The 122,196-nt window shown below is 33.6% G+C and overlaps 1 protein-coding gene across 1 annotated transcript; it reads left to right on the top strand.

Moving 5' to 3' along the window:
- The first annotated feature begins 13,853 nt into the window (after window positions 1–13,853).
- On the top strand, window positions 13,854–96,382 carry LOC143224770 (guanylate cyclase 32E-like). The gene is made up of 17 exons (XM_076453043.1): window positions 13,854–13,971; window positions 15,339–15,493; window positions 18,193–18,283; window positions 21,745–21,823; window positions 24,572–24,680; window positions 27,389–27,568; window positions 29,912–30,016; window positions 31,599–31,670; window positions 34,334–34,505; window positions 48,764–48,913; window positions 53,596–53,776; window positions 55,187–55,327; window positions 57,866–57,989; window positions 60,337–60,580; window positions 68,748–68,846; window positions 83,367–83,458; window positions 95,330–96,382. Exons 1-17 carry the CDS (start codon window positions 13,950–13,952, stop codon window positions 95,930–95,932), a joined length of 2,619 nt encoding a protein of 872 aa, XP_076309158.1. The 5' UTR covers window positions 13,854–13,949; the 3' UTR covers window positions 95,933–96,382.
- Window positions 96,383–122,196: the final 25,814 nt, after the last annotated feature.

Below are 122,196 nucleotides of genomic sequence, written 5' to 3'. Positions count from 1 at the left end.
ATCTACTCTTTATAAGAACTTTTATGTTTGTGTCATAATGGTGATAATATTAGAAATTTCAAACAACAATGCTCAATTTTTACATGTTTACATTTATTGTTAAGCAATAGGTTTAATAAAAATTATTATTCTGATAAGTTTATTTTATCTACACTTTATTAAATTCATTAAGTATCAATTTTTGCATCAGACAAATAAAGATAAAACCATAGTTTCAAAATGAAGCAACAGTTATTAGTAAATCATGATGGGATATCTATTAATACTGAGCACACACAGCTTCACCAGCAGATAAAACCATAGTTTCAAAATGAAGCAACAGTTATTAGTAAATCATGATGGAATATCTATTAATACTGAGCACACACAGCTTCACCAGCAGATAAAACCATAGTTTCAAAATAAAGCAACAGTTATTAGTAAATCATGATGGGATATCTATTAATACTGAGCACACACAGCTTCACCAGCAGATAAAACCATAGTTTCAAAATGAAGCAACAGTTATTAGTAAATCATGATGGAATATCTGATACTGAGCACACACTGACTTCACCAGCAGATAAAACCATAGTTTCAAAATAAAGCAACAGTTATTAGTAAATCATGATGGAATATCTATTAATACTGAGCACACACAGCTTCACCAGCAGATAAAACCATAGTTTCAAAATGAAGCAACAGTTATTAGTAAACATGATGGAATATCTATTAATACTGAGCACACACAGCTTCACCAGCAGATAAAACCATAGTTTCAAAATGAAGCAACAGTTATTAGTAAATCATGATGGAATATCTATTAATACTGAGCACACACAGCTTCACCAGCAGGTAAAACCATAGTTTCAAAATGAAGCAACAGTTATTAGTAAACATGATGGAATATCTATTAATACTGAGCACACACAGCTTCACCAGCAGATAAAACCATAGTTTCAAAATGAAGCAACAGTTATTAGTAAATCATGATGGAATATCTATTAATACTGAGCACACACAGCTTCACCAGCAAATGAAACCTGCTTCTCTGAGACTTAAGTACATTATTTTTTTAGAATCTGTCAGGAGTAAAATTGAGTTTCGATACACGTGGTGGGCAGAGCGCAGAGAGCCCATCGAGTAGCTTTGTGTTTAACTTCAAAGAACAAACAAACAAATGAATCGAGTAAAAGTATTCTAATATTTATAACTTCGTGTTATTCATAAAATTTCTCGCATGTGCATATATAGAAGGCAACAAATTTTCGGTAGCTAGTAGCTCTTGTTGTTGGTGTTTGTGTTCTGTCTACTGCAGAGAATCGATTCCTGGACTTTAAAATCCTACCTTAAACCTAGCGTTGACTCACGGGAAGATACACAGCGAGTAATATATATATATAGATGTATATAAAGGTTTATTCAACTCAGAGACTTTCTGGAACCTCGTATGAAACTTTTAGGCTTAACAAAACGTGTAAAAATGTATTGATTTATTTACTTAGACTTTCAAGTTCTTCTATTGTACAAAATGAATATTTCATCCTTTGGATGAAATGTTATTCTTACGAAATAAAATATTATTTGGAACCTTTATTGGCGACAAAAGTGAACACCTTTCTACAGCTAATATGTTGTGGGTCTTTATCATACTCACCTTTGTACTCCTAGTACGTTTGTGTCTGACCTCAAATTTAACTAATCACCATCATGTTCGTAGTATGTTTGTTTTTACTCCAAAACATAACTACTAACCCTTTTGGTGCTAGTATGGTTGATTCCAAACACAAATTGCTACAATAAAACTTATATATTTGATATTATGTAAGTTTCTGGAACAAAAATGATCAAACGTTAACAAGAGAAGACATGGCGAGGCCTTGTTGATGTACAAATATTAGGGAAATATAATACGTATATATGTGAAAGTCGAATATAAGTTTTACATACATATGTGTTTATTTATTTCTCTAGTGTTAAACCCAAAGCTACAAAAGCTGCTGTCTATGATGTATCTTTCTCGGATATCGAAACTAAAATTTCAGGGTTGTAAGCCTTCAGAATCATTTATCAGTTGGAATATCTCATAAAAGCAAATTATTAAACCTATTTTCTCCGATCATTACAGGCTTGCTTCGTGACCAAATTGAAGATACAGCAAAAAAAGCTTTCCAGTCATACTTGGGAGTGGTCGGGTCTCCCCCTGTGGGATACGAAAATTTTACAGTTAAGGTCAATGAATACATGCAACTTCCTCCATTCAACTTTAAAAACCCGGTTGGAATTTTTGGAGGGATGAAAAGGGTACGTATATGAATTAACGACGGAAAATATTAATATATTTTAAAAATGTTTGATTTCTTTCAGAGTTAGCAATCTCAAGAGAACGACAATACAACTTACGAAACATGTCAATACAGTCCGGTCTTTACAATATCAGTTTTAAATTTTAATATGTCCAGAAAATGTGATGTGATTTAATATGATAATTAAGGGACGTCTATCTTCTGGTTAGATATTTTTATCTCAATTTTAAATAATAATATCAGTGAATTGTTGCAATTAACAACAAAAATTAATGTAAGGATGACCCATTTTAATTAGTAACTTACTACAAACTCTAAGTTAGCAAATTAGTACTTCGATTTAAATACTTGTCAAAGCAGACGGATGTAATCGAATCATAACGAAAATAGTTTCATAGAAAACAAAAAAACTAACAAGCATGAGTATATAACAAGAAGTACGTAATATGAAACTAACCAGCAAGTAGAAAACAAACAAAACACACAATACAGAAACTAACCAGCAAGTAGAAAACAAACAAAACACACAATACAAAACTAACCAGCATGTAGAAAACAAACAAAACACACAATACGAAACTAACCAGCAAGTAGAAAAACAAACAAAACACACAATACAGAAACTAACCAGCAAGTAGAAAACAAACAAAACACGCAATACAAACTAACCAGCAAGTAGAAAACAAACAAAACACACAATACAAGAACTAACCAGCAAGTGAGAAAACAAACAAAACATGCAATACAGAAACTAACCAGCAAATAGAAAACAAACAAAACACGCAATACAAAACTAACCAGCAAGTAGAAAACAAACAAAACACAATACGAAACTAACCAGCAAGTAGAAAACAAACAAAACATGCAATACGAAACTAACCAGCAAATAGAAACAAACAAAACACATGATACAGAAACTAACCAGCAAGTGAAAACAAACAAAACACACAATACGAAACTAACCAGCAAGGTGCAAAGACAAACAAAACACGCATGATACGAAAACTAAACCAGCAAGTAGAAGAACAAACAAAACCACACTGCATACAAACAAAACACGAAACTAACCAGCAAGTAGAAAAACAAACAAAACACGCATGATACAAACACGCACAACCAGAAACTAAGCAAGTAGAAAACAAACAAAACACACAATACAGAAGTAGAAAACTAACCAGCAAGTAGAAAACAAACAAAACACCAGAGAGTAGAAAACAATACAGAAAACTAACCAGCAGGTGAAAACAAACAAAACCGCAGAACACAATACAAAGAAAACTAACCAGCAAGGTGAATAGAAAACAAACAAAACACACAATACTGAAACTAACCAGCAAACAAAACCACCTGTAGAAAACAAACAAAAACACGCAATACAAATAAAACACACAATAGAGCCAACCAGCAAGTGAAAACAAACAAAACAATGAAACTAACCAGCAAGTAGAAAACAAACAAAACACACAATACTAACCAGCAAACTAACCAGCAAGTAGAAAACAAACAAATACAAACACCAATACAAACAAACACACGAAACTAACCAGCCAGTGGTAGAAAACAAACAAAACACACAATACAGAACTAGAAAAAACAAACAAAACACACAATACGAAACTAACCAGCAAGTAGAAAACAAACAAAACACGCAATACGAAACTAAAGTAGAAAACAAACAAAACAAGCAATACGTAGAAAACAAAACACACAATAAAGTAGAAACAAACAAAATACAATGCAAACTAACCAGATGTAGAAGACAAACAAAACACACGATACGAAACTAACCAGCAAGTAGAAAACAAACAAAACACACAATAGAAACTAACCAGCAAGTAGTAGAAACAAACAAAACACATGAAACTATACGAATACTAACCAGCAAGTAGAAAACAAACAAAACACGCAATACAAACTAACCAGCAAGTAGAAAACAAACAAACAAAACACACAATACAAAACTAACCAGCAGAGTAGAAAACAAACAAAACACACATACGAAACTAACCAGCAAGTAGAAAAAAACAAACAAAACACACAATACAAAACTAACCAGCAAGTAGAAAACAAAAACAAAACACACAATACAAGAAACTAACCAGCAAGTAGAAAACAAACAAAACAAACAAAACACAAACTAAGTGGAAAAAAACAAACAAAACACCAATACAGAAACTAACCAGCAAAACAAACAAAACACGCAATACGAAACTAACCAGCAAGTAGAAGACAAACAGGTGCCAGAGAAAAACAAACAAAACACACAATGAAACAAACAAAAAAACACACAATACGAAACTAACCAGCAAACAAAACACACAATAAGCAAAAAACAAACAAACACACACAATGAAACTAACCAGCAAGTAGAAAACTAACCACGCAATACAAAACTAACCAGCAAGTAGAAAACAAACAAAACACGCATACGAAACTAACCAGGTAGAAAACAAACAAAACACACCAGAGAGTAGATACAAAACTATCCAGAAGTAGAAAACAAACAAAACACACGATACAGAAACTATCAGCAAGTAGAAAACAAACAAAACACACAATACGAAACTAGCCAGCAAGTAGAAAACAAACAAAACACACAAGATACAGAAACTATCCAGCAAGTAGAAAACAAACAAAACACACAATACGAGAGACAAGCCAGAGAAGTAGAAAACAAACAAAAACACACAATACGAGAACTAGCCAGAGAGTGAAAACAAACAAAACACACGATACGAGAGAACTATCCAGCAAGTAGAAAACAAACAAAACACACAATACAAACTAGCCAGAAAGTAGAAAACAAACAAAACACACAATACGAAACTAGCCAGAGAGTAGAAAACAGACAAAACACACAATACGAAAGTAGCCAGTGAGTAGAAAACAAACAAAACACACGATACGAAACTAGCCAGAGAGTAGAAAACAAACAAAACACGCGATAAGAAACTAGCCAGAGAGTAGAAAACAAACAAAACACACAATACAAAACTAGCCAGTGAGTAGAAAACAAACAAAACACATGATACGAAACTAGCCAGTGGAGTAGAAAACAAACAAACACACAATACAGAAACTAGCCAGTGAGTAGAAAACAAACAAAACACGCGATACAGAAACTAGCCAGTGAGTAGAAAACAAACAAAACACATAATATGAAAGTAACCAATTACTACATAAAAAGAAAACACAATATAAAACTAACCAGTGGGTAGATAACAAAAAAAAACACGCATGAAACTAACCAGTGAGTAGATAACAAACAAAACACACAATATAAAACTAATTAGTTTGTACATAAAAAAGAAAACACAATATGAAACTAACCAGTTAGTATATAATAAATAAAACCCACAATACAAAACTAACAAGGGAGTAGATAACAAACACACACACAATGACACACAAGTATGTAAACTAAAAAGACACAATATAAAACTGAGTAGATAAAAATGAAAACACAAAATATGAAACTAATCAGTTAGTACATAACAAACACACAATACGAAACTAACGAGTGAATAGATAACATACAAAACCCATAATATGAAAACTAATGGTGACTAGATAACAAACAAAACACACAATAAGTAAACTAACTAACGTGTAGATAAAAAAAAAACACAGAATAAGTAAACTAACTAACGTGTAGATAAAAACAAAACACACGATAAAGTAAACTAACTAACGTGTAGATAAAAAACAAAACACACAATAAGTAAACTAACTAACGTGTAGATAAAAACAAAACACACAATAAGTAAACTAACTAACGTGTAGATAAAAACAAAACACACAATAAGTAAACTAACTAACCTGTAGATAAAAAACAAAACACACAATAAGTAAACTAACTAACGTGTAGATAAAAAACAAAACACACAATAAGTAAACTAACTAACGTGTAGATAAAAACAAAACACACAATAAGTGTAGATAAAAACAAAACACACAATAAGTAAACTAACTAACCTGTAGATAAAAAACAAAACACACAATAAGTAAACTAACTAAGGTGTAGATAAAAAACAAAACACACAATAAGTAAACTAACTAACCTGTAGATAAAAAACAAAACACACAATAAGTAAGCTAACTAACCTGTAGATAAAAAACAAAACACACAATATGTAAAATAACCAGGGAGTTCATAACAAACAAATAACACAATATGAATCTAACCAGGGAGTATATAACACACAGAACATACAATATGTAAACTAACCATATTATAGTTCTTATGATTCACTCTTTGTTGTAGCCCACGTTCAGAAATATAAAATAGTTCCATTTCTGGACTTTAACAATACTTGAAGCCCTTTGAAAACACATTAGAGTAGAATTATAACTTACGTCTTGTTTTCGAAACTGCAAAACGATTATAGTACCGTTTAATAATTGTCGTAACGTTGTTTTATTTGACCTTTTACCTACAGAGAAGCAGTACAAAAGAATTGATAAAAGACAGTGTAACTCATGGGCATATTAAAACTTTCCGATATGTATGTCGTTCAGAAACAAACAATACAATATTTCGTATTACTGAAAACATTGAATAAATAAGACAGAATCGTGACTGAAATCTCTATACACACATAAGTAGTCTTAGCTTGTTTGTAGGCCCCAAGGTTTCACTTATCTTCAAAGTACACATTCGAGAGACAGAAAGGTTAAGCATCTAAAAATACAGCACTGCTGGAGTTTTGTTTTTTTTTACCGTGTTTTTCGGGTCTTCACGACTAATTCGATACCCCAAGGAAAATATTATAGTACAATGTAATTAACCAACTCTCTTCAGTGGTGTTACTCAGTATTGCAAAATTTCGGTAAAAAGTTTAGAAAAATCAGCTTTGCATTCCAGATATAAATATCTAACCAACGTTTCGCTCATTTAAGGTACACACTTGTATCACCACATTTCATTCAACTAACATTAAACTAAAATCTATCACCACATTTCATTCAACTAACATTAAGAAAAGTTCTTTATGAGGTCGTAGAGGCGAAACGTTGGTTATGTTAATATATATATATAATATATATATCTGAAATGAAAAGGTCGTTTTCTGTAAACCTTTTTACCAAAATGGATAAATTCTCCCAAAATACAAATCTTTAATTTTTTTATTGACGTACTAGTTTCTCTCATTCAGTGTTTTAAAAAACAAACAATATTTGCATTTTCAGATTAATTTGCAGGCAGAGCTGAAACATTATCTACCTTTCTAGAGAGTTGAACAAAAAAATCGTAGTTGAACTCACTCACGAGACTGTTTAACTTGTTAAAGGTGTCTCGTATTCAAGAAGAGAGTCACTTAATTGGGCGTGGTTGTAGACGTTCACTCATTTATTATTGCTGGCCCTCATTTGTCAGCGTACGTTATACGTGCCATGAAAAAATACTAGGTATTTTTATATTCTTTGTGCACTGTTTTTTATTTAGTCGCTCTGCAATCACGTGACAGAGCAGATAATGTGTTAAAAGCCTAATTGTTATCGCCTTTGTAACTTCATTGTATTTCTTAATAATACTATTAAAATACCTAAAAAAATAACAAATATTACTAAAGATATTTTTACTTTCATGGCCAGGTGGTTAAGGCATTCGACTCGTAAACGGAGGGTCGCGGTTCGAGTCCCCGTCACACCAAACATGCTTGCCCTTTCAGCCATGGGGGCGTTATAATATGACGGTGAATCCCACTATTCGTTGTTAAAAGATTAACTCAATAGTTGGCGGTGAGTGATGATGACTAGCTGCCTTCTCTCTAGTCTTACACTGCTAAATTAGGGACGGCTAGCGCAGATAGCCTTCGAGTAGCTTTGCGCAAAATTCAAAACAAATCAAATCTTTAACACGCAAATGTGTGAATTACACAGGGAAAGATACGACTTCCCACAGGGCAAGAAACTCCTTCCTCGGAGAGCTGAACAACACGAAATTTATAAACACACCAGCTGATAACTTGAAAACCAATTCGGGTTCAATTCTCATAACAACAAAATCATGACTCCTCAAATACGCATCCTATTCGTCACCGAAGAGTAAGAAGTGGGTGAGTGGATTGAGCTATGTAGTTTGCAAAATTCTACCTCTCGTGTTGTTTTAGCACGTGCGTAGCAAGCAGATGGTAGATGAAATATCGAGCGAATTATGTCTTTATTACCGAGAAATCGAAAGAGTAGTAGAATCGTATATAACGTTTCGGTTTTATTTAGAAGACACAATAACTATTCCTTATGTAAACTTGTTATAAATCATGTGTTGTGCGTCTTGAATTTTTACCGAACTGTTTTACACGGGAAACTTTTTGAACGAACTCTTTTCAGTACTGTTCATTTTGAAAACAAACACTGCTTATTCCTATGGACAATTTCATTTTGTTTCATCAACCACAAAAGTTAGTCATCTAACCAATCAGTTTAAACAACAACAACAACAAACTATAACGAAATAGAAAAGTTTTATCTGGAACATTCTTGTAAATAAACATTCCAAGTAGATCATTTAGGATAGGATAATCTATGTATTTTGTGAAGGAATTGTTCTGGGTATACGATAATCATAAAACCTATTCTAATAATATTTAAACTGTGTACAAAGTTCACTATAACACTGCTTTATTTTAGCCTTTTTGCAATATTTCTAACACTAGATATAAATTACAAAAGGGTCTATATCGTAAGCGTATATCAAGACGTCTTGATTAGATCTGTTTTCCTCTAAATAATACTATTAACAGACAACACTCCCTACAGTTATTCATAAGGCATCACTTCGCCATATTATCAACATTTTGAGCCTTCAAAAATTAACCTAAGAAATACCAATACTAGATCAATATTTTCCAAAAATAAGAGTGAGTGAAATGGAGTATACTGAGTGGCATTTGTGTTTTATGTAAATGGAGTATACTGAGCGACATTTGTGTTTTATGTAAATGCAGTATACTGAGAGACATTTGTGTTTTATGTAAATGGAGTATACTGAGAGACATTTGTGATTTATGTATATGGAGTATACTGAGAGACATTTGTGTTTTATGTAAATGGAGTATACTGAGAGACATTTGTATTTTATGTAAATGGAGTATACTGAGAGACATTTGTGTTTTATGTAAATGGAGTATACTGAGAGACATTTTTATTTTATGTAAATGGAGTATACTGAGAGACATTTGTATTTTATGTAAATAGAGTATACTGAGAGACATTTTTATTTTATGTAAATGGAGTATACTGAGAGACATTTGTGTTTTATGTAAATGGAGTATACTGAGAGACATTTGTATTTTATGTAAATGGAGTATACTGAGAGACATTTGTATTTTATGTAAATGGAGTATACTCAGAGACATTTTTATTTTATGTAAATAGAGTATACTGAGTGACATTTGTATTTTATGTAAATGGAGTATACTGAGAGACATTTGTGTTTTATGTAAATGAAGTATACTGAGAGACATTTCTGATTTATGTAAATGGAGTATACTGAGAGACATTTTTATTTTATGTAAATGGAGTATACTGAGAGACATTTTTATTTTATGTAAATGGAGTATACTGAGAGACATTTGTGTTTTATGTAAATGGAGTATACTGAGAGACATTTGTGTTTTATGTAAATGAAGTATACTGAGAGACATTTTTATTTTATGTAAATAGAGTATACTGAGTGACATTTGTATTTTATGTAAATGGAGTACACTGAGAGACATTTGTATTTTATGTAAATGGAGTATACTGAGAGACATTTGTGTTTTATGTAAATGAAGTATACTGAGAGACATTTGTATTTTATGTAAATGGAGTATACTGAGAGACATTTTTATTTTATGTAAATGGAGTATACTGAGAGACATTATTATTTTATGTAAATGGAGTATACTGAGAGACATTTGTGTTTTATGTAAATGGAGTATACTGAGAGACATTTGTATTTAATGTAAATAGAGTATACTGAGAGATATTTGTATTTTATGTAAATGGAGTATACTGAGAGACATTTTTATTTTATGTAAATAGAGTATACTGAGTGACATTTGTATTTTATGTAAATGGAGTATACTGAGAGAGATTTGTATTTTATGTAAATGGAGTATACTGAGAGACATTTGTGTTTTATGTAAATGAAGTATACTGAGAGACATTTGTATTTTATGTAAATGGAGTATACTGAGAGACATTTTTATTTTATGTAAATGGAGTATACTGAGAGACATTATTATTTTATGTAAATGGAGTATACTGAGAGACATTTGTATTTTATAAAAATGGAGTATACTGAGAGACATTTGTATTTTATGTAAATGGAGTATACTGAGAGACATTTTTATTTTATGTAAATGGAGTATACTGAGAGACATTATTATTTTATGTAAATGGAGTACACTGAGAGACATTTGTATTTTATGTAAATGGAGTATACTGAGAGACATTTGTGTTTTATGTAAATGAAGTATACTGAGAGACATTTTTATTTTATGTAAATGGAGTATACTGAGAGACATTTGTGTTTTATGTAAATGGAGTATACTGAGAGACATTTGTGTTTTATGTAAATGGAGTATACTGAGAGACATTTTCATTTTATGTAAATAGAGTATACTGAGTGACATTTGTGTTTTATGTAAATGGAGTATACTGAGAGACATTTGTATTTTATGTAAATGGAGTATACTGAGAGACATTTTTATTTTATGTAAATGGAGTATACTGAGAGACATTTTTATTTTATGTAAATGGAGTATACTGAGAGACATTATTATTTTATGTAAATGGAGTATACTGAGAGACATTTGTATTTTATGTAAATGGAGTATACTGAGAGACATTTGTATTTTATGTAAATGGAGTATACTGAGAGACATTTTTATTTTATGTAAATGGAGTATACTGAGAGACATTATTATTTTATGTAAATGGAGTACACTGAGAGACATTTGTATTTTATGTAAATGGAGTATACTGAGAGACATTTGTGTTTTATGTAAATGGAGTATACTGAGAGACATTTTTATTTTATGTAAATGGAGTATACTGAGAGACATTTGTGTTTTATGTAAATGGAGTATACTGAGAGACATTTGTATTTTATGTAAATGGAGTATACTGAGAGACATTTTTATTTTATGTAAATGGAGTATACTGAGAGACATTTGTATTTTATGTAAATGGAGTATACTGAGAGACATTTGTATTTAATGTAAATAGAGTATACTGAGAGACATTTGTATTTTATGTAAATGGAGTATACTGAGAGACATTTGTATTTTATGTAAATGGAGTATACTGAGTGACATTTGTATTTTATGTAAATGGAGTACACTGAGAGACATTTGTATTTTATGTAAATGGAGTATACTGAGAGACATTTGTATTTTATGTAAATGGAGTATACTGAGAGACATTTGTACTTTATGTAAATGGAGTATACTGAGAGACATTTGTGTTTTATGTAAATGGAGTATACTGAGAGACATTTGTGTTTTATGTAAATGGAGTATACTGAGAGACATTTGTGTTTTATGTAAATGGCGTATACTGAGAGACATTTGTATTTTATGTAAATGGAGTATACTGAGAGACATTTGTATTTTATGTAAATGGAGTATACTGAGAAACATTTGTATTTTATGTAAATAGAGTATACTGAGAGACATTTTTATTTTATGTAAATGGAGTATACTGAGAGACATTTGTATTTTATGTAAATAGAGTATACTGAGAGACATTTTTATTTTATGTAAATGGAGTATACTGAGAGACATTTGTATTTTATGTAAATGGAGTATACTGAGAGACATTTGTATTTTATGTAAATAGAGTATACTGAGAGACATTTGTATTTTATGTAAATGGAGTATACTGAGAGACATTTGTATTTTATGTAAATGGAGTATACTGAGAGACATTTGTATTTTATGTAAATGGAGTATACTGAGAGACATTTGTGTTTTATGTAAATGGAGTATACTGAGAGACATTTGTGTTTTATGTAAATGGAGTATACTGGGAGACATTTGTATTTTATGTAAATGGAGTATACTGAGAGACATTTGTGTTTTATGTAAATGGAGTATACTGAGAGACATTTGTGTTTTATGTAAATGGAGTATACTGGGAGACATTTGTATTTTATGTAAATGGAGTATACTGAGAGACATTTGTATTTTATGTAAATGGAGTATACTGAGAGACATTTGTGTTTTATGTAAATGGAGTATACTGAGAGACATTTGTGTTTTGTGTAAATGGAGTATACTGAGAGACATTTGTGTTTTATGTAAATGGAGTATACTGAGAGACATTTGTATTTTATGTAAATGGAGTATACTGAGAGACATTTGTGTTTTATGTAAATGGAGTATACTGAGAGACATTTGTGTTTTATGTAAATGGAGTATACTGAGAGACATTTGTATTTTATGTAAATACTTGTGGATTATTATTCCACACGAACATCGTGATTGTTAAGGAATCCAAGTCACGTGCCCGAATGCGCCTGCTCATTAGTCTTGTAAAATGCTTCCAAAACTTGATTGCTGATTGGAGGGATACGCGGCCCCTTTATGTGACTGAAAAGTACATTCTTACGACAACAAAGAAGTAAAGCGAAAGATAAATATTTAACCAATCGAATCAGAACAAACGTCCAAATGCGTAAAATGAAGATAATGACTGCGAAACAGAATCCTCTGCCCAAAATGTCGTTGCGATAAAGTTTAACATGTTTCCTAGTATCGTGAGTAAAATAAGTAAGTAAAGCCTTGACGTTATTAACCAAGGTTCACGAGCTTCCAACGAAGACCTAGAAATCAGAAAACGGTTTCTTGAGGTATGTGACTAATGAAATTAGAGTTCTGGCGACTTCATTCGACCACAGACCTATCAATTCACCTGAAGTAGTCCTAATGTGTTTCGTATTTTTGGTCTGCTTAAGCGTGTCTTAGAAGTGAGTTTGAATCAATGAAACTGAAACTCTAAATATTCATAATTCCATATAAATATTTTCTTTCTTAAGTAGAGAGAGAAGTATATGAAGTGAGATATTCTATAAAAATATCACTTCCTGCTACAGAATATCTAACTTTTCGTTTCCATAAAAGTTTAAACAGCCATCTGTAAAAGCTGTAGTCGTGAAACTTTTGGTTTTTCGAAAATGATACGTATAACTTAATTATAAGCACTTATCCCTTCTCACAAAGGAACGGGTGGTAATACATACTGTCGTTCAAATGTCATGACCGCTGTGTAGACGTCTCGTATTGGTTTACTTTGGTTGACGATAACCAAAATGCTATACAATAGGCTATCCGTGCTCTGCTCACCACGGCTATCGAAACTGGAATTTTAGTGTCGTAAACAGGCAGACTTATCGCTGAGCCACTAGAAGGGCGTTTTGGCATCGACGAAAATGTCACATATTTGTAATATACAAGAAAATAATACATTTGTATGTTTGTCATTCCTAGGTGAAAGTGATTAGATTTGTTGTATATGTTTTTGAAAGTAAAATTCCTCAATTTCAGAATTATTATTCTAATAGGTTCCGGCAGAGGAGCTTACCTCTACGATGCAGTTTACGTGTATGCTCGAGCATTGAATAGCTGTTTAGCGGATAAACAGAACCCTTTCGATGGAAAGTTGATTTTGGAGTACATGAAAAGCAAAACGTATAAAAGTAAGCGTAAAATAACTGGAAGATTGTTTAACAATAGATAATAAAACACCACAAAGTTTGTAAAACTCCGGATCATAAAGTATTTTCACAGACGTTTCATGAAAATGTATTTTAAACCAACCATTCTGAATGAAACTGATGAAAGAGGAATGAGTTTTGTGATCAGGAATAACTTGTAGTCAAACATAATTAATTAAACAGATAGGATATACAAATAACTAATAAGTTAACTTCATAAATCAGTTGACAAGAATAGTGAAATTTATAGTGCACAGAATTCACCAGTTCTTGACTTCGAAACTGTCAACAATTTCGGCCGTAATCCCAATAATATCTCACGAGTTTAGGCAGCCTTGTATATTCAGTTTTGTTGTAAAGCCACATACAGAATGACCTGTAGAAGTGCATACATTAAATATACGATTCAAAATTACCTCAAGAAGCTTTATAACCAATAACATCGACAGAACTAGTTTTATATGAATATAAAAAAAAAGAATATACACATAGGTTATTCTTTTAAATATCAGAATGTTGTAATATTATCTATAGTTTTCTTTAATATATTATATTCATTATAATAGAATTTTATATAATTTTTATACATATATCCAGAAATGTATTCATTATTTACGTTTTTACTAATTCTTTCTAGCAGTTCTCTCATTGTGAGCCATAAAGATACGTTAAACCTATAAGTACGTATTTCTAACAACCTACCTTGTTTTACATAATGTATAGTTCCACTAATTCTTTAAGCGTTATTTTAGTTGAGACTAGGACATTATTTTTATCGCTTTAACAAATGGTGCAATATGTTTTAATTTGAATTTCCCTGTCTAAAATGTTTTTAAAACTCAATTCTCATCTACAAGTCCACTTATTAGTTATACCGACACATCAACGAATCCACCTCAAAGCTTAGTTTCGGGGCCCGGTATAGTCAGATGGTTAAAGCACTTATCTCGTAATCTGAGGGTCGCGGGTTCGAATCCTCGCCACACCGAACTTTCAGCTGTGGGGGCGTTATAATGTTATGCCCAATCTCACTATTCGTTGGTAAAAGAGTAGCCCAAGAGTTGGCGGTTGGTGGTGACTACTAGCTGTATTCCCTCTAGTCTTACACTGCTAAATTAGGAACGGTTAGCGCAGATAGCCCTCGTGTAGCTTTGCGCTAAATTAAAAAAAGAACAAAAACAAACAAGCTTAATTTCATGGTATCGACCTAATTACACACACACACACACACAAATAAAATAAGGATGGATATAAATTACTTAACAAGATATGTGTGGATATTCCGATATGTATATATTCTTATGGTGACTGAACTCTGTACGTGTGCATTTTCTTCATGGATGAACCAGGTGCAATGGGATACATGGTTTATATGGATGAAAACGGTGACACAGAAGGTAACTACACTGTTATCGCTAGGAAACCACTGCCCGGAATTCCGGAAGAATACGGAATATTCCGTGTCGGTTTATTCATGCTTCCTGAAAACAGAAGTGGGATTCCGGTAAGTCAGTTAGTTTCAATAAACTCAAAACTATTGATAGTAAATTAGTTTCAATAAACTCAAAACTATTGAGAGTAAATTAGTTTCAATAAACTCAAAACTGTTGACAATAAATTAGTTTCAATAAACTTAAATCTACTGATAGTAAGTTAGTTTCAATAAACTCAAAACTGTTGATAGTAAGTTAGTTTGGATGAACTTAAATCTACTGATAGTAAGTTAGTTTCAATAAACTCAAAACTGTTGATAGTAAGTTAGTTTGGATGAACTTAAATCTACTGATAGTAAGTTAGTTTCAATAAACTCAAAACTGTTGATAGTAAGTTAGTTTGGATGAACTTAAATCTACTGATAGTAAGTTAGTTTCAATAAACTCAAAACTGTTGATAGTAAGTTAGTTTGGATGAACTTAAATCTACTGATAGTAAGTTAGTTTCAATAAACTTAAGTCTACTGATAGTAAGATAGATTCAATAGACTCTAATCTGTTGATAGTAAGACAGCTAGTTTTAGTGAAAATTTCTGCATAGAAAATGTTCGAATTACTGAATACCTAATAAAATCTAAGACATATTTAATTTTCCATATACAGGGTAGGGCAAAAATTAGAATGAAGTTGACATAGTTCATACTATGAAGTTGTTACAGTGAGTGTAATACGGTTGGCATTAAGGGAATTATTATAGAAACAATAAAAACTAAGTGTTTCTTCAAGAGTAAGTAATAAACAATAGAAACCGAACAATACTCTAAAATGGACAACATTATAACCCAAATGGACCCACCCTGTATAACACACACACTGTCGGCGATTCGACTAAATAAGCTGTTATTTAAACCGCTGTATTAATTAACCAATATCTAACACATACGTAGTTCTTACTGTGGTCGGCTGTGTACTGGAAGGTCCAAGGTTCGAGCAGCAATATTTCCTGAACATCCTTGTACACTTAGATGTAACAGATTTTAACCGTGAACACAATCTAGCTAAGACTGAACGTGTAGGCGGCGTGTATTGCTCAAATGTTGTTCTTCTTTTACATGAGAATTTTAATATTAGAGTGGCTATGTCTGAACCTTGGGGTCTACGACTTAAGAGTTGAGCATACGAGATTTCATCTTTATTGTGACCTTATTGGTTGCCACGTGATGGCTAAATAATGCGCTTATACAATATTCGTCTTCAACTAATAACATTTATCAGTAACTGACTTCAACTTAATCTGTTGGGTCAGGAGTCTGAAAGCCCAAACTATTATGAGTTATAGATATGTTCGTTATTACCACTAAATCATATCAAACATAACGATATTACTTCCTTACAAATGGTGGATAATATCATTAAAAATTAACTCTATAAAGAAACTTTTCATTCTAATAAACTAATATACTACTTTACACTTAGTTTTTCGTTTCAATATTTAAAATAAGTTAATTATGATTGTGATATGTTCTTATCTCCAGATTCAAAATGGTTCTCATTTTATTCACTTAAACTTCATAGTATTGTGTATTATTGCGCCATCTGTTGGTGAAGTCGAGAGTACAATGATTTCTTTTTTTATATATCCTAATTGCAAAAGCAAAGATAAATTATCTTTCACCGCGCTCTTATCTATCACAATTCATTAACAATAGTGCACCACAAAAAATGTTGTAGATGGAATAATTATTATGATTTTAAATATTTGAAATCAACCAAATTTAAGGGTAGAATTAATGAATAATATTAAACAACGAAAACAATAGGTGTAAATGTTGTGCTGTAGTCTTAATAAAGAAACGTACTTTGCAAAATATAATTTGTTCGATTCTTGAAGTGGGCCTAAGGGCGAAGAGTTGCAGAGAACTATATATTTATTAAAATTGTACAGGGTGTTCCGAAAGTCACTGTGCAGTTTTGTAATCATATTTTATTCAGTCTATTTCAAGCCAGCAAGTGATAGCGGTGTTTAGAAACAAAATAAGAAAGATCCAGACCTGTATTGATGCCAACAGGGGTCACTTTCAACATTGTTTATAATCGTCATTCATATTTACCTCCTGTATTCTATATTGAAACATATCTGTTAATAAATATGCAAAAACGGCTCGTTTGGGTTGAGAAAATATTTTACGTAGAGGAGCGAACAACGTTTCGACTTTCTTCAGTCATCGTCAGGTTCACAAAGAAAGAAAGAAATAATTGACCAGAAGCTGACGCATGTTTGAAAGGGGTTGTGTAACTGAGTGTCGGAATGTAGAGGGCGGTGTTAGATGTTTGAATATATAATTTTATTTATTTTATTATATTAATATAGGTATAAAGGCGTTCCTTTATATTGGTTTGTTTTGGTCTTGAGTTGTTGTATAAGTAAGGTTTCTTTAATTTTGCGTTTGTTTATGTTTGTTTTTTTATTTAGTATTTGAGTCAAACGAGCCGTTTTTACATATATATTTTTACATATATATTTATCTACAAGTGGGTTTTCTCGACATCACTGATTTTGTCTGTTAATAAACATATAAGTGCACAGCGACTTTCCGAACACCCTGTAGAATGCATTTTTATCTTTTTGTGCTTTAATTTTATTTAAAATCAACCCGAAATGAGAACTAACTTTTGTTTCGGTTTTATCATCACTTTTGATTCTAAATTTAATTATTTTCTACTAATTATATGTCGTGTTTTAATTATAATAAAATGCATTTAATGACAGATGCTTTACTTGGACGACATTGTAGACTGGGTAGGTAATGGACCGCCAAAGGACGAACCAGACTGTGGATTCCATAACGAAAAGTGTGTTAGTGAGTTCAGTTTTCACGTTAATCAAATAATTTAGCAAGTTTCTAGCAAACCGCCAAATTAGTTACTCAATCCCTTCAATGTTCTTTATTCAAAAATAATATTTACATTATTTTCTCACGAACAAATAATTAATTAACAAATAATTTAGCTGTAATTTTTAATTACTCTCAAACGAAGAGACGATTAATTCGACTTAAGTTTGTTTGATGGTTTTCTGAATTTCGTGCAAAGCTACACGAGGACTATCTGCGCTAGCCGTCCCTAATTTAGCGGTGTAAGAATAGAGGGAAGGCAGCTAGTCATCACTACCCACCGCCAACTCTGGGTTACTCTTTTACCAACTAATAGTGAGATTGACCGTCACATTATAACGCCCTCACGGCTGAAAGGGCGAGCATGTTTGGTGCGACGGAGATTCGAACCCGCGACCCTCAGAGTAGGGAGTCGAACGTCTTAACCCACCTGGTCATGCGGGGGCCTCGACTTAAGTTAAACGACTGTCTTGTTATAGTTTATAAGCATAAAAGATTTTACATAATGTTAGTACCTTTGTGAAATGTTCACATCTCCAACATAATACCTTAACAGTTGTTTAAGGTAATAATGGGCCACTGAGAATTACTTCGTGATAGTTTTAACTCTCAGTATGATTAATGAGGGCTATGTAATAATATTCTCGAATACATTATTATTTAATCTTCAAATTTCCCAGTGTTTCTACTTATTATTTATAGTACATATAATAAGTTATTTCTAGTTTTTGTTGCTGTAACTTAGTTGTGTTTTAATTACAGTTTTGATGTTTTTATAATTTATTCTAAATCCAGTTTTTAATTTCATTCATATCTCATTATTAAATACGTTCAGAATCACCAGTTTTATGTTTCTAATGTTTCGCAGTGATTTATCTTCCACTCCCGAAAAAGCGTTTTGTGTTTGAAATTAAAGTCAGAGTTAAAATGATTACATTATAACTATTAATTATTCTTATAATCTTCATATCTAATTGAACGAAGTGGTTATAAAATTATCTTGTTATTCGCTTAACCAAAAGTTCAAATTGCGTTACAGAATGAAAAAACCAATGCCTTACGGCAACAGAGTTCACTGACCTCTCTGTGTAATGAATACATTTACTTGATTGTCAAAGTTTTTTGACGTGTACACGTTTAATTAATTAAATTATATTTATACTTTACATGGTTAATAATGAAAGAAACTTTATATTGTTGACAGGATTCACAAGTTAGTTTAATGTGATCCATTTTTTTTTCAGGGTTGCTTTTATTAAAATTACTCCAATAATTTTGTTTCCCGCTGGTACAGCGGTTAGCCTAGATCTACAACACTAACATCAGAGGCTTGATTCCCCTTGGTTGACTCATCAGATTGCCCGATGTGACTTTGCTATAAGAAACACACACACATACAGTAGATTTATTATATCTTTTATAATCCGTTGTTTTTTGTTTAACATAACTGTGAATTTGAGACAAACTGAACTTTAGAATATATTGGGTTTACGACCACGAATGTTCTCAACAGCAAGGATACCAGAACATATGAAACAACGCACTGTTATCTTTATAACTGATATACCTGTTCTCGTCGGCCTTTATGTCATCCTCCCCTGGTTTGCATAAGATATTTTTAAAAGCGTTTTCTTATGTTAAAGTGGGCGAATTCTTTATATCAGAAGCTGTTGTTAAATGTTACGTGTTAAAAATTAAGCCTACTGGGTCTTTAAAACTAGAACTCTCCACATAAATAAAATAATTACTCGAATTACTACACTTACGATTAAAATGGTGTGAAAATGATGAGAACCTTGTCCTAATGTGAGTAAGCTGCTTAAAAGTGTTCGAATCTCTGTAACCACACACACACGTACAAGCGACTAAAACGAAGTCTTTCACTCTAGGTAAACTTCAAAAGCTTAAATTACTTATCTGTTAAAAGTACAAATCAGTTTAGAAACTATGTAAAAGCTAGTAAGTGTAAAACTTTTATGTCCGTTATAGGAAATAGACAAGTTTAGAAATTAATCGATTACTTTAAGTATCAATCGAATATATTCCCTCGATTAAATTTCTGTAATTCGGTATCTATTTAATCACCTAACGTGACACGAACTATAAAGAAAATATAACTTTGTCAGCCCGACATGGCCAGGTGGTTAAAGCGCTCGACTCCTAATCTGAAGGTCGCGGGTTCACGCCAAATATACTCGCCTTTTCAGCCGTGGGGGCATTATATTGTTACGGTCAATCCCACTATTCGTTGGTAGAAGAGTAGCCCAAGAAAGAGTTGGCGGTGGGTGGTGATGACTAGCTGCCTTCCCTCTAGTCTTACACTGCTAAATTATGGACGGCTAGCGCAGATAGTTCTCGTGTAGCTTTGCGCAAAATTGAAAAAAACAAACAAACATTATAACCTTCTCAGTGTAATTTGTATTAGAATACACAAAGGCTGAAAATAATTAGTTAATTATATGTTCATGAGCAAATTAAAGTACAAGATGTGGATACTATATATATGTTATTCGTTACACTTGTTATTTGCAGTATGTAATGTAGCAGTATTCATATTATTTCAAAGAAGATAATAAACCATTTAAAACTTAACTCACAGACGAATCAGTAATACTGAATCAAAATTTTAAGAGCAATCTGAGTGTATTTTATATAAAAGTTTTGGGTCACAGAAGTGCTGAGGATTAGGGCACTCGACTCGAATCTCTTCACCAAACATGCTCAACATTTTAATCATTGGAGCAGTATAGTGTAACAGTGTATGTGTGTAATTTACAATTACATCAGGCTATCTGCTGAGTCCACCGAGGAGAATCGAACCTCTGATTTTAGCGTTGTAACTCCGTAAACGTACCGCTGTACCAGCGAGGAACTAATGTAACAATCAGTCCCACTATTCGTTATTAAAATAATATCCCAAGAGTTGGCGGTAGGCGGTGATGACTAGCTGCTTCCCCCTATAGTCTTACACTGCTAAATTAAGGACGGTTAGTGCAGATAGCCCTCGTGTTGTGTTGCAAGAAATTCAAAACAAAACTCTCTCTCTAGTCTTACACTGCTAAATTATGATCAGTTAGCACAGGTAGCTCTCAAGCAGCTGTGCACGTTATTTTAGGAACAGACAAAGAAAGATATAACAATTTTCTCCTTTTACTTGTTTGTTTGTAACATGTCCATCCAGTTATTTATGGAAGTGATGTTTTATTTTGTGATTTATTTATCGGTTTTAAAGTGAAATTAAGATTTACGTTTTCTCATCAGCATTAAAAATCCACAGATTTTATATTGAATTAAAAATAATAAATAAGCTTTTAATTCACTTGTGTTTTCTCATTAACTTTAGAGAACCATAGATTTTATATTGAAATAAAACAGTAATAAATGAGCTATTATTTTTTATCATGGATTGGTTTCAACAACTTCAATAGGTTTCGTATGGCGAGCAGTCGCCGGAGGAACAGGTGGAGTGGCCTTGGTCTTGTTGGTAATTTTGTGCATTGTTTACAGGTTGGTTTAATTAACGTTATCGATTAGGCCGTATTTTAACTCAAATATTGTCATAATATAAGTAATCTATTGTACCCCATTGCACGTTCTGTGATGTCTTATTTTGAAGTGTCAGTTTCAAGTTCTTTTAGCATTGGTTCAACAATAAGAGAATGCAAGAATTAGAATATTAAGAGGATAATCCAAATGGGATTCAGTAAAAAGATTTCAGCTCCGAAAATCCGTTAACTCCATGCTCATCCAACTACTTTTACAGCAATAGATCTTTGTTGAAATATGCTCTTTGTAACAAACATTTTGTGTTGCTTTCAGAGCAAGCTGAACCTGCCGCACTTTTTATATATATAACAGGATGACCACACGTATTCTCAAGACGGCTGGTATTGGTATTAGCACTGTATTTTAATTAAAGTTTTAATACCCATACCATCCGTCTTGATAATACATTTTTACTTCAAGTGAATTTCTCACAATCACGAGTATGGCCACACGTTCGTAAATCTATTACATTGTATACTATAGTTTAAACTAAATAATATGAAACAAAAGTAATCTTCCAAAATCAATTTCTCTAATATTCTGATGTACACAAAGCTTCTCTCAGGCCCTCCATATGTTGTTTTTTAGACCATAGAACATTTCAGATGGACAAAACAGGTTAGTTTATTGTCCTGTTTTTTTGTTGTATTCATTCAAACCCTAATTAAAGTTAATTCATCCAATGTTTCGTTCTTTGTGTTTATAAGACGTACTTTGAAACAAAGAGCGTAAATGAACCAATAGAAAGGCGTGAATTCAGAGATAATGGACATGTTCTTAAACACGATTATTACTTTCACAACATACTGGAGCTGCGAAGAGACAGACGTCTTTAATACGTTCTTAATTACCCAATTTTCTCGCGACAATTGACCCATCGTTTGCCTTAGCTGTTGCAAACACTGTCATTATTATCTCGTATAATAATTTCTATTCATAAAGCTTCGTTAAATCTACCATATGAAATATCCAATTAAAATGTTTCTGGTCACAAGAGATAAAACGTAATCTCGAAATACACTATTGAATTCCTTTTCTCGAACTTTCTTTATTATAATTCTCATTAAGTGTATGTATATATACAGATATATTGCATTAATTTAGCATTAACTATTCAAGATAAAAGGACAACTCGAGAAAACACAATTTACTGTCTTCTGATTTTATTAAAATTTGTATTCGGTGTTCAACATGCATTCATTATTTGTTTCTGTCTTCAAGCTTAACCCTGCATTTCGACTCTTTCTAACTTAACATATTTCGCTTATTATTGATATCTGGTCACTGAAATGTACTACATCATTAGTCAGTTTTAAACGTCTAATGACCTTGATGCATTTCTCTAATTCGTGGTACCCAGCCACTGAAATGAAATTCATCACTCGCTAACAAGCTATACGTGTTTAAAGAATTTATTTCACTTGAATAACATTCTGTAATGATATAGTGCTCTTATATCTTCTGTACCCTTCTAACTGTATTAAACAACATTGTTGTAGCTTTGATTAATCTGGATATAATACAGTGTCCAGTAAGAAGTTATAATTTTCTATTGTCAAAAAATAAAATACAATTATTGTCAGAAGTAACACTTACAGATCTATCTTTATAATAACTGAACACTTACAGATCTATCTTTATAATAACTGAACACTTACAGATCTATCTTTATAATAACTGAACACTTACAGATCTATCTTTATAATAACTGAACACTTACAGCTCTATCTTTATAATAACTGAACACTTACAGATCTATCTTTATAATAACTGAACACTTACAGCTCTATCTTTATAATAACTGAACACTTACAGATCTATCTTTATAATAACTGAACACTTACAGACCTATCTTTATAATAACTGAACACTTACAGCTCTATCTTTATAATAACTGAACACTTACAGATCTATCTTTATAATAACTGAACACTTACAGATCTATCTTTATAATAACTGAACACTTACAGATCTATCTTTATAATAACTGAACACTTACAGATCTATCTTTAAAATAACTGAACACTTACAGATCTATCTTTATAATAACTGAACACTTACAGCTCTATCTTTATAATAACTGAACACTTACAGCTCTATCTTTATAATAACTGAACACTTACAGCTCTATCTTTATAATAACTGAACACTTACAGATCTATCTTTATAATAACTGAACACTTACAGCTCTATCTTTATAATAACTGAACACTTACAGATCTATCTTTATAATAACTGAACACTTACAGATCTATCTTTAAAATAACTGAACACTTACAGCTCTATCTTTAAAATAACTGAACACTTACAGATCTATCTTTAAAATAACTGAACACTTACAGCTCTATCTTTAAAATAACTGAACACTTAGAGATCTATCTTTATAATAACTGAACACTTACAGATCTATCTTTATAATAACTGAACACTTACAGCTCTATCTTTATAATAACTGAACACTTACAGATCTATCTTTATAATAACTGAACACTTACAGATCTATCTTTATAATAACTGAACACTTACAGCTCTATCTTTATAATAACTGAACACTTACAGCTCTATCTTTATAATAACTGAACACTTACAGATCTATCTTTATAATAACTGAACACTTACAGATCTATCTTTATAATAACTGAACACTTACAGATCTATCTTTATAATAACTGAACACTTATAGCTCTATCTTTATTTGTGTTAATATAGGAACTGGGCATATGAACGAGAGCTCGATAATTTGCTGTGGAAAATTGATTATAAAGATATTCAAGTTAATGAGTACACTCCCACTACAACAGGAAGTATAGTGTCTAGGGTATGTATATACTCCCACTACAACAGGAAGTATAGTGTGTAGGGTATGTATATACTCCCACTACAACAGGAAGTATAGTGTCTAGGGTATGTGTACACTCCCACTACAACAGGAAGTATAGTGTCTAGGGTATGTATACACTCCCACTACAACAGGAAGTATAGTGTCAATGGTATGTATATACTCCCACTACAACAGGAAGTATAGTGTCTAGGGTATGTATACACTCCCACTACAACAGGAAATATAGTGTCAATGGTATGTATATACTCCCACTACAACAGGAAGTATAGTGTCTAGGGTATGTATACACTCCCACTACAACAGGAAGTATAGTGTCAAGGGTATGTATATACTCCCACTACAACAGGAAGTATAGTGTGTAGGGTATGTATATACTCCCACTACAACAGGAAGTATAGTGTCTAGGGTATGTATACACTCCCACTACAACAGGAAGTATAGTGTCTAGGGTATGTATACACTCCCACTACAACAGGAAGTATAGTGTCAATGGTATGTATATACTCCCACTACAACAGGAAGTATAGTGTCTAGGGTATGTATACACTCCCACTACAACAGGAAGTATAGTGTCAATGGTATGTATATACTCCCACTACAACAGGAAGTATAGTGTCTAGGGTATGTATACACTCCCACTACAACAGGAAGTATAGTGTCAAGGGTATGTATATACTCCCACTACAACAGGAAGTATAGTGTCAAGGGTATGTATACACTCCCACTACAACAGGAAGTATAGTGTCAAGGATATGTATATACTCCCACTACAACAGGAAGTATAGTGTCAAGGGTATGTATATACTCTCACTACAACAGGAAGTATAGTGTCAAGGGTATGTATATACTCCCACTACAACAGGAAGTATAGTGTCAATGTATGTATATACTCCTACTACAACAGGAAGTATAGCGTCAAGGGTATGTATATACTCCCATTAAAACAGGAGGTAAAGTGTCAAGAGTACGTATACACTCCCATTAGAACAGGAGGGAAAGTGTCAAGTGTACGTATATACTCCCATTAGAACAGGAGGTAAAGTGTCAAGAGTACGTATACACTCCCATTAGAACAGGAGGGAAAGTGTCAAGTGTACGTATATACTCCCATTAGAACAGGAGGTAAAGTGTTATGGGTACGTATACACTCCCATTAGAACAGGAGGTAAAGTATCAAGGGTACGTATATACTCCCATTAGAACAGGAGGTAAAGTGTCAAGTGTACGGATATACTCCCATTAGAACAGGAGGTAAAGTGTTATGGGTACGTATACACTCCCATTAGAACAGGAGGTAAAGTATCAAGGGTACGTATATACTCCCATTAGAACAGGAGGTAAAGTGTTATGGGTACGTATATACTCCCATTAGAACAGGAGGTAAAGTATCAAGGGTACGTATATACTCCCATTAGAACAGGAGGTAAAGTATCAAGGGTACGTATACACTCCCATTAGAACAGGAGGTAAAGTGTCAAGTGTACGGATATACTCCCATTATAACAGGAGGGAAAGTGTCAAGGGTACGTATATACTCCCATTAGAACAGGAGGTAAAGTATCATGGGTACGTATACACTCCCATTAGAACAGGAGGTAAGGTGTCATGGGTACGTACGTTAACTAATCTTTGATTCCATTATAAAACAATGACGACGTTAAACTTCTATTTGTTTTTGACAGGAAATCACTAGAAAAACACGTGACAGGCCGTATAAGTTACGTCTTTTTTATTGTACTACAGAGATATTAATAAAACAATTAATTATTTGATTAAAATGTATTTCATACAAGAAATAGGAGCAAATATTTATTGTTTTTATTTTCAGTTATGAGCAAAACTAATTAAAATCATTTCTGCCAATAGGATTGTTCTTCCCTATATTTATCTTAATTAATTTATTGCAGATATCGAGGCACGAATATGCAAAAATATAATCTCAAATACATCTTTCGTATAACATTATTTATTGCCATAGGAACTCGCCTACGAATAAGCATGGCTTAAATTCGTTGTTTCTGGGCCTTAAAAATGTAATAATTTTACCAGTTTGTGTGTCTTATACCTTCACATACAGTGTATAAACCGTGGAATAAATGTATCCATATCTTAAATATTACAATAAACAATTATAATAATATGAATAATTAAGGTGTTTATTTATTTCTAAATTAATTAGAAATTAACTGAAATTTATATCACACTTATTTTTAGCAACTTTTATAGTAATTGAAAATAATTTTTTGCCTTCCAGTTCAGTTTAGTTATTTTTAAACATAAGTAAGGCATCATAGTGACGTTAAATCTAATCATATATTGTTATAAATCAAGAAGAAAATTTTTGTGCTAATCCTTGTGGAGAACACGGATTTTGAAATCGAAATTATGAATATGAATTTTAACGTAATCGTTATGTTTTCATTAGTGATATTAAATTATCTTAAGATATACTGATGTTTTTTTTTATCCACATGTGGTATATTTGAAAGCTTCTTATTTTGAAACTTGATACAATTAATAAAGTTTGCAAGAAGGTGGATTCTTTGAAATATACAGAATATCTTATAAAACATGTGACGTGATTTAGTGTAATTTCATGTGATAAAAATGACTGAAACTTGAGCAAGTTTAGCAGTCTGAAAAAAACAGATAGAAGTATACATGAGAGACTTTCTAACCAACAGAATGTTCACCCTTTCATCCGTACTAGCCAAGTTTCTCTCAGTTCCAATCTTGAGTCTGACTTCAGATATTCTACAATTTACACCCAAATTGGCATATATAGAGGGCGCATCTGCGCAATCAAACGTCTAAGGAAGAAGTGTATTGATATTACAAGAAAAATGAAAAAGGAAATGAAAACGGTAGGAATCACCTTAGGTTAATTTCTATATAAGTTTAAATTATTAATCTTTCATCAGAATTATTTAATAATTTTGCCTTTAGTTGAACTACATTCTTAACAGGCCCATTACATGCCGATTAGTTTTCGATGTTTGCTTTTCTTCATCCCCGGAATTATCCGTTTTTGAACTAAGTTTGTTGTTTTTGTTCATCCGGCTAGAACAATGAGCTCTGGAGTCGTCGACAAAACGTTATAACAAAGACTCATATTCTATTATCAGCTAAGAATGAAGTGTACTTAACTTCCAACACTATTGTAGGGTCTTCTTACAGTTGTAGCTAAGATAACACAAGTAGTATGTTTTATCTTCTATGTTTCTTAAACCAATAATCTTGTAATTGTTATTTATTATTAAGCACAAAGCTACACAAAGAGCTATTTCTGCTCTGCCCACCACGGGTATCGAAACCACGCTTCTATCAGTGTAAGTCCGCAGACATACCCCCGTACCACGGGGGTACTAGATAAATAATAGTGCGTAAAAGAAAATTTACAAATGACAGTTTCTATAGCTGACAATTAACAACAACATTACCCGATTACTTTGTGTCGTCTGTCTGCAAGAGTACCGTAATTTGACGACTAAATAGACGATACGATATGTTACTTTGTGTTAAGTCTTCACTGATTCCAATAAATTCTTAAGAAAAGCTATGCAGATCTTTATATATGATTGAAAGGTTAAACAGAAATACACAACAAATACGGTGAAGATAAGACAAACAATAACAAATACGGTGAAGACAAATAATCTATAAAACATAATCATTTAATTTGTTTTACAACTATATTATCGAAAGATTTAAGACTTACGTATTTTAAGTTTTCTGTTACACAAAGAAGTACTGATTTTATCTACAAATTTATTGTAATTATTACTGTTAAGGGGTTCTTCACGGAAGAATAAGGAACGTTAGGGCTAACTGAAGATATTAGTATATTTGTATTTAACATTGTTAAGAAAATTTTCCGAGGTAAAAATGAGGAAAATTAGGGCTAACTGAAGATATTAGTATATTTAACACTATTAAGAAAATTTTCCAAGTAAAAATTTGAAAAATTAGGGCTAACTAAAGATATTAGTATATTTACATTTACCCCTGGTAAGAAAACGTTCCAAGGTAAAAATAAGGAAAATTAGGGCTAAGTGAAGATATTAGTATATTTACACTTAACACTGGTAAGAAAATTTTCCGAGGTAAAAACGAGAAAAATTAGAGCTAACTGAAGATATTAGTATATTTAACACTGTTAAGAAATTTTCCAAGGTAAAAACGAGGAAAATTGGAGCTAACTGAAGATATTAGTATATTTACATTTAACACTGGTAAGAAAATTTTCCAAGGTAAAAATAAGGAAAATTAGGGCTAACTGAAGATATTAGTATATTTAACACTGGTAAGAAATTTTTCCAAAGTAAAAACGAGGAAAATTAGAGCTAACTGAAGATATATTGGTATATTTACATTTAACACTGGTAAGAAAATTTTCCAAGGTAAAAATGAGAAAAATTAGAGCTAACTGAAGATATATTGGTATATTTACATTTAACACTGGTAAGAAAAAGTTCCAAGGTAGAAATAAGGAAAATTAGGGCTAACTGAAGATATTAGTATAGTTACATTTAACACTGGTAAGAAAATTTTCCAAGGTAGAAATAAGGAAAATTAGGGCTAACTGAAGATATTAGTGTAGTTACATTTAACACTGGTAAGAAAATTTTCCAAGGTAAAAATAAGGAAAATTAGGGCTAACTGAAGATATTAGTATATTTATAGTAAACATTGTTAAGAGAGTTTTAGAGGTAGAAATAAGGAAATTTAAAGCTAAGTGAGAAGATTTGTATCATTATAACAATGTTAAGACCTTCTATGGAGAAAAAGGTGTAAACTTTTAAGTTAATAAGTTCAAAAGAGAGACACACTTTTAACGGCTGATAGTGAACTAAACCATGATTTGATTAAAACTACTTTATGGCGAGCTCCCTAGTGGCACAGCGGCATGTCTGCAGACTTGCATACCTATAAATCTGGTTTCGATACCCATGGTAGGCAGAGTACAGCTCATCGTGTAGATTTGTGCTCAGTTGCAAACGAAGAAACAAACGGTATTAATAAAGAAAATATTTGCTTCAACAGTTATGATTTAAAAATTGTTATTTTGAATAAAACCGTTTGTTTTAAATATATAATGATTCGAGAACTACAATTTTGAATAAAACCATTTGTTTCACGTATTTAAGTAAAAACAATGTTTGAGGTTTGACCAAATCATGGTAACAGAAACCTATTCTCTCTCACAGATTCGAGATATTCAGTTTGACAATATTAATCCTTTCGTCGGAGCATGCGTGGATCCTCCAAATATCTGTATAATTACGGAGTACTGCTCACGAGGAAGCCTGAAGGTATGGTAACAAAGACCGAGTATGTTATGCAGAAACATAACAACCATATCTTTAATCATTTGATGTATTCGAATTTTTCATATAATATATTCAAATTTATGCACGTGCGTGTGTCTTTGGTTAATGATCTTTTGTTTCCTAAACAATAATTAATTTTAAATACAAAACTCCATTCTGTGGTACACGTCTTCGGTCTCTGTGATTTCAAACAATAAAAATCAATTACACTCTACGTCAAAGAGATCTAAACATTTTTTTAAAGATATATAATAAAATACATGCATTTTTATTTGAAACGAATAATTGTGTTTGATAATAATAAACAAAGAACTATTTTAACCATTTTAAAACATTTTAAAATACGTCTTACATACAACTACATAGTCAGACTATAAGGAACAGTTTCCTTGCATTAAATTGAAAACAGAGACAAACCATTCCAGTTTTGTAACAACGTTTTAATCGAAGCGTAACTGTTGTAACGACTGCCATCAAACATGAAAAAATGCGTTCATTTTGTTTTTCTTTCGTTTGAATTCTACTATACCGTACCCTCGTACCGTATAGCATGTGTCCATTTTTACGTACGCATGAAACAGACACAGCTCAGAGCTTAACTTTTATTTGAAAGCCACGTGATTAAAACAATCACAGATCAGGTAATTGCTGTTTCTGATTTATGGTAGATCACGCGTTCTCCACTAATTGAATCACCTCCCCCCAAAAAAAAACGAAAACAGAAAATTGAACCCATTAATGACAACTACGATGTTCTCAGTTATGCTAATTGTAAATGTTTTGTCGCTAATTTTACACTTCGTTTGAGATAATTTAAAAGATGTGGGATAATTAAGTCATCTGCCTGGCATTCTATTCTTAAAACACAGTGCATACTCAAAATGTTTTTACCCCCCCTCCTCACTTTGTTTTTGATAGCTGCGTTTCTTCAGGTCATATCTAACGACTCACGTCTTATTTTTACTTAATGTTCAATATTCCAAATGCTCCTTCATAAGACCTAAAAACGACAAATGTTCAATACTCATTTCTTATCGACTGTGTTTGTTGATCCAAGGATAATACCTATCCTGTTTCCAGGGGCGCTAAACCAAGAAATATATATATATATATATCTACAAAAGAAAGACGTCCGTCATGAAAAAATAAAATAACATTTCTTTGTAATACTTCGCTCGCTTTCCTCGAGAAAACAAAACAAAACAGCAACTTGTAACTCAGTAATTCTGATTTCCATGGTTTCTATTTTTATTAAGCTATTATTTAATGAGGTACTAAATCTTTCACGGGTCATGACAAAAACAATGTCGAAAATACCTGAAAGTGATTAGTTACCAAAGCTTTTGTATCAGAGACTGTGATTGAATATTCGTTTTAATTACTCAACAGAATAAGTCACATAAGTGCAATCAGTCACTGTCTTATTTAATTTCAAAGTTTCAAAGGAGAGAGAAGCGAAAGTAAACCGTGGAAGGTTGTGGTTTTACGTTATTGTAGTTCTTGTTTGTACTCGACTCTGTGTAACATATCATTCAAAGATATGTCCCTCGTCTTTTATAAACAGGATATCTTGGAAAATGAGGACGTTAAACTTGACAACATGTTCATTGCATCTCTAATTGGAGACATTGTAAGAGTAAGTTGATGTTATGGTTTATCCTAGTGTTACCAGGTTTTATCTATGTTGTTGTTTGAATCTCGCACAAAGCTACTCGAGGGCTATCTGTGCTAGCCGTCCCTAATTTAGCAGTGTAAGACTAGAGGGAAGGCAGATAGTCATCACCACCTACTGCTAACTCTTAAGTTACGCTTTTACCAACGAATAGTGGGATTGATCGTCACATTATAACGCCCCCACGACTGAAATGGCGAGCATGTTTGGTGCGACGGGGATTCGAACCCATGACCCTCAGCTTACGAGTCCAGTACCTTAACCACCTGGCCATGCCGGGCCTGCAAAGTCTTGGGCTACTCTTTTACCAACGAATAATGGGATTGACCAACACATTATCACGCCCACATCTGTATTGAAATTGATTAAAAATTTTCAAATATATTTATCACGTTGTGCACTTTGTAATAATATTTTGGTGAACGACATATGTACCGAGAGAAATTCAGTAGTTTATATTCATATCATATACTCTTCAAAACAAGAAATGCAAAAGGGATATTTTTGTTATTTTAAAGAGAAATTTATGTAATAACGTTACAAGCTCAGAGTATGTGATGTTACACGTGTTAAGGCACTGATTGTCAGACCAAAATGACAATAAAAGTTGTGCACTTTGAAAATGGAGGAAAACATCGGATTTTTCGCCAAAACGCATTCGTGTCCAATAAATTTGTTTGAGAGATCTGCATGTTCTGCAAGTGCAACATGTGCAAAATCCCTATAAAAGTGACGGGTTCTCGGTTTCCATAGCTCAGTGTTAAACCACCGACACGCAATACAGTTACGCCAAGACTGACTGAAGCACAACGCAACAACGCCATTGGTCGCTTGGAAGCAGGCGAATCTCGATCAGATGTTGCCAGAGCTGTGAACGTCCACCCAAGCACCATCACAAGGCTATGGAATCGTCACCAACAACATGGATCAACTCGTGACCGTCCACGATCTGGCAGACCTCGTGTGACCACGCCCGCACAAGATCGCTACATCCGGTTACGTCACCTTTGGGATAGGACCACCACTGCGACGTATACTGCCTCAATCATACCAGGGCTGCGTAGGAGTTCCGATCAGACCGTACGCAACCGTCTACGAGATGCAGGAATCCGACCTCGACGTCCAGTCAGTGGCGTCATCCTCACCCAGCAACATTGTCAAGCACGGCTGCAGTGGACTCGGGCACATCGGGTATGGCCTCATCGACCGATGGAGGCATGTTTGGTTCAGCGATGAATCACGTTTTATGCTTCGGATGGAAGGACCCGTGTTTACCGTCGCCGAGGTGAACGTTTTGGAGCAAACTGTGTGCAGGATGTTGACAGATTTGGTGGTGGCAGCGTCATGATGTGGGCTGCCATCGCCTACAATGCCAGAACAGACCTTTTGCACATTCGAGGGAATCTTACGTCTCAACGATACGTCGACGAGATTCTTAGGCCCCATGTGCAAACCGTCATGGTGAACGTCAACGACGTTTTCAACATGACAACGCCCGTCCTCACACAGCCCGACTCACCACTGTCTTCTTGAGACACCACAACATCAACGTTCTTCCCTGGCCCTCCAACTCACCAGATTTAAACCCCATCGAACATCTCTGGGACGAGTTGGACCGACGTCTGCGACGGCGACAACCTCAACCGCGGACTCTACCTCAGCTTACAGCAGCTTTGCAGGCTGGGTTGACAGCCATTCCACAGGATGTGATTCGTCATCTCATCGCTTCAATGGTCAGGAGATGCCAAGCAGTTATTGATGCTCAAGGGGGGCATACTCGTTATTGACGTTGAGTGACGTTAAACTTTACCTTGTGAGTGTGGACTTCGCCTTTGCAGACTTTGGACGTTCAGCAGTGAATGTGCAAAGTTTCACACATGTCATACAGAACTACCCGGAATAAACTTGTTAACAATATGTCTCAAATTTTGCCTTTTGCGTTTCTTTTTTTGAAGAGTATATTCCTTATATGACGTTAATTTTCCCTGTTTTAAAACAAAGCCACGTTGGACTATCTGCTGTGTTCAACGCAGGGAATCGAACCCCGTATTTTGTATGACAAGATAAAAAATGTTTATGAAATTTCTCGTCAATTTATTTGTTAAACATTTATGTCGTGATATTTCAGTACACCAATCGCGTATCAGTTCCACGGTGAAACGTTTAAAGGAAACAGTTGATTCGTTAGAACTGAAACTACACGTGAACAAGAAGTGTATTTTCACGTGAGGTTCAAAGAATTATCACGTGCTCTCTACCTACTCTCCGTATGAACAATATCTATTTTATCTTTGTGACAAGTTTGTACCTTGTATGATAGCTCCTTCGTTTTAGTAGAACTCAACTGAAGAAACATTTCTCTAATATATCTGAATAACAACGATTTCATGAAATATTTTCTGTTTCCACTTTTAACTGCTTTCCAGCTCATAAATATTATATTTTAATATTATTGAACATAGTATTAATGTTATATTTTTAGGATAGATTTCATCGTGCTTTTCTTCAACTAAAATTGGCGTCATCTCGAAAAAATACGCGTCAAGACATGTTTGCCAAGATAAATCTAAAACGCACGTAAATACAAACAGTTCCTCTTGTCTATTTTTTTTTTGTTTCCTTTATAGGGAATGATATTTCTTCACGACAGCTCTATACGTTCCCATGGCAACCTCAAATCCTCCAATTGCTTAGTTGACAGTCGTTGGGTTGTGAAGATTACAGACTTTGGACTGCACGAGCTTAAGAGTGGATCTGACCTTGGTGAGGAAAGCACAGATCTGGAGAAACAGTGTGAACGTAGGTTTTGAATCCACTTTTAATGCGGTGCACATTAATGTCACTGAAAACAAGGTCGATAAAGAATTCAAACAGAAAGTATCTATTTATTGTTAATTTTTAATTAATCAGATTAACTGAGTTTAAAGTCACCGGGATCTTAAACTCTAGGGTTAACGTATTATATGTTGTGATAACATATAGAAAATAAATAGAAGTGAAATACGCACACAAACACTTAACATTACGTTGATGTTCCACAAATGTTCAACACTTGTTGTCACATCACCAACACGTGAGGGTTTTATACTGAATTCTGTATTATACAAATATAAGATTTTAATTAAATTAGAAAACATCACGATTAACATAGTTTTAATATACCAGATAACATAGTTGTAATGTAACAGCTAACACAGTTTTAGTGTTTAAATAGGTATAAACTGTGTTATAAAACACAACGTTTAACAAGGTTTTACTCCACCTCAATAACACAGTTTTAGTGTTTATATAGTATAACGTGTTATTAAACTACTTTAACGGGATTTTAACCCACCTTAATAACTCAGTTTTAGTGTTTATATAGTATAACATGTGTTATAAAACTACTTTAACGGGATTTTAATCCATTTTAATAACCCAGTTTTAGTGTTTATATAGTATAACGTGTTATTAAACTACTTTAACGGGTTTTAATCCATCTTAATAACCCAGTTTTAGTGTTTATATAGTATAACATGTGTTATAAAACTACTTTAACGGGATTTTAATCCATCTTAATAACCCAGTTTTAGTGTTTATATAGTATAACATGTGTTATAAAACTACTTTAACGGGATTTTAACCCACCTTAATAACTCAGTTTTAGTGTTTATATAGTATAACATGTGTTATAAAACTACTTTAACGGGATTTTAATCCATTTTAATAACCCAGTTTTAGTGTTTATATAGTATAACGTGTTATTAAACTACTTTAACGGGTTTTAATCCATCTTAATAACCCAGTTTTAGTGTTTATATAGTATAACATGTGTTATAAAACTACTTTAACGGGATTTTAACCCACCTTAATAACTCAGTTTTAGTGTTTATATAGTATAACATGTGTTATAAAACTACTTTAACGGGATTTTAATCCATTTAATAACCCAGTTTTAGTGTTTATATAGTATAACGTGTTATTAAACTACTTTAACGGGTTTTAATCCATCTTAATAACCCAGTTTTAGTGTTTATATAGTATAACATGTGTTATAAAACTACTTTAACGGGATTTTAATCCATCTTAATAACCCAGTTTTAGTGTTTATATAGTATAACATGTGTTATAAAACTACTTTAACGGGATTTTAACCCACCTTAATAACTCAGTTTTAGTGTTTATATAGTATAACATGTGTTATAAAACTACTTTAACGGGATTTTAATCCATTTTAATAACCCAGTTTTAGTGTTTATATAGTATAACGTGTTATTAAACTACTTTAACGGGTTTTAATCCATCTTAATAACCCAGTTTTAGTGTTTATATAGTATAACATGTGTTATAAAACTACTTTAACGGGATTTTAATCCATCTTAATAACCCAGTTTTAGTGTTTATATAGTATAACATGTGTTATAAAACTACTTTAACGGGATTTTAACCCACCTTAATAACTCAGTTTTAGTGTTTATATAGTATAACATGTGTTATAAAACTACTTTAACGGGATTTTAATCCATTTTAATAACCCAGTTTTAGTGTTTATATAGTATACCGTGTTATTAAACTACTTTAACGGGTTTTAATCCATCTTAATAACCCAGTTTTAGTGTTTATATAGTATAACATGTGTTATAAAACTACTTTAACGGGATTTTAATCCATTTTAATAACCCAGTTTTAGTGTTTATGTAGTATAACATGTGTTATAAAACTACTTTAACGGGATTTTAATCCATTTTAATAACCCAGTTTTAGTGTTTATATAGTATAACGTGTTATTAAACTACTTTAACGGGATTTTAATCCACCTTAATAACCCAGTTTTAGTGTTTATATAGTATGACATGTGTTATAAAACTACTTTAACGGGATTTTAATCCATTTTAATAACCCAGTTTTAGTGTTTATATAGTATAACATGTGTTATAAAACTACTTTAACGGGATTTTAATCCATTTTAATAACCCAGTTTTAGTGTTTATATAGTATGACATGTGTTATAAAACTACTTTAACGGGATTTTAATCCATTTTAATAACCCAGTTTTAGTGTTTATATATGTATAACATGTGTTATAAAACTACTTTAACGGGATTTTAATCCATTTTAATAACCCAGTTTTAGTGTTTATATAGTATAACGTGTTATTAAACTACTTTAACGGGTTTTAATACATCTTAATAACCCAGTTTTAGTGTTTATATAGTATAACATGTGTTATAAAACTACTTTAACGGGATTTTAATCCATCTTAATAACCCAGTTTTAGTGTTTATATAGTATAACATGTGTTATAAAACTACTTTAACGGGATTTTAATCCATCTTAATAACCCAGTTTTAGTGTTTATATATGTATAAATTGTGTTATAGAGCATGTTTAACAGGATTTTACTCCACTTTAGTAACACAGTTTTAATGGTTAGAGTGTTTGATGCATCCAGTGGAATAAGACGTGACTAACACAGAGAGCACCTATGTGCTGCTTACCAAACGGGTATCTTAAACTTAAGTACTCTTTATGATTACGAGTATAGTAGTGATATAAACTCAAGTTTCATTAATGAAACCCAATTGCAATTTCTGACTTTCAAAATTAATTAAAGAAACTTCATGAAAGACAAGAAGTTGGAAAAATAACATATTTTAGGAAAGCTTTGGACCAGAAAGAAATTTGCCCAGTACTGGTGTTCTCAAACGTCTTAACATATAAGTTCGGTTTGTTGTTTTCTATTATAGAAGAAGGAGAGGAGCCTTGGTAGTTATATTCAGAGCTGAAGGGACCCAGTATGGCCAAGTGGCTAAAACACTCGACTCGTAATCTTAGGATCGCGGTTTCGAATCCCGTCATACCAAACGTGCTCGCTCTTTCAACCATAATGTTTTATAATGTTACGGTCAATTCACTATTCGTTGGTCAAAGAGTAACCCAAGAGATGGCAGTGAGTGGTTATGATTAGCAGCCTTCCCTTTAGTCTTACACTGCTGAATTAGAAACGGCTAGCAAAGACAACCCTCGTGTAGCATTGCGCGAAAGTTAAAAACAAACAAATAAAAATCTCTGAAGGAATTCGATAGACATACAAGTAAGATAATGGAAAAGGTATTAATTTATTGTTTCAAGCATAAATCTACACAGTGGACAATATTTGTAATTTCCTCACTACCAGTGTCGAAACTCAGATCTTAAGGTTGTAAGCCTGCAGGTTTGTCCCTAAACCACTGGGAGGCAAAGCCATGAGAGTGTTTGGAAAACAGTGAAGGGAAAAACAAAGTGACTTCACAATAAAATATAACAACGATAACTCTGATTAAGCAAGGTTTTAGTTTAAAAACAAAATATTTGAAATCGAAAGATTGTGTAATATGTTCAATATGATTAGTTATTTTCTTTGTAACGTCTTAATATGGTTTAAGACATTTACTGTAAGGGTTTTCTCTAATATCTGACGATGAGAAAGGTAAACTTTACACTTATGTTATATCATAACTAAAATATTATTTTATTATATATATATATATGCTCCCTGTACGTTAATAACTAGTCTGTCGGATAGCATGATGGGCTTTGTACTGGAGAGACAAGCAATCCCGACATTTTATAAAATCAACAATATATCCTGTTAATCTTTTGAACAATGAGCCCCCATTGTGGCTCATGTTACAGAATGGCTGTCTTCCTTCTGGTCTGCAGTTAAAAATTATTAATCGATATATCTGAACTCTAGGTGTTTTTGACCTAACCCTTTGGCTCTCGTGTATGTGGGATGCTGTTCAGGTTAAAAACTCTGAACCCATTACTTTAACCTTAAGCATATCAAAAATAAACCTACGTGTAAAACAAACAGCGTCAAACAGAATCTAATATCAAATATTCTCCTGTTATAAGGGTGTTGCTCATGAGTTCTGTTAAATATTCTGAACTTACCGTAGATTAACAGGTTAATACCCATCACGTACAGTGTTTTCAAGTATGTTTAACTGGAGTATGACTGAAGTTAACAGATTACTACTTGTCATATACAATGTCGAATACCGTTATTTAATATAAACTTCAATCAGAGCAAAACATTATGAAAACAGCACTTGTTAGATCGTGCATGTGTCACTTATTGCTTTGGTTATTGAGATATAAAAGATAAATAAATTATATGACTGTAGAAAAATACCACGGACAAAACCAGTTTATATACGTGTCATATACTTGTGCCTTTTGAACCTGAATGAGAAACCAAACAGAACCAAAAGGGGGTGAAAAATCTTGACATGAGGAAATCAGATGGATGGAGGAAACATTCGACGTAAATAATGGTTGTCTAGAATATCTTCTACTCGTATGTTAGTAGTAAGACCAGCACTTCAGACGTACCATAAGAGGGAGCCACATATATGTCGAGGGAGTGGGAGAGAGATGATGATGCCATAGTTCCAATTGTTGTCATAAGAGGGCGTGTGGTTAGGGATGCGTTGCTAAGCCGCCATGACAGCCGGCCATAATGGATGATTATGTCACAAAGTGGAGAACATGTCCTTTTTTAGACGGATATAACTCATATAATACATGTCTCATCATGTCGATAATGAACTAATTGAATAATTTAGCGCTAATCCATTTATAATTAGTCTGTTCTCAAAAGTATACTTAACACAAACGTATTTGTAATTAGTTAATTAAATCATTTATAATCAAATTGGCACAAACAGAACACTTAAGACAAACTACGTCTTATTGTTTATACATTATCAGTAATAAATTATGAGTTAATTAATACATTTATAATTAATTCGCCCTAAAAAAGATGACACAATAATTAAAAGTTAATCAATCAAGTATTTTTAATGACATAAAATATTATTTACTGTAACAATATCACAACATACAATATTTACTGTAACAATATTACAACATACATTATTTCCTGTAACAATATCACAACATACATTATTTACTGTAACAATATCACAACATACATTATTTACTGTAACAATATCACAACATACATTATTTACTGTAACAATATCACAACATACATTATTTACTGTAACAATATCACAACATACGTTATTTACTGTAACATGATCACAACGTACATTATTTACTGTAACAATATCACAACATACATTATTTACTGTAACAATATCACAACATACATTATTTACTGTAACAATATAACAACATACATTATTTACTGTAACAATATCACAACATACATTATTTACTGTAAAATGATCACAATGTACATTATTTACTGTAACAATATCACAACATACATTATTTACTGTAACAATATCACAACATACATTATTTACTGTAACAATATCACAACGTACATTATTTACTGTAACAATATCACAACATACATTATTTACTGTAACAATATCACAACATACATTATTTACTGTAACAATATCACAACATACATTATTTACTGTAAAAATATCACAACATACATTATTTACTGTAACAATATAACAACATACATTATTTACTGTAAAAATATCACAACATACATTTTACCAGACCCACAAAACAGGTCTGTAGTTTTAAATTAATACCCTGCAATAACTAAAGTTCATACATTATACCACAATTTATATCTTCTATAAAACGTTTATTGTACAACAACATTTTTACTAATTTGTGAAAAATAATTTAAAAAGATGGACTTTTATATATATTTGGTTACAATTGTTTCTGTAGGGTTTAAACAAATACACTGTGACAGTACAAGTCATCAACATCTAGATTTAATTATATTAAAATTAGTAAATGATTGACTTACTGTACCCATCCATTTTCTATATAACCATTATCACCTCCAAAGGCACACAAAACTTGTGAAAGTATGGAGTACATTTTCAAGTGTTCATATCTTCTTCCATGTTCTGTAGGACACCATATATTTTACTAATCATACATGGTCAATAATCGCCCTACAATTAAATATAATAAGTGAAAGAGTTTTTCATTGCTATCATTAAAACCACCACAACTTTCACACTGTCTATCACGAAAACAAATACACATTTATACATGTCATTTCTATTACCAGCTAATAAAACAAAGGAGCTCGTATCTGATGTAAAACTGAAATAGACATAGAGGCAGTTATTGTGATATCACAGACTATAGAAGTTCAGAAAAATCATTGGATTAGAAGTGTCAAACCTTAATACTATTAAACTTTATTTCACATGCATACATTCTGGGTACAGAATTACAAAGTTCACCAAATGACCCTTCCCCTCTCACGCACATAGGGTATACAAACCCGCAACAAAAATACTGAAATTATTATTGTCCACACTTCAAGCAACCTGAAAATAGAACATGACCACAGTAAGAAGTGTTTAATATTCAAGGGCTCTGGCCATCTTACATAAGAAAGTATACAAAATTAGAAAAACCATAAGATTATAGTGACCAAGTCTTTTTCACAATAACTGGCTAGCTAGTATGATGACCATAAATTATTAGCCAAGTCATTAAAGTTTGTTTGTTTGTTTTTGAATTTCGCACAAAGATACTCGAGGGCTATCTGTGCTAGCCGTCCCTAATTTAGCAGTGCAAGACTAGAGGGAAGGCAGCTAGTCATCACCACCCACCGCCAACTCTTGGGCTACTCTTTTACCAACGAATAGTGGGATTGACCATAACATTATAACGCCCCCGCGGCTGAAAGGGCGAGCATGTTTGGCGCGACGGGGATGCGAACCAGCGACCCTCAGATTACGAATCGCACGCCTTAACACGCTTGGCCATGCCGGGCCTAAAGGTTTTGATAACATGAGTCAAACAATTTATTTTTATCGCATGTAAAACACCATTTACTGCACTCACTATACAAATTTAATGAAAAACTCTAAACCATGCACTTTACTTACAGTGAACGAACGGAGTTTCAATAGACAAGTAAAGACTTGGAAGAAACACACATAGAACTGTTTTATAATACTACAAAACCAAGTGATTAAAGGCTTGTTAACAGTAGTTCGGTGTTTTGAGCAAAAATATCAGTTACTATAATCATCTTATAACAATAAGCTGTAATTAATATTCGTTTCAGACAAGTAATCAAAGATTTCTTTAATTAAAAAATTCTACAAAACATTTCAAAATTTCTATACCTCGCAGATTTGTCGTTTAAATATAGCGTGCAAAGTTAGATATCTAGTCTTAACTTCTTGAAGGTATAATTAAAACACGTAAAGAAATATCAGAATCATACATTTTGCAGTTTGTGTTTGTTTGGAATTTCGCACAAAGCTACTCGCGGGCTATCTGTGCTAGCCGTCCCTAATTTAGCAGTGTAAGAGTAGAGGGAAGGCAGCTAGTCATCTGGGAGGGCGAGCATGTTTGGTACGACGGGGATGCGAACCCGCAACCCTCAGATTACGAAGCGCACGCCTTAACGCGCTAGGCCATGCCAGGCCCTCTTGCAGTTTTTGTTTGACAGCTTAATATCCTGAAATATATATGGATTAAACTAACTTTCATACAAATTATTGTTATGTTCTTATTATATTTGTGTTGTTGTTTAGTAAAGTCAGTATCCTTAGAATAAAATGAAAGTTCTATTGTATTTAAACATATGATATTTACAATATATTTACGGAACACAATTATTGATAAGAGCATTGTGTGAGACAAATAACAAACGTCCACACTGTATTAGTCAGCTTAAAACAGAAGTTCGATTCTCTTTATATGTACGAGATTTCATTATACACTGACTATAATATCATGTTTCCAAACACTGTTGCTTTATATTAAAGGCATATTTCAAATCATTGACAACGGTCAGTTTTGACTTATTTCACAGCAGTGACAGGTTCGTTTTAAATCAAAAACAGGACAATGGTGTTGTTTATGTAAACATTTCTATTAGGATTTATTACACTACAATCAATATCTCAACGAGTACACAGAGATTGCCCTTTGTGCAGCTTTGTGCTTAACTTTAAGAAAAGCAAAGACCCTTTGTGAACAAAACATAAAAATAAATATGGTTTAAGAAAACTTTTTAGTTTATAAAACACACGTGAAGGAAATAATACCTGTCCAAACAGATTACCATACACGAAATATGAGGGACACATAGAAGTTTCTTTATTTTAGAAATTATACGAAATACTTGAAAACTAAACCACTTTTACAATAACGTTTCTTTGTTTTGAATTTCCGCACAAAACAACACGAGAAGTTTTCTGCGCTGCTAACCGTCCCTAATTTAGCAGCGTAAAACTAGGAAAGGCAGCTAGTCATCACCACCCACCGCCAACTCTTGGGCTACTCTTTTGCCAACGAATATGATAATTGATCGTTACATTATAACGTCCAAACGGCTAAAAGGACGAAGACGTTTGGTGTGACGGTGATTCGAACCCAAGACGCTGGGATTATGAGTCGAGTGCCTTAACCACCTGGCCATGCTGGGATTATAAGACGAGAACAGTATCATTTACTTTTATAAGTTTTTTTCACAACATATAACTCACCCAAATTAGAAAAACAAAAACAAAAAATAAGTAGTAAATTAAAAAGTAGTATTATGTATTACGTATTATTTATCACGAATTATGTATTACGTATTATTTATTACGTATTATGTATTACGTATTATTTATTACGAGTTAAACATCAAACTACAACTAGAATTAATGCAAAAAAAAAAACGAAACTCGTGGGTGGATCATTCACCCAGTTGAGAAACGCTGTCTAGAAACTTTACCCCTGAGTTACTGAGGGACATATAGTTTTTAATCACATTTGTTTGACGTGTGATATAATAGATGGCCATACGCATAGTAATGCTTTTAGATCGGCCTTTCACTCCTCGTGTCCCTCTGTTTATCTCTGAACCAACTTATGATAAATGTATTTACCGTGAGTGACCGTTAGTAACTTTTCATCTCATTTAAGACTTACAGTTGGATAAATAAGACGTGATGCTTGTAATAGACACAATCGTGTCAAAACGTGACTTTTTGAGGAAAGTCTCGCATTTAACTTTGTTTTACAGAAGTTCACGTTTCAATAGATCTGGTATCGTAAAATAAATTGTACTCCATTGAGTTTTTCCGAGGTGTAGAATGTATAATTTAGATTTTTCATTCTGATGGAGTTTATCTGGGTTGTACGTACGTAAACTTAACAATTGAACTACACAGATAACTCGTTCTTTGATCCCGAGCTTATGGATGGCTGTGTTATTTTCGTTGTTTGTTGAAATACAATGCAAAACACAATATCCTGCTTATTGGGCTCAGGTTAAAAATTCATTACCTGATTCAGAATGAAGAACAAATATCACTTGAAGCTACACTGTAATCCTTTGTGGAGTATCTTAAAAGGTACTTTTAAAACATTATAGGTTTAGTTTAATTATTAGATCTTCACGGATTTCTTTTTTTATATGGAGATTAACTGTTTTTAGAAAGATTATGTTAATTGTTAGCGAAAACCCGTTGAAACAAAATTACTTAAGTTCAATTAGATTTAACGTAATGCAATGAAACTATGCAGTAATTGAAATAGACTCGAAGTTGAATTACACTCTGCTATTAAGTTTTTGGCACATATAACACAGTTTGTTTCTTTCTTTCTTGGATATCGCTCAAATGTACTGGAGGACTATTGCGCAAGTCGTTTTTAATTCTGAAGTGAAAGTGTGTGTGTGTTTCTCTTATAGCAAAGTCACATCAGGTTATCTGCTGAGTCCACCGAGAGGCATCGAACTCCTGACTTGAGTGTTGTAAATCCATAGACTTACCGCTGTACCAACGGGGGGGGGGCTGAAGTGATAGAGCAAATGGAAGGCAGCTATCAAGCAATACCCCCACCAACTCATGGTTACTCTTGTATGGACTGAATAATCAGATGTAACCGTCACTCCTATAAAATACCCATGGCCTTAGATCTAACCGTCACTCTTATAACACACCCACGGCAACAAAGTGCTAGTTGTAATATTAAAGCAACGGGGCGCAAACTTAAACCTTCAAATTCACATTCAGGCAAGCGAACTACTTGGTCACATCCGACCCAAGTTTATTATTATAGTAAATAAAAACACTAATTATTTTTATTAAAATAATTGCTTGTGATATAGACCAAGGAAAATCTAATGAAAGTCACGTATCTTTTAGATCTTTTAGAAATACTAATTAATTTATAATTAATCGTCTTAAAGAGGACGCCTTATATTAATTAAATAATTTAAAATTTATTAAAATTATTTAATTAAGCAATTTATCATCAAATTATCATAACAAAGACATTTAAGATTAATTAATTATATATTTAATTAAATAATTTATAATCAAATTATCAAAGTGAAGACATTTAAGATTAATTATATATTTAACTAAATAATTTATAATCAAATTATCATAATAAAGACATTGAAGATTAATTAATTATATATTTAATTAAATAATTTATTATCAAATTATCATAATAAAGACATTTAAGATTAATTAATTATATATTCAATTAAATAATTTATAATCAAATTATTATAATAGAGACATTTAAGATTAATTAATTATATATTTAATTAAATAATTTATCATCAATTTATCATAATAACGACATTTAATATTATTAATTATATACTCTTCAAAACAAGAAATGCAAAAGGGATATTTTTGTTATTTTAAAGAGAAATATATGTAATAACGTTACAAGCTCAGAGTATGTGATGTTACACGTGTTGAGGCACTGATTTTCAGACCAAAATGACAATAAAAGTTGTGCACTTTGAAAACGGAGGAAAACGTCGGATTTTTCGCCAGAACGCATGCGTGTCCAATAAATTTGTTTGAGAGATCTGCATGTTCTGAGTGCAACATGTGCAAAATCCCTATAAAAGTGACGGGTTCTCGGTTTCCATAGCTCAGTGTTAAGCCACCGACACGCAATACAGTTACGCCAAGACTGACTGAAGCACAACGCAACAACGCCATTGGTCGCTTGGAAGCAGGCGAATCTCGATCAGATGTTGCCAGAGCTGTGAATGTCCACCCAAGCACCATCGCAAGGCTATGGAATCGTCACCAACAACATGGATCAACTCGTGACCGTCCACGATCTGGCAGACCTCGTGTGACCACGCCCGCACAAGATCGCTACATCCGGTTACGTTACCTTCGGGATAGGACCACCACTGCGACGTTTACTGCCTCAACCATACCAGGGCTGCGTAGGATTTCCGATAAGACCGTACGCAACCGTCGACGAGATTCTTAGGCCCCATGTGCAACCCATCATGGTGAACGTCAACGACGTTTTTCAACATGACAACGTCCGTCCTCACACAGTCCGACTCACCACTGTCTTCTTGAGACACCACAACATCAGCGTTCTTCCCTGGCCCTCCAGATCACCAGATTTAAACCCCATCGAACATCTTTGGGACAAGTTGGACCGACGTCTGCGACGGCGACAACCTCAACCGCAGACTCTACCTCAGCTTGCAGCAGCTTTGCAGGCTGAGTGGACAGCCATTTCACAGGATGTGATTCGTCATCTCATCGCTTCCATGGGCAGGAGATGCCAAGCAGTTATTGATGCTCACGGGGGGCATACTCGTTATTGACGTTGAGTGACGTCGAACTTCAACTAGTGAGCGTGGACTTCGCCTTTGCAGACTTTGGATGTTCAGCAGTGAATGTACAAAGTTTCACACATGTCACACAGAATTACCCGGAATAAACTTGTTAACAATATGTCTCAACTTTTGCCTTTTGCGTTTCTTTTTTTGAAGAGTATTTATTTAATTAAGTCACTTTTAATTATTTAAGTAATTTATAATCAAACTGTTATACAAATAACATTTAAGACTAATTAATTAATTATTGATTTAATTAAATAATTTATAAGGCCCGACATGGGCAGGTGGATCAAGGCACTCGACTCGTAATCTGAAGGTCACGGGTTCGAACCCCGTCATATCAAACATGCTCACCCTTTCAGCCGTGAAGGCGTTATAATGTGATAACGGTCAATCCCACTATTCGTTGGTAAAAGAGTTGGTAGTAAGTGGTGATGACTAGCTGCCTACCCTCCAGTCTTACACTGATATTAGGGACGGCTAGCGCAGATAGCCCTTGATTAGCTTTGCACGAAATTCACAACAAACAAACAATCATTTATAATCAGTTACACTTAAGACTTTAATTTATCATAAAAAATGACGATAAAATAATAACAACTTAAACATTTTTAGTACTAAGTTTTAGTTAATTAATACAGTTATAGTTAATTAATACCATTACAGTTAATTAATACAGTTATTAGTTAATTAATACACTTATAATTAATTAATACAGTTATTAGTTAATTAATACAGTTATAGTTAATTAATACTGTTATTAATTAACTAATACAGTTATAGTTAATTCATTCTAAAAGAAAAGTCTATATTAAGAAAGTAGTCATATGTTTACAATGTTTACAGGGTAAGGTTCTTATATCTCACATTTGTCTATAAAACAGAAACACGCATGTCTTAACTTTTATCATCAGAAACAACGCTGTTATGACAACACGTAAGTCAGTTTACCTATTGTGGTTAAGGCGCTCAATTCATTATCTGAGGATCACGGGTTTGAATCCCGATCACAACAAACCTTCTCGTCCTTTCAGCCGTAGGGGCGTTATGTGACGGTAAATCCCACTGTGCTCAGAAACTATAATTCAGACGTTTTGACTGTCGAACCACTTGGAAATCCGTGTTGTGACAGAAAATATACCATCTGCTCTCACCAAATCCGGAACAGGTGCGATGAAATCTGGCAAAACTACTAGCAATCAGAGACAAACCGAGACATGAGTGATAATTTAGTTTAAGCCTTACACATTTTGTTGGCTTCAAAATCAGTATCAAAGATCATGACGAAGTTTCCTATAAGAGGTTATAAATACTAATTTTTACAGTATACAAAAAATGTCCTTTGTCATAAGAAGGTTTAGTTTTACTGTAATATGTTTTGATTAGTTTATTTTATCGTTTTCATTTTTCTTCTAATTTACCTTGCTTTTTATTTTTCGTGTGTAAACTTTGACTTTTCAGGCTTCTTTTGAATTTCAAAGTTTTCTTTTGAATTTCGCACAAAGCTGTCCGAGGGCTATCTGCGTTAGCCGTCCCTAATTTAGTAGTGTAAGACTAGAGGGAAGGCAGCTAGTCATCACCACCCACCACCAACTCTTGGTCTACTCTTTTACAAAGGAATAATGGGATTGACCGTCACATTATAACGCCCCCTAAGCTGAATGGGCGAGCATGTTTGTGTGATGGTGATTCGAACCCGCGACCCTCAGATTACGAGTCCATTGCCTTAACCACCTGGCCATGTCAGGACGGCTTTTCATGCCTTTTTGTTAGCTATCCATTATTGTTTTCAGTTTGTTTGTTAATTGTATTTTCATGGATTTGTTTGTTTGTTTGTTTTTGAATTTCGCACAAAGCTACTCGAGGGCTATCTGTGCTAGCCGTCCCTAATTTAGCAGTGTAAGACTAGAGGGAAGGCAGCTAGTCATCACCACCCACCGCCGACTCCTGGGCTACTCTTTTACCAACGAATAGTGGGATTGACCGTCACATTATAACGCCCCCACGGCTGGGAGGGCGAGCATGTTTAGCGCGACGCGGGCGCGAACCCGCGACTCTCGAATTACGAGTCGCACGCCTTACGCGTTTGGCCATGCCAGGCCATTTTCATGGATAACCTCTGAGCTTTCAGACATTTTTGTTGGTTACTCTTTACTGTTTCCAGTTTATTGGTTAACATCTTGTGATGTCAGAATGTTTTGGCAATGACTATGTTGTATCATTTGCATATCAGAGACAAAAAAACATTTTCCCTTACAGTACGAATTTGTAAAATTTTAGCTGAATCACTGTTGAGAACTGAAACAGAAACCTTGTGAAATCGCCGTCAGAAACATTAAAAATATTTTCTCTTTATGGAAAAGCAATTCGTTCAATTATCCGCAGAAGACACAGCAGGTATCATCTCATTGTAGCCTTGATAAAACAAAAAATAAAACAGTTTGATTTATTATAGGTCTCTTGTGGCGCGCCCCAGAATTGCTGAGAAATCCTGACGCGCCATCTAGCGGCACACAGAGTGGAGACGTATATTCTTTTGCAATCATCCTTTACGAAGTGTTAGGAAGGAATGGACCCTATGGAAAAACTGACATGACACCATCAGGTAAGTTTGATCTTGCTTATATGATTAAATATTTCGAACCAAAGTGGATGTACATTATCATTATGACTGGCCTGGCATGGCTAGGTGGTTAGGGTGTTCGAGTCCTAATCTGAGGGTCACTGGTTTTGAAACTTGTCACGTCCATATTTGCCCTTTCAGTCGTGGGGGCATTATAATGTAACGGTCAATCCTCCTATTTGTTGGTAAAAGAGTAACCCAACAGTTGGCGGTAGATGGTGATGGCTAGCTGTCTTTCCTCTAATCTTACACTTCTAAATGAGGGACGAGTAGCGCTGATAGCCCTTGTGTAGCTTTGCCCGAAATTCGAACCAAACAACCAATCATAGTTATGCTTCAGTTTTATGTTTATTAAATCCACAGAATTAAATTATTTAAAACATGTTAAATATTCTTCAGTTCAAGGCATGTTATTTAACATTAAAACAAAAACACTTTGCAACAGAATAATCTGTTAAATCATCGGATTCTTTATTTGTTTAAAATTTAACAGATTTTGCATGCACATAGATATTTCTTCATGTATTCAAAATCACTTGGATGAATATTTGAGAAAAACACCAAAAACAAAGTCATCCATACACAATCTGACGTGTGACTCTAATTTTCTTTCCTTTAACGCTGAAGAAATCACTGTAAACATAAAAATCGTTTATGTGCCATGGGTCAATACAACACAACTAGAGACAAGTTATTCAGCATGGTTTTGATATCCTGGCTTTGTTTAAGGAAAATCGTCATGTTTCCACAAAAAGATATATCATTCTTTTTGAAAGGATACCTGTAACGCCCTTTTTTAAAGGGGTACTTGTAAAGCCCTCTTTACAAAGGATACTTGTCACGCCCTCTTTGAAAGGGGTACTTGTAAAGCCCTCTTTGAGAAAGATACTTGATATACTCTCTTTAGTAAGCATTACAGGATTTTCTTCTTTGAAAAAATATTCACTTATCTTCTTCTTTTGAAGATATATGTTGGCGTATATACCTGTTGAAAAGATATTCAAGTAAAATATCGTGACATATGTAAACAGGAAACCCCTGGCATGGGAAAAAATGGAAAGATAATTAAGAACTCTCAACTCTGACATGACCTCACCAATCACTTTGACATGACCTCACTAATCACCAGAGCTATCCTCAATCATTTCTGTCATAGTGTCCCAGTAAACTCACTTACATGAATTTCCTCATGCAAATTTTATGCCAAGAATAATGTGCAATCTCGCCAGCCAGGATTCCCAACCCTGTACGAACAATGTGCATGTGGTTTTGTTACTCTGCACAGAACCAATGGAACCAACTATCAAACTCTTCATGTATTGTCATTTCTATATATAACACCAGAATAAACTTGTATTCTTTCAGAGTTAGCCGTCTATTCACTTATATCCAGCGGTTTCTGTATTATTTTCTGTGCCAATTTCACGAACCTTCTTCAATGTCTTACGTAGCGCTCCTTTAAACTTGGAGTTTTGTCACAACTCTTCGTCTGTAATATCCTCCATCAGCCAAAACTGTGACTTCTATACGTTTCTCCTTTGGTATTCTAGTTTTTAGAGTCATGAAATCATCCTACTTTTGCTACTGGATTTTTATCGGATTCATAATTTTGTATCACTTCCTGGTTGGTTGGGTGACCACCAGTCACAATTGAAAGTATCAATATCCTACTTTGGTAAAGTTCATTTTCATATGATAAACTACCATTGCTATGGTAGTTGCTTGTTTTACCCTTCTTCCTCTCAGTTTCCATAACTGTTTACAAACCTGTAGAGTGACGGTTTCAGTGATTTATTATTAAGTACTTATATTAAAATTACTTTAGAGCCTCCCCGCTTTGTTACAGTCCAAGTCCCTGCGTTCAGTCATGCTCTGCATGATGACCATGCACTTTGATGTTAGCCCTGCAGGGCGATTTCATTGCAAAAGGCTCCATTGTAAAGTTGTTATAATAAGAGCACAACTCTTTACTCTACAGATCTTACACGATCTCTCTTAGTTTCGAAAATTACATTTCTACAGAACTTCATAGGAACTGCATCAAACTACATGACTATTACGTCTTTGTATGGAATAACACGAATACATGTCTCATTTTCCAGCTCTCTTCATATATACACAATCTTTGAATGGCTATGTTGTGGAAACAACTTGTGAAACATGACTTGTGTTGCATTTGTAGGTGAAACTCCTTTTAGACAATGATATATAGTGTTACCTTGGATACGTGGACAGCTTTCGCCATTGATCTTACTATTTGTGGATTCCAAACTGTTACAAGATTTCCCACTTTGCTTACTACAGCTTGGGTACAAATTATTACAAGTCCGTTTCTTGATAGTCCTTGTGTCCCAAACTGATCCACATTCCTTTATTTCTCAGCTTCAATAAGCACAAGAAACAAGCCTATCTTGAAAGTTCCAAGTCTCCATTGATAACAAATCTGTATGATAAGAGTAGGTTATTACTCTTATTCTTCTGTAGAAGAGTTTCCAAGGAGATTTCTGTTTCAAAGTCAAACTATGCTACCATTGTTTTGTAAATATCGGTCCACGCCCTCTAAAATATCTAACCACAACTTCCTCATTCAATTATATCCCCGCTTGTTCAGTTGCAAGCTTAAAGGTTTATAACGATAAAATCTGAGATTAGATTCCTCGCGATGAACACAACGCAGACAACCCGTTGTTTAACATTAAGTTTAAAAATAATCAACTCAACCACTCAGTTAAAGTTATGTACTTCCTATTAGTATAGCAGTAAGCGTGAGGCATATAACACTAAAATTCAGAGCTTGGAACTAACGGTGAAAATAACGCAGATAGTTCATTAAACAGCTCCCTATTTAACAACAAGAAATATCTTACGACACCAATCTTTATAGCATACTGCATAACATACTTGTTATTAAGTTCGTTTATAATATTATTATTCTTTGAGAGCAATTCAGAAATCAATGTGAAAGTTAAGTAATGTTTAAAACAAATATTTGTTACTTCAATAATATCTCGTTTTTTGGTATACACTCAATAGTTTATCGTCTTCATTAGAAACTTTACTGAAATACTGAAAATACACTCTCTTTAATGGCATATTTTAATTAGGCTGATCTTACGGCGTGTCGTATGACTGCTTTAGTTTCACGTATTAGTATTATAGTTTTTTCACAATACAGCGAGAAAGCCAAATGAGTTTTTTAAAGAAGAGATTTGAAGTATCTATCTGTTCTTGTCGCTTTTAACGCAGTACTACACAATAGGCTGCCTACGCTCTGTCCACCGAAAGGAGTCTGACCTCAATTTTAATGTCCGTGAACTTACCGCTGACACATTCTGGGACATGCTACGAGCAGGAACGTTGTTATTAGGTATGGTCTTAGTCTCCATAAGGAGCTATTGAAAGATATCTGTAATTAGACCTCAGAGATGGTGGTGACAGATTGTTCCTGAGCACGTTGACTGATTGAAGGAATAGATATTTGGCTAGGATTGTAAGACTGTCACACATGTACAACTTTATCTAAATTGGTCAATTCTTTTACCACTGGTCAGGATTCGACTGCATCGAACTCTTTCATTCCAAGAGGGCCCGGCATGGCCAAGCGGGTTAAGGCGTGCGACTCGTAATCTGGGGGTCGCGGGTTTGCATCCCCATCGCGCCGAACATGCTCGCCCTTTCAGCCGTGGGGGCGTTATAATGTGTCGGTCAATCCCACTATTCGTTAGTAAAAAAAGTAGCCCAACAGTTGGCGGTGAGTGGTGATGACTAGCTGTCTTCCCTCTGCTAAATTAGGGACGGCTAGCACAGATAACCCTCGAGTAGTTTTGTGCGAACTTCAGAAAACAAATAAACAAACAAGCAATCATTCCAAGAAAGTTACAATGCTTGTCATATCTTATGAATAGCTAGACCGACTACAAGTACAAATAAAAAACATGGTTTTAGTGAACAAATACCCCACACGGCGAGCTTTTTGGTTGTGACATGATGGACAAACATTCATGTGAGTTGGACTGTTGGAGACCTCTATAAGTCCAAACAGCAGCAAGCGAATGGCTGAAGTCTGTTTTGACCAGGTCAAATTCACAGTGCTATCCTGATGAACAAGAGTTTCGCCACCACAAAATCGCACCAATACACTTCACCCATGTTATCGGAAACTGATGCGTTATTGTTACAAATGTCAGCACAACTACCGAATCTCATTATAACTGACCATCGTTAGAACGAACCTGAGCAACATTGTACACTACCACCATATGTAGACCACATCTCTCTACACACACGCATCAACCGAGCAACGCATCATACATAGACTGTTCTCAGTGTACAAAGTAGTCCAATCTGACAAGACAAAGGGTTTCTAACCAAATAACAATTAATAGCACATACTGGTCGTTTCATAAATGTTTCACGCATGAGAGAACAAAGTTCGAACTTAGAAAGGAACAACAAGCATCATATACCACTAGTAAAATAAACGTTTTATGTTGCTATATGAAAGATGGAAATATTAAAGGCGAGGACGAATGGATTAATAAGTCAGTCGAGGACGAATGGGTTAATAAGTCCGTCGACGATGAATGGGTTAATAAGTCCGTCAAGGACGAATGGGTTAATAAGTCAGTAATAATATTTTGATTATTTTCATTTTTATTTTTCAGAAATCGTTAAAAGAGTGATGCAGCGAGAACCAAGCCCTCCGTTCCGGCCACCACCGGAATCATTAGACTGTGTTTTCGATTGTGCTAGAGAGTGTATGAAAGAATGTTGGGCCGAAAACCCAGAAGAGAGGCCAGATTTCAAAACTATTCGAACCAAACTTAGACCAATGAGAAAGGGAATGTAGGTTGTATTGTCATTATTATTTTAGTTTTGAAACTATGTAGCAGGAAATGAAACTGAAATATACAATATTCAGTTGTTGCATGTTATTATTATTAAAGATTTAAAAATTGTCTTTGATGTCTTCGACAAGTATCAAATAACTTGCTGGCGTACCCAATCGACGCATAGGAAAAACCAGAGACCCCAAGGTTCGACTCCAAAGATTTAACTCACTATTGAGACTCCAAGAATACAAGCCAAATGTTGTATCTAGCTGAATCGATTCAGCGATTCGCCAACTATGAGCGAATTGTTTAATACATTTACATAAACACCTTACCTCGTCTTTAAAATTTTATTTAGAAAGCATTAATGTTGCAGCAACAAAAATATTTTGGAAACAGAGATGTCTGTACTTATTTTTATTTCCCCTAATTTATTGGATAATTTTCAACTTTGTAATAACTGTAACAAAAACGTTGACGACAACATTATTAAACCTCTGTGTTGTTTGTTGTGTTTTGTATGAGAGCTAGGCCTTTTTCTAAAATATACAAAACTTATCGTAAACTTAACACTGATGGTTGTTTCATTTTTAGCTGTTTTTAAGTGTGAAAAATCTTCTAGCCTATAAGATAAATCAAACCTACAAATTTTGCAAAGTGTGAAAAGTCTTCTAGCCTCTAAGATAAATCAAACCTACAAATTTTGCAAAGTGTGAAAAGTCTTCTAGCCTGTAAGATAAATCAAACCTACAAATTTTGCAACGTCTGGTAGTAAACGTATATATTAGAAGTGTATTCAGAAGTTATATTTGTGGTTTGAAGGTAATTTGAAGACGTGTAAAACTGTTGAACTGGAACTTGTTTATAACTAGTGAAACAACTAACTGTTGTATTCTTTCATGTTCTCATTGTAATACAAGTCCTGTATTACAATTAGATTCTCAACATGACTCATTAAATACTTCATATTTGGCGCCATTTTGGTTTTCTATTTTGGAAACACCTCTATCGATCGGTGGCGTATCTTATTATAAGTATATGTTATGGAAATCTGAGAATATAAATAAGGTCAAAGATTTGAAGCAGAGGATATTATATGATGTAAAATGAATAAATGTTAATATCAGACGCATCATAAAATAAATAGACAAAATTGTAAAGAAGTGCCTCATAGATACAGAAACATGTAAGTTATTGTACAGTAAATAATCAACATAAGGCAAGGATTTCGTTCTAATGTAATTTTATTTTGATGGTTTTCCGTTCCTGGGCCACTTATCACGTATTTTCCTGGTCCAAATCATTGTCAAAATAATACTGTAATACAATGAATCACATGCACGTGGAACATAACGACATAAGTGAAATCTTTGTGATCACGCGGATAAGCGAAACGTTTTCTTGTTTTCTTATCCTCCAACAGGAAGCCTAATATATTTGACAATATGTTGGTAATGATGGAGAAATACGCTAATAACCTGGAAGCACTCGTCGATGAACGAACTGACCAGCTCATAGAAGAAAAAAAGAAAACAGAAGCTTTGTTACACGAAATGTTGCCCAGGTGTGGTTTTCTTTCCTTTTAGTGATACGTAGGTAATGACAGAAATCTATATGAAATACAAAACAAATAGAGTATTAACATTTAGTGATACGTAGCTAATAATAGAAATCTATATGAAATACAAAACAAATAGAGTATTAACATTTCTATTTTTTTCTTTTTCGTCTTTCTTAAAGGACTCGAACAAAATACTTATATGATCCAATGTTCCTAAAATATTGTTTATTTGGAATCGAGCACAAAGTTAACAATGGGTTATATTTGAGCTGTGCTTACAACGGCTGTCAAAATCTGATTTTTTTTAACGGTGTGAGTCCGCAGACATTCCGTTGTGCCACTATGGGGCGTTCCTAAAATAAAGTAAAGAAAAATATGTATGTTATAACGTAATTTTACAAGCCCTTTAGGATAACTATGTTTAGAAAATTAAGTCAAACGTCTGAGATTCATATCTTACACAATTGTAGTTAACCATACACCTGTCTACCAGGAATGTCATTTCACAAAAGGCTTGAAGGGGGGGAGAAGGTTGGCCTATCTTCAACTCTTCCATTCAACTTGTGTGTGTGCATAAATCCAACGTAGCTAGAGGTGTCTTACAAATACTGCAATTCAAAACTCCTGGGCTTGAGAGGGGGCGCTGCTGTCACTCTTTCAATGACACCTCTGTTTTCTACACTTTACAAGTTTCTGTGAGTGAAATAAGTGTAACCATGATCTAACCAACTTCAGTAAGAAAAGCTTTCGTTGTTTGGAATTCTAGTTGTTATTGTTACCTGGCCCTAATAGTTACATACACGGAATGTTTTCAGACTTCCATGGTAGAATTCAGGTTTCGATACCCAAAATGAGCAGAGTACATATAGCATATTGTATAGCATTGTGTTTAATTACAAACACACAAATAGTGGTATATATATAGAAAAGTAATACTAAAATGGTATAAATAATGTCTTAAATTTCTCCAACAATAAGTGTAGCATATTTCATAAGTTGTTCTTATGTTCTTATTTGTAAAGAATAGAATGCATAGATTTGTCAGTTCGGTATCTTCGCTGATAGCGAAATGTTTCGCCGTAATCCCAATAATATTTCATAAGGTTTGGTTCTTTTTTAGTTTGGTTTGAATTTCGCGCAAATCTACACGAGGCTATCTGCGCTAGCCGTCCCTAATTTAGTAGTGTAAGACTAGAGGGAAGGCAGCTAATCATCAACACCCACCGCCAACTCTCGGGCTAATCTTTTACCAACGAATAGTGGGATTGATGGGATTGACCGTAACATTATAACGTCCCCATGACTGAGAGGGTGAGCATGTTTGGCGCGACGGGGATTCGAACAAGCGACCTTAGAATTAAGAGTCGAGTGCCTTAACCGCCTGACCATGCCGGACCCATATGGTTCCGAAAGCTTAGATTTAGGTTAGTCCTAAATATATAAATGTATACTCAGATAAAATGCAAAAATATAATAATCCTCGTAGTCAAAATATATAATGATATAATATAATATATAGAAAATCAATAAATAAAGAGTTAGACAAAATGAAATAAGGACTACCTGAAAACAGCAATCGAAACCTATGATAAATGTCACTTTAATTAATAAAACAGGCCCAAACAAGTAATTAATAAAACAGGCCCAAACAAGTAAGTAATAAAACAGGTCCAAACAAGTAATCAATAAAACAGGCCCAAACAAGTAATCAATAAAACAGGCCCAAACAAGTAATTAATAAAACAGGCACAAACAAGTAATTAATAAAACAGGCACAAATAAATAATTAAAAAACAGGCCCAAACAAGTAATTGATAAAACAGGCCCAAACAAGTAATTAAAAAACAGGCCCAAACAAGTAATTGATAAAACAGGCCCAAACAAATAATTGATAAAACAGGCCCAAACAAGTAATTGATAAAACAGGCCCAAACAAGTAATTAATAAAACAGACCCAAACAAGTAATTAATAAAACAGACCCAAACAAGTAATTAATAAAATGGGCTCAAACAAGTAATTAATAAAACAGGCCCAAACAAGTAATTAATAAAACAGGCCCAAACAAGAAATAAAAGTGCACATTTATGTATATTACCATATAACTCATCGATATGTAAAAATATTTATATTTATGCGACTGTCTATATATAGTTTCAAGAGTTTTTGCTATTTTTCACAACAAATTTAATTACGTTAGAAAATATTTTAGAAAGGGTATAATTTTAACTCTCTGTTACTGAGAAAGGGTAGCTCTAACTTAATTTTAACTCATCTTTCTTATAAAATTTACGATACCGTATTTTTCTTTCCCACCCCCTTTAAAACAAGCAGAGCCACTTTAAATATGGATATTCGTTAAAAATTACTGCGTGTGTCTAATAACTTAGAACTTATAAATATTCTGGCATTACAAAGAATGTGAGTGACCATCGTGACACACAAGCAGAACTGGTGTACTTGCCACAGTTTCGCTTTCTAAAAACGTGATGTGGATTTTATATCGAATGATAAATCACGTGTATTATCTTCCTGCACTTCAGATACGTGGCTGAACAGTTGAAACGTGGAAACAAAGTGGAAGCCGAATCCTTTGATTGTGTAACTGTTTACTTTAGCGACATTGTTGGCTTCACTGTCATGTCTGCAGAGAGCAGTCCATTACAAGTAAGTGTAGGCGTTTTAATTTTTTTGTTAAATGTACAGACGGACGAGATCTAAAAAGTTACTATAAACCTCGGGGAAAAAACTACTTTTAAAACTGAAACGGTTGAGCAATGTTGGTCCATACTGGACCTTAAGGTCTGTTATCCTAAGTTGTTTTTTTATTTGTTTTGTATCAAGAATTTTAAAGATGGCTAAAAATTAAATCAGTATTGTATCAGTAGCATTATAAACAACTAAAAATAAGATCGGTTTTGTATCAGTTATATTATAAATGGCTAAAGGTTAAATCGGTTTTGTATCAGTTATATTATAAATGGCTGAAGGTTAAATCGGTTTTGTATCAGTTATATTATAAATGGCTGAAGGTTAAATCGGTTTTGTATCAGTTATATTATAAACAACTAAAAATAAAATCGGTTTTGTATCAGTTATATTATAAATGGCTAAAGGTTAAATCGGTTTTGTATCAGTTATATTATAAATGGCTGAAGGTTAAATCGGTTTTGTATCAGTTATATTATAAATGGCTAAAGGTTAAATCGGTTTTGTATCAGTGATATTATAAATGGCTAAAGGTTAAATCGGTTTTTATCACTTCACATTGAACACGGCTAAAGTTTCGATCAGTTTTGTATCAGTAACATTATAGATGGCTAAAAATTACGTCGGTATTGCAAATTGTTATAACTAGATGTATTCTCAAATCTTAGCACAAAGTGTCCCTGACACGTGTTAAGCGCCGCACATGAGCGTGCAAATTCGTGAACAACCAATGAATGCTCTTTATGTAGTCTACTGTCTTTAAATGTAAGCAAGTGTTTGATTCTAAAAACTGGTCTTAAAAACACATTTTAATCATGTTGTGAATATATATGTGTGTGTGTATATATATTTATATATTTAATACTATAATACAAGGTGTCCAACTGTTTGTAATATCCAAGAAGAATTCACCTGAAATTAGGACTACATGTACATGGACGGTTACGTTTTTTTTTTCTTAGATATATTTATTACATTTCTGACCAACTTCCAGTTGCTGCTGTAATCATATCCTGAATCAATAACCAAACAAAATTAATCCCAACTCCCGTTTTTATCGGGCCCGTAACGAAAATAACAGATGGATACAGGAAAACAGAGAGACAAATATTCGACTTGATTAAAGGTTTTCATCCAAGGCAAACATATTGAGGATAAAAAATAAATTATTTTGACTTACTGTATACATGAAATCTCTAGTAATAAAAAATCTGATTAGTTTATCACACCAGAAAAAGACTAGTTACCAGTTATTGTGTTTGACATAAATTGTTATAAGAAAGTATCACGAGTCGAGTGCTGATAGAAAGAAAATTTAACAGACATTACTAAAGAGATCTTAACCGTAAAGTGTACCAAAGAATCAGTGATTAGATTCACTTATGTAATTCAAGGTAAAAACATGGGCAGCCCACTTAAACAGAATATTAGTAGAATTTTAAATTGGTTGCTGTGAAACTAAAATCACTATTAATTAACAAAGATATTCAAGCACAACGAAAGAAACATAAAACGTCTACGAAATTCTGTTGAATCAACATCGGAAATGTTCTTTACGTTTCGAGTGAAAGCTGAAACGATTTTTGGGTGCAGAAACGTAAGACTTAAGAAAGAGAACTGGACCACGTGGTACCAGTTAGAACCAAAACGAGATGGTTATTCATATGGTTTACGATGGTTCTGTATTCATGAGTGAAAAAAATAAATGTAATCGAAGGTTAGGAGCTCGTCTCTCAAACATTGAGAATCATTAAATAAAGTGAACAGACAATATTCACCTGGAATAAATACAGATATCTCGTAACTGGCAAAGTATATGCCCAAGAGTTAGGAGAACCATAATCATGTTATGTCATATTTTGACTGATACTGGCTCCACAACCTCTAGGTTATCATCAGTAATCATTTTTAATATTCAGTTGTGAAGAATTGCCAAAGAGTCAGTGGGTAAAGGGAAAGTTGTGTCACATATTGACACTTGCTCCACAGACAGTGTTATTCTGGATTGTCAAAAGAGGTTACTGTTAACGAATTTCTAGTTGTGAAGGTTCTCCTAAGAGTTGGAGAAACCATGAAAAGTCTATGCCATTTACTGATTGGCATCGTTGTTTGGTCAGATACTGAGCTGTGAGCCATGGTCCCTGTAAATTTTAAATCCACAGTTATAACAAAATAATATTTCAGAGTTGACGTACATTTAGTAGATCAACTTAGGATACTTCTATCATTTTTTACTCTGTCTACATATATGTCTGTGTATTAATGTGTTATTTCTTCCTTACTCAAGCGCAGTTTTATCCTTTAGGTGGTTGACTTCCTAAATGACCTCTACACGTGTTTCGACTCCATCATTGAAAACTACGACGTGTATAAGGTGGAGACAATCGGTGATGCATATATGGTGGTCAGTGGTCTGCCTATTCGAAATGGTGACCAACACGCTGGAGAAATTGCATCAATGGCACTACAATTGTTGAATGCTATAAGGAATTTTACGATTAGACATCGACCAAATGATACTTTGATGTTGAGAATAGGAATCCATTCTGGTATGTTGTCTTTTAAAGACAACAGAAATGATTTTGTAGAATAAAGTTGTGATGATGTAAGTAACACAAACACAGCAGACAACCCAATGTGACTTTGCTGCGATGTAAGTAACACAAACACAACAAATAACCCAATGTAACTTTGCTACGATGTAAGTAACACAAACACAGCAGACAACCCAGTGTGACTTTGTTACGATGTAAGTAACACAAACACAGCAGACAACTCAATGTGACTTTGCTATGATGTAACACAAACACAGCAGACAACCCAATGTAACTTTGCTACGATATAAGTAACACAAACACAGCAGACAACCCAGTGTGACTTTGTTACGATGTAAGTAACACAAACACAGCAGACAACTCAATGTGACTTTGCTATGATGTAACACAAACACAGCAGACAACCCAATGTAACTTTGCTACGATGTAAGTAACACAAACACAGCAGACAACCCAGTGTGACTTTGTTACGATGTAAGTAACACAAACACAGCAGACAACTCAATGTGACTTTGCTACTATGTAAGTAACAAAAAACACAACAGAAAACACAATGTGACTTTGCTACGATGTAAGTAACACAAATACAGCGAACAACCCAATGTGACTTTGCTACGATGTAACACAAACACAGCAGACAACCCAATGTGACTTTGTTACGATGTAAGTAACACAAACACAGCAGACAACCCAATGTGACTTTGCTATGATGTAACACAAACACAGCAGACAACCCAATGTAACTTTGCTACGATGTAAGTAACACAAACACAGCAGACAACCCAGTGTGACTTTGTTACGATGTAAGTAACACAAACACAGCAGACAACTCAATGTGACTTTGCTATGATGTAACACAAACACAGCAGACAACCCAATGTAACTTTGCTACGATGTAAGTAACACAAACACAGCAGACAACCCAGTGTGACTTTGTTACGATGTAAGTAACACAAACACAGCAGACAACTCAATGTGACTTTGCTATGATGTAACACAAACACAGCAGACAACCAATGTAACTTTGCTACGATGTAAGTAACACAAACACAGCAGACAACCCAGTGTGACTTTGTTACGATGTAAGTAACACAAACACAGCAGACAACTCAATGTGACTTTGCTACTATGTAAGTAACAAAAAACACAACAGAAAACACAATGTGACTTTGCTACGATGTAAGTAACACAAATACAGCAGACAACCCAATGTGACTTTGCTACGATGTAACACAAACACAGCAGACAACCCAATGTGACTTTGCTACGATGTAAGTAACACAAACACAACAGACAACCCAATGTGACTTTGCTACGATGTAAGTAACAGAAACACAGCAGACAACCCAGTGTGACTTTGTTACAATGTAAGTAACACAAACACAGCAGACAACCCAATGTGACTTTGCTACGATATAAGTAACACAAATACAGCAGACAACCCAATGTGACTTTGCTACGATGTAACACAAACACAGCAGACAACCCAATGTGACTTTCCTACGATGTAAGTAACACAAACACAGCAGATAACCCAATGTGACTTTGCTACGATGTAAGTAACACAAACACAGCAGACAACCCAATGTGACTTTGCTATGATGTAACACAAACACAGCAGACAACTTAATGTGACTTTGCTACGATGTAAGTAACACAAACTCAACAGACAACCCAATGTGACTTTGTTATGATGAAAGTAACACAAACACAGCAGACAACCCAATGTGACTTTGTTATGATGTAAGTAACACAAACACAGCAGACAACCCAATGTGACTTTGTTATGATGTAAGTAACACAAACACAACAGACATCCCAATGTGACTTTGCTACGATGTAAGTAACACAAACACAGCAGACAACCCAATGTGACTTTGTTATGATGAAAGTAACACAAACACAGCAGACAACCCAATGTGACTTTGTTACAATGTAAGTAACACAAACACAGCAAACAACCCAATGTGACGTTGCTACGATGTAAGTAACACAAATACAGCAGACAACCCAATCTGACTTTGCTACGATGTAACACAAACACAGCAGACAACCCAATGTGACTTTGCTACGATGTAAGTAACACAAACACAGCAGACAACCCAATGTGACTTTGTTAAGATGTAAGTAACACAAACACAGCAGACAACCCAATGTGACTTTGTTATGATGTAAGTAACACAAACACAGCAGACAACCCATTGTGACTTTGTTATGATGTAAGTAACACAAACACAACAGACAACCCAATGTGACTTTGTTACAATGTAAGTAACACAAACACAGCAGACAACCCAATGTGACTTTGCTACGATATAAGTAACACAAATACAGCAGACAACCCAATGTGACTTTGCTACGATGTAACACAAACACAGCAGACAACCCAATGTGACTTTCCTACGATGTAAGTAACACAAACACAGCAGATAACCCAATGTGACTTTGCTACGATGTAAGTAACACAAACACAGCAGACAACCCAATGTGACTTTGCTATGATGTAACACAAACACAGCAGACAACCCAATGTGACTTTGCTACGATGTAAGTAACACAAACTCAACAGACAACCCAATGCGACTTTGCTACGATGTAAGTAACACAAACACAGCAGACAACCCAATGTGACTTTGTTAAGATGTAAGTAACACAAACACAGCAGACAAACCAATGTGACTTTGTTATGATGTAAGTAACACAAACACAGCAGACAACCCATTGTGACTTTGTTATGATGTAAGTAACACAAACACAACAGACAACCCAATGTGACTTTGTTACAATGTAAGTAACACAAACACAGCAGACAACCCAATGTGACTTTGCTACGATATAAGTAACACAAATACAGCATACAACCCAATGTGACTTTGCTACGATGTAACACAAACACAGCAGACAACCCAATGTGACTTTCCTACGATGTAAGTAACACAAACACAGCAGATAACCCAATGTGACTTTGCTACGATGTAAGTAACACAAACACAGCAGACAACCCAATGTGACTTTGCTATGATGTAACACAAACACAGCAGACAACCCAATGTGACTTTGCTACGATGTAAGTAACACAAACTCAACAGACAACCCAATGCGACTTTGCTACGATGTAAGTAACACAAACACAGCAGACAACCCAATGTGACTTTGTTATGATGTAAGTAACACAAACACAGCAGACAACCCAATGTGACTTTGTTATGATGTAAGTAACACAAACACAACAGACATCCCAATGTGACTTTGCTATAATTTAAGTAACACAAACACAGCAGACAACCCAATGTGACTCTGCTACGATGTAAGTAACACAAACACAGCAGACAACCCAATGTGACTTTGTTATGATGAAAGTAACACAAACACAGCAGACAACCCAATGTGACTTTGTTACAATGTAAGTAACACAAACACAGCAGACAACCCAATGTGACTTTGTTATGATGTAAGTAACACAAACACAACAGACATCCCAATGTGACTTTGCTATAATTTAAGTAACACAAACACAGCAGACAACCCAATGTGACTCTGCTACGATGTAAGTAACACAAACACAGCAGACAACCCAATGTGACTTTGTTATGATGAAAGTAACACAAACACAGCAGACAACCCAATGTGACTTTGTTACAATGTAAGTAACACAAACACAGCAAACAACCCAATGTGACGTTGCTACGATGTAAGTAACACAAATACAGCAGACAACCCAATCTGACTTTGCTACGATGTAACACAAACACAGTAGACAACCCAATGTGACTTTGCTACGATGTAAGTAACACAAACACAGCAGACAACCCAATGTGACTTTGCTATGATGTAACACAAACACAGCAGACAACCCAATGTGACTTTGCTACGATGTAAGTAACACAAACACAGCAGACAACCCAATGTGACTTTGCTACGATGTAAGTAACACAAACACAGCAGACAACCCAATGTGACTTTGTTAAGATGTAAGTAACACAAACACAGCAGACAACCCAATGTGACTTTGTTATGATGTAAGTAACACAAACACAGCAGACAACCCATTGTGACTTTGTTATGATGTAAGTAACACAAACACAACAGACAACCCAATGTGACTTTGCTACGATGTAAGTAACAGAAACACAGCAGACAACCCAGTGTGACTTTGTTACAATGTAAGTAACACAAACACAGCAGACAACCCAATGTGACTTTGCTACGATGTAAGTAACACAAATACAGCAGACAACCCAATGTGACTTTGCTACGATGTAAGTAACACAAACTCAACAGACAACCCAATGTGACTTTGCTACGATGTAAGTAACACAAACACAGCAGACAACCCAATGTGACTTTGTTACGATGTAAGTAACACAAACACAGCAGACAACCCAATGTGACTTTGTTACGATGTAAGTAACACAAACACAGCAGACAACCCAATGTGACTTTGATATGATGTAAGTAACACAAACACAGCAGTTAACCCAATGTGACTTTGTTATGATGTAAGTAACACAAACACAACAGACAACCCAATGTGACTTTGTTATGATGTAAGTAACACAAACACAGCAGACAACCCATTGTGACTTTGTTATGATGTAAGTAACACAAACACAGCAGACAACCCAATGTGACTTTGTTATGATGTAAGTAACACAAACACAGCAGACAACCTATTGTGACTTTGTTATGATGTAAGTAACACAAACACAACAGACAACCCTATGTGACTTTGTTATAATGTAAGTAACACAAATACAGCAGACAACCCTATGTGACTTTGTTATGAACACAAACACAGCAGACAACCCAATGTGACTTTGTTATGATGTAAGTAACACAAACTAAAATTAGTTTTGTAACATACATACAGTTACCGGAAACCATTTTTCATTAAATATTTAGGAATTTGATTTTGAATTTTTAATCTGAACCATATTGTCTGCATGACGTAGTGATGGCCAAATAAAAGACATCTAACGTCATGATATAACAGTCCGTAATTTTGAACTATTGTCCAGAGCGTCAACAGCTATCCAGTACCGCCTGCCGCCATCAGTTGTTTTTTTTTGGGATTTGAAGATGGATAAAGAAATTGATTGGCACTTTTCTAATGAGCCCACAACTAAAATTGCAGTGTGTAGTCTCGAGCTATGGGCGTTTCGACCTGCGTATTGACACACCAGTCAATATGCTGCTAAGACTTTCACAACATTAAACATGCTTTGCCGTAACCTACAAATACCATATAATTATATTTTCTTGTATTTCGTGTTACGCTATATCTATGATGAAAATTATAAAAATAGTGAAACTATGAACTCAGGATAAGTCCTCTTAGTGGCATAACGACATATCTGAGGCTAGAAACCTGATTCTGATAAACGTGATAACCCATTGTGTAGTTTTGTGTTTAATTACAAAGAAACAAAACTCAGAATCACAAGAAGTATATACAAGTTGTGTTAGTGGTACTACTGTTATAGATGAGGTATATGCTAGTGGTACTATAGTTATATATAAGTTATATGCTAGTGGTACTACAGTTATCTCTTCGTTGTGTTATGTTGTCCTCTACCCAGACATGATTTTAGATTCCTCTGAAATTTCGTTTATTTCTTTTTTCTTCAATGGTATAACATTATAACATTATATCATTATAACATTATAATATTTATTTCAATATTAGTATACCATTAACATGTTGTTTATCCTTAATGTGATTGATACCTCGCGATGTATTTAGTTTCATTTCACTGGTTGTATTATTAATGTCGCTACATTAATCCACTTGGTTTTCTCAATCTCTGCAACTGGTTGAATTCATCCATTAGCTATGGTTTCCTTCATTTCACTCTTGGTGTAATTTGGCAACACGTTTCTCTGCAGTGTGTGTTCCTACGCGCTTGCCAGCCCACCACTCTAATTGATATATCTATATAATTAACATATCTCTTCTTAATGTTTAGATGATATTTAAAATATGCTTGTTTCCAGGTCTTTATATCTTTAGTCCCTTATTGGTACCATGGGGCTCATTTTCACTCGGTACGTGTGAAACTGGATCGTGTTTCTCTCTTCTTTTCGTTGTTTTTAAATCACCATGGTCTAAACAATTCAAAGATCCAAGTTCGGTATTTGGTGCCGTATATATACGTGTGTGTGTTTTAACTAAACACTTCCAGTTTTACACGTACAATCAATATTTCAATCAAATAGCTACACAAGCTATGCATGCTCCTGTTTGGTTATGCCCTCTGTCTTCATGATAAGTAGTTTTAGATTAGTGGCGACATTGTCTAGGCCTAGTTTTTCAGACCTGACTGCCTAGCTTATTTTCATCTTGGTAAGAGGGATATACAGATTTGTATCTCAAAACGGCTTGTATGGGTATTAACACTTTTATTTATCAGCAGAGAACAACGTTTCGACCTTCCTAGGTCATCATCAGGTTAAGAAACATATCAGCCGTTCTGTGATGCATTTTTATTTCAAGTGGGTTTCTCGACATCAAAGATATCTAGATTTGTTATTTTATCTACTCCCCCTAGTGGTACGTTTGCGGACTTACAACACTAAACACCGGTTTTCAATACATGGTGAGCAGAGCACAGATAACCAGTTTTGTATCTTGGTGATTAACTCAAAGAACCAAAGAAATACTTCGCCCAACCATTCATCTCGTCAGAAGAATGTTTTCTTTTTTCGTTTCTAATAACAACGTTTCTTTTCATTTATTCTGACCCTGATGTAACCTTACAAGCTATTTTTATATTCTCAATCAGTAAACATTCTAATTAAATTTTGTTTTAGTTGACCAACACCCAACATTTTGACTAACATTTTTTTTAAGAAGGTAGGTCGATATACACATTTCTATTTGACTAAGCATATAACCCATATATATCTCTTTTACTCTGTACTTATAACGGGGTTCTGGTTAATTTCATTTTAAATTATCTGTTTCAAAGTGAGATAATGGTAAATCAACTGAGTTACAGTTCTAAATTTGGGGTTTGATTCCTCTCGGTGGACACAGCAAATAGATTGATGTGGCTTCGCACTAGAATAAACAAACCAGTTGTAAATAAGGTTATGTAACATATTATCGTTAACAAACGAGTTGTAAATAAGGCTATGTAACATCTAATCGTTAACAAACGAGTTGTAAATAAGGTTATGTAACATCTAATCGTTAACAAATGAGTTGTAAATAAGGCTATGTAACATCTAATCGTTAACAAACGAGTTGTAAATAAGGCTATGTAACATCTAATCGTTAACAAACGAGTTGTAAATAAGGTTATGTAACATCTAATCGTTAACAAACGAGTTGTAAGTAAGGCTACGTAACATCTAATCGTTAACATTCTAAGCTGCGAACCAACAGGTCGAATGTTCTAGCCAACGATACACTTTTAATGTGCACAGTACAATACAGAATCAGTTCTGTACTTTCCTTCCTATTGAACAAATTTTTACCCTTACACAAAATTTCTGTTTTATAATTTCATGATTAGAAAAAAATCCGGACTGTAGATATATTTTAGTTCATATCATTTGTGTACGTTACCAATAACTTTGATTTCTTGTTCCCATTCGAATGGCTATTAATATTACACTTTTCTCCAGTCATGAATCCAATAATATAACGCTTCACACGGGATTCTAATTAGTTATTATACCTTTTAAAAGGTGCAAGCTAAAACCAAAGGATTTTAACAACAACAAAAAATGTTGTTGTCATATTTGCTTACAGTTTGTATGGGTAATTTAAACTTATAACTATGTTTGTTTGTTTTATACGTTTATTTAAGCTATTGTTCAGACATACGTATTTTAGTGTTTATATAGTGACAACCTTGAAGGTCGTAGCTTAAACAAAACATGAAAAATCAGGAATATAAATTTCGCCTTTGTGTTAGTCTAAAGTTAACATCCGAGAAGTCTCATGAATTTTGAACTGAAAATATAAATAATTAAAGGCCTTATAAAATAAAAGTATCAGATGTTTTAAGTGTATTAATAATTAGTCCCTTTTGTTTACCACCTCTTAATTACGTGAATATAATAAATCAATAATTTTGTTTCAGTTTGTGTTTTTATTACGTTTTGTTATCCAGCTGGAGTTGGACAGATAAAGCCTTCTGTTTACTTTTCTCAGGCCCGGTTTGTGCTGGTGTAGTAGGACTGAAAATGCCACGTTACTGCTTGTTCGGTGATACCGTGAACACCGCATCTAGGATGGAATCCACAGGACTAGGTAAGTAGCTATAACAGACAAGCATGTGTCCACTGGACACTGAAGTATCACATCTACAGTGCTGAAGGATTAGATAAATAGTTAAACAAGATAAGCAAATTGATTGTTCACTGGACAAGTGAGTTGTCCACTGGACATTGAAATACCACACCTACGGTTCCACAGGATTAGATAAATAGTTATTGGGGACAAGCGAGCTATCTACTGGTCACTTTAAAGTACCACATTTGTGGTACCACAGAATCATTAGAAAATCAGATTATCCACTGGACACTTTATAATACTTTAATAACTGTGGACAAATGAGCAACAATTTGTCTATTTAGCATTACTCTATATCTCATGCTTTTGCTCTAAATGAGGTCCTCAGAAGAAGATGGTATTTGATTTCTCCCAAGTTGCCGAAACAGCTACACATATCTTGCAGAATTCCCTTAAATTCTAGAAGTATCTGTGTAATAGTTTGTCATAAATACTTCAATAAATATATGTGTTCAAAAAGTTTGACTGTTATTTTTTTAGTCATGAAAGAACGCCCCCTAGTGGCATAACGATATGTCTGCGGACTTACACCGCTAGAAATCGAGTTTAGATACACGTGATGGGCATAGAACAAATAGTCCATTATGTAGCTTTGTGCTTAGCCTTAAACACGCAATAAAACAAGAGCAAATTTAACTCCAGAATGATCCGCAAGATGGTGCTGTAAGTCTATAAATGCATCTTCTTCACCCTCATTCTCTTGGAATGGTTAATCACTCACAAATATTATCATGCCTCGGTAAGTCTTCAGATTTACAACGCTAACATCAAGGGTTCGATTCCCCTCCGTGAACACAGCAGATAGCCCGATGTTTGTTTGTTTTTTTAATTTCGCGCAAAGCTACTCGAGGGCTATCTGCGCTAGCCGTCCCTAATTTAGCAGTGTAAGACTAGACGAAAGGCAGCTAGTCATCACCACCCACCGCCAACTCTTGGGCAACTCTTTTACCAACGGATAGTGGGATTGATCGTCACATTATAACGCCCCCACAGCTGAAAGAGCGAGCGGGATTCGAACCCGCGATCCTCGGATTACGAGTCGAACGCCTTAACACACTTGGCCTTGCCAGGCAAGTCCGATGAGAAAAAACGCACACACGAATATTTCTGTCTAGTGTTCGCATGTTTCATATAACACGTTTCACTGCAGATACCAAGTAACTTTACGTAGTAGCAGTTAGTAAGTTTGGATTCAATTAATGCTTTTCGCGTTTTCGATATATATTTTTTTCTTAAGCTCATTATGAACGTTATGCACACTGCAGGTATCGAAACTCAATTTTCAGTGGTAGAAGTCTACAGACTCACAGCCGAGCGTCTTAGAGGGGAAGCAGAATATTCAGTATAATGTTTAGTGTGTATAACGCTTCCAAGTGCTGGTTCACTGATGGTAGAGGTACTATATTCAGTTTGAAAAAAAAACAAAAAAAAACCAGGCCCTAAAATGCCTCTTCTGTAACTATCACAAAAGTTAAAACCAAATGACTCTCACATCAAGTTTTGTTGTGTAATAATAACCTTTAGCTGGTACATACTTAAATTATACTCTCAAAGTCGTGTAAGGTAAGGATGTAATCTAGACACCAGGGTTGATATAATTACGTAATGTATAAAAGACTTCATTTCAATTATACTGACAAACCTTTGACGACAAATATAGAACTAGAAGTTATAAAAATCTAACCTTGTAGGTGTTAATATTGTTACTATTGTCTAACCTTGTAGGTATTAATATTATTACTATTGTCTAACCTTGTAGGTGTTAATATTGTTACTATTGTCTAACCTTGTAGTTATTAATATTATTACTATTGTCTAACCTTGTAGGTATTAATATTGTTACTATTGTCTAACCTTGTAGGTGTTAATATTGTTACTATTGTCTAACCTTGTAGGTATTAATATTATTACTATTGTCTAACCTTGTAGGTGTTAATATTGTTACTATTGTCTAACCTTGTAGGTATTAATATTGTTACTATTGTCTAACCTTGTAGGTATTAATATTGTTACTATTGTCTAACCTTGTAGGTATTAATATTGCTACTATTGTCTAACCTTGTAGGTATTAATATTTTTACTATTGTCTAACCTTGTAGGTATTAATATTGTTACTATTGTCTAACCTTGTAGGTGTTAATATTGTTACTATTGTCTAACCTTGTAGGTATTAATATTATTACTATTGTCTAACCTTGTAGGTGTTAATATTGTTACTATTGTCTAACCTTGTAGGTATTAATATTGTTATTATTGTCTAACCTTGTAGGTATTAATATTGTTACTATTGTCTAACCTTGTAGGTATTAATATTGTTACTATTGTCTAACCTTGTAGGTATTAATATTGTTACTATTGTCTAACCTTGTAGGTGTTAATATTGTTACTATTGTCTAACCTTGTAGGTATTAATATTATTACTATTGTCTAACCTTGTAGGTGTTAATATTGCTACTATTGTCTAACCTTGTAGGTATTAATATTGTTACTATTGTCTAACCTTGTAGGTGTTAATATTGTTACTATTGTCTAACCTTGTAGGTGTTAATATTGTTACTATTGTCTAACCTTGTAGGTATTAATATTATTACTATTGCCTAACCTTGTAGGTATTAATATTGTTACTATTGTCTAACCTTGTAGGTATTAATATTATTACTATTGTCTAACCTTGTAGGTATTAATATTATTACTATTGTCTAACCTTGTAGGTATTAATATTGTTACTATTGTCTAACCTTGTAGGTATTAATATTGTTACTATTGTCTAACCTTGTAGGTATTAATATTGTTACTATTGTCTAACCTTGTAGGTATTAATATTGTTACTATTGTCTAACCTTGTGGGGTATTAATATTGTTACTATTGTCTAACCTTGTAGGTATTAATATTGTTACTATTGTCTAACCTTGTAGGTATTAATATTGTTACTATTGTCTAACCTTGTAGGTATTAATATTGTTACTATTGTCTAACCTTGTAGGTATTAATATTGTTACTATTGTCTAACCTTGTAGGTATTAATATTGTTACTATTGTCTAACCTTCTAGGTATTAATATTGTTACTATTGTCTAACCTTGTAGGTATTAATATTATTACTATTGTCTAACCTTGTAGGTATTAATATTATTACTATTGTCTAACCTTGTAGGTATTAATATTGTAATCTAGACACCAGGGTTGATATTAATATTATTACTATTGTCTAACCTTGTAGGTATTAATATTATTACTATTGTCTAACCTTGTAGGTATTAATATTATTACTATTGTCTAACCTTGTAGGTATTAATATTATTACTATTGTCTAACCTTGTAGGTGTTAATATTATTACTATTGTCTAACCTTGTAGGTATTAATATTATTACTATTGTCTAACCTTGTAGGTATTAATATTATTACTATTGTCTAACCTTGTAGGTATTAATATTATTACTATTGTCTAACCTTGTAGGTATTAATATTATTACTATTGTCTAACCTTGTGGGTATTAATATTATTACTATTGTCTAACCTTGTAGGTATTAATATTGTAATCTAGACACCAGGGTTGATATTAATATTATTACTATTGTCTAACCTTGTAGGTATTAATATTATTACTATTGCCTAACCTTTAGGTATTAATATTGTAATCTAGACACCAGGGTTGATATTAATATTATTACTATTGTCTAACCTTGTAGGTATTAATATTATTACTATTGTCTAACCTTGTAGGTATTAAAATTGTAATCTAGACACCAGGATTGATATTAATATTATTACTATTGTCTAACCTTGTAGGTATTAATATTGTTACTATTGTCTAACCTTGTAGGTATTAATATTGTTACTATTGTCTAACCTTGTAGGTATTAATATTGTTACTATTGTCTAACCTTGTAGGTATTAATATTGTTACTATTGTCTAACCTGGTAGGTATTAATATTATTACTATTGTCTAACCTTGTAGGTATTAATATTATTACTATTGTCTGACCTTGTAGGTATTAATATTATTACTATTGTCTAACCTTGTAGGTATTAATATTATTACTATTGTCTAACCTTGTAGGTATTAATATTATTCCTATTGTCTAACCTTGTAGGTATTAATGTTATTACTATTGTCTAACCTTGTAGGTATTAATATTGTTACTATTGTCTAACCTTGTAGGTATTAATATTGTTACTATTGTCTAACCTTGTAGGTATTAATATTGTTACTATTGTCTGACCTTGTAGGTATTAATATTGTTACTATTGTCTAACCTTGTAGGTATTAATATTGTTACTATTGTCTAACCTTGTAGGTATTAATATTGTTACTATTGTCTAACCTTGTAGGTATTAATATTGTTACTATTGTCTAACCTTGTAGGTATTAATATTGTTACTATTGTCTAACCTTGTAGGTATTAATATTGTTACTATTGTCTAACCTTGTAGGTATTAATATTGTTACTATTGTCTAACCTTGTAGGTATTAATATTGTTACTATTGTCTAACCTTGTAGGTATTAATATTGTTACTATTGTCTAACCTTGTAGGTATTAATATTGTTACTATTGTCTAACCTTGTAGGTATTAATATTGTTACTATTGCCTAACCTTGTAGGTATTAATATTGTTACTATTGTCTAACCTTGTAGGTATTAATATTGTTACTATTGTCTAACCTTGTAGGTATTAATATTATTACTATTGTCTAACCTTGTAGGTATTAATATTATTACTATTGTCTAACCTTGTAGGTATTAATATTATTACTATTGTCTAACCTTGTAGGTATTAATATTATTACTATTGTCTAACCTTGTAGGTATTAATATTATTACTATTGTCTAACCTTGTAGGTATTAATATTGTTACTATTGTCTAACCTTGTAGGTATTAATATTGTTACTATTGTCTAACCTTGTAGGTATTAATATTGTTACTATTGTCTAACCTTGTAGGTATTAATATTGTTACTATTGTCTAACCTTGTAGGTATTAATATTGTTACTATTGTCTAACCTTGTAGGTATTAATATTGTTACTATTGTCTAACCTTGTAGGTATTAATATTGTTACTATTGTCTAACCTTGTAGGTATTAATATTGTTACTATTGTCTAACCTTGTAGGTATTAATATTGTTACTATTGTCTAACCTTGTAGGTATTAATATTATTACTATTGTCTAACCTTGTAGGTATTAATATTCTTACTATTGTCTAACCTTGTAGGTATTAATATTGTTACTATTGTCTAACCTTGTAGGTATTAATATTGTTACTATTGTCTAACCTTGTAGGTATTAATATTGTTACTATTGTCTAACCTTGTAGGTATTAATATTGTTACTATTGTCTAACCTTGTAGGTATTAATATTGTTACTATTGTCTAACCTTGTAGGTATTAATATTATTACTATTGTCTAACCTTGTAGGTATTAAAATTATTACTATTGTCTAACCTTGTAGGTATTAATATTGTTACCATTGTCTAACCTTGTAGGTATTAATATTGTTACTATTGTCTAACCTTGTAGGTATTAATATTGTTACTATTGTCTAACCTTGTAGGTATTAATATTGTTACTATTGTCTAACCTTGTAGGTATTAATATTGTTACTATTGTCTAACCTTGTAGGTATTAATATTGTTACTATTGTCTAACCTTGTAGGTATTAATATTGTTACTATTGTCTAACCTTGTAGGTATTAATATTGTTACTATTGTCTAACCTTGTAGGTATTAATATTGTTACTATTGTCTAACCTTGTAGGTATTAATATTGTTACTATTGTCTAACCTTGTAGGTATTAATATTGTTACTATTGTCTAACCTTGTAGGTATTAATATTGTTACTATTGTCTAACCTTGTAGGTATTAATATTGTTACTATTGTCTAACCTTGTAGGTATTAATATTGTTACTATTGTCTAACCTTCTAGGTATTAATATTGTTACTATTGTCTAACCTTGTAGGTATTAATATTATTACTATTGTCTAACCTTGTAGGAATTAATATTATTAGTATTGTCTAACCTTGTAGGTATTAATATTGTAATCTAGACACCAGGGTTGATATTAATATTATTACTATTGTCTAACCTTGTAGGTATTAATATTATTACTATTGTCTAACCTTGTAGGTATTAATATTATTACTATTGTCTAACCTTGTAGGTATTAATATTATTACTATTGTCTAACCTTGTAGGTGTTAATATTATTACTATTGTCTAACCTTGTAGGTGTTAATATTATTACTATTGTCTAACCTTGTAGGTATTAATATTATTACTATTGTCTAACCTTGTAGGTATTAATATTATTACTATTGTCTAACCTTGTAGGTATTAATATTATTACTATTGTCTAACCTTGTAGGTATTAATATTATTACTATTGTCTAACCTTGTAGGTATTAATATTATTACTATTGTCTAACCTTGTAGGTATTAATATTGTAATCTAGACACCAGGGTTGATATTAATATTATTACTATTGTCTAACCTTGTAGGTATTAATATTATTACTATTGCCTAACCTTTAGGTATTAATATTGTAATCTAGACACCAGGGTTGATATTAATATTATTACTATTGTCTAACCTTGTAGGTATTAATATTATTACTATTGTCTAACCTTGTAGGTATTAAAATTGTAATCTAGACACCAGGATTGATATTAATATTATTACTATTGTCTAACCTTGTAGGTATTAATATTGTTACTATTGTCTAACCTTGTAGGTATTAATATTGTTACTATTGTCTAACCTTGTAGGTATTAATATTGTTACTATTGTCTAACCTTGTAGGTATTAATATTGTTACTATTGTCTAACCTGGTAGGTATTAATATTATTACTATTGTCTAACCTTGTAGGTATTAATATTATTACTATTGTCTGACCTTGTAGGTATTAATATTATTACTATTGTCTCACCTTGTAGGTATTAATATTATTACTATTGTCTAACCTTGTAGGTATTAATATTATTCCTATTGTCTAACCTTGTAGGTATTAATGTTATTACTATTGTCTAACCTTGTAGGTATTAATATTGTTACTATTGTCTAACCTTGTAGGTATTAATATTGTTACTATTGTCTACCCTTGTAGGTATTAATATTGTTACTATTGTCTGACCTTGTAGGTATTAATATTGTTACTATTGTCTAACCTTGTAGGTATTAATATTGTTACTATTGTCTAACCTTGTAGGTATTAATATTGTTACTATTGTCTAACCTTGTAGGTATTAATATTGTTACTATTGTCTAACCTTGTAGGTATTAATATTGTTACTATTGTCTAACCTTGTAGGTATTAATATTGTTACTATTGTCTAACCTTGTAGGTATTAATATTGTTACTATTGTCTAACCTTGTAGGTATTAATATTGTTACTATTGTCTAACCTTGTAGGTATTAATATTGTTACTATTGTCTAACCTTGTAGGTATTAATATTGTTACTATTGTCTAACCTTGTAGGTATTAATATTGTTACTATTGCCTAACCTTGTAGGTATTAATATTGTTACTATTGTCTAACCTTGTAGGTATTAATATTGTTACTATTGTCTAACCTTGTAGGTATTAATATTATTACTATTGTCTAACCTTGTAGGTATTAATATTATTACTATTGTCTAACCTTGTAGGTATTAATATTATTACTATTGTCTAACCTTGTAGGTATTAATATTATTACTATTGTCTAACCTTGTAGGTATTAATATTATTACTATTGTCTAACCTTGTAGGTATTAATATTGTTACTATTGTCTAACCTTGTAGGTATTAATATTGTTACTATTGTCTAACCTTGTAGGTATTAATATTGTTACTATTGTCTAACCTTGTAGGTATTAATATTGTTACTATTGTCTAACCTTGTAGGTATTAATATTGTTACTATTGTCTAACCTTGTAGGTATTAATATTGTTACTATTGTCTAACCTTGTAGGTATTAATATTATTACTATTGTCTAACCTTGTAGGTATTAATATTGTTACTATTGTCTAACCTTGTAGGTATTAATATTTTTACTATTGTCTAACCTTGTAGGTATTAATATTTTTACTATTGTCTAACCTTGTAGGTATTAATATTGTTACTATTGTCTAACCTTGTAGGTATTAATATTGTTACTATTGTCTAACCTTGTAGGTATTAATATTATTACTATTGTCTAACCTTGTAGGTATTAAAATTATTACTATTGTCTAACCTTGTAGGTATTAATATTGTTACCGTTGTCTAACCTTGTAGGTATTAATATTGTTACTATTGTCTAACCTTGTAGGTATTAATATTGTTACTATTGTCTAACCTTGTAGGTATTAATATTGTTACTATTGTCTAACCTTGTAGGTATTAATATTGTTACTATTGTCTAACCTTGTAGGTATTAATATTGTTACTATTGTCTAACCTTGTAGGTATTAATATTGTTACTATTGTCTAACCTTGTAGGTATTAATATTGTTACTATTGTCTAACCTTGTAGGTATTAATATTGTTACTATTGTCTAACCTTGTAGGTATTAATATTGTTACTATTGTCTAACCTTGTAGGTATTAATATTGTTACTATTGTCTAACCTTGTAGGTATTAATATTGTAATCTAGACACCAGGGTTGATATTAATATTATTACTATTGTCTAACCTTGTAGGTATTAATATTATTACTATTGTCTAACCTTGTAGGTATTAATATTATTACTATTGTCTAACCTTATAGGTGTTAATATTATTACTATTGTCTAACCTTGTAGGTATTAATATTATTACTATTGTCTAACCTTGCAGGTATTAATATTATTACTATTGTCTAACCTTGTAGGTATTAATATTATTACTATTGTCTAACCTTGTAGGTATTAATATTATTACTATTGTCTAACCTTGTAGGTATTAATATTATTACTATTGTCTAACCTTGTAGGTATTAATATTATTACTATTGTCTAACCTTGTAGGTATTAATATTGTAATCTAGACACCAGGGTTGATATTAATATTATTACTATTGTCTAACCTTGTAGGTATTAATATTATTACTATTGCCTAACCTTGTAGGTATTAATATTGTAATCTAGACACCAGGGTTGATATTAATATTATTACTATTGTCTAACCTTGTAGGTATTAATATTATTACTATTGTCTAACCTTGTAGGTATTAATATTGTAATCTAGACACCAGGGTTGATATTAATATTATTACTATTGTCTAACCTTGTAGGTATTAATATTATTACTATTGTCTAACCTTGTAGGTATTAATATTATTACTATTGTCTAACCTTGTAGGTATCAATATTGTAATCTAGACACCAGGGTTGATATTAATATTATTACTATTGTCTAACCTTGTAGGTATTAATATTGTTACTATTGTCTAACCTTGTAGGTATTAATATTGTTACTATTGTCTAACCTTGTAGGTATTAATATTGTTACTATTGTCTAACCTTGTAGGTATTAATATTGTTACTATTGTCTAACCTTGTAGGTATTAATATTGTTACTATTGTCTAACCTTGTAGGTGTTAATATTAATACTATATTGTCTAACCTTGTAGGTGTTAATATTAATACTATTGTCTAACCTTGTAGGTGTTAATATTATTACTATTGTCTAACCTTGTAGGTATTAATATTATTACTATTGTCTAACCTTGTAGGTATTAATATTGTAATCTAGACACCAGGGTTGATATTAATATTATTACTATTGTCTAACCTTGTAGGTGTTAATATTATTACTATTGTCTAACCTTGTAGGTATTAATATTATTACTATTGTCTAACCTTGTAGGTATTAATATTATTACTATTGTCTAACCTTGTAAGTATTAATATTATTACTATTGTCTAACCTTGTAGGTATTAATATTATTACTATTGTCTATCCTTGTAGGTATTAATATTATTACTATTGTCTAACCTTGTAGGTATTAATATTATTACTATTGCCTAACCTTTAGGTATTAATATTGTAATCTAGACACCAGGGTTGATATTAATATTATTACTATTGTCTAACCTTGTAGGTATTAATATTATTACTATTGCCTAACCTTTAGGTATTAATATTGTAATCTAGACACCAGGGTTGATATTAATATTATTACTATTGTCTAACCTTGTAGGTATTAATATTATTACTATTGTCTAACCTTGTAGGTATTAAAATTGTAATCTAGACACCAGGGTTGATATTAATATTATTACTATTGTCTAACCTTGTAGGTATTAATATTGTTACTATTGTCTAACCTTGTAGGTATTAATATTGTTACTATTGTCTAACCTTGTAGGTATTAATATTGTTACTATTGTCTAACCTTGTAGGTATTAATATTGTTACTATTGTCTAACCTTGTAGGTATTAATATTGTTACTATTGTCTAACCTTGTAGGTATTAATATTGTTACTATTGTCTAACCTTGTAGGTATTAATATTATTACTATTGTCTAACCTTGTAGGTATTAATATTATTACTATTGTCTAACCTTGAAGGTATTAATATTGTAATCTAGACACCAGGGTTGATATTAATATTATTACTATTGTCTAACCTTGTAGGTATTAATATTATTACTATTGTCTAACCTTGCAGGTATTAATATTATTACTATTGTCTAACCTTGTAGGTATTAATATTATTACTATTGTCTAACCTTGTAGGTGTTAATATTATTACTATTGTCTAACCTTGTAGGTATTAATATTATTACTATTGTCTAACCTTGCAGGTATTAATATTATTACTATTGTCTAACCTTGTAGGTATTAATATTATTACTATTGTCTAACCTTGTAGGTATTAATATTATTACTATTGTCTAACCTTGTAGGTATTAATATTATTACTATTGTCTAACCTTGTAGGTATTAATATTATTACTATTGTCTAACCTTGTAGGTATTAATATTATTACTATTGTCTAACCTTGTAGGTATTAATATTATTACTATTGTCTAACCTTGTAGGTATTAATATTATTACTATTGTCTAACCTTGTAGGTGTTAATATTATTACTATTGTCTAACCTTGTAGGTGTTAATATTAATACTATTGTCTAACCTTGTAGGTGTTAATATTATTACTATTGTCTAACCTTGTAGGTGTTAATATTATTACTATTGTCTAACCTTGTAGGTGTTAATATTATTACTATTGTCTAACCTTGTAGGTGTTAATATTATTACTATTGTCTAACCTTGTAGGTGTTAATATTATTACTATTGTCTAACCTTGTAGGTGTTAATATTATTACTATTGTCTAACCTTGTAGGTGTTAATATTATTACTATTGTCTAACCTTGTAGGTGTTAATATTATTACTATTGTCCAACCTTGTAGGTGTTAATATTATTACTATTGTCTAACCTTGTAGGTGTTAATATTATTACTATTGTCTAACCTTGTAGGTGTTAATATTATTACTATTGTCTAACCTTGTAGGTGTTAATATTATTACTATTGTCTAACCTTGTAGGTGTTAATATTATTACTATTGTCTAACCTTGTAGGTGTTAATATTATTACTATTGTCTAACCTTGTAGGTGTTAATATTATTACTATTGTCTAACCTTTTAGGTATTAATATTATTACTATTGTCTAACCTTGTAGGTATTAATATTATTACTATTCTCTAACCTTGTAGGTATTAATATTATTACTATTGTCTAACCTTGTAGGTATTAATATTATTACTATTGTCTAACCTTGTAGGTATTAATATTATTACTATTGTCTAACCTTGTAGGTATTAATATTATTACTATTGTCTAACCTTGTAGGTATTAATATTATTACTATTGTCTAACCTTGTAGGTATTAATATTATTACTATTCTCTAACCTTGTAGGTATTAATATTATTACTATTGTCTAACCTTGTAGGTATTAATATTATTACTATTGTCTAACCTTGTAGGTATTAATATTATTACTATTGTCTAACCTTGTAGGTATTAATATTATTACTATTGTCTAAGTCCTTGTAGGTATTAATATTATTACTATTGTCTAAGTCCTTGTAGGTATTAATATTATTACTATTGTCTAAGTCCTTGTAGGTATTAATATTATTACTATTGTCTAAGTCCTTGTGGCTGATGGATTTGACTACTTATCAAATCAACATGGAAAACTTACGATATATACTGCCCTCTCTACACTTGTTAGATTTTGTTCCTACATTGGAGAAAACCAAAAAACATTCACAATGTTCATTGTTTAAAATATTTTCCATAAATAACTTTCAGAGAAGTAGATATTTTCTTTTGAACCATCATTAAGAGTTTTACAATATTTCTCTATCTGAAACAAACCTCTAGATTTGTTTACCGATATGTCATCATTTGAGTTAATCGAAACTGGTGGATATTAGAGTTCTCTTTGTAAATGAAGCCCCCTGGTAGAAAGAATTGAAACTACTTTGTCTTAGCATTTGCAAATCTGTCTGGTATATATAAGATATTATTTTGTGCATTCAGATATCACTGTGCACGTTTTTGTCTGATTATTTGTTTGCTATTTTCACTTTTACTTGCAATTTTCAAGCTGAGAGTGGCTCAAAGGAAAGTTAGGAAGCACATGCTGATAATAATACTATGTAACACAAATCTTGTTCCTGGATAGTATGCGTTATTTCTCAATTGCTTATGTTGTAAAAGTACAGAAAATGGCCATTATTCCATTCAAACTTTGCTTTTGTAACCTGGATAATGACATTTAGAAATTAACCTATTTTATATGTAAAAACGGGCAAATTTGCACATTTTCATTTACATAAGGTCTGAATAAAACAACATATGAATCAAGATTTACATGTATTTATACTAAAGTTATACAAATATGAATAAAAATATTTAGAAGTGTTGGTGACACTTCTTCTGACTTGCGAGTTGCACACTTTCATCTAACTAATCCCACTCCTTTATCCTCGATGTCAAAAGTTCGGCATTCAACTTTGTTAGACCAAGACTTCCCTGATCAAGTCATTGATGTCTCTTTGGTTGGAGTAGTATGGGTTTCTCTCACCAGCTGCACTTCTGAAATTATAAGCTGGATCTTCAACGTCTACCTCCTCTTCTGATTTGCTGCTCTCTTCTGAGGATGGCTGCTTTCTCTCTGACAGAGTAGGTACAGGAAGTTCAGGGCAGTGTGGCACTGGGGCGATGGATGATGGAAGGTCCGGATACATGATAGCACATGCATTTATGCCAGCCCGATGTTTGGAAGGGTTTACCATGTAGAAGTAGCAATTGCTTGTGTGGTTAGTGGGTTCACACCAAGTTCTTGGAATAGCGAACTTCATGGCTCTCTTTTCCCCTCTGTACCATCCTGCAAAAGAGCAAAATAAAATTGTTATTATGAAGAATAAATTTATTTCATCCACAACTAAGGTGTAAGAGGTTCATGTAAAATATTTTGTATGTGATATTTTTTTCTATATTATTGGAAATTAAAAAATAAAAAATATATTTAAATTTTTAAAAGTCTAAAATTTATATAATATAAAATCTCACTGTTCAAGCAAACAAAAATTGACCGTCTTACCTTCTAGAGCTTGTGCTCGCAGGTAAAATGCTGTCCTAGAGTACTTTTTCACTCTTATCTTGATAAATTGGCCACATACATAGCAGGATGCGTCTGGAGATTGCTTGCAGCTTCTTGATGCAATTTCGGATAAAATTAGATAGGTCTATGTGTTCACTTAGGCAGCTAGAACTAAACTGAAGTGGTGATTCCCTGTATATATATATATATATATTACTATGGAAAGTCTAGAAAATTCTAAAAGGTTCTTGAAAATTCTCGTAAGTTCTACAACATTCTAGAAAGTTCGAGAAAATTCTTTTAAGTTCGAGAAAATTCTCTATCAGCTACTCAGCACTGAATCCACTTGGAATGTTCTGGAAAATGGATAAATTTGAAAACTTCATTACCCAGGTTATAAAAACAAAGTTTGAAGAGAAAAACAGGTCTCTTCTATTTACTTTAGGCATAAGCAAGTGGGAAATAACACTTTCTGCCCAGGAACAAGAAATAGTAAACATTTTGTCACATACTGTAATTGAGTTTCAGTTCCCGTGATGGACAAACCACATATTGTGTACCTTTAATAAAAATCCATCGTGGTTTCACTAATTAAATAATAGCATTGTACAGCAACCATATGTGAAATAGTTACTTTTACCACAGCGAATATTAGTTACATCTAGTCATAAAGCGTAGAGGGATTCTAAAAAGGAAATTATCAAAACTACTACGCCACCTATAAAAATGCATCGATTTATATTAAACCAGAATGCAAATAGAAAGCAAATGAGTTGAATCTTTCTTGGAGCCCGGTATTGAGTGATAATAAATTCAGTGTCACTTTGGAAGCCACTTAGGATATTCTTTGTTGTTCTTATTGTTTTCTAAGATAACTCTTTTTATTATACACAGCTCTCAAGATTCATTGTAGCTCTGAAACCAAGAAAATACTAGAAAAAATTGGAGGATACCATTTGGAAGAGAGAGGAATTATTAACATTAAGGTAACTTAAGTTTAGATAATACATCTGTGTGTGTGTGTAAGTACAATTTTGTTAGAGAAAAGATAACTTATGTTCCTCCAACTCCCCCGAAAAGGGCCAAAAACCTCCTCTAGGGATCACCATGTTTTAACCATTCATACCACTATAGAGCAATGTGTTGTCTGTCAGTCAGTCAGTAGACATGTCGTGATATTAGCAAAACATGGGTGCGAGAAGAATTGTGCGCTGAATCGGTCGCTGCAATACAGCGTGACTTATGAACTTCAAAAGCAGGAAATAAAAATATTTGTTATTACAATGTAAATAAGGTACAAACGTCAAACATCGTAAGTTCTCTTTACCATCGTTTGCTGCCATCTATCGTCGGTTATATTTATTACAGTTTATGGTTGTGGTAATTTTAAAATCAACGGCTCAAAATATGCTGTACCATAAAAAACTCTTATTTATCAAATTAATGTTACTCAAATTTCAAGGATATATATACATATATTTCTAAGTGTGACATATTTCTATGCCGGCTGTTGTATTGTATAACGTATTGTTTTAAAATAACCTTTTTATCTCAAATTTTACTGATTGCTTCGGATTGCTTCTCGTGGTATATTAAGGTGTACATATTTATACATAAGTAATACAGTTTGGGTAAGCCTGTAGCCACAATGCTATATCAGTTATTATAAGCACTAGGATGTTAAAGATATCGTCTTATTACGTCCAGCCAGCATCCCCACCCCTCGATAGTCACGTGATAAATCAAAGAGAGACAACAAAGAATGCAGCTGACAGTTTGTCGAAATTCCTTCCATCAAACGTTCTTATTATAAAAAAAATGTGAATGTTCAATAGCCGCGGTGCTTGAAATCCATTTAGGCCAAATTAGAGTAAATTAATCCATGAATTTGTTTTCTTTAATTATATATATTTTATTGCAATAGTAATATCCACCGTTAGGGCTACATATACTGTATTTAATTTTATTACGAATTAAGATCTCTACCAGCCTTCCTTGTAGTTGAAATTATTTTAGGCATAAATAGAATAAGTTAATCTATCAAACGCATTAATCGAAAAGGTTTCACTTTCTGGGTCCAAAACTGTAGTTAGATCACAAATTGGACGAAAGATGAAGATATGAGATAAACGTTTGTACTTGAAAAACAAAAACATAGCTGGTCCATGAGCCATTTATCCGGGACTTCAAATAGCTTCAAACTTCTTTTGTTTTGTTACAAAAAAACATGGATGATGGATACTAAACAAGAATAAATACTCAGTAACCACAGTCTAAATTAGATCTCAAATCGGACAACAGATGGAGTTACGAACTAAAGTTTGTTTCTTTTGAATTTTGCGCAAAGTTACACGAGAGCTATCTGCGCTAGTCGTCCTTACTTTAGCAGTGTAAGACTAAAGGGAAGACAGCTAGTCATTACCACCCACCGCTAACTATTGGGCTAGGTACTCTTTTACCAACGAATAGTGGGATTGACCAGAAAATTATAACGCCCCCATGGCTGAAAGGGCGAGCATGTTTGGCGTGACAGGGATTCGGACCCGCGACCTCAGATTAAGAATCGAAAGTTTCTAATGGACTTTTCATTTCTTCATGCAATTCAGGACTCGACTAAGTCAGGTGGCTATGGTGCTTGAGAGTCTTGGGTTCGAATCCCTGTCACACGGAACATGCCTTTTCAACCGTGGGAGTGCTATCATATCCAATCCATTTCACTATTCATTGGTAAAAAGAGTAGCCCAAGAGTTGGCTGTGAGTGGTGATGACTAGTTGCCTTCCATTTAGTTGTCTTTCACTGCTAAAATTAAATACAGTTAGCGAAGACAGCCTGCGCGAAATTCAAAACAAACAAACGTAATGGAAGAGATCAATAAATGTATTAAAACTTGTCTTTAGCGATTACATTAGAACGAACGGAAACTAAAACTCAATTGACTTTAAGGTTTCAGTAAATATTTTACACTCAAAATTAGTTGCTTCTTATGTATAATCAAACCAGAGTCATCTAACTCTTTCTTCTTGGATTCTTCAACTCTTGTAATTTAACGCTAGGAACCAGGTTTCATATCCGTGGTGGACAGAGAATCGATAAACTATCGTGTAGCTTTGTACTTAATCACAAACGATCTATGGTAAAAAAAAAAAAAAATACTTTAATCCTTTCCAGTGGCACAGCTGAGTGTCTGCAGACTTACAACGCTAGAAATGGGGGTTCGATACCTACGGTAGAAAGAAAACAGAGAGCCCATTGTGTAACTTTGTGATTAATTACAAACAAACTATTATAAGTTAAAGAAAACAGAGAGCCCATTGTGTAACTTTGTGATTAATTACAAACAAACTATTATAAATTAAAGAAAACAGTGAACCCATTGTGTAACTTTGTGATTAATTACAAACAAACTATTATAAATTAAAGAAAACAGAGAGCCCATTGTATAACTTTGTGATTAATTACAAACAAACTATTATAAATTAAAGAAAACAGAGAACCCATTGTATAACTTTGTGATTAATTACAAACAAACTATTATAAATTAAAGAAAACAGAGAGCCCATTATGTAACTTTGTGATTAATTACAAACAAACTATTATAAATTAAAGAAAACAGAGAGCCCATTGTGTAACTTTGTGATTAATTACAAACAAACTATTATAAATTAAAGAAAACAGAGAGCCCATTGTGTAACTTTGTGATTAATTACAAACAAACTATTATAAATTATTACCGATGCGGATTTCTTTCTTATTTTAACTGCCCGTTTTGGGCAGACTACAAACATCCCATTGTGCAACTTTATGTTTAACAAGAGCCCGATCATATAACATGTAAAAATAATTGTGCTCTAAATCAGAAATTTCAGGTAAAGATACAAACTTGTAAAAGATTCAACAAAAAGAAAAGAAACACAAGTTTACTATTTATTGTGAAATCAGCCGTGATTAACTCAATGTGTTGATCACAGAACTTGAGTTCTAAACACAAGTTTACCATTTATTGTGAAATCAGCCGTGATTAACTCAATGTGTTGATCACAGAACTTGAGTTCTAAACACAAGTTTACCATTTATTGTGAAATCAGCCGTGATTAACTCAATGTGTTGATCACAGAACTTGAGTTCTAAACACAAGTTTACCATTTATTGTGAAATCAGCCGTGATTAACTCAATGTGTTGATCACAGAACTTGAGTTCTTTCCAGCGATATCTGGGAAGAACAAAATACAACATGTTCTTCTTGTACCAGGAAAGGGACGTATTATAGATTCTGAAGGAGAGAGAACAAGACACAATCATTTAAACTCTCTGTTCAGAGGGGTTGATATTGCTTAATATACGTTCTGGTGGTTAGCACGCTACATTCGTAATCGGATGGAAGATAAAAAGAAAGGATTGGGGACAAGTGGAACATACACAGAAGGTTGGACGGTTATCTTGTTTTAGACTTAAGGTTTTTACTGAGGTAGTTTTAGTTTGTTCACTTCAGTTCAAACAGTTGTACTTTCTTCACTTTACTTCAACAATTGTAATTTGTTCACTTCACTTCAACAATTGTAATTTGTTCACTTTACTTCAACGATTGTAATTTGTTCACTTTACTTCAACGATTGTAGTTTGTTCGCTTCACCTCAACGATTGTAATTTGTTTACTTCACTTCAACAATTGTAATTTGTTCACTTCACTTCAACAATTGTAATTTGTTCACTTCACTTCAACAATTGTAATTTGTTTACTTTACTTCAACAATTGTAATTTGTTCACTTTACTTCAACGATTGTAGTTTGTTCGCTTCACCTCAACGATTGTAATTTGTTTACTTCACTTCAACGATTGTAATTTGTTTACTTTACTTCAACGATTGTAATTTGTTCACTTTACAGCAACGATTGTAGTTTGTTTACTTTACTTCAACGATTATAGCTTGTTTACTTCACTCAACGATTGTAGTTTGTTTACTTCACTTCAACGATTGTAGTTTGTTTACTTCACTTCAACGATTGTAGTTTGTTTACTTCACTTCAACGATTGTAATTTGTTCACTTTATTTCAACGATTGTAGCTTGTTTACTTCACTTCAACGATTGTAGTTTGTTTACATTCACCTCAACGATTGTAATTTGTTTACTTCACTTCAACGATTGTAGTTTGTTTACTTCACTTCAACGATTGTAGTTTGTTTACTTCACTTCAACGATTGTAATTTGTTCACTTTATTTCAACGATTGTAGCTTGTTTACTTCACTTCAACGATTGTAGTTTGTTTACTTCACTTCAACGATTGTAGTTTGTTTACTTCACTTCAACGATTGTAGTTTGTTTACTTCACTTCAACGATTGTAATTTGTTCACTTTATTTCAACGATTGTAGCTTGTTTACTTCACTTCAACGATTGTAGTTTGTTTACATTCACCTCAACGATTGTAATTTGTTTACTTCACTTCAACGATTGTAGCTTGTTTACTTCACTTCAACGATTGTAGTTTGTTTACTTCACTTCAACGATTGTAATTTGTTCACTTTATTTCAACGATTGTAGCTTGTTTACTTCACTTCAACGATTGTAGTTTGTTTACTTCACTTCAACGATTGTAGTTTGTTTACTTCACTTCAACGATTGTAATTTGTTCACTTTATTTCAACGATTGTAGCTTGTTTACTTCACTTCAACGACTGTAGTTTGTTTACTTTACTTCAACGATTGTAGTTTGTTTACTTCACTTCAACGATTGTAATTTGTTCACTTTATTTCAACGATTGTAGCTTGTTTACTTCACTTCAACGATTGTAGTTTGTTTACATTCACCTCAACGATTGTAATTTGTTTACTTCACTTCAACGATTGTAGTTTGTTTACTTCACTTCAACGATTGTAGTTTGTTTACTTCACTTCAACGATTGTAATTTGTTCACTTTATTTCAACGATTGTAGCTTGTTTACTTCACTTCAACGATTGTAGTTTGTTTACATTCACCTCAACGATTGTAATTTGTTTACTTCACTTCAACGATTGTAGTTTGTTTACTTCACTTCAACGATTGTAGTTTGTTTACTTCACTTCAACGATTGTAATTTGTTCACTTTATTTCAACGATTGTAGCTTGTTTACTTCACTTCAACGATTGTAGTTTGTTTACTTCACTTCAACGATTGTAGTTTGTTTACTTCACTTCAACGATTGTAGTTTGTTTACTTCACTTCAACGATTGTAATTTGTTCACTTTATTTCAACGATTGTAGCTTGTTTACTTCACTTCAACGATTGTAGTTTGTTTACATTCACCTCAACGATTGTAATTTGTTTACTTCACTTCAACGATTGTAGTTTGTTTACTTCACTTCAACGATTGTAGTTTGTTTACTTCACTTCAACGATTGTAATTTGTTCACTTTATTTCAACGATTGTAGCTTGTTTACTTCACTTCAACGATTGTAGTTTGTTTACTTCACTTCAACGATTGTAGTTTGTTTACTTCACTTCAACGATTGTAGTTTGTTTACTTCACTTCAACGATTGTAATTTGTGCACTTTATTTCAACGATTGTAGCTTGTTTACTTCACTTCAACGATTGTAGTTTGTTTACTTCACTGTAACGATTGTAATTTGTTTACTTCACTTCAACGATTGTAGTTTGTTTACTTCACTTCAACGATTGTAGTTTGTTTACTTCACTTCAACGATTGTAGTTTGTTTACTTCACCTCAACGATTGTAATTTGGTCACTTTACTTCAAACAGTTTTACAACTGTTCACTGCACTTCAAAGGTTATAGTTTGTTCATTTAACTTAAAACAGTTGTAGTTTGTTTGCTTCACTTTAATGGATGTAGTTTGTTGAATTCGGGTTGTAGTTTCTTCAATTCGGGTTGTAGTTTCTTCAATTTGGGTTGTGGTTTGTTCAATTCGGGTTGTGGTTTGTTCACTTTATCTTCTGTTAGAAATATTATTTCGTGTATATACGATCGTAATGATATAAACCTTTCTTTTAACAGTATTAATTACAAGGTTTACTTAGACTGTTTTACTCTTGTCAATAAACATCTCTAACACTCTCGTCGATCTGCAGTTATTCAAAACTGACATTTATTCTACTAAACCCTAGCTCACATGATTTTTGAAATCCCACTCAGGGTATCAAAATTATAATATATTTTCATTACGTGGAGAGTTAAGTATATCTTACATGATACGTGTATATTTGTACATGCTAATAGATGTACGTGACGTCACAGATGTGAGCCTTTCTCTGCAAACAACTTGTATACACATAGATCATGACGAAGTCCAAACAATCCCTCACTGGCAAATGTATTACTGTAAATATATACTAAATGATGTACAACCAAAGTACTTAACGGTTCAAAGGAGGCTTCCTTCATTGATCTAGGATGTTCGTGTGTTTTTTTATGATAATTTTTGTCTTCTTTAAAAATGATATAAGTGAAACAATAAATCGTTTCGAAATTTTAAATATATATATATATATATACGTTTTGACCGTCGATACCTGTTGATCAACTGTGAGGATCTTTCTCTGTCGTGAGAGAAGAAACAGCAGGTACGAAGTACCTATCAATTTTTATTAGTTGTTTATCCGTTTTTGGATTGCGAGCAAAACTACACGAGCGCTATCTGCGCTAGCCGTCTGTAATTTAATGGTGTAATACTATAGGGAAAGCGGCTGGCTAGTCATATGTAAGACTATAGGGAAGGCGGCTGGCTAGTCATCTATAAGACTATAAGGAAAGCTGCTGGCTAGTCATCTGTAAGACTATAGGGAAAGCGGCTGGCTAGTCATTTGTAAGACTATAGGGAAAGCGGCTTGCTAGTCATCTATAAGACTATAAGGAAAGCTGCTGGCTAGTCATCTGTAAGACTATAGGGAAAGAAGCTGGCTAGTCATATGTAAGACTATAGGGAAGGCGGCTGGCTAGTCATTTGTAAGACCATAGGGAAAGCGGCTGGCTAGTCATCTGTAAGACTATAGGGAAAGCGGCTGGCTAGTCATCTGTAAGACTATAGGGAAAGCGGCTGGCTAGTCATTTGTAAGACTATAGGGAAAGCGGCTTGCTAGTCATCTATAAGACTATAAGGAAAGCTGCTGGCTAGTCATCTGTAAGACTATAGGGAAAGAAGCTGGCTAGTCATATGTAAGACTATAGGAAGGCGGCTGGCTAGTCATTTGTAAGACCATAGGGAAAGCGGCTGGCTAGTCATCTGTAAGACTATAGGGAAAGCGGCTTGCTAGTCATTTGTAAGACTATAGGGAAAGCTGCTGGCTAGTGATATGTAAGACTATAGGGAAGGCGGCTGGCTAGTCATCTATAAGACTATAAGGAAAGCTGCTGGCTAGTCATCTGTAAGACTATAGGGAAAGCGGCTGGCTAGTCATTTGTAAGACTATAGGGAAAGCGGCTGGCTAGTCATTTGTAAGACTATAGGGAAAGCGGCTGGCTAGTTATCTGTAAGACTATAGGGAAAGCTGCTGGCTAGTCATCTGTAAGACTATAGGGAAAGCGGCTGGCTAGTCATCTGTAAGACTATAGGGAAAGCGGCTGGCTAGTCATCTGTAAGATTATAAGGAAAGCGACTGGCTAGTCACCTGTAAGACTATAGGGAAAGCTGCTGGCTAGTCATCTGTAAGACTATAGGGAAAGTGGCTTGATAGTCATCTATAAGACTATAGGGAAAGCGGCTGGCTAGTCATCTGTAAGACTATAGGGAAAGCTGCTGGCTAGTCAGCTGTAAGACTATAGAGAAAGCGACTGGCTAGTCATTTGTAAGACTGTAAGGAAAGCGACTGGCTAGTCATCTGTAAGACTATAAGGAAAGCGACTGGCTAGTCATCACTACCCATCGCTATTGTTTGGGCTTTTCTTTTACCAACGAATAATGGGATTGACTGCATAAAATATAAAACTCCCACAGCATGTTTGTTGCGACAGGGATTCGAACCCGAGACTGTCAGGTTGCAACTCGAACTCCCCTACCCGCGTAGCCATGTTAGTCTGTTTGTTAGTTGTTTCCTTTGCTGTGTGCGTATATAGGTGAAGAGTATATTTTCTCATTAATAAAATTAGATATTGTTAATTAATTAAACTTACTGACTAACTGATAACGAACCAAAAAAAAAACAAAGTTAATTAATTTAACCATAACAATTTTGTTTTCTTAATATTTTTTTAAAGGTGTCACTCAATGCCTGCATAATATTTTTTTGTGTTAAAACTTCTAGCAAGTAAATATGTTAAGTTCTGAGTAATTAGGCCTAGTTTTCTCAAAGTTGGTCTAATTTTTAGATGTATCGATTTGTTTGTCTTCAAGTGAGTAGAAGCTTTCAGCTACAAAGTAAATGACTGTCCAGATGATACTCGATTGTGATCTTAAAAGTTTAGTTTGAAATGTTCTGACATAGGTGGCGCTGAAGTTAACCAGCGATTTTTAAAATTAACATCATTCGAGTTTTAAACGTTGCGCCAGTGTAATATGTAGAACCATAAAGACCGTATCTTAAGCTTCGTCTTATGAGATGAAATTGTTGATTTGGTATTGTTGATTTTGTATGTCTTATCACTAACTTCTCTGTAATATTTTGTTGATACATTTACATAAAGTGTTTCGTTGTACTCAAATTATGCTCACACAAACAAGCACATACACACAAATAAATAAAAACAAATTGAGTTTGTTTTTTGTTTATTTGTTTGTTTGTTTTTTGTGGAGTGAAATATAATGGTAAACCTAAACCAACAGCATTACGTTTATAAACAAATAATATTTACCGATGAAGGTCTGAGTGCATCATTTCTATTGGTTGATTTTATAAACAAATAATATTTACTGATGAAGGTCTGAGTGCATCATTTCTATTGGTTGATTTTATAAACAAATAATATTTACTGATGAAGGTCTGAGTGGATCATTCCTATTGGTTGATTTTATAAACAAATAATATTTACTGATGAAGGTCTGAGTGGATCATTTCTATTGGTTGATTTTATAAATAAATAATATTTACTGATGAAGGTCTGAGTGCATCACTTCTATTGGTTGATTTTATAAACAAATAATATTTACTGATGAAGGTCTGAGTGCATCATTTCTATTGGTTGATTTTATAAACAAATAATATTTACTGATGAAGGTCTGAGTGGATCATTCCTATTGGTTGATTTTATAAACAAATAATATTTACTGATGAAGGTCTGAGTGGATCATTTCTATTGGTTGATTTTATAAACAAATAATATTTACTGATGAAGGTCTGAGTGGATCATTCCTATTGGTTGATTTTGTAAACAAATACTATTTACTGATGAAGGTCTGAGTGCATCATTTCTATTGGTTGATTTTATAAACAAATAATATTTACTGATGAAGGTCTGAGTGCATCACTTCTATTGGTTGATTTTATAAACAAATAATATTTACTGATGAAGGTCTGAGTGGATCATTTCTATTGGTTGATTTTATAAACAAATAATATTTACTGATGAAGGTCTGAGTGCATCATTCCTATTGGTTGGATAAGTACCAAAAAGACATAATTTATGAGATATCTGATTTGTTACACACTGGTATACAGATCATGTAAATTGATAAATAACTTTCTCACAAACGATTGAATAAATGTTTGTTTCTTGTTGTTTTTAATTCCGCGCTTAGTAACTCAGGGTAACCGTTACTACTTTTAAAGCAATAGGCTAAAACAAAAGCAGCTGGTCAACACAATTCACTGCTAACTTTGAGCTTCCTTTTACCAACATATAGTGAGCTTAACCGTAACATTGTAACACCCTCACGCCTGAAATGGCAAATATGTTCGGGGACGGGTTTTGATCTCAAGTTAAACACCCCAACAATCAAGCCATGAAAATATTTCTTTATGTTTTCTTCATTGTCGTATATTTATTTTTTGTTTGTTTGTTTAAAAGTACACAAAAGGCTATCGGTGCTCTGCTGACCATGGATTTATAAATCCAGTTTTTAGGGGTGTGAGTCCACAGACATACCGCTGAGCCACTAGGGGAAGGTTTATTTCAACAAAAACTTAAACCATCTCTCTAATATAAACTGTTATAAAATGTTTATGTGTCCACTTATAGCTGGCAAAACACCACTGATTCTCACCAATCCTAATAAGTTTACTTTGTGCCTCCAAAGAACAGAAGCGACTTAGGATAGCTTATGTTCAGATCTTAACATTGTCTTAAATCTGTCTTCTGTCTTGAACTGCTACAACAGAGAATACTGTGTGTCATATAAAACATATCAAATATGCTGTTGGTGCGAACGTGCTTTGTAGTCGCTGCTAGAAAAACCTATACATTAGATAAGTGAAATCAGTACCAAGCAAGTTCATACCAACAGCTTATCTCTATTTCCTTAACTTTTGTTCAGGGTTACTGATGAGAAGCGAAATTCTCCTAAACTAATATTACCCAATAACACACGTTGATCTAGGTGTACATTGAAATAAACTTCCTTATACTTAGACTTTGAAATTAAACAACTTTCGGAATACTAAATTTATTTATTATTATTATTTATTATTTGGCCACTAGATGGCAGTTGCTAATATTATTGTATTAATAAGTTTTTCGTCTCAGATTTTAGTTTCTTTCGCTTTTTTTAACTTTAAGTCTTCTTGTTTATTTTTTTCGAAACTCAGTAAATTTTAACCAAAAAATAAACATTCTTATTAATAATGGAAGTTCTAACTTTCGTGAAAAGATTTTTGGCACACACAAATTAATTCTGATAAATTAAAGTTGAGATCTTTATGTGGTAGACTGCTCTCTCTGTTAAATACGATTGTACAATCACATCATTTAACGCTATAACAATAACTGTCTAATTTGTTATCAAAATAACTGTCTAATTTGTTATCAAAATAACTGTCTAATTTGTTATCAAAATAACTGTCTAATTTGTTATTAAAATAACTGTCTAATTTGTTATCAAAATAACTGTCTAATTTGTTATAACAATAACTGTCTAATTTGTTATCAAAATAACTGTCTAATTTTTTATTAAAATAACTGTCTAATTTGTTATCAAAATAACTGTCTAATTTGTTATAACAATAACTGTCTAATTTGTTATCAAAATAACTGTCTAATTTGTTATCAAAATAACTGTCTAATTTGTTATCAAAATAACTGTCTAATTTTTTATTAAAATAACTGTCTAATTTGTTATTAAAATAACTGTCTAATTTTTTATTAAAATAACTGTCTAATTTGTTATTAAAATAACTGTCTAATTTGTTATCAAAATAACTGTCTAATTTGTTATTAAAATAACTGTCTAATTTTTTATTAAAATAACTGTCTAATTTGTTATTAAATTAACTAAATTATGGTCCAAGAGCATTCAGTGTTCGCTTGTTTTGAGCATTCCAATTGTAACCGAAAATATTTAAGTCTTAGAATACCACAAATTAAGCCTGATTTGATATTTCTTTCACACTACTGTATTTCATTGTCATTAACCAATCTTTAAAATTTATTTAATTGTCAAACTTCGCTTAGAAATTTCTTGCCTTGATTTTATGTGTCAGTTAACCAATAAACAACAATTTGCTGTAGAGTAGTTCTTATATTCTGAAAATAATGTTTAGGTCGATAGTTTTAAGCAAGCTGAAAAGCCCTAAGTAACGTTTCTATCTAAACGAGGCATTATACAAAAGACGATTTTGTTTTCCTTTTGAGAAACGTAGGAGTTCAGAAAGCGCATAATGCTACGGCAATCCTGCACATTTCTTGGTGTGCAAAAATTGTACACATTTCTGATAAAAATACTGACAGAAAATAGATATATCTGTAATAATGTTTGTTATTTCCGACAGGGGAAAGGAGAAATGATAACATATTGGCTTATGGGTGAGGAGGAACATCCACGTTCCACACGTCGAGGCAACTCGAAGAAAACAGGCTGTCTGAGAGAACCGCGGAGTTCCTTGAGAAAAATACGATCTGGGTACAGTCACGACCGCAGGATGTCGCTAGAATCGCCCAAAAAATTACGTTTTGCGAAAGACGATAGTAAACAGAAGGATCTGTTGAAGAGAGAAGAACTTAGTGTTAATTCCAATACAGTTTCTCATTCTAATTACAGTCCCTTAATGTCATTGTATCTGAGAGACAAACAGCACTCCTGTCCTTGCTTAGGTCCTAGTTGTATGCGTTGTTTGAAAGATGTGTTCATTGACAAACAGACAAAAGATCTTTATTTTCTAAACTCTCCCGTGGATGATTCAGTTATCACTTTCCTCATTGGATCAAAACCTCTCAAGAAGCGTCCAATAGGAACATGTGAGACAATTCTAGGAAATAAATTGCGTTTTCCGCCATTTGATAAGAAACAGTTAATGTTTACCCAGTCAGAAAGTGAACCATTTCTTCCTAAAATTTTGGGATTGACTGGGTTGCATAGAGAAAGCTCTATGTGATAGATCTCGCACTTATTTATAAATTCATTGACATGCATAGAGAAAAAGATGTAATTTTACTTAAATTTATAGCAAATCTTTTTACAGAAACTACGAATCAATATGAAACCAATATCTTATTTCATATGGTCCAATCATTCCCTCAAGTTAAAAAGTTTCCTAATAATTCACCAGTTTTAATTAATTTATTGTGTACTATTCTTACTTTTAATTTACTTTATATTCCTTCAAAACGTGAAGGAAATCACATCAGTATTATTATAAGTTATAAAGGGTATTTATTTGTGAAAAATTATTTGATCGTTGGTGTTCTTGTGAAAAGTAAAGTGTTTTGAGTTATGTACATACTAGTGATTTTTGAACCAAACTTTCGACAGATTAATTAGAAATATTGGTATATAAACATGAAACGAAAACTCAGCGAAAATAAAGTTTCCTTTAACAACTAAACGTTCAACTTTCACGCATTTATCTTGCTTTATTTTACTCCTGGAAACCATTACTAGATTACACTACTGCCATTGGGCAGTGTTTGGTTGCTACACTTTACAGAGTTTATGCTGAGGTGGCACTTTATGATTGGTTGGTAACCAACCTATCACAGTTTAAGATATCAACACGTGATCGTACTCTAGTACATTTCGTTTTAACACATATTTATAATTGCTTTCCTCACTATAGGTTTTTATTAAATTTATTTTCACTAAAAATTCTTTAGTAGATATATCTAAGGGACCTCAGGTAAACTTAAAATGTGCTGCCATCTAGCACTACAAAGTAAAATTAATAGTAAAAAGAATGATTTAATATTTAAACTTCAGAGTTACTCAACTGAACTCGCTGACTTTTATTATTATTATTACTGTACTAGACAAGTATACGTGGTCGAAGAACAGACTAACTCTACCACTGTAAATTAATAAACTTATTATACTTATTTAAAGATATACTCTTTGATAAAAAGAAAGTACAATGATATAGAATAGAATATTCAATGGTGTTTTTATTCTACCAGGAAAATAAAATTACATACATCTAATACACACATTGTTTGTGAATACCAATATTTGTTTCAGAACTATAACAAATAATACCCTTTTCAATAATGTTTACTTTTAACATGATTTCCTATTTTTCTCGAAAATACGAAACTAATAAAACATAATTCAACATGAATTTCTATATGCGGAAAACAACAGTATCTATTTCTTTTGAGAGAGGGCACGTGTGTAGCTAAATAAATAACTTGAGTTAACAACTATAATATTAATATTTTAAATGTAAAAGTCGGTGAGAATTATTAAACATAAATTGTACTTTAGCATGTTAAAATAACTCGGTAAGACGTGATCCTTTTCTTATTCGGTTATTTCCACATTTTTTATTGTGTAAGGTATCCGATTACATATATCATTATTTTCATAAGAAGCTACCTTTAGGATTACCAATTTTGAATCTCATTTTACTAAATGGAAGGTACCCTAAGTTAAATATCACTAGGTTAATCACTAGATTATGCCAGGATTTGTCGTGTCAGATACTCTAAGCCTAGTATCACTAGGTTAACTAGACTATGTTAGGCTTTGTCGTGTTATATACTCTAAGCCTAATAATCACCAGGTTAACCAAGAGATTATGCCAGGCCTTATCGTGTCGGATACTATAAGCCTAATATCACTAGGTTAACTAGGCTATGTTAGGCTTTGTCGTGTTATATACTCTAAGCCTAATAATCACCAGGTTAACCAAGAGATTATGCCAGGCCTGATCGTGTCAGATACTCTAAGCTTAATATCATGCTGTAGGCAATATATAACAAAAATAAATGATAGCAAAATAAATAAACTTGATGAAAATAAATCATTTTAAACAAAATATCAGAAGCTCCTGTAATAAAAAATATGTTAGGAGAGAAGTGTGTTTGGTGTGACAGGGATTCGAACATTTAAACATTTCTGTAATCTAAGCTTTAAAGATTCAGTATCAGACATTTATTACTGTACTTTTTCTGACTATATATGAAAATAAGCTATGTACGTCTCATTTCGTTTCACAGTATAAAACAGAATTTAAGCTACAGTTTAAGGTCAACCAAAAAGCATATAAGTTCTGTTGGAATTTTTCGGTATACAAGACTAATCCTATATTACAGCATATAAACTTATAGTCCTTAAAGCATGCTATATTCATATAGGAGGTCCACGAAGATTAATTTTCTCATCATTCAGCTGAAATTAATAGAACCATAAAGATTAAAGTCGTCAAAGGAAACGTTTTTTGTTTGTTTTATCCGTTAAGCATTGAAGTTTCGTCTGTCACCAAATGTGCAGAATACCAAGTTCAATCTAAAGGCTCCAGAGACTTAGTTTTTAACATTCTCGTATTTATTGTTTTTGTTTCGTTTGTTGTTGTTTTTTTAATTTCGCGCAAAGCTTTGTTTGTTTGCTTGTTTTGGAATTTCGCACAAAGCTACTCGAGGGCTATCTGTGCTAGCCGTCCCTAATTTAGCAGTGTAAGACTAAAGGGAAGGCAGCTAGTCATCACCACCCACCGCCAACTCTTGGGCTACTCTTTTACCAACGAAAAGTGGGATTGACCGTAACTTTATAACGCTCTCACGGCTGGGAGGGCGAGCATGTTTGGCGCGACTCGAGCGCCAACCCGTGATCCTCAGATTACGAAGCGCACGCCTTAACGCGCTAGGCCATGCCAGGCCCTCGCGCAAAGCTACTCGAGGGCTATCTACTCTAGCCGTCCTTAATTTAGTAGTGTAAGACTAAGGGGAAGGCAGCTAGCTAGTCATCACCACCCACCGCCATCTATTGGGCTACTCTTTTACCAACGAATAGTGGAATTGACCCTCATATTATAACGCCCCCACAGCTGAAAGTTTATCCATGTTTGTCGCAACAGGGATATGAACCCGCGACCCTCGGATTTCGAGTCGCGTGGCTTAACCACCAGGTCATGCCGAGCCTCCATAGTAATATATTTAACATTAAAAGTTAGAAATACATTAAGATAAACGTTGGCATGTTGGAACCAATATTCAAATGGTTTTATCATTTCTAGCTATTACTCATTTTCATTTCTTGGTATCAGGAATACTAACTACTTAAATTCACTTTAGAAATCAAAATAGTTTTATCTAACTTAAAACTTAAGAAAATGAACAATATTAAATATAAACCAACAAACAGAAATGTTGACTTACCAAACTCACTTAAGAAATCAAAATAGTTTTATCTAACTTAAAACTTAAGAAAATGAACAATATTAAATATAAACCAACAAACAGAAATGTTGACTTACTAAACTCACTTAAGAAATCAAATACTGTTATCTGATTTAGAATTTAGAAAAGGGTGAACAATATTAGATACAATATCAGCAAACAGGAATATTAATTATTTGAGTTCATGTGTATATATATATGTTTATAATAATAAAAAGGCGCATCTGCGTGTGTGACCCCAATTTTTCCAAGCGGAAAAACCTAATATCCTGAGACTTTGCATCCATATTATGTGGACCCTGATGGTATGCGCCTGAGAATTACTACTTATTTTATTCACATGTGTGTGTATCTTTTTAACGAGACAAGTTAGAAAAATTCACACAGAAAATAGTAATCACAAACAAACATACAGATAAGTAAATAAGCGCGTGCGCACGTGCGTGTCTGTGTATGTGTCACCGCCACAGAGAAAAACATAACTAAAAACAGAATCCTAAAACTTTGCACCCATACTAAAAGGACCCTGAGGGTGCGCTCCTGGGTGTTATTAATTATCTTATGTACGTATGTGCTCATCTTTTTAATGAGGCAAGTCAGCGAAAAACCACATTAAAAGGAAGTGGTTATTTATCCAACAACTTCAAATATGTAGAAAAGTCAGTGCGTATTGGTAACAATGCGCTTCAACAATGCGCTTCAACAATGGCTTTTATGTCATGTCGCTCGGTAACAGAAGTATAACCTAATATTGTTGTTATTCCATGTACTGAAAGTATAGATTTAAATGCACGAACTATAAAATTGAAAAAAAAATGATACTTGCTGATGTTTTAGTTAAAAGTCCCTGTTGATTTGAAAGGTTTGTTTGTTATTAAAACGTTGGTGATATAACATAAAATGTCTTAATTCAAGAACGAGTTAAGACAAACTCAAGCTTGGTGTGATGCACATTGGCTCTTATATAGGTTAGTTAGCCTAACATATAGTTACATCTACCTATAACACAAACATCAGGAATATATCCACCTAGTAACTCGAGGGAAGCCTGGAACTTTTCTACATTGGCTCTTATATAGGTTAGTTAGCCTAACATATAGTTACATCTACCTATAACACAAACATCAGGAATATATCCACCTAGTAACTCGAGGGAAGCCTGGAACTTTTCTACATTGGCTCTTATATAGGTTAGTTAGCCTAACATATAGTTACATCTACCTATAACACAAACATCAGGAATATATCCACCTAGTAACTCGAGGGAAGCCTGGAACTTTTCTACATTGGCTCTTATATAGGTTAGTTAGCCTAACATATAGTTACATCTACCCATAACACAAACATCAGGAATATATCCACCTAGTAACTCGAGGGAAGCCTGGAACTTTTCTACATTGGCTCTTATATAGGTTAGTTAGCCTAACATATAGTTACATCTACCTATAACACAAACATCAGGAATATATCCACCTAGTAACTCGAGGGAAGCCTGGAACTTTTCTACATTGGCTCTTATATAGGTTAGTTAGCCTAACATATAGTTACATCTACCTATAACACAAACATCAGGAATATATCCACCTAGTAACTCGAGGGAAGCCTGGAACTTTTCTACATTGGCTCTTATATAGGTTAGTTAGCCTAACATATAGTTACATCTACCTATAACACAAACATCAGGAATATATCCACCTAGTAACTCGAGGGAAGCCTGAACTTTTCTACATTGGCTCTTATATAGGTTAGTTAGCCTAACATATAGTTACATCTACCTATAACACAAACATCAGGAATATATCCACCTAGTAACTCGAGGGAAGCCTGGAACTTTTCTGTTATATAAAATTTCAATACACTGAGAGGATTATAAGCAATATTATTGTAACCAAGTTAATAGTTGCCAAATGTGTGATATAAAAGCTATTACCACCGTTAATTTTATTTGGTAATATCAATTAACTTTACCTAAATGTAATTCATTTCTCTCTCCTGGTGGGAATAATCCTATTTCAGCTAAAAATAAGCGTGAAAATGTAGCGCCCCCTAGTGGTACATAGTCACATATGCGGATTTACATCAGTAGAAAAGGGGTTTTGATACCCATGATGGAAAGAACATGTATATCTGTTTGTGTAGCTTCGTGTTTGACTGGAAACAAACAAACGTAATGTGGCATTACGTTTGGTGCTATGTATTATTACGTAAATAAAATACAAAATAATGTATTATTACGTAAATAAAATACAAAATAATGTATTATTACGTAAATAAAATACAAAATAATGTATTATTACGTAAATAAAATACAAAATAATGTATTATTACTTAAATAAAATACAAAATAGTGTATTATTACGTAAATAAAATACAAAATAATGTATTATTACGTAAATAAAATACAAAATAGTGTATTATTACGTAAATAAAATACAAAATATTTGATTCAGCTCGTATCTCTTCTCTGTTACATCTCAAAAATACAACTTTAATTATAATTAATATGATATAAAAAAATCTGAGAAATAGAAACAAGTTGTTGCTGGTGAAAAGAATCCAGATCACAAATGGACATCGATGTTTATTGTAGCTCTTTCGTGATTGTATCTCATGGGGAACAGATAGCTTAGTCGCTTTGCGCCATGAAACACTAAACCAACCACTATCTCACGCTTTGATACACAGGTAACACTTAATCTATCTTATGTCGCAGTTGGATACCCAGTTAACACTTAACCTAGCTTATGTTAGTTTGATGCCCAGTTAACATTTAACCTAACCTATGTAACAGTTTTTAACCTAGTTAACATCTAACTTATCTTATGTCACAATTTCATACCCAATTAACATCTAACCTAACCTATGCCCATTGTTTGATACCCAGTTAATACTTAACCTAACCTATGTCACAGTTTCATACCTAGTTAACACCAAGCCTATGTCACAATTTGATACCCAGTTAACATCCAACCTCCCTTATGTCACAGTTTGACACCTAGTTAACACTTAACCTGACCTATGTCATAGTTTGATACTCAGCTAACAGTTAACCTAACCTATGCCACTGTTTGATACCCGGCTCACACAACCTAACCTATGTCACAGTTTGATACCTAGTTAACACCTAACCTAACCTATATTAGTTTGATACCTAGTTAACACCTAACTTAACCCATGTCACAGTTAACACCTAACCTAACCTATGTTGCAGTTAACACCTAACCTAACCTATGTTACAGTTAACACTTAAGATAACCTATGTCACAATTTGACACCAAATTGACACCTAACCTAACCTGTATTAGTTTGATACCTAGTTAACACCTAACTAAACCCATGTTACAGCTAACACTTAACTTAACCCATGTCACAGTTAACACCTAACCTAACCTATGTTACAGTTAACACTTAACCTGACCTATGTCACAGTTTGATACCAAGTTAACACCTAACCTAACCTATGTAACAATTAACATCTAACTTAGCCTATGACAAAGTTTGATACCCAGTTAACACCTAATCTAATCTATCCCACTATTTGATACCTAGTTAACGCCTAACCTAACCTATGTCACACTTTGATATCTCACCTAACCTATGTCACAGTTTGATATATAGTTAACATCTATCTTAGCCTATGTCACAGTTAACACCAAACTTAACCTATGTTATAGTTAACGCCTAACCTAACACATGTCACAGTAAACACCGACGTGTTTATTCCGCTTTGAGAGAAACGAAAACGATAATAAAAACGTCTCTTTCTGAAAACGCCAACACCGCGTGTTTGCACGGTTCTCATTGGTAACTAGAAACTTTCCAATTAATGATATTCTGAGCACGAGGAGTTTCATGATTACATTCTAATGATAAGCTGGTTCACATCAGGAAATTTCTCAGCGCCACCTCTAAGCATCTCGGCTGCTCATGGTTCACAGAAAACGGAGCTTAGCTGTTCAGTAAAGCAACATGTCGAAGTAAACAAAACGTGCTCAATTCAGATGTGACTCTTGTGTGTAACAGCACTGAAGATATAGAACTCCGAACCTTTCTGTATACGACCACGGAATACCTTGTATCATGGCTATTGCGAACTATAAGTTCTGGAGCGCAGAAGGAAGCCTTAACTTATCCAACCACTCGACAAATTTCTCCCCTAGCAGTCGAGACGTTTACAGCGATGAGAACTCCGATTACGGCAGCCACGGTGTCTCAGTCTTTGAAGAATCAAACTTACCATCAGACCAAGGAGAATCATCCCCAAACCTCAGCCAGAGTTCCGGCGGTAACTCTCCCAGTTTGGGTGCAGCCGGTAACAGAAGTGCCGAAGGAGAGTACCTACCCTTCCCGGGGTTTGTCCCTGTAGCATTTTACTGTCTGGAGCAAACATCGTGGCCTAGGAACTGGTGTCTGCTGCTGATCGCCAACCCATATCCTTTTATTTAAGCTCGTTCAAGTGTACAAATCATTGTGTGTTTCTTTTGTTTGTTTCTTAGTTGTATTCATAATGGAATATAAAGTGGACGTACCAATATTTTAAACAGTCAGCAGGAAATTTAGTATAAATATTAACTGTATCACATATCTTTTACAAGAGTGATTCTGCCTAGTTTGTTCATTTCAGTATAGTTTGGGGGTTTTACTTCACCCAGAATATAAGGTGTGAAATTTTAATTGAAATAACCATTTGATAAACTGATTAATATTTATCAGAATACAGTTACATTTCCTTTGTGTGTGCATCTGATGAAAATATGCACCGTATTCAGTGTAACACACCATAATATTTCATATTACATGAACCACATAAGACATCATACGTCATCACACTTTTATGTCGCGTTTTTTTTTTATAAATCACTCACACGTTTAAAACATGTTAATTAATTTCACTGGTGAATCATGTCCTTCCTGATAAACGATTATAGAGAACTGATTCAATATGACTGAATAATTTTACGCAGTTCCACAGGTTTTGCAGTGTAAGCGGCAACAGATAGCTCGGACCATTTTGCTTCATTATCATAGAGTTGCTGAAAGTCCCTGTTCGCGAAGGTTTCCGAGAACAAACCAGAACTATTTTACTATTAATATAAAAAAATATTTCATGTTATTTACAACGGAAGTTTAACAAAACATGGACCAAATAACCAATTAGTGTAGTCTGTTTTACGACTTATCTGGAGGCAAGTCATTTGGTTTGACAATCAGAACCTTGAAAGGAGAATACAGACTTCAGATCATAAAACCCAAGTTCATTTAGTGTCAGCAACGCGCAATCGTCACAAAGACGTAATAGTCCTATCTCCACCGTAAAATAGGATACCATGACGTCATCTTACTCTAATTTGGTTAAAAGCGACGATTCACTTTACTGGAGTTAATGTTATATTGGTATTCACTAGTTTTACCTAGTTTGGTTCTTACCATATGGAGAAATAAAGAAGATACTTGTTGAATAAGGCAGTAAGTTTACAATACAAATAAATTGTTTATAAAACCAGATGGTGTTTTTCGTGTGATGATAAAATACATCTTTCATAGAATCACAGATTACAAGCTTGTCATTTGATAAGATATATCATGAGCTTTCTTACTTAGAATTGGAACTCGTTCCCTCGCCTCGCGGAAAATTAGTCATGAACAATATAGGAAAGTAGAGTCAGTCCCGAATTCCTAAAAACCTTCTGAGACTGAAAATACTAGAACTGTTATCTCTGTGTATTATTTTGTAGATCTACTAAGATAAACTTTATTTTAAAGACACTCAAATGCTAGACAAACAAAATGCATCTATCAGATTTTGTATCTGATAGTCCCTTTAGTAAATATAATATAGATGTGAAACCATACGTCAGAACAACTGTTGTCTTTCTGAGAATGTTTTAAGCGAATGTTTCTTGGGTAAATCCTCCAAAATATTACACTTTCACTACTCAAAGATGTTGTTTTTGTGGTTACACAACCTTTATACCAGTGTCAACATCGTATTAAGTTACACGTGTTACAGCCGCTACTATGGTTGGTCGTATTAAGTTACACGTGTTACAGCCGCTACTATGGTTGGTCGTATTAAGTTACACGTGTTACAGCCGCTACTATGGTTGGACTTCGTAAGTCCTGGCATGGCTAGGTGGTTTGGACGCTCAACTCGTAATCTGGAGGTCGCGGGTTCTAATCGCCGTCGCACCAAACATGCTCGCTCTTTCAGCCGTGGGGGCGTTATAATGTTACGATCAATCCCACTGCTCGTTGGTAAAAGAGTAGCCCAAAAGTTGGCGGTGGGTGGTGATGACTAGCTGCCTTCCCTCTAGTCTTACACTGCTAAATTGAAATTAATGTTGATAAAATATTTATATTAATCAGACCGTTTTTATTAGTACTATTTATTCAATATTAATAAATAAACTGAATGTTTCGTTTCATGATTATATAAGGAAGGAAATCTTACACTCAGGTGAAGTGGTTTGTTTGTTTTGAATTTCGCATAAAGCTACACGAAGGCTATCTGCGCTAGCCGTCCCTAATTTAGGGTGTAAGACTAGAGGGAACAAAGCTAGTCATCACCACCCACCGCCAACTCTTAGGCTACTCTTTTACCAACGAGCAGTGGGATTGATCGTAATATTATTACACCCCACAAGACCGAAATGGCGAGCATGTTTCGTGCGACGGGAATTAGAACGCGCGACTTTGGATTACAAGTCGAGTATTTTAGCCACCTGGACATGCCGTGGCCCAGGTATAATTATTTTGACCATCGCGGAAAAAGGACTTTTTAGCTACCTTAATTTTTGTTGTTTTTAAACAAGCACAAAGCTACACAATAGGCTATCTGTTGAAATCCTGTTTACATAAACACAATGCTACACAATAGGCTGTCTGTTGAAACCCTGTTTAAATAAGCACAAAGCTACACAATAGGCTATCTGTTGAAACCCTGTTTAAATAAGCACAAAGCTACACAATAGGCTATCTGTTGAAACACTGTTTAAATAAGCACAAAGCTACACAATAGGCTATCTGTTGAAATCCTGTTTACATAAACACAAAGCTACACAATAGGCTATCTGTTGAAACCCTGTTTAAATAAGCACAATGCTACATAATAGGCTATCTGTTGAAACCCTGTTTAAATAAGCACAAAGCTACACAATAGGCTATCTGTTGAAACACTGTTTAAATAAGCACAAAGCTACACAATAGGCTGTCTGTTGAAACCCTGTTTAAATAAGCACAAAGCTACACAATAGGCTATCTGTTGAAACACTGTTTAAATAAGCACAAAGCTACACAATAGGCTATCTGTTGAAATCCTGTTTACATAAACACAATGCTACACAATAGGCTATCTGTTGAAACCCTGTTTAAATAAGCACAAAGCTACACAATAGGCTATCTGTTGAAACCCTGTTTACATAAACACAATGCTACATAATAGGCTATCTGTTGAAACCCTGTTTAAATAAGCACAAAGCTACACAATAGGCTATCTGTTGAAATCCTGTTTAAATAAGCACAAAGCTACACAATAGGCTATCTGTTGAAACCCTGTTTACATAAACACAATGCTACATAATAGGCTATCTGTTGAAACCCTGTTTAAATAAGCACAAAGCTACACAATAGGCTATCTGTTGAAACCCTGTTTAAATAAGCACAAAGCTACACAATAGGCTATCTGTTGAAACCCTGTTTAAATAAGCACAAAGCTACATAATAGGCTATCTCTTGAAACCCTGTTTAAATAAGCACAAAGCCACTCAATAGGCTATCTGTTGAAACCCTGTTTTTAGCGTTGGAAGTCCCCAAACATGCGGCTGTTCCGCTGGTGGGCCTTTAATTTTTCGTTTTCTTTAGAGTTCCGTATGATTGGGAAAACAAAGACAATTGAACGTTTCACAAATACTTTATTTACTGCATCGACAGTTTCGCCTGTGAACCTGCTGATGCATTCATTGACGAAACCGTAACTATATATATTTTATAAAACTTTAATTGTCGAAGCACGAAATGACATAAAATATATCAGCTTTTAAAAGGCGTACACACTACTACAGTTGGCGTAGCGATATATTATGATTCAAATACTTCTGTTATATCCTCTTCTACTTCTTAAAAATCTGTAACGGATTAGATGAGAAACGTGGTGTTAAAAATGTAACAGGTTTAACACGATGTACGTCTGCGGAGTTACAACACTATAAATCGGGTCTATATACCCCTGTTGGGCAGAACACAGATAGCCCATTGTGTCGCTTTATACGTAGCTTCAAAAAATAAAAAAATAAACCTAACGTAATGGCAGATGTATAAAATTGGATGCACGTGGTGAAACCAAAATAAGATGGAATTCTAGTCACTAAGATGAGAATGGGCCCGACATGGTCAAGCGTGTTAAGGCGTTCGACTCGTTATCCGAGGGTCGCGGGTTCGAATCCCGGTAGCACCAAAACATGCTCGCCCTTTCATCCGTGGGGGCGTTATAATGTGACGGTCAATCCCACTATTCGTTGGTAAAAGTGCAGCCCAAGAGTTGGCAGTGGATGGTGATGGCTAGTTGCCTTCCCTCTAGTCTTACACTACTAAATTAGGAACGGCTAGCGCAGATAGCCCTCGAGTAGCTTTGCGCTAAATTCAAAACAAACAAGATGGGAATTCGTATTACAAAACACTCGATTTTTATAAATTGTTTACCATTGTGATTTGGAGATGTATGGTTTGTTTGTCCAGTGAACGCATTTTTTCCATTTATCAAATCTAGGTACTTCTTTGGTTTAACACATCTAAAGCCGTTTTATTCTTACGTTAATTATTTGTCCAAGCTGTGATCTCCTGGAAGTTAGAATTGTTGTGGTATTTTAAAGTGTATGATAAAAATAAAACATGTTTTTTTATGCAAAAAAATTAGAATAATGTTAAAGTAATCTCAAGCTTGTGACCTGCTTTTCAGCGCATGTTAAAAATCAAATGTAAAGCGTTATCTGACTTAATCTGATAAAATAAGTCATGTCGTAGGCTTATCTGATAAAATAAGTCATGTCGTAGGCTTACCCCTTTTGAACATATGACGTGTTATAAGTTTCGTGCATATCCTTGTTATTTATCCTGTTTCTGACAGATCCTGCTATCAGGTTCCCAAAATAACCATTTTCAGCATAAATAATCCAACGTTTTATAAACCTAGTTTTCTAAAACCTCATAAGATCGATAGCCGTTCACAATGTACCCTGTCATTCAAAATGTAAGCAGTTTTCTTTCCCGCTTTCGTTGCTGGAAAATAGACGTGATTGTTGTAAACATTGTTGACGTGGGAAGTGATTACATGTTCGTGCGTCACTTCAAGTGGAACGTGATTAATGATGGTTACTCGAAGGTTACATTTTGCTCTCTGAATCAGTGCTGTTTCCCTGGAAAGACAAATGCAATTCGGCTGTAATCGTTTAGAGGTAAACGGTCTTTGTGATTGCACATTTTCCTTCTTGTCCATTCGATGTCAAGGTATTTAATAAAATATGCAAGCGAATACAAAGATACTGCTTTACAAATGCAAATAAACTTAGGACACTTTAGTTAGATAGCCGTTTTGCGTTAATTTTTAATTTGGTTAAAAGAAAATACATTATTTGGTGTTTATATTAAGTGTAACAGTGTATTTGAATTTAATATTTACTTAAATGGCCATTTTATGTTAACCTTCAACTCGGTTAGAAGTAAATATCCCTTTGGTGCTCTCACAGTTTAGGTAAAATTATGTATTCAAAGTGAGGTTTTACTTTGAAAGGGGTTGGGTAACTGAGTGTCGGAATGTAGAGGGCGTGCTTAGATGTTTGAATATATGTTTCAATGTTTCAAACATGTGGTCAGCTTCCGGTCAGTTACCTCCTTCTTTGTGAACCTGACGATGACCGAAGAAGGTCGAAACGTTGTTCGCTCTTCTATGTAAAATATTTTCTCAACCCAAACGAGCCGTTTTTACATATAAATTTCTCAACAAGTGGGTTTCTCGACATCACTGATTATTATTCAGAAATATTATATATCAAACATATAAATACAATAAAACGTTAGACTCAAAAGTATCCAGGAAGTACAAATTAAATAAAGGTTTTGAATACTTGTCGTTATGTAAAAATAACAAACAATTTCAGAAAAAAAAGATATTAAATCACTTGTGCCCAACAATTCGACTTACGCCTTTATGAAGGATCTATGAACAACACCGATTACCAAAGGGACTTCCTGTTATTATATTGTTACAGTTAAACTTACAAAATATTAATATATCTGATACTTAATTTATCCTGTACGAGATATATTGGAAAAATAAATCAATTTAAGTTATTTCTCACTATTAGCTCATATCTTATAACACACTATGCTTAATCGTACGGGGAAATTCGTAATTAAATATATTATTAGTGATATGAATCACATACAGTTCTATGCTGGAACTGTGGATTTTTCTTAAGTCAAAACTGTAAAAAGATTACAAAACTACTTAAATTAAACAAATGTGACCGGCAACTGATAGTAATAGTCCCACGTCACACTAAACATGCTCGCCCTTTCAGCCGTGGAGGCGTTATAATGTGACGATCAATTCAAAAATTATTAATTCTTTCAAAACTCTATTTCTGGTCAGCCATTGCCAGATGGTTAAGGCACACGTCTCGTAATCTGAGAGTCGTGGGTTCGAATCCCCGTCATATTAAACATGCTAGCGCTTTCAGCCGTGGCGTTTTTGTTCTTCTACGTATTTTTCCTGTTTGTTATTTGCGACTACTTATTGGTGTACGGAATAAAATTATGTCACTAAAATGTCTATTTTAGTCACATATTAGTCTGCAAAAGAAAAAAAAAACAACGTTGTAATTCTCTTTTACATTGTTTTTAAAAATATTTTCGTTCCATAAAGGGGGCGGGCGTAGTCTAGTTAATATTATATCTGGCTGTTGATCCGAGTTATTTCAAGCCAGTAAACACAAATCGCACTCGCAACAGTTGACGCGTTAATAAAGTAGCAATCAATCCCGTTTTTCGATTTGAAGAGCAGGATAAAGTTGTGGTTATGAATTCTGCCACCTGGCGGTCTTCCTTTCTTGTCAGTAGTTTAGAATTAGGGTAAAAGTGAAGTTACTATATTTACGACTTGGCTGCTTAGTTCATGTACACTTGAGTTGGCTTAAATTTTTAAAATTCAAATTTCTTCTGAGAAGAAAAAACAAACAAACTGTTTGCTTCGACAAGAGATGATTTTTTATTTTTGTATTTTATATTAATGATAACTACAAAAGCAAAACGAACAGTGTTCAAGTTAAAACAAACGAAATTAATAATCCTAGAATTAAAGTAACTAAGTTGCTTTTAATGTGTTTAGTACGTTAATACATTCTCATTACATATCTATGGTGACACAGAGTCCTTGTTTTATCTCATTACATATCTATGGTGACACAGAGTCCTTGTTTTATCTCATTACATATCTATGGTGACACAGAGTCCTTGTTTTATCTCATTACATATATATGGTGACACAGAGTCCTTGTTTTATCTCATTACATATCTATGGTTACACAGAGTCCTTGTTTTATCTCATTACATATCTATGGAGACACAGAGTCCTTGTTTTATCTCATTACATATCTATGGTGACACAGAGTCCTTGTTTTATCTCATTACATATCTATGGTGACACAGAGTCCTTGTTTTATCTCATTACATATCTATGGTGACACAGAGTCCTTGTTTTATCTCATTACATATCTATGGTGACACAGAGTCCTTGTTTTATCTCATTACATATCTATGGTGACACAGAGTCCTTGTTTTATCTCATTACATATCTATGGTGACACAGAGTCCTTGTTTTATCTCATTACATATCTATGGTTACACAGAGTCCTTGTTTTATCTCATTACATATCTATGGAGACACAGAGTCCTTGTTTTATCTCATTACATATCTATGGTGACACAGAGTCCTTGTTTTATCTCATTACATATCTATGGTGACACAGAGTCCTTGTTTTATCTCATTACATATATATGGTGACACAGAGTCCTTGTTTTATCTCATTACATATCTATGGAGACACAGAGTCCTTGTTTTATCTCATTACATATCTATGGTGACACAGAGTCCTTGTTTTATCTCATTACATATCTATGGTGACACAGAGTCCTTGTTTTATCTCATTACATATCTATGGTTACACAGAGTCCTTGTTTTATCTCATTACATATCTATGGAGACACAGAGTCCTTGTTTTATCTCATTACATATCTATGGTGACACAGAGTCCTTGTTTTATCTCATTACATATCTATGGTGACACAGAGTCCTTGTTTTATCTCATTACATATCTATGGTGACACAGAGTCCTTGTTTTATCTCATTACATATCTATGGTGACACAGAGTCCTTGTTTTATCTCATTACATATCTATGGTGACACAGAGTCCTTGTTTTATCTCATTACATATCTATGGAGACACAGAGTCCTTGTTTTATCTCATTACATATCTATGGAGACACAGAGTCCTTGTTTTATCTCATTACATATCTATGGTGACACAGAGTCCTTGTTTTATCTCATTACATATCTATGGTGACACAGAGTCCTTGTTTTATCTCATTACATATCTATGGTGACACAGAGTCCTTGTTTTATCTCATTACATATCTATGGTGACACAGAGTCCTTGTTTTATCTCATTACATATCTATGGTGACACAGAGTCCTTGTTTTATCTCATTACATATCTATGGTGACACAGAGTCCTTGTTTTTTCTCATTACATATCTATGGTGACACAGAGTCCTTGTTTTATCTCATTACATACCTATGGTGACACAGAGTCCTTGTTTTATCTCATTACATATCTATGGTGACACAGAGTCCTTGTTTTATCTCATTACATATCTATGGTGACACAGAGTCCTTGTTTTATCTCATTACATATCTATGGTGACACAGAGTCCTTGTTTTATCTCATTACATATCTATGGTGACACAGAGTCCTTGTTTTATCTCATTACATATCTATGGTGACACAGAGTCCTTGTTTTATCTCATTACATATCTATGGTGACACAGAGTCCTTGTTTTACCTCATTACATATCTATGGTGACACAGAGTTTTTGTTTTATCTCATTGCATATCTATGGTGACACAGAGTCCTTGTTTAATCTCATTACATATCTATGGTGACACAGAGTCATTGTTTTAGGAAACGTTTCCTTTGATTTAATATTCTCTCAGATATTGTTAAAATTAGGGTTTACAGAAACGTGCGTTACCACTCGTTCGCAACAGATTTACAATGCTAAAATCAGAGGTTCGATTCCCGTCGGTAGATTAAGCAGATAGCCCGATATGGTTTTGCTGTAAGAAAACAAACACACACACATATTACTACTCATATAAATATTAGATATTGCATAAGGCACAAAGTGTGCGTAGAGAATTTGTATCGAACAAAACATAAAAAAATCATTCTATCAAATTCCAGAATCTGTTATTTGTTCTTAAGGAGCATTCAATTCGAATAGTCCAGATACACAATACATATTTCATCACTTGTGTCGATCACGTCACTAAGTACAAAAAATAGACAGTGTGCGAGCAAGAAATTCACGTGGCTTGATACTTTACGGAAAAGAACACGTTTACATGACGGAAAAAAAAAAACGGATTTTAAATTGAAAGTTGAAATAATAGGTCACGAAAGAGCATACTGCCAGTGACACCAAATAATACTACACGTGCTGTTGTATAAGTGTATAAACTATAGAATTATTTGATCATTGAAACATTTAACCATACATGAGACATAGAATACACTTGAAACATTTAACCATACATAAGACATAGAATACATTTGAAACATTTAACCATACATAAGACATAGAATACACTTGAAACATTTCTTCGCTTCTAGACGTAACTCCAACCCTTACCTTAACTTACAAAATTGTAACAATTGTTACAAGCAACACTTTATGTTTTATTATTTAAAGTAAGTTACAAGCAACACTTTATGTTTTATTATTAAAAATAAGTTACAAGCAACAGTTTATGTTTTGTTATTAAAAGTAAGTAACAAACAACAGTTTATGTTTTATTATTAACTATTATGTTACCACCATATTATCGCTATTTCGTTAACGACTCATTTCAGATTTTAATGTACAGATCTCTAGAACAAAAGTTAAAATAGTAAATATAGAGACTATTTTGTTCCAAGGTCGTATTTTACTAAACTTTGTATAAAGTTAAATTTGCTGTAATGTTTGTGTCACTGCGATGGTTTAATGTTACTGAGTGTTTTCATAGTCATGTTTCGCTGAATCTGAGACTTTATAAACTGTAGCAAATAATTAAAACAATGCATGAAAATAAATGTCTTAAGCGCATCAAAATCGAAGCTACGTGATTGTTTGAACCGAACTAATCAGTGTAACTCGTACACCACGTTGTCAGCACATCTATATTTAAATTCAACCTTTGTCTGAATAAACGTAATTCTATAAGAAAAGTAAACAGCTAACTGAAACTGACTATCTGACGTTTCTGTGACGTAAACTGTATAATTCTGCCAATACAGATTTCTTTAATGTAAACTGTAACTAAGATTGTTGACGTAACGAATGACGGTGTTTATTTGTTTATTATAGTTGTATCAAATGAAAGATAATTTCACCAGAGATAGAACAATAGGAAACCTTAAAGAAATTTAAAAAAAAAAAACACAACTGAATTTCAAGTGAGACCGAAATTTCCAAAGACACCATTGTATAAGATGTTGTTGTTAGCAACGTAATCCATAATAGGCTTGGTTTAGATGTCTAATTTCCTCAATAGGGTAACATTCCTTGAGTGTATGCTTAATAAATAACGTATCAGTTCGTGAAATAATTATGAGTAATTATCCACTGTTATTAATGAACTAATTAGTTGTTTTATTTATTCTACATATAAACCAAACAAACTGTCTACACTCCACCAAGTACTGTTCTTTCGCTTCGCTTTTCCAAGCAGCTCTGATAAGACGTGAATACGACGAAATTAGTATGTTGTAATAAGAGTATTGGATTAAAAACAAGTTAGGCCTAAACGTCGTTTTGATGTTCATAGAAGTTCATCTTTTGGTGAGGAACTGAAATTAATAACTAATTGAAAGAGACTAATTGTAATTAGGGATATATATGTTACGCAAGCACACTGGTTTATTGTTATAAATTGTGATAATTTATGTATATACTTCTGTGTGTGAATACAACATGACATCCAAGGTTATCACAAATTTCGATTTTTTAGGTTGATGTAACACAACTCTAAATCTTAAATGACAGTTTTAATATAAATGAACACAGATGTTTGTATTCTTGACGTATATAGTAAACATAATTAGGCCTATAATTTATTTTTGGCAACTACCGCTACATAACTGTTCAACTGTATAATAAGTTTATGATATAAGTAATGTAGTAAACTTAATTAATTTATTGACACTAAATGTAGTAATATGTTGTACATTTAATAGATTACAGGTGGCGCGCGTTGGTCCTGTGGTCCAACTCGGGATTTTATAGCTGAGATGAGGGACTCAAACCTGCGCACCTTAACAATGCTGTCCCCATTATAAGCTGTGAGTGCGTTATAACAATGGCATTCAGTCAGTAGAAACTAAAAATTCACGTCACATAAGACACGCTTAACGTTGCAGTTTCTACTGTCGTGACGTCAGTAAAACGTGTGCATGCCATGAATCACGAGAATAATTACGTACCCTATAGGCTACAACATAGCATGACGTAAGAGCTTGAAGAGTGAGAAATGAAATATTTGTTACTCTTAATTTGGATTTTATTTACTCTTAAAACAGAATACTTCAGGATATCCTGTGAAAGTAAATATAATAAGTTTATTCACGGACAGTTGGAATATGAGCTTTAGTTGTTTCATAAACCTCAGAGATAAAATGTTAAAAAATAAAGAACATATAAAATGTGTCTTTAGAAACATAGAGACGAATAATGTTTGTAGATTACCCAATAAACAAGTAAATGAAACATGTTATAAGGTGTTGCATAATGGTGTTCAATATGTGATGAATATAGGCTTCAATAATTCCATAAGTTACTTAAATAGGTTAATTATTTCAGATTTTGTCTTGTTTTTATCAAATAGCGAACAATCCTCGTCTTTAGAAATTCTAGTATGATAAACGTTTCATAAAGTAGGTTTAGCCTATTAGATATTTCTAATTGCTTTGATATTAAGAGCTATCTTCGCTAGTCGTCCCTAATTTAGAAATGATATACAAGACAGAAGACAACTAGCCATCACCATCCACCGCCCATTTTTGGGCTACGCTTTTACTTACGAATAAATGCCCAGCATAGCCAGGTGGTTAGGGAGCACCAAACACGCTCGCTCTTTTAACCGTGGGAGCGTTATTATGACACGGTCAATTCCACTATTCGTTAGTAAAAGAGTAGCCCAATAGTTGGCGGTGGGTGGTGATGACTAGCTGCCTTGCCTCTAGTTTTACGGTACTAAATTAGGGACGGCTATCGTAGATAGCCCTCATACAGCTCAGCGCGAAATTTAAAAAAAAGAAAAACCAATAGTGGGATTGACTGTAACATTATAACACTACCTTTGTTGAAAGGACGAGCATGTTCGATGATGGGGTTCAAACCCGCAGTCCTCACACTGGGACTTAATTGTCCTAGCAACATTCAAACTAGAGCTGCCATATGTATTACAGTTAAGCATAACTATTGTGAACAATGTATTCAAAGGACGCTACTTTGTGGGAGATTTGGAATGTGAGACAGATAGACCATAAGCTTGTTGAAATCGGGCTATTCGAAGAATTAAAATGTCAAGGACTAAAAATTGCAAAACCACACGTGATTTTTACGTGAAATAGTTTTTCGGACGTTTAAAAACATAAGTATTCTAAACACAGCAACATGTGATATCGATCTCTCTCCACACGTTTCATAAACACCTTATTCATGTCGGTGTTTTGTTTTGTGTCTGTTTCCTGTTTCAGTATGTATTTTTAACATATCTCTAATTCTTTCATTTCATTGTACACTTTCTTTCTTACATTGTTCATATGCGCGTGAAAACAACCAGCAAGAAAAGGCGGGAAAAATATACATCTGCTCTTTCTTTTCAGAACGTCAGAATATGAGAGCAAAATTAAAAGTATCGGTTTTCTTTCTGCAGCAAAAAATAAGAAAAAAACATTCGAAGTAAAAGGAATAGTTATATATTTATATAAGAGAAGCCATTGAATTTTCCGCCATTACGTCTGCACGTAGAATTTGAGTTACGAAACTGTGCAAACGATTATACATAGTTTCGTAACAAAAAGTCTATATAGGGGCAACAACATCTTCATTTGTTAAAGACAGAAAAAATCTCACAAAACCTATTTTATCCTTAACCTGAGAGCCCAGCATGACCAGGTGGGGTTAAGGCGTGCGACTCGTAATCTGAGGGTTGCGGGTTCGCATCCCCGTCGCTCCAAACATGCTCGCCCTTTTAGCCGTGTGGGCGTTATAATGTGACAGTCAATCCCACTATTCGTTGGTAAAAGAGTAGCCCAAGAGTTGGCGATGGGTGGTGATGACTAGCTGCCTTCCCTCTAGTCTTACACTGCTAAATTCGGAACGGCTAGCACAGATAGCCCTCGAGTAGCTTTGCGCGAAATTAAAAACAAACAAACAAACAAACATCTTAACTTGAGACATAATGAAAAGCTCTGAAAGAAAAGAGTTATATTGCCCTGCGATTTGATTTATTCGGTTTGCATTCAATTATATATCAAATAGCTTTATGGTCTCGCTTTATGAATAACTACGTTGTTTGGCTTCTTTTCAGTTTCGCGCCAAGCCACACGAGAGCTATACGTACTAGTCGTCCCTGTTTTACCAATGATAAGCTGAAGGGAAGACACCAACAACTCTTGTGGTACTATTTTACTAACGAACAGTGTGCTTGTCTGTAGAATTATAACCTCCCACACACAACTGAAAGAGCAAGCCTATTTAGTAACGTGGATTTGAACCCGCGATCCTCAAATTGCGAATCGAGAGCCTTAAAGATATTATTACAAAAGCAGTCTTCTTATGTGAAATAGTAAGAGAGAAAATTACTAATGAAACCAACATTATTCTGAGGAAACATTTAATAATCTCGTGTAAACGTTACGAAACTTCTATGTATGTCGTCTCCTTAAAACAATTTTATAATAATCGAAACACTTGTCATTATATCTAGACAACGAGAATCTGCTTGGATACAGTAACATCAATCACCAATAATAACTTGATTTGTCTATAAATAGTTTCTGGTGTTCTGAAATGTAATTCATTGATCATTCAACCCGAAACACTTATATGAGTATTAGTTAGATAAACTTTTATTTTTTTATGAAGTTTCACTTTGAAGTGGAGTTTGATCATCAGAAACAGGAAGATCCTGATAATATCCTGGATTACACTTGACCAATTGACCATTCCTCTGAAACTTCAATGTCTGGAGTCACTTGGTCAAATGTGAAACCTCTTACAAGAACGCTTCGTGCACTGAATATTCACCTAGAGAGGAAATAGGTTCTAAAGCCTAGGAACATTAGTTTCGGTTATGTATTCTCCCACAAGCACATCATAATCCATAAGTTTTCCTTCCATTTTAAATTAACACCATGCGCAGCGAAAGAAACCGACTCCAAAATAAACAAGCTACATCTAAGAATGCAAAATACTACCAGGAGGTTTCATAGCTTTCAGAAAGCCCAACCCCAGTGGCACAGTGGTATGTCTGCGGACTCACACCACTATAAACTGGGTTTTGATACCCGTGGTGGACAGAGCCCATTCAATGATTTTGTTTTTGCTTCCTAAACAACCAAACTTTCAGAAAAACAAATTGTATGGAAGTAACGACAAAAACACAAGTATTGAATAAATTGAAACATTTCTAAAACTACATATGGATCTCGGAAAACAACTCTAAGGATTTTATAAACAATAAAGTTCAATAACCTATGTTATACATCTTACGCACCAGGAACAAGGAGTCCTTCTGTTAACCACTGTGACGAACTTGTGGACTAGAAACAAGGAACCCTTCTGTTAACCACTGTGAGAAACTTATGAACCAGAAACAAGGAGTCCTTCTGTTAACCACTGTGACGAACTTATGGACCACTAACAAGGAGTCCTTCTTTGACGAACGTCTACTGTGACGAACTTGTGGACTAGAAACAAGGAACCCTTCTGTTAACCACTGTGACGAACTTGTGAACTAGAAACAATGAACCCTTCTGTTAACCACTGTGACGAACTTGTGGACAAGAAACAAAGAGCCCTTCTGTTAACTGCTGTGAGGAACTTATGGACCACTAACAAGGAGTCCTTCTTTGACGAACGACCACTGTGACGAACTTGTGGACTAGAAACAAGGAACCCTTCTGTTAACCACTGTGAGAAACTTATGAACCAGAAACAAAGAGCCCTTCTGTTAACCACTGTGAGAAACCTATGAACCAGAAACAAGGAGTCCTTCTGTTAACCACTGTGACGAACTTATGGACCACTAACAAGGAGTCCTTCTTTGACGAACGTCCACTGTGACGAACTTATGGACCATTAACAAGGAGTCCTTCTTTGACGAACGTCCACTGTGACGAACTTGTGGACTAGAAACAAGGAACCCTTCTGTTAACCACTGTGAGAAACTTATGAACCAGAAACAAGGAGTCCTTCTGTTAACCACTGTGACGAACTTATGGACCACTAACAAGGAGTCCTTCTTTGACGAACGTCCACTGTGACGAACTTATGAACCAGAAACAAGGAGTCCTTCTGTTAACCACTGTGACGAACTTATGGACCACTAACAAGGAGTCCTTCTTTGACGAACGTCCACTGTGACGAACTTGTGGACTAGAAACAAGGAACCCTTCTGTTAACCACTGTGAGAAACTTATGAACCAGAAACAAGGAGTCCTTCTGTTAACCACTGTGACGAACTTATGGACCACTAACAAGGAGTCCTTCTTTGACGAACGTCCACTGTGACGAACTTGTGGACAAGAAACAAGGAACCCTTCTGTTAACCACTGTGACGAACTTGTGGACTAGAAACAAGGAGTCCTTCTGTTAACCACTGTGACGAACTTATGGACCACTAACAAGGAGTCCTTCTTTGACGAACGTCCACTGTGACGAACTTATGAACCAGAAACAAGGAGTCCTTCTGTTAACCACTGTGACGAACTTATGGACCACTAACAAGGAGTCCTTCTTTGACGAACGTCCACTGTGACGAACTTGTGGACTAGAAACAAGGAACCCTTCTGTTAACCACTGTGAGAAACTTATGAACCAGAAACAAGGAGTCCTTCTGTTAACCACTGTGACGAACTTATGGACCACTAACAAGGAGTCCTTCTTTGACGAACGTCTACTGTGACGAACTTGTGGACTAGAAACAAGGAACCCTTCTGTTAACCACTGTGACGAACTTGTGAACTAGAAACAATGAACCCTTCTGTTAACCACTGTGACGAACTTGTGGACAAGAAACAAAGAGCCCTTCTGTTAACTGCTGTGAGGAACTTATGGACCACTAACAAGGAGTCCTTCTTTGACGAACGACCACTGTGACGAACTTGTGGACTAGAAACAAGGAACCCTTCTGTTAACCACTGTGAGAAACTTATGAACCAGAAACAAAGAGCCCTTCTGTTAACCACTGTGAGAAACCTATGAACCAGAAACAAGGAGTCCTTCTGTTAACCACTGTGACGAACTTATGGACCACTAACAAGGAGTCCTTCTTTGACGAACGTCCACTGTGACGAACTTATGGACCATTAACAAGGAGTCCTTCTTTGACGAACGTCCACTGTGACGAACTTGTGGACTAGAAACAAGGAACCCTTCTGTTAACCACTGTGAGAAACTTATGAACCAGAAACAAGGAGTCCTTCTGTTAACCACTGTGACGAACTTATGGACCACTAACAAGGAGTCCTTCTTTGACGAACGTCCACTGTGACGAACTTATGAACCAGAAACAAGGAGTCCTTCTGTTAACCACTGTGACGAACTTATGGACCACTAACAAGGAGTCCTTTGACGAACGTCCACTGTGACGAACTTGTGGACTAGAAACAAGGAACCCTTCTGTTAACCACTGTGAGAAACTTATGAACCAGAAACAAGGAGTCCTTCTGTTAACCACTGTGACGAACTTATGGACCACTAACAAGGAGTCCTTCTTTGACGAACGTCCACTGTGACGAACTTGTGGACAAGAAACAAGGAACCCTTCTGTTAACCACTGTGACGAACTTGTGGACTAGAAACAAGGAGTCCTTCTGTTAACCACTGTGACGAACTTATGGACCACTAACAAGGAGTCCTTCTTTGACGAACGTCCACTGTGACGAACTTATGAACCAGAAACAAGGAGTCCTTCTGTTAACCACTGTGACGAACTTATGGACCACTAACAAGGAGTCCTTCTTTGACGAACGTCCACTGTGACGAACTTGTGGACTAGAAACAAGGAACCCTTCTGTTAACCACTGTGAGAAACTTATGAACCAGAAACAAGGAGTCCTTCTGTTAACCACTGTGACGAACTTATGGACCACTAACAAGGAGTCCTTTTTTGACGAACGTCCACTGTGACGAACTTGTGGACTAGAAACAAGGAACCCTTCTGTTAACCACTGTGACGAACTTGTGAACTAGAAACAAGGAACCCTTCTGTTAACCACTGTGAGAAACTTATGGACCACAAACAAGGAGTCCTTCTGTTAACCACTGTGAGAAACTTATGGACCACAAACAAGGAGTTCTTCTGTTAACCACTGTGACGAACTTGTGGACAAGAAACAAAGAGTCCTTCTGTTAACCACTGTGACGAACTTGTGGACTAGAAACAAGGAACCCTTCTGTTAACCACTGTGACGAACTTGTGGACAAGAAACAAAGAGTCCTTCTGTTAACCACTGTGACGAACTTGTGGACCACAAACAAGGAGTCCTTCTGTTAACTGCTGTGAGGAACTTAAGGACCACTAACATGGAGTCCTTCTTTTAACTACTGTGAAGAACATGTGGACTAGAAACAAGGAGTCCTTCTGTTAACTACTGTGAGAAACTTAAGGACCACAAACAAGGAATCCTTCTGTTAACTACTGTGAGGAACTTATGGACCACAAACAAGGACTCTTTCTGTTAACTTTGGTGAGGAACATATAGACCACAAACAAGGAGTCCTTCACTTAACTCCTGTGAGGAATTTATGAACCACAAACAACAAGCCCTTCTGTTAACTACTGTGAGAGACTTGTGGACCACAAACAAGGAGTCCTTTTGTTAACTATATTGATGTGTTTATTTTGATATCTTCTGTACCGCTTGATTACCACAGTTGTTGTGGTCAGTCTGTTTCCTACTCAATCAACATACATCTTAGCTTCCCTTGATGAGAAGGTCTGAACTGATGTACAACCCACGATGATGTATACCTACAACCCACGATTTGAATACCGAAAGCCAGTAACGTATTGGAAATCCATAGGTCCAATTGTCTTGATAAATGTCGATTTAAATTACGTATGATGTTTTTCATATTTCTCTTAGTTTTTCAAATACGAATCTTAAACCAGAGGCTGATAAAAAATATCATTTCAAAACTGATTCTTTGTTTGTCTGTATTTCACTAAACTTAGTGTTCTTTATCTCAGTACTAGAATTCAGCAGTTGGCTGAAGAATAAGAGACACATATCTGTAGGAAACGATATTTATACAGACTGGCAAAAACTTTAACAATATGAACGTTGAAACCGCAGAAACATTGATAGATCTAATCGTTTTGATAAACAGAAGTATAGATTAAAGTTTTTTATTGTTTATTTAATATGTCTTATTTTGGTGCCCCCCAGTGGTATGTCTGCGGACTTACACACTAAAAACCGGGT

This window comes from Tachypleus tridentatus, chromosome 9, assembly GCF_004210375.1.
Source record: "Tachypleus tridentatus isolate NWPU-2018 chromosome 9, ASM421037v1, whole genome shotgun sequence".
NCBI classification, from domain to species: domain Eukaryota; kingdom Metazoa; phylum Arthropoda; class Merostomata; order Xiphosura; family Limulidae; genus Tachypleus; species Tachypleus tridentatus.
This window is presented reverse-complemented; position numbering and strand designations above follow the sequence as displayed.

Coding starts and splice junctions, on each gene's coding strand:
- LOC143224770 (XM_076453043.1), top strand. CDS start 13,950: ATGAAAAGCAAAACGTATAAAA. Junction 27,569..29,911: donor TGAAAAAGGAAATGAAAACG/GTAGGAATCACC, acceptor TCTCTCTCACAG/ATTCGAGATATTCAGTTTGA. Junction 53,777..55,186: donor AGACCAATGAGAAAGGGAAT/GTAGGTTGTATT, acceptor ATCCTCCAACAG/GAAGCCTAATATATTTGACA.